The sequence below is a fragment of the Vigna unguiculata genome, chromosome 3 (genome assembly GCF_037176805.1).
Source record: "Vigna unguiculata cultivar grain cowpea cultivar isolate G323 ecotype 2 chromosome 3, ASM3717680v1, whole genome shotgun sequence".
NCBI classification, from domain to species: Eukaryota; Viridiplantae; Streptophyta; class Magnoliopsida; order Fabales; family Fabaceae; genus Vigna; species Vigna unguiculata.
In genome coordinates, this window is record NC_140794.1 from 10,495,721 (window position 1) to 10,618,860 (window position 123,140).

At 31.1% G+C, this 123,140-nt stretch overlaps 9 protein-coding genes, 1 long non-coding RNA gene, 1 other non-coding gene and 1 pseudogene across 15 annotated transcripts; 6 read left to right on the forward strand and 6 right to left on the reverse strand.

The window, feature by feature from the left end:
* Positions 1-3,001: 3,001 nt before the first annotated feature.
* Positions 3,002-7,405, reverse strand: LOC114178740 (vesicle-associated protein 4-2-like). The gene is made up of 7 exons (XM_028064801.2): positions 6,962-7,405; positions 5,332-5,402; positions 4,986-5,067; positions 4,773-4,885; positions 3,798-3,875; positions 3,452-3,571; positions 3,002-3,356 (listed from the first exon to the last, which is right to left on the reverse strand). Exons 1-7 carry the CDS (start codon positions 7,230-7,232, stop codon positions 3,294-3,296), a joined length of 798 nt encoding a protein of 265 aa, XP_027920602.1. The 5' UTR covers positions 7,233-7,405; the 3' UTR covers positions 3,002-3,293.
* Positions 7,406-12,823: 5,418 nt separating this feature from the next.
* LOC146887459 (zinc finger BED domain-containing protein RICESLEEPER 2-like) lies at positions 12,824-17,617 on the reverse strand. Its single transcript, XM_085671534.1, has 2 exons — positions 16,878-17,617; positions 12,824-13,127 (listed from the first exon to the last, which is right to left on the reverse strand). Exons 1-2 carry the CDS (start codon positions 17,615-17,617, stop codon positions 12,824-12,826), a joined length of 1,044 nt encoding a protein of 347 aa, XP_085527660.1.
* Positions 17,618-28,177: 10,560 nt separating this feature from the next.
* On the forward strand, positions 28,178-29,818 carry LOC114176404 (transcription factor MYB102-like). Its single transcript, XM_028061447.2, has 3 exons — positions 28,178-28,483; positions 28,603-28,732; positions 28,816-29,818. The coding sequence occupies exons 1-3, from the start codon at positions 28,351-28,353 to the stop codon at positions 29,633-29,635; spliced, it is 1,083 nt and encodes a 360-aa protein (XP_027917248.1). The 5' UTR covers positions 28,178-28,350; the 3' UTR covers positions 29,636-29,818.
* A 12,964-nt stretch (positions 29,819-42,782) lies between these two features.
* On the reverse strand, positions 42,783-49,268 carry B160 (protein). 4 transcript variants are annotated; one of them, XM_028064028.2, is made up of 13 exons: positions 48,427-49,268; positions 48,178-48,323; positions 47,309-47,414; positions 47,085-47,217; positions 46,930-46,993; positions 46,114-46,840; positions 45,570-45,893; positions 44,418-44,975; positions 44,270-44,342; positions 44,103-44,188; positions 43,604-43,723; positions 43,104-43,148; positions 42,783-43,014 (listed from the first exon to the last, which is right to left on the reverse strand). In XM_028064028.2, the coding sequence occupies exons 1-12, from the start codon at positions 49,108-49,110 to the stop codon at positions 43,143-43,145; spliced, it is 3,027 nt and encodes a 1,008-aa protein (XP_027919829.2). In that variant the 5' UTR covers positions 49,111-49,268; the 3' UTR covers positions 42,783-43,014; positions 43,104-43,142. The 4 variants fall into 4 exon arrangements, with proteins under 4 accessions (XP_027919829.2, XP_027919828.2, XP_027919827.2 ...); XM_028064027.2 differs by having other exon boundaries at positions 42,783-43,020; XM_028064026.2 differs by having other exon boundaries at positions 42,783-43,148.
* Positions 49,269-70,544: 21,276 nt separating this feature from the next.
* LOC114179094 (Octicosapeptide/Phox/Bem1p family protein) lies at positions 70,545-72,250 on the forward strand. Its single transcript, XM_028065310.2, has 2 exons — positions 70,545-70,893; positions 70,989-72,250. Exons 1-2 carry the CDS (start codon positions 70,653-70,655, stop codon positions 72,026-72,028), a joined length of 1,281 nt encoding a protein of 426 aa, XP_027921111.1. The 5' UTR covers positions 70,545-70,652; the 3' UTR covers positions 72,029-72,250.
* Positions 72,251-74,918: 2,668 nt separating this feature from the next.
* TRNAT-AGU (transfer RNA threonine (anticodon AGU)) lies at positions 74,919-74,992 on the forward strand. The gene has a single exon. It is a non-coding gene; the product is annotated as a tRNA-Thr (tRNA).
* A 107-nt stretch (positions 74,993-75,099) lies between these two features.
* LOC114176216 (uncharacterized) lies at positions 75,100-82,725 on the reverse strand. Its single transcript, XM_028061172.2, has 5 exons — positions 82,395-82,725; positions 76,432-76,495; positions 76,136-76,300; positions 75,880-75,945; positions 75,100-75,693 (listed from the first exon to the last, which is right to left on the reverse strand). Exons 1-5 carry the CDS (start codon positions 82,652-82,654, stop codon positions 75,505-75,507), a joined length of 744 nt encoding a protein of 247 aa, XP_027916973.1. The 5' UTR covers positions 82,655-82,725; the 3' UTR covers positions 75,100-75,504.
* A 3,034-nt stretch (positions 82,726-85,759) lies between these two features.
* Positions 85,760-87,641, forward strand: LOC114179853 (uncharacterized). Its single transcript, XR_003603537.2, has 3 exons — positions 85,760-85,996; positions 86,099-86,167; positions 87,349-87,641. It is a non-coding gene; the product is annotated as an uncharacterized LOC114179853 (long non-coding RNA).
* Positions 87,642-92,653: 5,012 nt separating this feature from the next.
* LOC114177954 (G-type lectin S-receptor-like serine/threonine-protein kinase B120) lies at positions 92,654-96,532 on the forward strand. The gene is made up of 7 exons (XM_028063573.2): positions 92,654-94,012; positions 94,372-94,494; positions 94,619-94,836; positions 94,991-95,201; positions 95,327-95,564; positions 95,651-95,798; positions 96,045-96,532. The coding sequence occupies exons 1-7, from the start codon at positions 92,725-92,727 to the stop codon at positions 96,351-96,353; spliced, it is 2,535 nt and encodes an 844-aa protein (XP_027919374.2). The 5' UTR covers positions 92,654-92,724; the 3' UTR covers positions 96,354-96,532.
* Positions 96,533-102,908: 6,376 nt separating this feature from the next.
* Positions 102,909-106,345, reverse strand: LOC114181441 (zinc finger BED domain-containing protein RICESLEEPER 1-like). Its single transcript, XM_028067900.2, has 4 exons — positions 105,692-106,345; positions 103,705-105,337; positions 103,300-103,618; positions 102,909-103,208 (listed from the first exon to the last, which is right to left on the reverse strand). The coding sequence occupies exons 2-3, from the start codon at positions 105,304-105,306 to the stop codon at positions 103,529-103,531; spliced, it is 1,692 nt and encodes a 563-aa protein (XP_027923701.2). The 5' UTR covers positions 105,307-105,337; positions 105,692-106,345; the 3' UTR covers positions 102,909-103,208; positions 103,300-103,528.
* Positions 106,346-106,934: 589 nt separating this feature from the next.
* Positions 106,935-111,716, forward strand: LOC114177951 (Pentatricopeptide repeat (PPR) superfamily protein). 2 transcript variants are annotated; one of them, XM_028063569.2, is made up of 4 exons: positions 106,935-109,598; positions 110,058-110,306; positions 110,586-110,677; positions 111,291-111,716. In XM_028063569.2, exons 1-2 carry the CDS (start codon positions 107,065-107,067, stop codon positions 110,182-110,184), a joined length of 2,661 nt encoding a protein of 886 aa, XP_027919370.2. In that variant the 5' UTR covers positions 106,935-107,064; the 3' UTR covers positions 110,185-110,306; positions 110,586-110,677; positions 111,291-111,716. The 2 variants fall into 2 exon arrangements, with proteins under 2 accessions (XP_027919370.2, XP_027919371.2); XM_028063570.2 differs by having other exon boundaries at positions 111,401-111,716.
* Positions 111,717-113,146: 1,430 nt separating this feature from the next.
* LOC114179018 (glycosyl hydrolase 5 family protein pseudogene) lies at positions 113,147-114,994 on the reverse strand (annotated as a pseudogene).
* Positions 114,995-123,140: the final 8,146 nt, after the last annotated feature.

The following is a 123,140-nucleotide window of genomic DNA, read 5'->3' on the forward strand; positions in this document are numbered from 1 at the left end:
AGAAAACCCATACTTTCTTCCTGCACCTCCGTAATTGTGGAAAAACTCCAAATCATTCATGAATTAGAATCATTCAGCATTGTATAATTCAAAAATTTATTCAAATTTGAATATATTATTAAATTTGAAAATATATTATAAATTACACAATTCAGAAACGTGTTATGGATTATATAATTTAAAATATGATTTTGAAATACATAATCTAAAAATACATTTCTAATTATACAATCTAAAATATATTTTCAAAATATGTAATACATAAATAAGTTCTAATTTATGCAATTTGAAACATGATTCTAGATTATGTAAACTGAAAATGTATTATCATCCAATCCGATATATATTTCAAAATAAAACAATCCAAAATCTGTTTTCAAACCCAAGAACGTATTTAAGATTGTAGTAACATCTGAAACATGTTCCTGATTCATAATCTTAAAATCATAATATGGACCTTTTTTTTTTCTTTTTTACTTTTCTAACACTCCCGTGAAGGTGAACGAAAGACACCTTGTGAGGGATGTTTCTTCCTGCACCCACTTTTTTCTTTCGGCATCCATAAAATGTATATTTTCCAAAGTCCCTCCATTAAAATTATAATACAAATCTCTAAATTTTCTATTTTTTAATATTTTTTGGATTAAATATTCTGGAAAATGTTTTTGGATTCAAAAATATTTTTCGAGACAGTCTTTCAAAATTTACTTTTTTTTTTTATACATTTTGGATTGAATGTTACGAAATGTATTTCCGGATAAAAAAGTATTCGGAAACCCTTGTTTCAATTTTTTTTTTATATTCCGCTGTTCCAGAAAAACATCGGGGGTGCAGGAAGAAGCATGAGAGTGAAAAAAAAAATGTTCATCCAAAGTCATCCTCTTGAACTCAGTAATACGTAACGGCCGTAATATTTTTCACAACTTTTCTTATAATTAAGAAGTAAAATCACACAGTTGACTTTCAAAGTTTTAATTATTAATATTTTTAAAATAATTTAAAATATTTACTAATAAGATTATATGTGATTTAAAATTATGTATATACTCAAATATTTTGCTATAAATTATTTGAGGAGTTTTTTAATTGCTCGTTTAGAAGGTGATGAGAATAAATTACTATACATTTGATTCAAGTTAAAAAAAATAAATAGACATTGAGATTAAATTTCATAAAAAGTTGTTTGATTAATGATAAAATAATTTTATAAAAGGTATAGTGAAAAAAGAAGAAGAAAAATAACACGTTCAGTTAAAGAGTAACTGTTTTTATTTTGATTATTTATTTATATACGGGTTTCAATTTATTTTATGCACAACTTGCTTGAAATATATATATATATATATATATATATATATATATATATATATATATATATATATATATATATATCGCTTTTAAGTTTGTTTATCTGATTCCCAATATTTGATAATTAGAGAGGAGAATGAATGAAAAAGATAAGTATGTCTTTTATGAGTATTACTAGTATTGACTTTTTTTCTACATTGAAATTACTAAAATACAGACAAAATAATTTCAAGATTTAAACTAATTTTACATTTGATTATTTTTTAAATGTATCGAATGACTATAAAATAATATAAAAAAATAAAAAACTTCTATGTTTAACTTAATATGGTAAATTATATTACAATATAGTGATTCGATGAATAATCATAAAAAAGTTACAAAAAATTACCATCTTAACGACAAAATTTTCTTGACAAAAAAAATATATCAGCACATCTTAATTACTAATGAAAATATTTACAAGTAATGTATATGTCTGATAAAATTTATCAATACAATTTATTGGAAATTCATAATTTTTATTATCAATGGATATTTCAGTTAGTAAAATGAATGTCAAAGTTTTAGTTTTAGTTGTAATCATGTCGTGGTAAAGTTTATTGATAAATTTATCGATACGAATGTTTTTTTAAAATTCAATGGTAATTGAATTTTTGAAAATTCGTCACCAACTTAATTTGAATAGGAAGAGAAGGAGGAAGAAAAAGAAGTAGAAACATAAAAATACTAAATATCGTAACAAAAATGAATATATTAGATATTGTAACAAATAAGAAGAAGACATTATATATCATAACAAATTCCCCTCACATTGATAATAGTAGGAATATTACTTCAATCTATGATGACAATCCAAATCTAAAAGGCATTAAGAAAAGGTCCAACTATCATCCTTGAAGTGCCTCCAAACATATAAATACACATGAAGATGAGCAATAGTTGTGGTATTAACATGAAAACTTCACAAGGAAAATCAACGCCCAATATGGTATTTAATGATAAAAATGTAAGATCGAACTAAGTTATCATAAAATCATAGAATCAAACTTTTTTAGACTATACTTAAGGTAGAAGGCTCAAACAATTTTCAAATTATGAAAACTAAAAGGACCAATTTTAAATTTGAGGAATAAAGTACGAACTAACTCAAGAAATTATAATTAATATTCAAACCATTACAGTCCCTTTATCCATGGGGGCTTCGTCTAATGCCGGTAAGCAACTTCTTCCTCCACTCCCATTAAATTTATTCTGACACCCCGGATTTTACTTTCCGGAACACATTAAGTCAATTCTAGAAAACCTTTTCCGGAAGACACTCATCACAGTCCGGATAAAAATTTTCGGAAGCTTTGATAGGGGTGTAGGAAGAAACTGCCTGCCGATAACGGTTCATGTACGAAGTTGACCAATGTCTCAAGATGTGTCAGCCCGAAACGTCAAGCCCAGAACAGTACAAAGGACTAATGTTTTTAATAGACGGAAGGGGCATACTCAAAAGGTAATTTTTATTTTAAAAAATTTATTTTTGAAAGAAAAACACGAAAAAACTGCCAACTACGAAGTACATAAGATAGATACGATGAAACATTATTACCTACTTTATGGTCAATACGAAAATACTAAGATCAATATCTTACTATCTTCAGTTGTCGAGAATCTCAGCCACATCTACATCCGAATGAAATCGTAGCAAAACAGACCAAGAGCAAATCATTGATCACATGAGAAATTGAACAGAACTATTTCACATCAATCCATCAAAATTATTCCCACGGAAAAAAGAGAGCCTAAAAACAAAAAGACATTTATCTACATAGAGATTGATCAGATCACACACACACGCATAGTTTTCACCAAAGTACACTTGCGATTCACCTGAAAATTTTCTAAAAAAAGCTGTAATTTTGATAATTGTTCCTCTTAATATAACATTTTCCTTGGCGGCAATATCATTTCCTATAGGTATTCAGACCAACGCCCTATACAGAATCTACAACCACTTCACCCTGCTGCTTTGCGAGGTATCTTTCTCTCCTCTCTTTCTGAAAACATTATGATAGGTTATTAACAGATGAAACATTTACCAAAAGTAACATAACTGAAGGAAAACTTCTAATCAAAAGCTAAGTAAACATACCCATTCGTCTATGACGAGCCCTTCCCCGATAATTTTTGGACCTGCATCTTCCACAGGTTTCTTACGTGCCTCAAGGGCAGCATCCGCATCAGCTAGTTGTCGGTTCAGTTTTTCCAAAGCCTTAACAAGAAAAAAATCGACCCTTGTTAGCATGCAATCAGTTATTACATTATATGCAGACATCTCATAAATACCAAACATCAATAGTTGATACTGTATGTCTCATCCACAGTAAAGCAATGGATATGCTAAGAAACAAGTGAAGAAAACGGGAAATGTGTAACTAGTATTAACATTGGCTCAAAATACAAAAATTAACAGTGAAGAAAATAAATTCAGTACTCACAGGACAAGGACGCTCTGGATCTAGAAAAACAACTCGCAGAATCTGCTCCACTGCTACTTGGTCCTTCTGCTCATCAAACTGATTCCAGGGAGCAAAAAAACAATATTATTTTAGATACAGATGAATAAGTTCAAACAGAATAGAAGATATCTTCAGATGAAGCAGAGATTTTGAGAAGCTAGAGTGACTGAAATGAAATGAGCATATACAACAGAAGAACTTAAAATTTTGTTTGTGCAGAATTGGATGACGTGTGTGTGTGAGAGAGAGACAGACAAACATGGATGAGAAGGTGAGCCTTCTTATTATTAATCATAATACAAAAAACCTCCAGAGCTCATAATACTATGCACATGAATCTATTAAAAGGCCATTTAGTTGTAATGATTAAAAGGACAAAATCTATATGCATAGAATAATTAACAAAAACCAGAGAATATACATCCTTTTTCAAGGTTGCTAAACTTGAGAATCTACATAAACTCATGGAACTCTCATACACCCAGACTTGAGAATCTACATATATAAATTCATAAAAAAGAAGTTATTAAAGTGAAAGCATTTCAAATTTCTTCAAATACTGAGTCCAAATAAAATATTGTCCCCATAGGGTCATTAAAGGGGGAAAATTACATTGATTTCAAAGTTAATTCCTTCTTGACTCGAAAGATTATGTGAGTTGATATGAGTTTAAAGAATTTACCCGAGTGAACTCACAAAAAGAGTTTGATAGTGAGTTAACTCATTTCATCTACCTAGGATCGAAATCTCGCAAGAGTTTAAGAGTAAACTTGAGAGTTTGACAACCTTGCCTTCTCCATTTATATATAACTAAGCCTAAAGAACAAACAATTTATTGCAGTAAAATAGATACTTTGCATACAACAATAGTAATGAAACTAAAATCAATAGCACCAACATTTTATCTTTATTCATGGCAATAGTAAGTTTTCAGCCAAAACAAAATTAACTAACCAGTTCAGGGACGTAATCAATTGAACCTTTCACCTTCAAGCTCATGATTTTAAATTTGAGTCCAGTTTTCTCAGGCTTTTCATTATTTTCTGGTTGCTCTACAAACTTAAACACTAGATAACCAAAACACAAATAGTAAGATAACCAGGCCTTGTATTTACGATGATCTTTTGTTTTAAGAATTGATATAGACAGAAATAAAATATTATTTACCTGTGGCTATGATACTCTCACCAGGTGCAAGGATGGCTCCAGGAGGACGCATGAAACAGCTTTTGGGAGCAGTTGTTTGAAACTGAACATGCATATTTTAAATGGAAAACAAAGAATTTTTGTTAGAATAGATAGCCTAGTTCTATTACTAATAGATTAATAGGTGAACTCAATAAGTTAATGACTTATTCTCCTGCAAAACTGTAACTTAGTAACAGCAGGAATTGATAGTTGAGTTCAAAGACATCATGGAAGTACCTCAGACAACAAAATTTCAGATATTGCAAATGAAGAAAATTAATTTATAAAACAGGAACAAATAATAGCTGGACATGTTTCCCCATACCTTGAAAGCTACATGAGATTTACTGGTGTTTTTAATCCTGATGGCACTCCTAACCTGTTTGCCTGGCTCATCTGCACAATATAGCAAGAAACTAAGAAACAAATTATGTATTATAACAATAAGTAAATCAACCAATCAAATTGAATATTGGAATAAAAAGGTTATGAAAAAATAGATTGAAAGCCACCAAACCAAAGAGAACTCTGTGTGTCCATATTTCTGCACCCACAAGCGCAGTCACATGAGAAGCCAAGAGAACCAAAGAGAATTTCAAACTTTTTTTCTCCTGTATCTCCTTAATTTGACCAATTACATTCAAACTTTATGATTCTCACACCATTGATACTTTCCACTACATGTAATTTGTGATTGGTATCAAAGATTAGCAAATTTTTAGCATGGTTATATTTGACATCTAAATGCAAAAAGAAACATTTTCAAGAGAGGAAAATGTTTGGTAGCACGGTAGCAGCACCTAATAACTTCCATTGCATGGAAATTAAGATTGTTACTACCATTAAAAATGAAATGCTTAATACAGTGAAAATGCAAGACTCAGAGCAGCAGAAAAACTAATAAGTAATTAAACTTCAGAAAGCAATTCATCTCTGGCATTCATCTCACATCTATTTTGTTTGCAAGACTTGTGAATTCAAGATGAACACTTCTCTAGTCTAGCCTATTGTTGTCAAAGCAATTTGAAGGAAAACGACTTAACAATTATAAAGGAACAAAAATTGAAATTAGGAAAAACGATCACTTTCTTTTCTATCATAAGTATCTTCAACACTGAAATCAACAAAACTAGCCCTGGAACTAATGCCAAACCTTTTCTTGGACATTCTTTCACCTTTTGACTTTCTACCTAAGCAATAAACTATAGATACATAGTTTCTATCCCTAGAATACCGCTATCCACTTAAAAAAAGATGGTAAGCATACTCAAAAACCATCAAAACCAGCAACTATCAACATTGAATAATTACCTTTGTTACTATCGTGTCATGTTTGAAAAAACTTTTCCAAAAGTCCTTACGAGAGGGGAATAAACAAGTAAAATGAATTGAACTTCCATCTATACCCCTAACCTAAAACCAATTTATGTACATAATTCTTTTTACATAAGCTATCTCATTTTACTACTTTCAAGTCCCAAAATAAAAATACACAAGTCGATTTCTCAGGAAAGAAACTCGATTCATTTACATTCTTAATTTCATGAACTCCTAACATGTCCACGTAAAAAATTATCCAAACAAGGCCTTTCCCCAAATTTCATCTCCAGCCCGCTTTCAATTTCGGAAAGAAATGGACTGTGATTACTAACACTGTTACCTAACAAGCCACAAATGAACGAGCAAGAAAGGAAAGTACATCATTAAAAACTACATGCAACACAGAATAAATAAACGCCGAGAGTATGGGGCAATGATATTCGCCCAAACCAAAGACTTCCATTTATGGCAGAGTCCAATTAAAGCGTTAAACCACCTTTACTAAATTGCAATTAAAAACAGTAAATAGAAATTAAAGCCAAATATCCAAATTAGATCACGATGAAAGCAATTATTGCATGCAAGCAGAGCCACATAAAGAAAAACGACCATATAAGGGGGAGACGAATTTATACAGGGCAAGTAAAGCTTGTTGGAGGGATCGAGCTTGAGACGGCGTCGTGTTGGGAGAAGCGATCTGGCGACGGAGGAAACGGAATTGGAGGTGTGGGAAGTGGAGCCCTCGAGGGGAAGATTGTTAGGGTTGTGGTGGTGATGGTGGTGATGGAGGTGAAGGTTAGCAGAAGAGGACGTCGTAGTGGTGGCGGAGGTGGAATGGCGAAAGGGAAGCTTGAAGAAGTTCCAGACCTTAGGTTCGGAGTGAGGCTTGGGATCAGCTACGGCCATGCTCTCGTCCTCTCCGGTTCCGGAAACGGTAATCGCTCAGAGATGAACTGGAGAAAAAAAAAAGGAAGAAGAGGATTGACTTTGAGTCGAGATATGACAGAGTTAAAGGTTGTAAACACCGTCGTTTACTCCGTCTTCTCTTTGTGGCTCTGTTTTCAAAATGTGAAAAGTGTTACAGACGCGGATGTGAGGAAAATTATGAAATGTAGTGGCGAAAAGCGTTTGACGTCCACGCGTTTTTGGTCTCCCTTTTTTTTTCTTCTTTAACCGTTTGTTTGTTTGGTTGGTTCGGACAGTGTAATGAGTGGAAGAGTGAAAAACGTGAAGCCAAGAGCGCAGAAGACATGGTGGGGTCCTTTTTTGAAGCAACGCGAGTAGTAGTTAGTGTCTATTACACGTTATGGGTTGACTTCTCTCGTCTATTCCACCCTATTAAGTTATTTTCATTCTTCTAACAAATAAGATTTCATTTTAAAATTATAAGAAATTTCAAAACCAATATTTTATTCATTAATATTAAAAGAAAAATATTTCCCACATTTCTAATTTCAACTTTCTCCCCTTCTCTGTGACAAATCCATTTTGAAAAAGATCTTTACAAAATTTAACTTGTTTACTTCTTGTATATTTTTTATTATTTTAATTCAGTCATTGTATTCAAAATTCACTAAATTGATTTTTTCATAAGTAAACGTTACGGTTTATGATGCTTATATATCTAACTAACGTATTTTTTTAATCGCACATAATTCTTTTATCCCCATATATGAAAAAAGAAATATAAAACTTAATTATTTAAAAAACTAATTATATATATATATATATATATATTATAATAGATTATAATTAGTATCAAGAATATACTTTTTTTTTTCATTTACAAAATAATAAATGTAAACACATCAAAATAAATATTCACGTTCTATATTCAAAAAATTATTTGTTTAACTTTCCCATTCTAGGACAACTTACTATAAATATTTATAATACATTAGTTTATGAATGCATAGAATCAAATTTATTTATCTTATATATTGACATTGGTAGTATGATTTTATTGAATAAGAGTTAACATTGTATTTATTTTGTTATTATTCTCCATAAACATTACATATATTACTATTTTTACTTAATCATATATATGACTTATTTTATATTTGCTTTTAGAAGTTTACTGTTTAAGAGAATGAATTATACATGATTTGCATGGATAAATTTGAAAGAGAATGAAATATTATAATCCTTGTATGAATAAAGTGATGATGAGGAAAAAACAGCATAACATATACCCATTTAAGTAAATGTCCATCATTTTTATTTAATTCCAACTTAGCAAGTATTTTTTTACTTAAATGCCTATCATTTTTTTAATCCAAATTTACCTTCATTTACTTTCTAACTGTGAAATTTTAATTGTGAATGCAGTAATGCATGTATAATGATTCGCCAACTGAAGAGATTTCCTGCATTCTTTAAATCTGCATTTTACTTTTTTTGCTTTGTAAATGTGAATGCAGTAATGCATGGATTTTCGACCAAAGAGATTTCCTGCATCTGTAGAATCTGTATTGTGAAGTCTCTGTCATTGCTGAAGGCTGGGTGAAGCTGTATTCAACACTCCATAGGAAAAAAGCTGTCGTTTAACAATTTTATCTATTAAAATATTATTTTATATCTATTATATTTATCAAATCATTCATAAACTTTTATAAATTTTACCTTCAAATTTTTTCATTTTTATCTCTCCATTCCTTAAAATAAACAACCTCATATTCCTTTCATCATCTCCTTAAATTCATCATTGGAATGCAAATACATCCTTAGAGTTATATTATATTTTTAATAATAATTAGACTTTAATTTTCTGTAGTTTTCTAAACATGAAATTTGCATCTTTATAAAAATATGGTTACATATTTAATCATTCGGTCTTCTAAAATTCAGAAAAAAAATCAGAAACTAATATGTTTTCTAATTTATATAATTCATCATTGATAATAATGTTAGTGATTTATTTATGTAAAATATTAAATAAATAATATTTATTTATAAGCTTTAATATTATCATTAGAAAAAAAATACATTAGCAACTTTTTAGCACTTTTTAATGCTGAATCCATGTTTCTAGAAAAAAAAATCCATGCTTATAATTTAATTATAATATATTATATCGAGTAAAATTACTTAATGTTGAATTAAAAATGTTAAATATACTATAAACATGCACTTTTTAATCCAGTACTACAACACGAAGGAAAACTGTTTACAGGAAAAATTAGATTAATAGTGAGGGATTTAAGTAAATTTTATTTCATTTATAAAAAATAAGCATGGATACTAGGACAATAATAGTTCATATATTGCTTAACCAACTTAATTAGATTCCTTAGAAAATAAGAAAGTGAAATAGATAATAAAAAATATATATGCAAATATTTATCATTTACGCCTACCAACATGAAACTTAATCGTGTGTTATAACAGACTTTTATCCAATTTCAGGTGAAAATCACAAAAAGGAATAAAAGTTCTCTTCTTGGGAAAGAAAAATAAAGGGTACTCAAAAAGCCAAGGAAAGAAAAAGAAAAGTCGCAATCCTTTTGTAAGCAAAAATTAAAAACTTAAGAAAATACTAAGATACAAAGAATTGAGAGTGTACATGTACAAGAATTGCTTAATTTACAAGTTATTTTTTGGAATAGTTTACAAAACAGCACGATATATTTATGACTCATATTTTTCATTTGTAAAACAACTTTGTATATATTTGTAAAACACAAATATATATATATATATATAGATATATATTTGTATTTATTTAACAAATACGAAATTAAGTTGATTTGTTAAACGTGTCTATGAAATAGTTAAAAAATTGCATAATAATAATAATAATAATAATAATAATAATAATAATAATAATAATAATAATAATAATAATAATAATAATAATAATAATAATAATGGTGATGATAATGATGATCCATGCTAAAATATTATCAATTGAAGTTGATAACTAAATATACATTTTAAAGATTCCGTTAAATATGTTAAAACGGGTTAGAATTTGTTGGTGAACTCGACTCACCACGGATTCGAGTTAGATCAAATTGAGAATGAAACTTTTTTCAATTATGGATGAAAATGGATTCACTTAATACAAAATTGTCATCTACAAATTTGACTATGATTAAAAAAATATTTGTTCTTTTATATGGGTCAGTGAATCAACCCACTAACTTGTAGTGGATTGATTCGATTATAAAATTTTTGAATCACCAAAAAATAACTGAGTTTGGTTCACTCCTTTTTAACTTGACCTGGAGTTAGTCGATATGTATGAGTCGAGTTAGTTCACTTTAAAATGTATGTAAAATATAAACATTTATAAATAAAGTAATTTTAAAATTCAAAATAGTTTTTATGAATAAAAAAAAGTTCCAAGTAAACAGACTAATCAAACCTTTACATGTACAAATTCGTTGCATTGTAGCTATCTTAAAAACTCAACCTAGGTATTAATATATAAATTGAGATATTTTCTCTCTTAGTTAATATGAGACTTGGAAAACTTAAGAAATATACATTAACGTATACAATAATCTCTACGCTGCTTAAAAAGATTTAAGAAAAATGTTTGAAAAATTGAAATAAAATTTTACTTGTTTAAACGGATTTATATTAGATTAAGGTTTATTTGATTATGATGAAATTTTATCATTTTGAGTAGGAAAAAAAAATAGAAATATAACTACGAGGAGTTTAAAGAATAACAGAGATGAGACCTCAAAAACATGGTATAAAAGATAATGAATATGAGAAGTGCAAAAATTTTGTCTTTAAAAAATTAAATAGATGGTATCAAAAGGTTATTTTTTTAGGAAAAAAATAAAAGTAAACTGTATTTAGTAACACAGGGGAGTGTAAATAGCAAAAGTCTTGTATTTTTGCTTCTGTTTGCATTGTTAGGCTAGGTCCAATCGAATTGAAATCTGACTTTTTTTTTTCAATTAATTTATTGGAGCTTGATTTATTCCCCTTATTAAAGAAAATAAAAATTCGGTCGAAAACCACTTCTAACAGGTAAATTAACATTCTCACTGAACTAAATGTTTATAAATGGTGAAACAATAATAATAATAATAATAATAATAATAATAATAATAATAATAATAATAATAATAATAATAATAATAATAATAATAATAATAATAATAATAATAATAATAATAATAATAATAATAATAATAATAATAATAATAATAATAATAATAATAATAATAATAATAATAATAATAATAACGATGATGATTAATCCATTTCATATATTATTAATATAATATCAATGTATGTTTGGAAAAAAATATTCTTACTAACTTTTTATCAGCATAAAAGTTTATTGAGTAAACTGTACAAACTTCCCTAAATTTTAGGGAGTTTATGTTCCTTTTTCGTTTTTGGCATAACAAAGAAAAGTTGTGTATTAGTAAAAGTATTTACACTCACCCAGGTAACTACGTTACGGCGCATGCATAGGATTAGGGTTGGACAAAATAAATCAAATTACACTGAACTATCAAAAATTGCACTGTATTAAAAAACAGTTCGCATAAACTGCACTGGACTGAAAAATAGTTCGGACGAATTAAACTGAATTGTTTTTTTTAAATAAATTGGACTGAACTGCATTGCACTGAACTGCACTGCACTATAATATGAACTGAATTGAACTGTTATAAACTGAACTGTTTTATAAACTGCACTATGTCAGAACTGAACTGCACTATTTTTTAATTGAACTGCATTATTTTTTAACTGAACTGCACTATTTTTTAACTGAACTGCACTATTCTTGAACTGAACTGCGCTTATTTTTAACTTAACTACACTATTTTTGAACCGTTTTTGAACCGAATTACATTGATTTTGAATAAACTTCACTATTTTTGAACCAAATTATACTATTTTTGAACCAAATTGCATTGATTTTGAACTGAATTGCACTATTTATGAACTGAATTACACTATTTTGAACCGAATTGCACTAATTACATATGATTGTAATACGCAATAATAATATAAAGTTTATAATTTGAAAGTGCTTAGGAAATAATACTTGAAATATGCATCATACTTCAATACACCAAAATCAAAATATTTATACATCTTAATACACAGGACATAGGTTTTCCAGTAGGTTCTCCCATAAACAACATCAAAATGTTAATACATCTTAATACATCTTCAATCATCTAAATTAATTGCACTTGAAGGTCCCACTTCGTCTTGAGAAGTTATATCTACAAAAAAAAATTATTTCATCATTTTTGAAAACTTAAAATAAATTTAAAAATATCAACTAAAAAGTATATAAAGTTTTCATATAAACTCACCTTGCTCAAATTCATCAAGCTCTTTAGATCCTCATTAAAAAGTATAGAGAAAGGTGTTCCTCTTAACCAATCTTGTGTGCAAACAAGTACTTCCACTATTTTAGGCGTTAGGCAACTACGATAAGGATTAACCACCCTTTCTCCTGTACTGAATGCACACTCTGATGCTACGGTAGAGATGGGAATGGCTAACACCTCTCAAGCCATGTTTGCAAGGATAGGAAATCTAGTTGAGTTAACCTTCCACCAATGTAAAACATCAAGCTCAACTGACTTTGTATAAGGTTCAGGATCCTCTCTCAAATATTTATCAAGCTCTGATATATAATCAAATCTACGTCCTGTAGCTCTTAGGTAGAAGCTCATGCCATGAGGATCATCATCTTCATCATCTAGTTGAGATTCTTGTTGGCTACTTTGAGAACCCTCCTCAACCCCTTGATATTGATCATAAAGTGTTTTTAAAGATGACAATAATTTTGATTTCAATCCACTGGCCATGCTAGATTCAAATATATAGTCAATGAAGTAATTAACAAAATCCAACTTACTCCTAGGGTCAAGCACAACAACAATCAATAATAAGATATTAATTTCATTGGGATTTTCTCAATATTTGTCATACTTACCCTTCATCCTCATTGCCATCAATCTTATGCTCACATCACTTGTAAGACCCGAGAAAATTAAATAGTTATTTAAATAATTATTTAATTATGGTGGGTAATAGAAACATTTAAAGCAATTAATGTGAGGAACTATGACATGGAAAAGTACTAGCTTAAGTGGTTGAGAGTACTTTATTGTGTGTGAGGACTTGGGTTCGAGTCCTATGTGTGCCACTTGGGTGTTATTTAAATTATGTGTTTTTGTGTGTTTATATATTGAATGCATGGGGTGATGATAAATTCCTAGAATTGTAGGAGTTATCATGAAATTTGGATTGGTTGAATGGTTTGGCCTTGGTTTGGTATGTGCATGGGTGTGAGTTCAAACCTTGTTGAGAACTAAATAATTTCTTTTTGCCAATTTTTCCTTTGGCATGAATGTGAAAAGGTTTGGAAAACCTAGTAGCCAAGAAGGCAGTCGTGAGTGCTGGAAAAATACACTGTGAGGGATATTAAGTAGACATTAACACACACTTTTATTGTAATTTTCGTTTTAAAAGGTTAAGTGAAATTAAGGGTGGAATGAATTAGAGTGAGAGAGGATAATTAAAGGATTAAGGGTCTGAGACAGGGGAGTGCATACAAAATCACAGACTTCTGGGCGATTGGCACGAATTGTAGAGGAGAATTGGAGTGGGAAACCATTGTGGAAGAGTGAGGCAAGAGCAAGGCTGAGTTTGAATTAAAAGTCACGTGCAATCCGTGTTTGGAGCGAGGATCAGAGGTTAGGGGAGCTGGAACCGAATCTTTTATTTATTGTTTTTATTTGTATGAAATGTATGAGAATTTGAATGCATGTACTCTGCTATTTCATGTATTTTCGTATTTTCTACAATTTTCCAGAAATCGCCTGGCGGGTGATGAATCACCGCCAGGCGACTCATCTTATTTCTGGGTAATTGGGGGTTCTGGAGATGGAACCAATTAGCGGAACGGGCTTAACCGCCAGGCGGTGCATGTTAGAGTACCCAGTTTTCTGGGTTTTATGAAGGGCCTAGCGGTGACGAATACCCGCTAGGCGACGCGAGCCACTTTTGGCTCGATTTTGATGTTTCACAGGTTCTGGGAGGTTTGTTATCAAGGAGAAATTGCTTTCTAATATTTATGAATGATTAAACATAGTATTTCATTGGAAATTCGTGGAATTGGGGTTTAATATAGAAGAAGATTGCATGAAGGTTATCTTAGGGTTGATGAATTGGGGATTTCGAAAACGACACTAATCTAAATGGAAAGGGTGAATGAATTCGGGTATGGGAAGTGTTAGAGAATGAATTGTAATCCTAAAAGATGGAATCGTATCCTATAAAGTCATAAATTGGTTGAACTCAGAGTTGTTCTGAAAGGGTTGAGATTCGCAGGTGCAAAGAAAAATGTTGGGGTTCCTGGAACAGCAGGAACCGCCTGGCGGCACGTTGGTTACCGTCAGGCGCCATATCAGTGAAGCGTGGTGTCTGATTCATGAAAAACGCTGTTTTTCGTACTTTTCGTGGAACAGGAACCGCCCGGCGCTAGTTCATGCCGCCAGGCGCCCCCGATTTTTCTGGTCTGCGCAGTTTTCGTAAAACTGTATTTCCCGCTTCGTTAACCGTCCGATTTGGGTGAAATTTTGTAAGGTGTTTCACAACATGTTGTTCTTCACTTTGAACGGTGGAGATTCAAATTGGATGCCTAAAGAGGGAGATATACGTCACTCATGATTGGTTGTTGAATTCCCTAATAGTATGATTACTAATGGATGATTAAGTGTGATCAAGTGCTGGTATGGCCTTGATTGGTGAATGTATATATATAAATATATTGATGCATGATTGATGAGTATGTTTTTGGTAGTGCTTGTTGAGACATGTTGAATATATGAACCTATATATGTTAGCTCGAACGTAAGATGTTATAAGTGTGGGAATAAGGCCACAATTGATGATATCACTATGACCGGGTGTTGCATGATCATGACGGGTTTTTGGAAAAGTATGGGAACATGATAATCATACTTTAAATGTAATGGAATTGTAAGCATGCAAAGGGTTGGGAAAAATGAGAAGGGGAAAATAAAATGTGTGCTGGAATTGATTTAAGAGGTAAGTATATATGAATTATAAAAGAGAGGAATGTGTGCTTATACTTGAAAGATGCATATGTGTTGTGATGTTGTAATTTGGAATATATGAATGTGTATGTTGATTTCTGGATGTTTGAGAATTAAATGGTTGAATTCTAGGAAATGAATTAGAGTACCTAAAACCAGTAGTGTCACATTACTGGTGTAGCGCCTAGCGGTGTAGACTGAATCGCCAGGCGATAGTATGAAACAAGAATGTTTTATAAGTTGTGGCGCCCGACGGTGATGTGGAACCGCCAGGCGGTCTGTACTGCCATTTCGCCTAGCGGCGCTTAGGCTACGCTAGGTGATGGTGTAGTGGTAGGGTGCATTGTGATATGTTTTGCATGGTTTGTGGTGTGGGTCCTGGTCTGGGATATGCTTGATGTTGTCATGAGCGGGTAGGTTCATGACTGGTGATGAACACGTGATGATATGAGCGGGGAGGTTCATATTTTATTACTCTCATGTGGGGATACGAGCGAGGTAAGTTCGTATGTTCCGTGCTCACACTTGAGAGATGCTGCGTGCGGGGAGGTACGTAGCTGGTGGATCACGTGTGTTGGACTACGTGCGGGGAGGTTCGTAGAGTTGGACCACGAGCGGGCAGGTTCGTGGAAGCATTGGAATCCTAAGACCAGCTTGAGTATATACCTTGTGTAGGGTGGTGTGCTTTGCTTGTTTTCTTTATCATGTTGTGTTGTGAAACTTGGATCAGGGGATGCTGTGCCATGAGCGGGTAGGTTCATGGATGGTGGTGAACACGTGATGATATGAGCGGGGAGGTTCATATCATGTTACTCTCGTGTGGGGATACGAGCGAGGTAGGTTCGTATGTTCCGTGCTCACACTTGAGAGATGCTGCGTGCGGGGAGGTACGTAGCTGGTGGATCACGTGTGTTGGACTACGGGCAGGTAGGTCCGTAGAGCAGGACTACGAGCGGGGAGGTTCGTAGAGGCAAGACCACGAGCGGGCAGGTTCGTGTGAGCATCATAAACCCTGAATCCGAGGCTAATTATTTATTTGTTGTGAAGGTTGAAAAGCCTTGGGGATTAAGGTCTGGGCCAAGAATTAACTAGAATAAAATAGATGGGTGTATCTTGACTTTTTTATTAACTTATATGTTTAATTATTTATGAGCTCACCCTATCTGCTTGTGTTTGGCGATGATCGTGTAATGCGTTACACGTGAGCAGATGATGTTACAGGTGGTGCTGATGAGGCATAGCATCGGAGAGAGGGTTAACTGGGAAAAGCTTTTACTGGAGTTTTACCGTTATTGTTTTTATGAAATTTGTAAATAGTGTCCTATTGATTTGTGAATTTGGATACTGTATTGGAGTTTCATAAATTATGGATTTTTGGATAACATTCGATTAATAAACGTTTTAAAATTTCTCGCGTTTTTGGGAAGCGAAGTATAATAAATGATGTTTTCATCATATTTCTTAATTTTTATTACTTAAATTAGTAATATCCGACCGGGATGTTACATCACTACTCTCAGAATATTGCCGAATCTTTTTACCAATTCCAAACACTTCCTTCATATACATATGACTAGTGACGTAAGAAGAACCAGAAATGCGCATGGTAGAGTCATAAAACATCTTTAAGAATGGTAGAACAGACCTCGCATATTCCCAATCCTCTTCTAGTGGCACACCACTACTTTTGGCCATTTCAGCACCAAATTTCTTATCTTGCATATCTAGCAAGACAAACGCATCTTTGTACTTCAAGCTTGCCTCTAACATTAGATAAGTTGAATTCCATCTGGTTTCAACATCAAGACAAACAAGACCTTTATAAGAAATTCTCTCTTGTTCAACACAAGCCTTGAATCTAGCAAATCGAGCTGGAGAAGATTTCACATATTTAGCTGCACTCCGAATTTTTGAAATTGAATCTTTTATCTCTTTTAACCCATCCTTCACAATCAAACTTAATATATCTGTGCAACAACGCATATGAACATATTCTCCCTTTAAGACAAGACAATTCCATGATAACATCCTTCTTTTGAGGTATTGGACCCCAACATCATTTGCTGTAGCATTATTCACAGTGACATTAAGGACTCGTTTCAACTCCCAGTTATTCAAACAAGCTTCAACATGTTTAGCAATGAGCTCCCCTGAATGACTTGTTGTTTGAGAAAAATTCAAAATTTTCTTATGCAGCTTCCAATCTTCATCAATAAAGTGAGCTGTTAAACTCATGTAGTTTAGGTTTTGGATTGAAGTCCATGTGTCTGTAGTTAAGCAAACCTTCCCACGAAGCTTTGATAGAAAAATTTTCAACTTCGCTTTTTCCTCTTCATAGAGTTCTCACATTTCACGCCTCAATGTAGTACGGGATAGGACATATGACTTTTAGTGAATTCTTTTTACGTGGCTTGCATGTTTATTTACTTTTTTAATAATAGATAAATAATTTAATATTTAAATTTAAATAAATAATTAATTAAAAGATTAAAAAAATCAAACAAAATTTAAATTAACAACCATCTAAATAATAAAAATGAAAATGTAATTATTTTAGGTTTAAATGACTGTTACAAAGGATAAAATTGGAAAAAATATATATATAAGAAAAAGAGAAATTTGTTTAATATATAGGTATAAATGTCGGATTAAGTGGATGAAGAGAGGTTTATGTTTTTTTTTTCGATTAAGTATGTTTTTAGTCTTTAAAATTTGATACGAAATTGAAATTTATTATTGATTGAAACTTTGATATATTTTGATCCTCAGACTTTAAAAATGAATGGATATATATAGTCCTTTCAACTCAGTTACATTAAAAAAAATTTAACGTGTCAGATACATTTCGTGGTAGTATTTGAGTTCTTTATATCGGTTGACACATTTTTATTTCAATATATACTAGGAAACACATTTCAGACATATTTATTTATTTTTAAAGTTTAAGAATTAAAATATATCAAAGTTTAAGACAAAAGACAAATTTCAATTTGACGTTAAAATTTAGAGACTAAAAACTTAAATTTTTTTTTCTCGAACGAAACGTGTCTTGGCATAAGTTTGTTTCACAGTGTTGAAGCCAAAATTCAACAATATTAATCTGATTGATTTATTAAAATTTTTGTCAACTTTATTATAGTATCTAGTTTCGTCATATACTGTATAATGGAATATATTTTAAGACTAAAATTATTTACCATTTATCTAAATGAGAATTTTGATTTGATAAAGAGAAATATTATACGCATATTTCTCCATATATTTAAAAGTGTTCTATGAATTTATAATATTTTTGTTGTATAAACGTACATTTGTAACAACAATTGAGATAACTTAGAGACGCAAATTCAATAGTAATATAATGAGAACCAAATTCAATAGTAATATAATGAGAGCATGCGAGAGTTTAGAAAGGATTACTAACAAGTAAAAGTTGTATTCTAATATATCGTAATCGGTTCGGAACAAGTTATTTCGACTTTCAGGGTCTCACCTGTTTTAATCTTAGTCTGAATTGTTTCGTCTCAATATGTAATCTGAGTCTTTTTATTTGGACCTTTGGCCTGATTCAATCTTTAGTCCGAGTTGAACTTTCTTTATCTTTGTATTGGAGTGATCCGTTTTGACCTTCTGAACAAATAAGATTGTCCCAACCTCTGGCCTAGGGAGACCTGTTTGGACCTTCGGCCCAGGCTGGCCTAGTGCAAGCCATTTAGACCTTTGTCTCGGACAGACATGTCCCAACCTTCGGCTTGGACCGGCACGTTCCGACCTTCAGCTTGGTTCGACCCGTTCCAACCTTCAGCCTGGTCTAGATCGTTATGAGCTTCGGCCTGGGCCAACCTACCCTAACCATTGGCCTAAGTCGATTCGTACCAATCTTCGGCTTGGGCCATATCGACCTTCAGTCTGGACCAGCCTGTCCCAACATTCATCTCGGATTGGCTTATCTCAACTTTCGGTTTGGACTGACTCCTTTCGACCGTTCCTAGAGATGTCAAAATGGGTTCAACCTGTGAGCCAACCCGGCTCACCATGAGTTTGAGCCAGGTTGGGTTGATAAAATTTCATTTCTGTAAAAAAGCTGATTGAATTAAACACAACTTACTTAATCCACGGGTCAACGGGTTAACCCACAACCTACCAACAACACTTAATTATTTTTATAATTTTTTATTATAATTATTTACTATTTTTAATTATATAGGTTCACAATTTGATATTTTTAAATACTAAAATGTTGCTTAATAACATTTAAATAATTTAATGTTTGATTTATTTGTTTGCCAAATTATATAAGTAGGGGTGACAAAAAAGGTCAGCACAACCTATTTTGGTTCGACTCGTCTGTGGTCCGTAAAAAAACGGGTAAAACCAAGTTGACCCATCAAACAAAAATGGGCTAACAATTATAGCCTGTCCCGTACAAGACGAGCTAACGTGTCGGGTTGACCCGTCAGTTTTTTTTTTTTAATTTTTTAAATTTGTTTTCAAAATTTGTTTATATATACATATAAATTAATATTAAAAACATATTTAATCAAATATAATATTTTTTTAACTTTTAATTGATTTGTTAATGTTTTTAACTATATAATATAAAAAACAATCTTTTTAATTATTTTTATTTTATTTTATTTTTTAAAATCGGGCCTACGAGCTGACGTATTTTGGCCTGTCAAATTGACGGGCTTGACGGGACGGGCCAAAACGGGCTGTTGGGTTGAAATCTTCAACCCAACCCATCCCTTTTAACAAAGACTGACGGGATAACCCATTGGGCCGACCCGTTTTGCCACTCCTATATATATAGGTTAATACTTTAATATTTAACTACTATCTTTATAATAATACTATGAGAATTAGGTGAACATTTTGATTTCACTATTATAAAAAATAAATCGAGTTAATTAAATTTTATTGTAATGCAATAAATATATAAAATAAATTGTAAAAAAAAATTGTAAGTGAGCAAACCCACCAACTCGTGGTGGGTCGGGCCAGTTCGCAAAATTTTGGCTCACAAAAGATGAGCGGGATTGAACTGGTCATTTTTTTAACTTAACTCATGGTGAGTTGACCCGTGTAAGTCGTGTTGGCTCACTTTGACACCCGTTTTAGCCCGGGTCTACCTGTCTTTATTTAAGTTTGTCTCAACTTTCAACTTGAGATGACTCGACTCAATCTTTAACCTTTGATGACATGATCTGACCTTCAATCCGAAATTGCTTGACTCGACCTTTGACACTCTCTAAAAAAAGATTTATTTAAAGGTAAATTAGGACTGATCATGAATCATGAATTAAATTAAGAACTCTAATATTTTATTGTGGTGTTTAAACAAATAAATGATGACTGGACGAAATATGGGGTGAAAATTTCCGTAGATGATTAAATTAGAGTTTGACTTTTGTATGCCTTTATGTGAATTGGGCAAGGTTTGATGAGACAAGGTTTCCAAGATAACTTCTTGTTCATGCTAACATGAAAAGAAAAATAAAGAATAAGGTAAATTTAGACGAACACACTTTTGGATTACCTATAGGCATCTTTTGGAGTTTCAATACGAAATAAAAGTATGATAGAAACAAGAACATCAACGTCTAAAAGGAAGGCCATTGACCATTACAGTAATTTTATAATTTTAAAAATATAAAGAAACAAACATTTCTTCTTTAAAGTGAGTGGTTTTTCAAATAAATTGAGGTCATAGACGCCAGCTTCACCGCAATAGGCAGAAGACAAATCACAAAAATAGACGTGACCAATTAATTATAAAACAATAATTTGGTATTTTGTAGAAATTATTAAGATTTTGATAAGCATCACGAGACTCTGAGAACACAAAACTTTTTTCTATTTGATTTTCCCTGTTCCGTAGGCATTCAGAAGTTAGATTTGGTCACGTGGCAGTTTCCAAATCATATGATAATGTATGACGTTGTCTTGTCTCACTGTTGGGAGTGGAGAAGCGAGTGCACCTTCTTCTTTGACGACACGTCTCAGATTTTCAGCTATTTCAGTGCACCACGCAAACAAAATTAGGTGTCTCCCTAAACTCAAACAATGTTAAAAATATTCATCTCTTACGTTAATCATATTTTAAAAAGGTTATGTTCTGAACTTTTATGATATACTCAGAATATATAATCCGTAACATGGAATAATATATGTATCTATGTAGTTTACATTGAACGTGGAAGAAAAAGTTTTATGGAAATAGGTTAAAAGTAGGTTAAAAGATATACATATTTTCAAAGTGTCACGATTATTTTAAGTAAATCAAAGTTGTTTAAAGTAAAAGTTTACATTGTATTGTATTGTATTTTTGGAGATGAATTGATACAAGATAAAAAAAATGAAAGGAGACCTAAAGACTAGGGTTAAAGTTAAGTATGTAGGGAAGACAAATATGAACGTATAGAGTAATTTTTTATGTTCACATTCTTTCATGTCTTTGAAAATTGTCAAAAGTTTAATCTGACGTTTAGGTATTTCCCTTTTTTTATTTATGTATTGTCAAAATGATTGAAATAGATAGTATGATTAAAATATGCTTTGAAATAAAACACGATAAGATGTAAAGCACTTAAGACATTGGACTAAGTGTTTTGAACTAGAAATTCGGTTTTTCTCTCATATTTTGGCCCCTAGAAATCAGATTTATATTGTTTACTGATAATGCATTTGGTCTGGAAGATATAAAGATAGGAAAAAATATATTATATAATAAGAAAGAAAGGAATACAGATAAATATAAAAGATATTTAAAATAAATCAAACAAGGGGACAATACGTGATTTTTTTATAAGTAAATCAGTTTGTTTTACAATCGTTATGCAAATAGACTATAGAAAAACTGCAATGATTTATGATGACTTCTGTTTTGTTATTTACAATTTTTATACTATTATAATGATAAATATACATAACAAACACTGGTGCAGAATTATATTTTTACCTTATCTTATAGTTTTGATTGGCAAGAAACCGAAGCATATAATGATGTGGTGACATTTTTGTAATTTCAGACAATTTTTATGCATCGTTTCAAGTAAAACCCGAAGTCAAAAGGTGTTATAGGCTTCGGTTTAAATAAAACTGGTGCCAAAAGGTGCTTATATGCTTCGGTCGAACAGACCCGAAGCCAAAAACATGACCAGAAATTTCAAAAATGCCATTACCCGTTACGTCTTTGGCCTCGGGTGGCAGTGAACCGGGGCCAAATAACACTATATGCCTTGGTTATCAACTGAACCGAGGCCATATAGTTTAATTAGGGCACAAAAACACGAACCCCTCTTCTTCTTCCTCGCGCGCGCTGCATATTCTTCATCTCTCTCTGCAACTGTTCTGGCAACACCACCACGCGAGCCCCCCTTGTTCTTCCATCATCGTTGTGCTGCCACCGTTGCGTCTCGCCTCCGGCCACGCTACTCCGGCCAGTCGTCACGCAAAAGGCGTAATCGATTATAATATGTTCGTAATCGATTACATTAAACCCAGAAACACTGCAACGCATGCAGTAATCGATTATATTCACTAATACAAAAAAGTCCTATAACGTCACCCATATGACGTCTGCCCAGAGAAAGTCCCACGTTAAAAATGATTGGTGGCCTTTTTGTAAATTATTTGACTTTTTTAACGTCTGCCCATTCCAACATAGACGTAATTTAACGTCTGACCCACAGTACCCCGACGTTATGTAAAAATTGATGTCTGAGCTCTCTGCCCTCGACTTAATTTAACGTCTGACCCACTCTGCCCTGACTTAATTTAACGTCTGACCCCCTCTGCATCGATGTTAAGTAACGTCTAACCACGTAGCCCCGACGTCAATTTTTGGGTTTTCTCTGCGCGAAACGCAAAAACCCTAACTATTTTGTCGCGCCACCAATTTTTTGCGAAGCTTCTCCGTCGGCGACCACCATTCCGAGCTCCTCCAGATAATTTTCGAACGTTTTTCACCACCAAACTTGTTGGGATTTGATTGTGGATTGATTTTAGGTGTTTTGAACCAAATATTTTCCATTTTCATCCCCATTTGCAGTGTTTCGCGATCCTTCCCGTCGGCAACCATTATTCTGACCTCCTCTAGGTGAGTTTCGAACATTTTTCACCACCAAACTGATTGAGATTTGATTATGGATTGATTTTAGGCATTTTCAACCGAATATTATGTGTTTTCATCCCCATTTGCATCATTTTGAGATTATTTTGCTTGTTATCTCTTTTTCATTGTACGTATATAATTGCTTGTATTTTTTTATTTGCAATTATAATTTTTATCTTGGACTATTGCTTTTTTAGTTTTTTTGGCCTATTTCTTTTTTTAATTGAATTTTTATAATAATATTTGTAAAGTTACGAAATAAAATTATATTTATTGTTATTTGTAAAATTGGACTAATTGTATTTGATTTTTTAATATTATTGTTGCATTATTTTTTATTTTATGTATGTAGATTTATTATGGATTCATTGTGGACCAAGGTCGATCTTCCATCTATGGATTCATTGAACCTCAAATCATTCAACCTTCGGGAAACTCACATGACCACATCAAACTTTATTTGCAAACATGGATGGTTGAGTCAAATAGAGAGATCTACTTTGCGTCATACATTGATGCGTAGGTATTTTTGCTAGTAATATTTTATTAAGTATTATTAATTATTTCTGCTAAGTACTTGTGATTGATGGTAGGTATCATTGGCAACTATGTGTCATCATTCCAAGAATATGCACAGTTGTATGGTTTTATTTATGCCATAGGAAGATTCCACCTGCTTTCAAAAACATGTTACAAGAGTAAGTATTACTTTTTTTTCAATCCTAACCTATGTATCTACTTAGTTATAAAAACTAACATATGTTTTATGTTTCCAAAATTTCATTAGAATTGTGGGTAAGCCTAGAGGTCAACAACTTAAAGTATTATATCCAAAGGTTAGAACTCATTCAGTTTAAAGTTATTAATTTTTGTATGTCAACTTATGACTTTGATATGTGTTTATTTTATTTGTAATGTTTAGTGTAACAAGCAAGAAGATTCATGGAAATGTGGATATTATGTCATATCTTAGATAAGAACAATCATTCGAGCTGCAATTAAAGATGAATGGATAGAGGTAATAATATATATATATATATATATATATATATATATATATATATATATATATATATATATTTCACATGTTATAAATCATATCAAACTTTAAAGAATGATATTCATACATAATGAAATTGTATTACTTTTTCAGCAGTTCAAGAATCCATCACCTCTACCAGATGACATTATCCACACACTAAAAAAGGAGTGGGCAACATATCTATTGGAAAGATGGAGTTGATACCACAGGAATTAGAACTCCTTTCAAAAACTTTATTGTATAAAAATATCATGTTGAAACTTTTAGTTTGGTGTTATTTATATTAGTTTAGAATATATGTTGAAACTTAAGTGTTATTAGATCTAACTGTAACTCCAGAATTGTGCTGAAATTATTATGAAACTGTTATGGGAATTTACTGATTTTCAAGTGTGGGAATGTTGTAAAAACAACAAAATTTAAAAAAAAAACAGAGCAGTTTGACGTCTGGTTGTGCTCTGATAGACGTTATTTAACGTTTGAGCTTACCATGGCCGACGTTATTTAACGTCTGTCAGAGTCCAACAGAAATTAAATTGCTTTGTTTTTTAGCTCCATTTAGCGCAAAAATTGACGTCTGCTGCTTTTGGCCCCGACGTTGGATAACGTCGGACCCCTATTGCCCCGACGTTAAGTGATGTCTGCTCTATTTTCTGACGTTATTTTGACGTCACCCAGTACAATGTCGGTGTTTGGGCAAACGTCAAAGGTCGAAAATATCGAACGTTAAAAGACTTTTTTGTGTTAGTGATTGGAAGATAATCGATGACAAATAAGAAACGTTCCCTCTACACGATTTCAGGTGAAAACGTATTGCCCCCTCACGATTGATTTCTTTTTTAAAGTCGTCCACTCCCACACGATTTCACCCATTGACCCGATTTGAACCAAAAACACACGGGGCCTAACGATTTCTTCATGAAAAAACGTCCAGCCCCCACACGTTTTGCCTATAATTGTAATTTTTAAAAGAAACGCCTATTTCCGTAATTATGCCAACTGAATTGTCCGGAATTGGAAAAAAAAAACCTGAAAATTTACCTGTTAACTGAATATTCCATTAGTGATTATAAGTATGTTGATGAGCTTTAAACTAGTATCAATACTAAACTTGTTATTGTAGTAAATCACAAGAAACTATTATTCCCCGTTTTTTTTATACATGGGAATACCCACAAGAGCCAATCCTAAAATAATAAAGACGAGGAATCCCATTATCATGAAGTTTAAGGAAAAAAGTAACACTTTGGAAAGACAAACAACTATATTTTGCAAGAATTGTTGTCTTATTAACTTTGTATTGTCCTCTTTTTATCATTCTATAAAATCTGAAGTTTAAACCAAGTTCCTTTGAAGCAAAACAGCATAAAAAGTAATAGACAAAAAAAACTAAAACAGTTGAAAAATTTGTTAAATACTTGATAAATTTATTTAGTACTTAATAGACAAAAAAATTAATTTATGAGTAACTCAATTAAAAATTTCCAAATTTATCAATGACTTAAAATATAATTGAACTTTTTTTAATACTAAAATTGAAATATGTGAATACTTATTATTCTAAATTGAGTGTATTTTTTTATGATAATTATTTTGTTAAGTTAGAAAAAAAAAGATAATTCCTATATAAAGGTTAAAAAGTTCAACTTCAGGCAAATACGAGATCAGAAGTCAATTTTCGGTATAAACAATAAATATGTGTTGTTTTAACGTTTAAAATAATTTCAGAATAAATATAAATAAAAACTTGTAAGGTTTAACTCGATTCGATTGAAATTCATGGCACGTAGTACCCTACCACTATAAAGGCATACCCTGAAAAGAATAAATGCGCTTTTAAAAATGTTGGCTTAAATAATGAGGTATGAAAATAACACAGCGAAGGAACATGTGCAATGAATTACGCGCGTGATTGATTTTTAAAATATGTTTGTACATTTTGTAGAGAGTTTTTGAAAAATAAGTAATAATTTTTTTCATTATAAAATATTGAGAATAGCATAAGCAAACAAAACCACGAGTTCTTAAATGATTGATTTGTTGTTGAAAAAGGTGAGGCTTGTTGGATGCTCTCTTCCGTTTCCGACCTGCACACTATTCCTTCTTCTTTCTGTTCCAGTTCAGACTGGGAACTCAGAAAATAAATTAAAACGTGTTTTTTAACTTTCACAGTCAAAACACACACAACCCCAACTTTGACTACGCCTGAAACACACCCACATCTCTATAAGGGGCGGTGATCGACACCACAAATTCTTCTCTTCAAATATTCATTCAACTATAATATTATCATCATTACAACTCAATGACAAAATGGACGAGAAAAACATGTTTTAAGGAATTTTCATTTAATGCACATCTATGTATATAATAATTTATACAACATCTCTTTTTCACCTTTTTTCTGTTACTGTAATATTAATGTGTACAAGAGATAATATTGCAACATCTGAATTTGTATGTCCACTTACAGCATTTTCATTCGACACACGCATGCACGTTGCCATGCATTTATCAACCAACAATTCTTCCGTTTTAACCAACGTCAATGGTGGCTTTTATCACTATATATTAGTGTACCTTGATGTCATATTTTAAGTTTTTCTTTTTAAAAAAAAAAACAGGAATGTTTTGAATTCGTACTTATAAAATAGGAATAGGACGTTGAAAGTTTCATATAAGGTACAAACTTTATCTTACAGATTAATTTATAGAATTAAATTATATTTAAGCTCTGCTAACTAACATAGGGTCAGATTCGTCGTAAATTTTGATGACTTCGTATTATTTTACAAAAAAATTTAACTGATGCCACATTTACGGATTCAAAACGATCTTGTTTTACAAATAAATTGATGCTTTAATCTTGTATAAATTAGAGGAAGATTAATATTTCTAACTTTTTTCAAAATAAAACTTCAATTTAAAGGTATCTTTTTAAATGAAATGTTTTTAAAACGCAACTGCCTTTTGGGTGATTTGACTTTTAGTATAAATGTTTCCATCTTTAAAAAAAAAACAAAAGAATCGTAACCTGAAATTTGGGTTATATAATTAAAACTTAACTTCCTCATTTCTAAAACATATATTTTGGATCTATTAACTCAAGTTTTCCATCCATCATATATCAAACACAAGACCTTGTTTATAATAATAGACTAGATTCACTACAGCATTAATCAACAATAATCACACATATACATGTAAATATACATTTGAGTAATTATTTTTTATATAATTAAGTATAAATGAGAAGTAAATAAGAAGATTTCCTCTACAACATGGTATCCGAAAGAAAGACATGTGTTGTTGGGGGTTACGTGGCCTGCGATGTGTTGATTTACAGCTAATATGAATCTAGAAAGCTAAGCGTCACACTTTGCTGAAAACGATGGTTTGACTCCTCGATAATGTTAGAAGTAAATCAGAAATGTACGAATACGAAGCGCACATATGAAAACAACCATCAAATTTCAACGTGTGCAGAAAAGTAAAGATGTTCTTTTTATTTTTTATTTTTTCAGTAAACGCTTGATTTACAATGCAAGATGGAGGAAATAAAAGAAAAAAACACGTAAAGAAAATTTATTAAACGATACGAAAAAGAGACACGTAGCAGAAGAGATAACAGAGGCCGGCACCAAATCCAATTGACTTCCCCTTCTTCTTACTCTTCTTCTCCTTAATTGCTATTTATACAACACCCATGTACGTTCCTCTGAGTCTCGTACAAAAACATCACAGTTAACTCTTTCTCTATTTTCCCCCTCTCTTCATCACGCAAACTTCAAAACTAAGAAACACCAGAAAATGGGTAGATCACCTTGTTGTGACAAAAATGGTCTCAAGAAAGGACCGTGGACAACAGAAGAAGACCAGAAACTTGTTGATTACATTCAGAAACATGGGTACGGCAATTGGAGAGTACTTCCAAAGAATGCTGGTATGTCATGTTTTGTAACAAAAAGGAACATAATAAAGTTTACGTTTTTGCCTTTTGTTGTACACTTTGTTTGTACTTGAGCTAAAATAAACGGCTTTTGCTTTTTTCTTGCTGAGTAGGGTTGCAGAGGTGTGGCAAGAGTTGTCGACTCCGATGGACAAACTATCTCCGACCAGACATAAAGCGTGGTCGATTCACTTTTGAAGAGGAAGAGACCATAATCCAACTACACAGCATTCTTGGTAACAAGTAAGTCTCTTCGTTAAACATTGTTCTTCATTGAAGTGATGAAATAAGGGTTTTGTAACATGGTATATTTTTGGATTGTGTAGGTGGTCAGCTATTGCTTCTCGTTTGCCTGGAAGAACAGACAATGAAATCAAGAATTACTGGAATACACACATTAGAAAAAGGCTTCTGAGGATGGGAATTGACCCTGTGACGCATAGGCCAAGGCTTGATCTTTTGGACCTCTCTTCCATCCTAAGTTCATCCCTTTATGGTCCAACACACATGAACATCCAAAGACTCCTCGGTACACAGACAATGGTGAACCCTGAACTTTTAAAGCTTGCTTCATCGCTCTTTTCTTCTCAGCATCGTGAAAACCTCAACATGTGTGCACAAAATTGCCAAGACAGCTTCCTCTCTGATCCACAAATTAACCAAATCCCACAACACCTCGTACAAACCCAGGACTTTGCTCAACAACCATGTCAAACACTAGACAATACAATGAACCCCCCTTGTTCTTCATTGTCGATGCCTTTCGCTCAAGAACAACACCTGGTTGAATACCCTTCTGTTTTCCATGACTCTTGCTTCCAACATCATTCTCAACCAAGCGATTTACAGTGCAACGGAATCGATGCTAGCTATGTTGCTCAATTACCAAGCTATAACTACCATGGCTCTGATTATGACGCAAATCTTATGGACCCTTCTGAATCCTCAACCTATAACCATTCCCAGAACTTCAGCTTTGCTTCAGTTATGTCAACGCCTTCGTCAAGCCCCACGCCGTTAAATTCGAACTCGACGTACGTGAATGGAAGTAGCAGTACTGAGGATGAGATAGAAAGCTATGTCAGCAGCAACTTGTTGAGATTAATTGAAATCCCAGACATGTTAGGTGTGAATGAGTTCATATAAATGTTAATGCATTCACAGAATGAAACAATCATGTCAAACAAAAATGGATCAACCAAATGATTCATTAATTAATTCCTACTAGCATTGATTTATCTGGGTTTGCTAGATAATTGCAACGAGGGATTGTGTTCATACATGTAACATTTTTCTATGTTTTTAATGGTATTGATAGTTGACTTTCTACTTTCTTCTTTGAGGCTTTCTATGTGTTAGGAAGTAGTAGTAAATAAAAAAGTCCTTATCCTCTCCCAATTATTTGTTGTTTAAAAAGTTTCTATGATTGCTGTGTTACTGTATATTTCTGTTTTCTTCCTAATTTTAGCATCGGATTATATAAACAATGCACTGAATATGCTAGTAAAAGGAAAAGCAACACGTAATCAATCTTTTTCGAGCCAAATAACATTATTATACAAGATTTTTTTAATATTTATATATTTACATTTTTAACACTAAATAATTGATTACGTTGAAATAGCACTGTAAAAATACTGAAATTATTCACAATCAAAATTTGTTAGTGTAAACCGAAATCTGTTAGTTTACAATAAATAAATAAGGGTTAAAAAATTGTCGATAATTTAATTATCGGTAGAATTTAATGATGACTTAAAATTCATTGACAATTATACTTATCAACAAAAATGTTTATTTGTCGGTATGTACAGACGGATGATTTTTTGGTATACAAAGATGTTGGTTGATTCATATTAGAGGATTATATAAAAAAATTTCACATAACAAACTTTAATTAAAATTTCCATTTTGCTTTCTAATTAACATTTTTTTTCTATTTATTTGTGCTTCTTTAAGATTAAAAATAATAAATTTTTTTAGTCAATTATATCATTATTTTTTACCCAATTTTCACTAATTTATACTCATGTATTTATATTGAAGTAAAGGTGAAACACTACTATAAAATTTCTAAATAATGGCATTTTAGTAACTAAAAATAATTTTACATATCAATTAATAAATTATTAATTTAAAATTACTAATAATTAAAATAATTTTTATTATGAATAAAAAATTATAATTGATTTGCAAATTGGTACTTCAAATAGTTTTTACTATGAACTAGAGTTTAAATTGATTTTTAATTAAAAATTAATTTCAAAAAATATTTTTAATCATTAAAATCGATGATTATATATTTAAAAATTGATTTGTAATAAAAAGATAAAATAGAAATCACAAATGGCTGTTTAGACAAATGAAAAACTACCAATATATAATAATAAATTTGAATAATATATTGTGAAGGGAGATTAGGCAGATTTGAGCGTGGAAAGGAAGGTTTGGTGTTCGAGAGATTGAAGATGGCGGCGAAGTGAGCGGAGAGAGAGGCCGGAGCAGGAGAGGACGACACCTGTCCATGACACGTGTATGAGGTACCTGTCCTCTCACGTAGTGACAACGAATAAAGCAGTGATAAAGTATGGTTTCGTATGGGAGTTTTGACCGAAACACCTTGCATACGTGGCCCACCACACAAGGATCAATTGCTTTTCATTGAAAATCATGGCATGCATCTTGTGCTGTTTTTTCTATTGTTTTTTTAGGAAGGTTAGAACATACGAGATACTATTAATTGCATCATCAGTGGGGACACGTGGCCTCAATTATACGGAAAGGAACCGGTTTGGTACCTTCAGCAACTGGACACTCTTATTATCCACTCTCACGTCCCTTTTCTTTTAAATTAAATATAATCCACATTTATTTAAGTAAGAATGTATATATTCAATCTTTTAATTTGCAAGAAATTTTTCGTTGAAAATGGGTGTTTAATTAAAGAATATAACAAAATGCACGTTTATCTTTTATTTAGCTGTCATGTGTTGCATGAAAATAATACACTACACAAACAGGAGAACTTAAGTAAACAAGAAGTAGTGGCGACATATGTTTGGCTGGTCAGCGTGTTCTACTTCAACAGGACCGACCCTGCAGCTCATTTTTCCAACATTTTCGTGTCTTTTGACTCTGGAACCTATAACACGTTTATGTCACACAACACTTTTCAAAATTAAATCTATTTAGAAAATCACCCTAATCGATTACAAATTATTAAAGTTTATTTTCTTTCTCTATCGATTAATATAACATTACAAAATTTTAACAAACTTTTAACACAAATTATATATATATATATATATATATATATATATATATATATATATATATATATATATATATATATATATATATATATATATATATATATATAGTCTGTATTCCGTTGTACCCTCCTCGCCTCCAGATCGGATTCCGATTTGGTTTTTCGAGTAATACACACTTCATCAAAGATTTTCATAATGGTAAGTCAGATAACTCATCCAATGGTAAGTCAGATAGCTCGTCCAATGGAAGTTGAACAACTCGGTCAAATTGTAAAAATGTGTCTGTACACAGGCAGATGGCCCAGTGATATGGTCCAACAACAGCCCAAAAGAAAACGTGGAACAGAAAGAAAATGCAACAAATACAACGTGCTTTTAAAATATCTTTAAAATATCCCTATATTTTAGGAACAATATGCATGCGGGATTACAGGAGAAGATAGTGGGCTAGTTGGTTAGCTGAAATATCAAAAGTAGAGAACGATTCCACAACTGACTGCCCTATATATACTAGAAATCTTGGGATAGGAAGAGAGGTACGAAAGGAGAAAAAAGAAACATAGTGTGATTTAGAGATAAACAGAGAAGAAAGCTTTTAAGTGATTAGCCAAAGTTATAAAGAAATTATCGTTCTGGTTTGGTTATTTGTTTGAGACCGGAACATTGGCGTCCATCGTGGGGCAGGTAAAACTAGCATCCCTGTCCACATAAAACGATATGACAGTGACTACCCCTAGAAACAATGGAGGAGATTCCCCTTTCAATTCCAAAACTCGTATAGAAAGTCCACTTTCTATACCAATTAAAGTGAAAATTAGTATAGAATATTCAAAGTGGCAGTAGATTGACTATATGCTCTAATCATCCTTTCGGGGTCAGAAATTTTGGCTTTCTCCTTAAACGCATTTTCATTCACGTTATCGCCTTTGTAACTTGTGAGTTTCACCCTGTTCGTCCCCTCGTGATGATCTGATCTCGATTTTGCAAAATGGTCCACCATTTATTCCACCTAATAGAAACACTCCAATGCAACATCACTACTAACATCATTTTGTATTTTATTTGAAGAGTCTTAAGAAATGTGTGTGTGTGAGAGAGAGAGAGAGAAGAGAGGGAAATAGAAGGAAGGCAATGTGTTTATGTTTTAGGATGCTGAGAGCAAGAACACAGAGGAGAATGATGGTTAGGGATATGAGAACCCTTAGTGTGCATTTGTGTTTACAAATAAAAAAATGAGAAACTATTTTATATACTGGTTATAACTAGAATTAGTATAGAAATTTTTCTTCTTTATTATAAAATGTCATTGCTTCAACTTTCTATTATAACTATAATTGGTATAGAAAGTTTTCTTATTTGTTAAAGTTTGTCACAATTAGGAATGTCAAAAAAATTTGTACCCGCGGATATTTGCGGATAAAATCCGCAATGGGTAGGAAACAGATATTAAAAATAGATACCCGCTACCCATGGGTACGAGTATTTTTGATACTCGCATGTTAACGGGGCGGGTACGGGTATCATAGTATCCGTACCCGTGGATACCCGTATCCGCTAAACTTTAATTCACAAAAGTACCCTTATATATATATATATATATATATATATATATATATATATATATATATATATGTATATATGTATATATGTATATATGTATATATATACATATATACATATATACATATATACATATATACATATATATGTATATATATATATATATACATGTATATATATATATATATACATATATATGTATATATATATATATATATATATATATATACATATATATGTATATATATATATATATATATATATTAGTAAAAAATATTATGGCCTAATTTTTTCTAAGTTGCACATCTTGTCTTCTGTCCTCATTCTTCAAACTTCAATAGTATTGGTACGTTGTCTTCTTCCAAGTACACTCCTGACATTCTTCTCTTTCCTTTATTTGAAATTGGACATATACATCAAATCCTATATAGACAATGACGTTTATGGTATGTTTGTTGTCAAATGATGGAATCAAAACAAGAATACTTGGCACGTGGCAATTGAGGTTTATTATTTGTTTATTTTGTTTATTTTTTAGGAATCAATTGGAGAAAGTGAACTTTTTGATCAAAACATTAATTAAATAATTTTCATTGTGTTGAACGCCATTTTATATATACTTTCATAATTATTTGGACTTGTATGAACTTGAGTTTATTTGAACTTTATTTAAAATTTATGACAATGATGTATTTTATTTTATTTTATTTGAATTTATGATTAAATATTTATTTTTTAATAATTTTGTAAATACCCGCGGGTATCCATAGATACCCGCGGATATGAAAAAAATAGGCGGATACCCGCATAACGAATACTCGACGAATATAGGTATGGGTACGAAACGGATATTTATCTAGTGGGTAGGGTACGAAGAGCTACTACCCGTACCCTACCCGCCCCGTTGACATCCCTAGTCAGAGTACCCACTTTCTATATCAGTTATAACTACGACTAACATAAATAGTGTTATCTATTTACAATTCTGTTACTACGTCACTTATTATAAAATATTATAAAAGGTAGATTATAATTGGTATAAATAACCATTATATAAAATAAATTTTGCACCAAGTGAACCGAAGAATATTCAATCTGGAAAGGAAAAAAAGAAAAGTAAATTATAGTAATAAATGATATTATAGATGTAATAAATCTGAGTAAAAATATATTTGATAACATTTTATCGAAATAAAGTTTTAAATCTAACTAAGTGAGTTTAATGAAGTTAGATTTATACATACCAATATATTAATATCTCCTCATGGAACATATTTTGGTCAAACATACGTTCAGCCACATATTTTGAAGATATATGGTTGGCATTAAATTGACACGAGTCACCTACAGGATTAGAAGCTTCTCATTCTGGCTGGGTTACCGATTCCGCAGGTCACCAAGCCTCTGCATGTAAGCTCTTCGTCATTTTTGCGTATACAAGCTTTTATTTTCCTCCTATTCATCGTTGAAACTTCAACTATGCTATTTGCCTTTCTCAACTTGTCCCAAAACCAAACCACATTACTCATTAAACACACAAAATATTAGTACATTCCAAGACTATCTCCAGATGCTATATCTTACAAGTAAATATGTAATTCAAAATCTTAAAACTTCATTCACCAGATATGTTTTCCTAGAGTCTTAAGTTCATTTATATTTAGTTTTTCAAAACTAAAATGAGTACAATATAAGATTTAAATAATAAAATGTGTCATTAAACAAGATTAAATATGAAAATATAATAGAATTTGTATAATAATTTACGTAAGACAAGGGCATACGGTTGTGCGGACCAGCCACCGACCAAATAGAAATGAAGCAAAGAAAGAAGAGGGTTTGTGAAATTCTACGTGACCTTCTATCGCTTTCTTTCTCGACCGTCCAAAGAAAAAGCTAGTTCAGAAAACAAACTCAAAAGTGGGTTTATGTCTTTGTTTAAGTTCCTCCCATGTTACCTCCTTCCCTTGTAATGATCACTCGATGTTTTCTTGTCTTTTCTTTAGCTGTTTTCAGATGAAATGTTCAGGTGACCATATATTCCAGAAAAAAAATGTGCAATTTTCCCAGAAAACCTTGCCTTCGCACCCAACTTTCTCTATTAGAGCCTTATTATTATATTCTGCTTATGTTTATACCAGTGATAAATTATGATGGGGATACGTGGTTTCCGACGCAGTTCTTCGTATCTATATATATATCGAGTATGAGATTAAATATTAATGGATTGTCGGATAACACGATTCAACAAATAACAAATATGAATAAGATAAACTCAAATTTATAACTATCGTTAAAAAGTGAATTTTGTAATATGAATTTGTATCTTTTTATATACTATAAAATTATTTAATCTCTGATCAATGTAAAATTTTTTACACTACTTAAAATTATTATGTTGCTTTAGGTTAAGTAAATAACTAAATTAAAATGAAAAAAAAAATTAAGAGAACAAAATTTTCCGTGCTAATATGTCTTTTCCTAGTTAGTTTATCCTTCCCCACTTTTCAATCTTAACATTTTGCGTATGAAGTTTGTCTACCAATATACCAATTGCCTTTTGGTTTGTCAATGGAGAAGCAAAAGCTTTTCAGACATTACGGGGTTGGAACCAGGCAAATTACCCAAAAAGTTTTAACGATTTCAAATTGTAATAACGAATAATCTTAGCATGGTCAGATTTTGATAACACTCCATTAGAAGTTCAACATTTGTGTAAAAGCGAAAACCTAATTAAGGTTTTGGAGAGTGAGTATACCTTTATAGAACTTGAATTTGTCATATTTTAATTTCTGTATTTTCATGTGTAGAAAGTCAGAAATGGGGGAATTGGTACGCGGGAAAGCTTGATTCTTTGAGTTCCAATTATTTTGAATGTCAACTGATAGTTCAAACAAAGACACTGTAGACATTAATTTGCATAGAAAAGTATTGTATATTATAATAATATCATTGACAGACTCACACTCACTAAACATCGAGGAGAAAAATTCAAACAATATGCATAAAAATATTGTAACTCAATTTGCAGAGATCCAAAGTCCAAAGTAAAAGACTTGTTGTAGTTTGTGTGAATAATTAAGCCACCCCCAGGTTGAAAACAAACTCAAAAGAGATCAAACACCAATACCAGATTTGAATGGTCAAAGTTTGCATTATAAAGAATAAAAAGGTCCACCTAATCCGCACTTAAACATGGTCTGGGTGGATAAGATGATCATTGATACAAAAGTCAGATTACAGAAAGAAAGAAAGAATGGTGGCATGATGCATAATTTAGTGGCTTTTTCCTGTTGGAATACTTCAGACAAAACGGCTAGCTAGCATCGACACATATATAGGAACACTCCTCTTGGGTTCATAATAGGAGTGAAAGTGATAGTAATCATCATCACTTTACACAAACAAATTATTCAATTCGCCATAATTTTTAGACAAGTGAGATTCCAATTCAGGAAGTGTTTCTTCAATTTAGCATTTACATAGCTTGAATAAAATATCATGATGTTACGAATCACAGAATAAAAAAATAACCTCTCATAAAGTTAACCCTTGTATTAGAACAAACCATAAATTTAACATTATTTCACATCTTAATATCTAAGTACACAAATACTCGATAAAAATATTATTATTTAACATGTAATTCTTCTAACAAAAACTAAATTTCATGTAATTTTTTTTGGCTAAAATATATTTGTAGTTCTAAATTATGATGTGAATTAAAAATTCATCTTTGCTTCAAATTTTAATATAGTACTCCTAATTCAAAATTATTAATTTTTTACATGTAGAACAACCTTTCAAGTTGACATTTAAGTTATAATGTGTCAAACTGTGCTCAAACGACATTTGTTCTTTAAGAGTTAAAACAATGTAACACATTTAAGTTAGGAGAACCATATTTATCCATTTGTAAAGTTTAGAAACACAAATTTTAATTTGATGTCAAAGTTTAAACAATAAAAAAAAAATTTAACCCAATTTTTTTTTCTGAATAAAATTGTGAATCTTTGGATAACACACACCTAACCAAATACTCTATACACCAATAAACTTATACCGATTCATTCTTGAATTATGATAACATTTTTAAAATCAACCCTTTATTTTTGTAATACATTTATAATGTTTCAATACATGCATTACTAAATATTCTCATATTACATGAAAATGTTTTTGCAAATTTGTTAAAATTTCGCAAGAGAAGACTTTTTTTTGCTATTTTTTCTAAAAGTCTTGATTGACAGGTAATTATTCCGTGAATAATTATTTTCTGCAAAACTATAAAATTTGTTGTGAAAAGTGTTTTATATAAAATATTTTAAAAAAAAATTACAACAATTTCCTGCAAAAAAAAATTCATAATAACAAAATTTAAAAATATTTTCTAAAAAATATATTAAAACAAAATTGACAAAAAATATATATTTTTTTAATAATATCGGTAAATACTCGTCTAACAAGAACCATATGCTTTATATTTTCACCACTTGATTAATTAATATACAATTTACAAAAGGTTTATTTTGAAGAGTTCAGAAATGAAAGTGGTATATAATCATAATTCAAAGTCGGAATATGAATTTTCAACCCGCAAAAAAGAAGCGACTATTCCAGAAAAATACACTTAAACTTTCGGCGGATTTATCAAAATGAAATTGATTTGAAGAACGAACCTTGTCGCAATCCACCGATTAGAAATGCGACATTACGGAGTAGAGTTCGATCAGTCCAATAATTAGTTTAATGAAGTGATTGAGTGGTAAACCTGTTTTGATTAGTTAAAAGATTGCGTGCAACAAAACATGTAGTCTTAGAAAAAGTACACCTGTTACCTACACTCTGTAGCACCAATTCTATCCTTATCATATTGTGACACTTAAACAAAAGTGAGGTTAAAACATGCACAAGTCTAAATTATTACGTCCAAAATCACTTCGATAACTGCTAATGACGCACCATTAGGTCAATGTAACAACTACAGCTACCACCCTACCACCTATTTCCATGTTCCCTGAATTGACAAACTTTTTTGTCTCAAAACAATTATATATTTATAAAATTTTACTAATTAATCGCATGATTATTGAATTGTACCAATTTTTATTTGGGAAAAAAAATGCACATTCATTCAAAAGATACTAGCATAAGGAATAGGATAAAGAGTGTCTTTGTTAATGTTTAAAAAAATATTGTTAAGGGTTTTATTTTTAAATGATTCTCATACAAACAAAAGTTAAGCTGTGTTTGTTTACAGTAAAAAAAAGGTGCTTTTCTTTAATTAAAAGTTTTTTTCTTTCTTTCTTTAACTACGCCTATTTTTTAGGAAAAACAATTTCAAGTTGGTTATAAAGAAATACGCACTTATTGTTTCTATTTCTACTTTTGAAATAAGCTTTATCAAAAAAAAAAAGTTTAACCAAACGGATCCAAAGAAGGGTAAGTTTTTATGACATGACTGACTCCAGAACTAGGGATGGCAACGGGGCGGGGCGGAGACGAGTTTCGTTATCCCATACTCATCTCCGTAAAAAAAATTCATCCACATCCCCATACCCAAAACCAACGGGTATCAAACTTTTGTCTCATCCCCATTCCCACCGAGTAACGGGTATAATCTCGTACCCATACCCGTACCCGTTTTTTTACTACTTTAATATTAATTTTGAATAATTTTTATAAAATAATAAAAAATTACGGTAAAGGAAATATAATATTATTAAATATTCAATATTAGGATGATAGTTATTTCTTCGATATCAAATACTTTGAAATAAATTATAATCGTTTATATTTTATATTAGAATACCAAATAAAATTTCATGAGAACCAAAACATTTATTAAATTTGCAAACATTAATGAAACCTAGTTGATAAAATTTAAAAATAGTTTTTAAAAGAAATATAAAAAGAAAAAAAAAATTCAAATTAAAATATATTTTATTTTAAATGTTTGTTTACTTCAATTTCTTAAATTATAATGAATCTTTTTTTATACACTAATAAAAGTTATAATTCATCACTTGATCAAAATGACGCAAAAAATAAATAATAAACATTAATAAACATAATAAAATTTTAACATAGATCTTGTATCTTTTCAACTCCAATATATGTTAGATGGTGATAAAAAAAATATTCATAGCAATTACATTAAATTTTTATATTTTAGTAAATAAAAATTATTTATACAATTATAGTGAAAAAATTCAATTATAATTGTAATGAGTTAGAAAATAAAAAATAGGTTTAATTATGCCTTTGTTTCCCATTTTTGTAACAAAATCTCAATTTGGTCCCTCTATTTTTTTTATCTCGGTTTAGTCCCTATTTTAGGAAATTTGATCTCAATTTAGTCATTTCCATTACCGGTATAGTAACAGCGTTAATTGAGGTGCCACGTGTCAGTTCTTGGATTTTTTGAATTTTTTATTATTTATTTATTTTGAATTTTAAAAAAAAATGCCACGTGTCAAACAGTCGTCGTGCCACGTGGTAGTGACAAAGTAATGTGGCAGTGATAATGTCACATGTCAATATTATGACAAATGTCATTTTCTCAGTCTCAATCTAGTCTTTGTATTCTAATTTTTGTCTCAATTTAGTTCCTATTTTTGTAAAAATAGTCCAATTTTTTCTCTCTCCACATTGAAACAAAAATTAATTTTTATATAAATGTTATACAAATATTTTTATTAAATTTCATATTTTTATTCAAATTGATATTTTTATTATATATTTTTAACATAACTAAGTTTATTTAAATTTGTGTTTCACATTCAACTTTACTTAAAATTGTTTTCAAATTTTAAATTTATATGTTTTTCATTGTTACATGAATTAATTAAAATTATTTTTAAAGTTTTTATAATTGTTATTTTTACATCAATTCAAACATTTGTGTACAAATTATTGAACTTTACACATTTTAAAAATATACAATTATTTGAAATATAAATTCAAATAAAAAAATAATATTAAAGTATGATGTAATAAAATATCAATATAATTTATGATTTTTTTTATTAACATTATTATCTATTAACAACTTTAAAACAATTTTAAGTAAAGTTCAATGTAAAATATTAATTAAATAAACTTAATTTTGTTAAAAATATTTACTTGAAATATCAATTTTGATAGAAATATTTGTGTATATTTATATAGAAATTAAATTTGATTTCAATTTAAAGAGGGACAAAGTTGTTAAATTTTTACAAAAATGGAACTAAATTGAGACAAAAATTAAAATAAAGGGACCAAATTGAGAAAGTAGAAATGACACCTGTCATATAAGTGACACGTGTCATTGTCATTGTCACATCACTTTATCACTACCACGTGGCACGACGACACGACAGCTTGACACGTGGCAAATTTTTTATTTTTTTAAAAAAATCAAAAAAATAAAAAAAAATAAAAAAAATTCAAAAAAAAAATCAAAAAATCCAGAAACTGACACGTGACACCCCTTTAACGGTGTTACTGTACCACTGACGGAAGGGACAAATAGAGGGACCAAATTGAGATTTTGCTACGAAAATGGGGACCAAAGGTATAATTAAACCTAAAAAGTAATTAGATAAAATATATCAAAATAGTATTCTACATGATGAAAGTAAACAAAAAACAAAAATATTAAAAAATTAACAAATGTGTGTCTTATAAACAATTTGGAGACTATTGAAAGGAATTGCACAAAGAAAAACAAATGTATAATTAAGGGCATGATAAGATGAAAAATATCTTAGAGATCTAAGAAAAATTTTCAAATATCAACATATATACTCAATGGTTGAGAAATAACAAAAATTGTTTTAGCGAAACAAAAAAGTTCTTCAAATGAAACAAAAACTAATAATAATAATAAGTAATTTTTTTGATATTACCTAGTAAATGAAATTTTTATGATATTAAAAACTTAAATGAAGAGTATTAAATATTCTCATGTGAAAGAAAAATATACAATAAATAAAAATATTAAAAAATAATAGAAATATTCAAATGTTAGAAATACAATTTTTTTTTTATTAACATACATCATTTTAACATAATTATATATATATATATATATGGTTATTTAATTAATTGTGAATATTTTAATAATTTAAACGAGGATAGAGATATGGCGAGGACGAGTATTATGGGGATATGTATATCCTCATCCCCATCCTCATACCCAATTAAAAAAATCGGGGATTCCCCATACCCATATCCATACCCAGTCAATGCGGGAATTTCCCGTCAAAACGGAGACGAGTTCGGGCAATACCCACAGGGACAGGTTTATTTGCCATCTCTGTCCAGAACGGCATATGGCTAAATTATTTAAGATAAAGTTTTGATTAACAAGTATATATAGTATTAAATTAATTATCCTTTGTTAATTTATATTGTTCAATATTTCTGTTGTGCAGCTTTTTATTGAAGCTAGACGATGCGATGAATATTAATTAAATTAAATTAAATTTATTTTTGAAAATTGAGAGATTTTGTGCTTGATTCAACTTCAATACAACATTCTTAGCATTAACGTGTTATGTACTTAGCAACTGATATGGAATGGAACTCCATAAACTTGTATTTTAATTTCCTAAAACGATATGATGACAGTCATCATTTAGTTGGCAAACTATATAAGTGTCTCTAATAGGAATCTAATAACTACACTACTTTAAAAATGCCACAAAACTACCTTTAATGCTAATGAAAAACTGAAATAAATTAAAGCATTGATATTCTTCTTATGACTATTAGGTAAAAGAAAAATAGCTACTCCATTGAATAAATCAAATAACTTTATAGTATATTTAATATTATGTCTGGATTTGGATCGATGTGAATTGAAGAGAGTGAATTTACGTTGATTTATGGATGACGAGGAGGTTGTCTGAATTATAAAAAAGAAAAGAAAGATAGTACGATTTGACTGAATGTGAGTGTTAAATTTGTGAAAATTTATATATGATGTGATTAATAAAGTTAATTTTTTTCTTTATAAATTAAATTTAATAATAATTATTTTTATTAAATATATATATATATATATATATATATATATATATATATATATATATATATTCCATTTCGTTACTGGAAATCTTTGTATTCATGCGAAAAGAAGTCTTAAGGTATGGAATACTGATATGATTGACATCAGTATCAGTATCATAATACAAACTAAATCCAGTTTCACAAAAAAGGTTACTTCTAATCCATTCCTTCATGCACCTCCACAATTCAACCTACATCTCTATAAATAAATTTTTACATTTTGAAATATATATTCTGAAATATAACTTTTTGTATTTTAAATTATACATTTCAAAATATAAAAATAAAAAATATATTTCAAATTATATAATCTAAAATATAAATGTATTACAGTTGTGTAATCCAGAATACAGTTATTATTTTTAAATTTGTGAATTTCAAATTATACATTCAAAAATACAAAATAAACAACAAATTCTGAATTACAAAATATTTCAGATTACACAATTTGAAATACAAAAATTTATAAGATTGCAAGTTAAAGTTATGCAGGAAGAAATATGGCCTTTGTAATAGATTCTGAAAAGCCCATATTCCCCACATGAAAGAGCTGACCTACCAAAATTTAAATGATATAAACAGAACTGCGCCAAATTGATGTCACTTCAATCGTAGCGTAACAGTCTCCAAACAAAACTGCGGCTTAAACACAGAATAGAAGAATCAAAATCTTAAGCATTTTTAAACTAATTGATGAGGCGCCATAGTTATATTAAGCAGCATACCAGGGGTATGACTTTGCATTCAGATCAACCTACCTGCATTTAAAACTACTGAAAAGTTTTAAACTTTAATTTCTTCTCACTCTAAATATATCATTCCGCTTCAAATAAACTTTAAGAATTATATACAAACCATAAAATTTATTCCAAATTCAGTTGAGAGCAGAAAATAAAGAGATGAGACGGAAGTTAATAATTTTAATAAGTACCTAACTAGATATTAATGTGTCTGGGCATTAATCTATACAAGAATGAAGATATGCAAGTGAGGTTGAGACATGAGATCCCTAGTGCAAGGGGGACATATAATATATTCTAGCTGGTGCAATCATGTTTTGCTTGTAAGTTGACGTACTTCTTTAATTGCTGTATTCATACTATGAAGCGCCATTTTCTTTACCTATTTTCATGGATGCCAAAAAGAGAAAGGCTTTGTCAATTCTATGCAATGCAACTAATAGGAGAAAGCAGGAACTCATAAATGATAGCATTACAAGATCTACCTCCAGCATGTCTGCTTTTGCTTTATGCTCCTCAGGCAATAGTCTCACCTCATCAATCAACTGGATACCCTCGGTAACGTTTTCAGGGGACACAAATTCCAATACCGCGTGAACACAACACTGCAGATCAAGAAACAAATGTGTGTCGTACATTCATATAAGAGTATGTTAAAGGGATACAAAAACTAATATTGAGATAATGTTATAATTCAACAGCAATCGTACGAAAGAAAGCCACTATAATATTATTACTGTGCAAGCAAACATCCTTTTGCTTTCCTTACAAATTTGTATAAATGTAAGTGCCTATAATATATTCATATATTCTGAGAAATAATTTGCTAAATGGTGCAGCTTAACATAGCACATTGAAAGGAATTTTCAAAACATTAAAAATATAAGTCCAAGAAAATGGAAATCGACTTCAATAACAAGCAATATTCCACAAGGCTTCTGCTTTTCAGGCTAGCAAGAGAGTGGATTTTACAGTAATGCACACCTTAGAATTCCTGATCTGGTATGGACATCCAGCAGGAATGATGATAGCTTGTCCAACGTGTTGCTGAAAAGTCCAAGGTTCAATCTCTGTGATCGTGACAGGCATGGTCAATAAAGTTATCTACAACTGTAGGGAATGATCAAACAAATAGAAGCATGTTTACTTACTAAATTCCTCCTTTAGTCTCTTTTTGTGAGTACTATCAAGAAAAATGTTCTGATCTAGAATTGGGTGAAACATCTGCAGCAAAGAGAAAATGAATAATCATCGACTCAATCAAAATTCTTCCTAGGAATTGTCTTATTTTGAACCTACCTTCTTGAGATGGTCACGGGTACAAGAAAATTCATCATAGTGTCTTTTAAGGTATTCTATGAGCTTCGGTACATCTTGTCTGCGAAAGACATCCCACTGGGCACCCAAATGCTCAGAAAACTTATTTTTATGTCTTTTTGAGCTTTCAAAGGGTTTTCTAGGAATATCTTGTTTAGAGATTTCGTTGGTTTGAACAGTCCCAAGGAGAAGTAAAGTGCGTCCGGAATCAGATTCAGAAAAGAAATCACAGTCTCCATTCTGGGAAACATTGCTGTCCATGCTCTGACTAGAAACTCTTTTAGCTTCACTTGAGATGCAAGACGTTCTATTGACTCTCCTGAAAAAGTTCATTCCTTCTTCAACCATACTCTGCAAGCCTCTTTGCTCCAATTCTTCAACATGCAATAATTTCATTCCATTCACTTTTTGTTCCTGTGGCTCCTCAGTACCAATAGTCTTCATTTGACACAGAGTTTTGTGCTTTTTCAGTAATTTTCTTATTTTTGTAAGTTGTTCTGTAGAGAGGGGGGCATCTGTGGTATGTGTCATAATATTAACCTGGAATCACAAATCAAACACAGAAAACATCATGGAGAATCAACACAACATTCCTTTCACAAACTAAGTGCAAGCAACGGCTATTTGAGAGAACGTGGAAAGGAATCAGTTACAACTTATGATTCCTAGGCACAGGTCAGTACCAGAGACAAAGGTCAAATGCATATTATATAGATAGAAGAATTCCTAATAAATTGATTATAAATGAGTTAGACTAAGTACACAAATGAAGCAGTAACTGTGGGATATGGACAACTGTATGAACAAAAGATTCACTACAACTTGTATTGAGAAAGCGTTTCATATATATATAAGATACAGAATTATCATTGTAATAAAGAACTGACAACGAAGCAAACATGCCATGAGGATGCTACAAAAGATCAGATCGACTTTAAGTTCTCATGACAGGATATATGCACAAATACACTTTTTTCACCGAGGAAATTTCAAAAGAAGCTTAATTCATATCAGAAATCACTTCAACAAAATAGAGTTTAAATTCATAAATTAACGAGTCAAAGTGCAGGACAGTATCCCATCATATATATATTTTAAGAAATGAAGTGTAACATAATAAGGAAGGACACATACCACATCATATGGGTCATAGCAGAGTGTTGTCACAGAATCAGTTTCTTTGTCAGCAGAGGCATAAGAAATATAGAGATATGGTCCAATATCATGTTTTGCACTCCCATGTGGCAAATTTGCAGCTAAATTCAGAAGGCCCGACAAGGGATGCATGTATTCTTGAACTGGTAGAGCATCAATTACTTCAGCAAAATGAGCTGGAAACTGCTCTTTGAATATTTGGGAAGAAAGCCACCCTTTTAGTTTGAGCATCTCATGCCAAGTATTTCTTTGAGGACGGCGTTTTACAGACCCAGTAAAGTACTGCCTAATGTTAATTTCAACCTGCCAATAATAACACACTTTCAACAACTGCAACTTGGTTCATTGGCATCAATAATAACTATAAACAAAATTTCAGTCCACAATATAAAAATGCATTGAAATGAAAAAATATTATTGTAAGATAGTTATGACTCTTTTTAGACAAATAACAGTATCAGTTGAAAAAATTAATTTAAAAGAATTGTGACACATATAATATACAATTAGTTGGTATACTTACATCCCACCAATCCAAACAAGATTCAAGTACATTTTTATTATTCTCATATCTCGTAATATTCTGCTCAAGATAAGTACAGAACATGATCAGTGGATCCCAGCTGAGGTTTGATGTACTTTGGAGAACATCTTGAACCAATATAGGATGACCTTTTCCCCAGTGTTTCTGAAAGTGCTCAAAGTTATCACCACTTATGTCCAACACTGTCGGACAAAATAAGTAATTATCATTGGAATCTTCTCTTAAAGCTGCTTCTTGCAACTGCTTGTATCTGTTAGTATTGTGATCGGTGTCAAAACACAATGAGCAGCTTGAACTTTTATCCGAAGTTTCAGGAAAGTCATAGCTGCAAACAATTTCTTCTGCTTTTACTTCCATCTCTTTGATCCAATTGGAGGGGAAAACAGATCTCAACTCAAGGTGGCTATTACCACAACCACCAAGCTCTGTAGGAGGGCATGACAGACTATCAATGCCATTACAGTTGGTCCACTCAGTCAATATTGAAGTATCAGTTAAATTGCCACTAGATATGGCCTTCTCGTCCAAAGTCTGGCTCTCACTAGCACTGCTACTTTTCATTTTATCATGTCGATCGAACGTAGATAAGTTAATTTCTCCAAAAGCTTTTCCCTGACTGAATTCCTGACAACAACTTGAGCATAGGCTATATGAACAGCTCGGACAGCTTCTATGGAGATCCAAAATGGGTGTCTTGCAGTGATTGCTGGGACAAGGTTTACATTAGTCAACCAGAAGCACCAAAAAATCACATCACTTTTCTCAACAGCACCCACCCTATAGAAGAAAACTTACCAATAATTTTTCTCATTGCAGCCAAATTCAACCTGCTTGATTTGAATATCAGAAATATTTTTTCCTGTCACCAACAAAACCATCTAAGATAATGTTTTATAATAAACAAAATGCTGCTTCAGAAAAAATCAACGTTAGAAGAAAAAAAATTACACCTTTAACTTTTGCTTCTGTTTCTAGCTCAATATTCTGATCTTCACTTATATGCTTTAGTACTGGAAGGAGCATGCAGATCAAATAATGAAAATGCAATATTCTATCAACTCTGCTCTTACCAGTCAAATATTCCTGAAAAGAACAGGCCATAAACCGAAGTGTCAGTATATGCTATTAATGAAACACTATTCAAGCAGAAGAGCGTTCATGTTTGATGTCAGACCTTACTTTCACTGTCTTTACATTGACTTGCTGAGCAATCCTTACAAGTGCAAGCTCCACGACAAACTGGACATGCCTTCTTAACTTCTTTTTGAGTGTCCAAATACCTAAATTTGTATAGAAAAACATTGCCAAATCTCTCATATTATGATTATGACCTGATTCCTAATTTAAAAGGAACAGAAAACAGGAATTATATTGGTAAACATGTAAGCAGTAATCACTATTGATCCTTCTGCTATTATCATTTCTTAAAATCAGCAAAAACAAATAATGACTCTATTTGCATGAAACTGTTATTTCCTTTGTAAATTGTAATGATTTATATTAAACACCGTTGAGAGGGATAAACTTCACGCACATCTATCTTAACTACATAAAAAGGGGCATCCTTTGCTCTAAGGATAAGCTGTGGAAATATCAATGGCAGAATATGGTGGAAGGCAAAAACTTAACCATATAAACATGCCATTGCGGCCTATGGCACTGCCATAGCGGGCCTTCATTCAATTTACCCAAGGTGGAAGGGTCAAAAACAGCCAAATTATAACATTACTGTGGTGCAACAATGGTTATTTAACAACATTACAAATTACTAGAAGAATCTCTAGCTAGGCAATTAATTGATCAAACCACGTGTCTCAAATTCATGCTTCAGCATGCCCTCAAAAGGTTAATCACTGGTGAGGCTCTAAAGAATCAAAATCAGAAACTTCTGAAATGGAAATAAATCATAAATATCCCATAACGCAGACAAAGAACCTTGCACATGAGATACCAACAAAGCAAAGCAAAAATTCAACACAATATCAAACATTGGAACAAGCACACACAGATAATTTCACAAAGGTTCATTCTCATTCTCATTACCGCTCTTTAATGCAATCCATGCAGAAAAACTCCCTCTCACAGCTCGAACACTGGATGAGATTGCAAGACTCGCTTCTCTGGCACCAATGACACTTCTTCCTCTTACCCTTGGTACGCTTCTTCAAATTCGATCCATACGGCGCAATCTACAGAAGAACACAGAAAAAAAATTCAAAACTCCCAAAACAAAAATCACAATTTGTCAGTTAGTTAGAACTGTGAGTGCAAATAATATTCGGCAAAACACACCTGCAACTTCCCTGCAGGGACTCTATCAACATTCTTGGACCTAAAGTAACGCGGAGTAACAGTTTTAGAATCAACACCAACTTTCACGTCACAATGCGAAGCCACATTGTCGTAATCATGAGTCGGCGAAGCCGGAGAGATTTCCATCACACCATTCGGCAATTCCCTCCTCAACTCCCCTGCACCATAACACAATTCCTCTTCCTCCTCTTTTTTCTTCTTCTTCTTGTTCTTCTTCTTATTTTTCTTCTTGCCCTTGTTGTTTTTGTTCTTCTTCTCCGCCTCTCTCTTCAGAACCATCCTTATGAGCTCCAACTGCATATCGCCCTGCTTCAGCGCCTTCTTCTTCGAGGGAGAAGGAGCCGCCGCCACCAGCGACTCGGAACCCTCCGAAAGCCTGCGCTTCTTCTTCACGATTCTCGAGGTTCTCCTTGCCCTAGATTCGACATTGTCCACAGCACTAGGCTCCTCGTCGCTCGTCTTGCGCTTCCGGTGAAGCTTCAAGGACTCCGGAACCTTCTCCTTGTACTGCCGATGTCGACCCTGGAGGTAGTGAATCTCGCAGAGCTTAAGATTGTCCTTCACTGGCCGCCGGCACCGCCATTGCCGGCCGTCGGTGCGCCCGCAACGGAGGTGGTCCGGCAAAGGCTCCTCCGCTCCCTCCGCCTTGGGTTTTTTCGTCATTGATTTCGATTTTCGGAGAGAATTGGGATATTTTTTTTAATTTTTTTCACCTTTGCGCGCAGAGAAACCGTGTTTCTCTGCAGAGAGCGCAGAGGAAGAGAAAAAAAGGGTTTTTCTGTTTTTCAGGCCCAAAGAGAGAGTGTTTGTTGTCATTTATTGGGAACAAAAAACACAACAGTGAGTATGAATGGCCTTGGCAATGGCATGTTCCAGTAATTATTTTCAATCGCAAAGTCCTGTTTGGTCTCTTAATCTTCGCTGATTGCATCAGAAAAGAACAGGACTAATCCAAATCTTGTGATCTTATCATCTCATTCAATCTGAATGCGAAGTGTTTCTGTCAAAATCTAGATTTTATTTTTTTTATCTTATTTTTTTATCTTGGTTTCATAACCGGTTTTTGCTTCCAAACTATGTAATTATTCCTTTAGCAGATTTCCACTTTTTTAGTTTCTTGTGCTGAAATCAACCGCCAGATAGTATCAATGATAGTATCATCCTGCTTCTGATCAAAGTTATGTGCCTAAATTCATGAATGGACTATGCAGTGATCAATGTGTTTAGTATCAGCCTTTGATTATTTACAACTATAACAAAGGTTTCTGCTTTTGCTCTGTAGTGTTTGGATGAGCTAATTATTGAGTTTTTGATTTGCACAGGATCAGTGTTTTTAAGTTGATTTGTATTACACTTTTGTGTGAAGAATGACTTCCTTGAAAGAGGGAAGGGAAAAAAATCAGAAGCAATTTGCCATTCATCATTGTCTTCTTTTAACATTCTAGGTTTTAATTATTAACAACTTGGACTAGTTGGTATAAAAATCGTTTTAATTTAAACAGTATAAAAGTAATGAGTATAATATCAAGATGAAAAATTTTGCCTTTGGTAATAATCCCACTCAATTCAATCAATCTTAGTTTTTTTAACATATGGCTTATAAAAGAAACTGAAAAATCATAAGATATCAGAAATTCATCAACTCTTTACATCCATTCTTTTGTGTGAAGAGATTAACTTTTTTGGCTGCAAAATCTTTTATGGTTTGATAAAGTTATAAAGCCCATTGTTCTTGCATGTAAATTTGATTAAAGTATTGGGTTCAGACTCAATGAAATGCAGATAGAGTACTATGATGCTGCAGCACACTTCAGTTCTGATGTAAAGAGAATCTTTCATCATGGAATATTGACCCATACCAATTTGAATTGTTTGGTAGTTGGACTTTTGATTCCATATAAATCAAGCAAGGTTCTATATTTGTGTTGCAGCAGTATTTTATTTTATTTAGAGTATTCCCCAATCCAAAGTTAAAGATTGATTCTTCCAAAAATTAACAACCATTTCAAAAGTTAACCTCTTTCACATCATGTTTATTCATATGGACAAACATAAAACCAAATATCTTACTACACATTTGGAAACTAATGTCATCTCTCAGTCATATCATGTTACATGCTGGAAGTACTCAAAAATGTGTAATTGCACCACATTTTTTGTTATAAGATTAAAGCTGTACTATTTATATTATATGAATTTGTGAAAGTTTTGGAAATAAGTAAGTCACTTTGTTTCAATATAAATACTTCTGCAGTTGCCTGCATTAATTTGCATAGGAAACCTAATGGATGTATCTTATGAATATATACCAAATTTGTTATAAAAGAACTGATATGAACATAATTCGTCATCTCAGAAGAAAAATAAATTATAAAACAAAGATTAATTTTATTGTTGGTCTAAAGAAATGAATCTTATGAAAATACTATTAGAAATATTTTATTTAAGACTTTAAATATTAAAATTGTGATAGTTAAAAATATTGAAGTCCATAATAAAAAAAAAAATTAGCATCACCTTCGAAACAGTAACTATACCCGAAAGCTGTCTCAAGTACATAAATGTTTTCTTTTTCATTTAATCTCATTAAACCTAAAGCATGGCAATGTTAGTTTACCTTTTCTTTTTTGTTTTATCGGAAGTAGAAGAACTATGAAGCCAATAACATCACATCAAATTAATAGTTGGGTCCATGCTATTGAGATATAAACCTATCTTTGGCACTTCTAGTAACTTTCATATTGAATAAGAGAAGCTTTGGCAAACGTGTTTTTATTACCCTAAGCTAGACTACTAAAAAACTTGTTTTTATTTCATTTACTTTTATGCTTGTATAAAAGAATTGCCTTTTTATTCACGTTACAATAATATTAGGAATGATGTAATCATAATTAAGCCTTATAAATTATGGATAACAATGTGATCAAATTATATGAAGTGAACAACTATCTTTCTATTAGAAAAAATTATGGGATGGATTGAACTTTTTAATTTGTTTGCCCGCTTATATTCATTCATACTACTTACCGTCTATGTGGACGAAAGGGAAAACGTGAAATTTTTTAGATTAATTATCCAAATTGATAGATTTAAAAAAATATATAAAAATGGGTAAGTCGTGATAAAGTGGTACAATTTTATTGTGAATAAGTTGTGACAAGATAATACGACTTTAATTCAAAGTATTTTTAAAGTTAAAATTATGTCAACACGATTTTAGTTCAAAACATTTTAATCTGAAGTTGTTCCATCCTCACATAACTTTTACCAAATTTTAACTAAAATTTTTGTATGATTTCAGTTTAAGATGCACTGAACTAAAGTCGTGCCACTTTGACACGTCTTCATATTACAAATATTTTACATTAAAGTTGTGCCATCCTGACACGACTTCTTCTCAATGAAGTTGTGTCAAAGTTGCACGACTTATCCATATCTATAATTTTTTTCAAATCTATACATTTTAGTAATTTTTCAAGAAAATTACACCAGAACGGTGCTTTTGCCAAGATGGGATGGGCTAGCTAACATAACTCGAAACAAAAAAACATCTTATAAGTTACTTTTCCCTCATTCTTTGCTTCACGCTTCAATTCACAAAGTGCAAAACGAGCATGGTAGTAATAGCAACACAGGAATAGAGTAGAGCACGACAATAACATATGTTTTATTGTTTGAAAATCCAAATGTGAGTTTAATGCCCACAATAGAAATGAGAATGTTGATCAACATATAAAAAAGAAGACCAATAAACTCTCTCTTAAGATTTTTGGGTTAAAGGTAGTGTCAATCATTTATAAGGGTTTGACTCATATATATTGATGTTGAATCTCCCCTCGAAAGACCAACTAGTGATTTTAGAACCGATGGTTCAATCTTCTTGATGGAGGTTAAGGCAAGCATTTTAGTCTTTTTGATGAAGGTTTAGGCAAGGGTGTCATGTTATGATGCTTGGTGGCACAATTAAAGGTCATTAATGATGTACTTGTGATTAAAGATGCTTCAACTCAAGGACAACACCAATATGAAGGGACTCACAATTGAGGAAGATATTCTTAGGAAATGCAAATATGAATCTAAGTTTACATTGGCTGGACATGAGGATATTGAGTAACATATAAGAAAAAAGTATCAATAAATTCATTGTTTAAAAGTTTTAGATTGAAGGTAGTGTCAATTTCTTATGTGAGTTTGACTCATGTATTATTAGTTGGTGTTGAATTTCTCCTTAAACGATCCATCACTTTCCTTTATAACTTATATCATTCTGTGAGTTTAGCTTGTATATTATTGGTGTTGAATTTCACTTCAAAGGACCTATCACTTACCTAAGTAACTTAATGATTCCGTCGTGCTCTCATGAGATATTTTGTCTTTTTATTATAGGTGTGGAGTAGAGATGGCAAATAAACCCGTCCCCATGGGTATTGTCCGAACTCGTCCCCGTTTTGACGGGGAATCCCCGCATTGACTGGGTATGGGTATGGGTATGGGGAATCTCTGACTTTTTCAATTGGGTATGGGGATGGTTATGGGTATGTACATATCCCCGCCATAATACCCGTCCCCGCCATATCTCCGTCATCATTTAAATTATTTAAATATTCACAAATAATTAAGTAACCATATATATATATATATATATATATATATATATATATATATATATATATATATATATTTCTCAATATTTTATTTCTTCTAATTATTTGGTTTGTCATGAAACTCATTCGCATCTCCAATATATTTTTTATCTTATCATAACATTTATGTAATTATGTTAAAATGATGTATGTCAATTAAATTTTTTTTATATCTCGTATTTGAATATTTCTATTATTTTTTAATATTTTTATTTATTGTATATTTTCCTTTCACATGAGTATGTTCAATACTCTCAATTTAAGTGTTTAATAGCCTAAATCTTTCATTTACTAGGTAATATAAAAAAAATACTTATTTTTATTAATTTTTGTTTCATTTGAAAAACTCTTTTGTTTCGCTAAAACAATTATTTTTCAACCATTAAGTATATATGTTGATATTTGAAAAGTGTTCTTAGATGTCTAAGGTATTTTTCATCTTATCATACCCTTAATTATACATTCATTTTCCTTTGTATTTTCTTTCAATAGTTTCTCAAATTGGTTCTAAGACATACATTCGTTAATTTTTTAATATTTTTATTTGTTGTTTATTTTCATCATGTAAAATACTATTTCAGTATATTTTATCTAATTATTTTTATTTTCTAACTCATTATATCAATCATACTATAATTTTTCACTATAATTGTATAAATAACTTTTATTTACTACAATATCAAAATTTAATGTAATTGTCATGAATATTTTTTTTATCACCATCCAACATATATTGGAGTTCAAAAGATACAATAATCATGTTAAATTTGTTTAATTATGTTTATTATTTGTTATTTACGTCATTTTGATTAAGTGATGTATTATCATTTTTATTAGTGTATAAAAAAAGAGATTAATTAGAATTTAAAAATTTGAAGTAAACAAACATTTAAAATATATTTTAATTTGAATATTTGTTTTTCTTTAAATTTTTTTAAAAATATTTTTAAATTTTATCAACTAGGTTTCATTAATGTTTGCAGTTTGCAAATTTAATAAATGTTTTAGTTTTCATGAAATTTTATTTGGTATTCCAATCTAAAATGTAAACAATTATAATTTATTTTAAAGTATTTGATATCAAAGAAACAACAATCCTCCTAATATTGAATATTTGATAATATTATGTTTTCTTTACCGTAATTTTTTATTATTTTATAAAAATTAATTAAAATTTATTGAAGTTAATAAGGAAACGAATACAGATATGGGTACGAGATTATACCCGTTACCCGGTGAAAATAGGGATGGGATAAAACTTTGATACCCGTTGGATTTGGGTATGGGTATGGGGATGAATTTTTTTACGGAAATAGGTATGGGATAGTGAAACCCGTCCCGCCCCACCCCGTTGCCATCCCTAATGTGGAGTAGGGACAAGGAAGATTATTAAAGCTCTAAGTGATTTTAATAATACAAGTAGGAGATTTTGAAGGCACTAAAAAATTATTTTTTAAATTTGGAATTATAACACCAAAATTTCACAAGTAAATTTGTGGTATAATTAGGGGACTAGAACAATAAGTTGTAATTTTATCAAGTGTGGAAAGACTCACCATAATTTACAACTTATCCCAATTGAAATGTGACCTGTTTACCTCATCCTTTACAACATTAATCTTTCTAATATTATATTATTACGTAGTACTATATCTACGTTGAGTATGAATAAATATTTTCATCCATCATTTCATTAATATCTCATTAATATCACACAAATGTAGGTTAAATTTTACGGTTATTTTTTTCATAATATATTATTTATTTATTTATTTAGAGTAAATAGTAAATAATTCTTTAAGATTTTTTTTTTTGTAACTGCTATACTTGAAAATATCATTATTTTTATAAGATATTCATATTTAAAAATAAAAATTATAACAAAAACTTTTTAATTATTTTCAATTTTTTATAATTAATATGGACAGCTTATAAGTTCACTCGCTACTATACAAAATAAACCAAATTTATTACTCCACAAGTTTTATGAGAGTTATTTCTTCGACTTTATTATAAACAAACCAAATACAAAATATGTCAAGAGAGGAGTTTGATTTGTATGATGTCACATTGCAATTACATATATTAATGCAAATGCATATAAACTATTTTTTTTTAATTATATATATTACAATTGATATGACTCTTGCCTTGTTTCCTGTTTATTAGTAATCCATATTAATCCATATTTATATTATTGATGTTATTTCTGTGATTGTAATGAATGAAGACAGAAAAATGTGATAAAAGACAATGACGGAAGCTATGAAACATTAGTTATAGCATCTATCATGTATCTTTCATGGACCCAACATTAAAATTCCATTCTTTGCAATATAAGTGGAAACCAGATTATTAATTAAAATTAATAAACTACTTTTTAATTATGGTAATAGTTCAATTTGTGTCTGCAGTTCAATTTTTATAAACAAAAAACGTTGAATTAAATGATAAAGGCATGTTTATAATATAATATCTTTATACAGTTGTGTTATGCATTTTTACTACTACGTGAATAATTTATAAATGTATTTGTAATTTGTAATCAGATCCTAATTTTGAAGCCCATGATATTTAAAAAAAAAAAAAAACTAACTATACGATTTATTTCAGTTTACACTAATTTAATGGAAATTTATCACCATGAACATTCTAAAGGGCAAGGACCATTACTTTTCAAAGCCAAAATTCTTTAGGTACTTTCTATTCAACATTGGGATAAAGAAATTTATAAATTTTCAAAACTTTTTCTACAAATTCACTCCTCATATATTCATGATATAATACTTTTTACTTTCCATACCGTATCTACTCTTGATTTAATTTTTTTTTTCAAAAAGGGATTTTCCAAAATTTCCAAAATGGTTTAGTAATTTTGGGCCTATTACAAGGTTATTACCGCAAGAAAGCTGGTTGTTCGTGCACTTCCCTGTTTTTCATCCTGCACCCCCATAAAGGTTGTACTTGCCCAAATACCTTTCATTAGGATTAAATATGTTTTTTTTTTTAGTTTGAGTGAATTTTGAAAATAGTTTATTTTGAAACTTTGATCAATTTAATCATTCGTCTTTCGAAATACGTGAATTTAGTTCTTTTAATCAAATTTTGTTAGGTTTATTTGATGTTTCGTACACACTTCAAAATTGATTGTATTTGAATTGTTTATATTGTTTGACACATTTTTATTTTAATGTTAAGTCAAATACTGTTATGAAATGCGTCTTGAGATGTCAAATAAACTTAACAAAATTTGATTAAAATGATTAAATCTACGTATTTTAAAAGATAAAGGACTAAATTGGTCAAAATTTTTGAAATGAATTAATTTCAAAATTCACTAAACTTAAGGACAAAAACATATTTAACCCTTAAAAATATAATAAAAGTTCTGGCACTTTTCTTATTTTTAGTGTGCTTCAAATTGAATATTTTGGAAGATATTTTCAAATTCGAAAAGTGTCTTCTAAAATATCCATTTAAAATATAAAAAAAATTCAGAATTTCAAAAAATACTTTGAATCTAAAATTATTTTTCAAAACACTTATTCCAAATATATATATATATATATATATATATATATATATATATTCTGAAATATTCAATCTAAAATATAAAAAAATTCAAAAATATTTATTTTAGAAATTATTTCCAAATTCAGAAATATCTTCTGGAGTACTTATTTTAATTTTTTTTGTTTTCCGGAATGATATATTTGATAAAAAAAAATATGAAAAAAATTAAGTGGTTTCAATGATGATCTAAACTAAATAAAGAAGCTTAATTTTTAAAAGAAAACAAAAAATAATGACAGTTCTGGCCGATTCAACACGGTGTTTGTACTTGAAGATAAAAAAAGTCTCATAAAAAATCCAAATAACTATTTGCAAAACGTAATGAATATAATTATTATAATATATTGACTAAGAGAAAATTATTACATGCCAATCTTATTTTCAAATTTAAAGAGTTTTAAAATCAGAGTCAAGTTTAGATATAAGAAAAATCAACTAACTGAGAAAAAAAACTACAAGGACAAAGAATAGATTTTTATTTTTGCAAAGAAGTTCTCCGAATAATGTTACAAGGAAATTAACTACACTACCAAAAATTAAAGTTTCAACATTTCAAAAAAAAAACTCCAACCCAAGATAAACGGTTGGCTAACAATAATAAAATTATAACGTCATTTTTAAGATTATAGTAAAGAGAAAAATTTGCAAAACACATTTTTATTTTAGTCCAATACTCAATTTTGTCCAAATAATTTAAAATTATTGAAAAAATATTGATAAAAAACATAATAGAACCGACTTTTTTTTAAGGAAACTTTGTTTTTAAACAAATGAGAATGAAAGAATAAAAATTTTATTACGGATTAAATAATATTTTATTTAGTTTGATAACAAAAATTTAAACTTTATTTTTGGTTTCTTTTGTTTTAAACGTGTTTAAAAGAATTTCTTAAAAAAAATATACAGTGATTGAAAAAAAAAAAAAAAGTCATAAGCACAATACAACCATGTTGGCTAAACTCTGAAAAAAATAATACCTTTTTCTCCGCCAGAATAGTGACATTGCAACCTAGTTCTAGCCTAAAAGATAAAGACATAAGTTACTTGATAAAGCATGAGTCTGTGAAAGTGGCAACATTTGACATTTTTGAGTGTTGGAGATCTGTGTTTTATACACCCTCAGTTTTCTATGGCTTTCTATTATGAGAACATTGACCAAAGCAGCATTCATCAATTTTCTTGATTTGAGAGTATAATGGTTTTTACATCTACGAAAAAGTTCTGATAACAGTTGAAAAAAAGTAAATTGTACATCTTCTCACTGATCGTGAGACACTGAGCAGAGGATGAACAACATAAAATTGCTCAAATTTTCTGAAATTAGGAAAAGAAACCGAGAAAATGAATTGGCAAAAAAGAAAAGGGTAAAAGTGATTGAGAAACACAACCTGTGTTGGTGATAAGGTTGCCTTTTAGTTAGTTCCCAGAATCCCATATTAGCAGAAAAACATGATTGAATGCAGTGTCGATGAGAATTTGATGTGCCTGAGAACACAAGTGAGAAAGAAACTTCATCAACGCTGCACTCAATGATGTTTCTCTGATATGGGGACTTTCCAAAGCTATTGGAGATCCATTTTATGTTCTTTTACCAATTTATAGCATCTTTTTATGTTTTCGTTGGTAAAACTTACATAGACAGTGTTCAATGTAGTACAAGAACCATTTTGTACTCTCTATTCACCACTAATCCTCTTTTATCTCTCATTGTACTCATATTTGCCAATTTAGCATCAGGGAAACTCTTGTACTGCTCAATTGTACTAGAATCAAATCTTGTACTACATTCAAAATAATATAATTATTTATCACATGATTTGCCAACAGTTATATATTATTTCTCAATCCCACTTAATATTCTTTTCTGTGAGTCTGTGCTGGATCAAGGATATATATATATATATATATATATATATATATATATATATATATATATATATATATATATAATTTTAGACATAATTTTTAATAAAAAAATAGAGGTATTGAGTTTATTGCAGTAATGGTCTTGTAATTTTTTTTTACAACACTCTAAAGCTATCATCATGATCGGTTATGATATTACTAATGATTTTTTTAAGGTTTTATTATAAAAAATTTATGTACGTGTAACTTCGGTCTTAATTCATATAAGAATTAACACCAATTTTAATTTAAAATATCTAGGGATTAAAGTTTATGAGCTTTTTTTTTTTATATATAGTCTTTAACTTTATTATTTTCATCAAATATAGGACTTAGACTTACACATATATTATTTCCAATTGTTTGTGCATTAATTTTTATGAATACTTTTTTCAAAAGTTATAAATATAGTAGTAAATTTGGAGCTATTTATTTTGTTTGCATTTGACAATTCTAGATTTGTTGTTGAAAATTCAACTATGACTCAAACTCACATTGTATAAGAATGAGAAAATTAAACAAAAAAACTTATAAACTCATTGTTAGTTTTTGAAATGAAGGTGATGTAGTCTCATATATAAAGTCTCATTAATGTTAAGTCTTTCTTATAAAATCTCTTAAAAATTTCATCAATGTTATCAAAACCAAAATTCATCTACATAAATACCTCAAACAAGTAAAATTCCTACAAATAAAAATACTCATAATTAAACTTAATTTTGTATGCTTGTGAAAATATCAAGGTAAACAAGGAGTTCTCCTTTTTGTAATGAAATGTAGGCATGTCAAAGTAGGTCAGGTCCGTCGGACCAGACTGCCAGCCACCAAGAAATGGGCAGGGCAGGTTAGAGTTTTCAACACACCTAGCTCGCCAAAATGACAGACTAGCTTGTCTTGATCCGCCAAATTTTTTATATTAAATAAACAAAATTTATATATATATATATATATATATATATATATATATATAATTATAATTATAAACAAAATTTTTTAAAAAGTTAAAAAAATTAAAAAAAAAAAAGTAGTAGGCAAACACACAAACTCATCATGTGACAGAATGAGTTAAGTTGTCCAACTCGTTTTTTAGTGGTGAGCCAGCTTTACTCAGCCCATTTTTAGCCGGTTAAAGGCGAGAGAGATCAAGACGAACCAGACAGACCGTTTTGCCACCCCTAATGAAATGCATTTGCATGGTCAAGAAAAAAATAATAAAGTATATTTTCCACTTAAATTTATTTATGCTATTTTGATTCTTTTCTACTATCCTTAACATCTAGAATGAATTTAGAAAAGAAACAAATTTCTTTCAATTGATATTTTAGATCATCCGTTGGTTAATTTGATATATGCGATTCTGAAAAGATCAACTTAATTATTTTTTTCAACAATTATTGATCTATTTAATCCCTGAAATTAAACTGGTCTATTTATTTTCTAACATTACTAAATCAATATAACATTTAAAAACATTTATTAGTCAGTTAAATTTCTGATACTAAAACCAAATTGAGTTGTATATTTACATTTTAAAGATGAAACTCAACAAAGTTAAAACTTAAAAAAGGCTATTAATTATGAAACTTAACTATGAGACTGATAAAATTAAATGTTCATGACAATTTTTTTTATTAGATTAATACATTATAATTTAGAAACTAAAACAGTATTATAAAAATAAAAATAGTCATTATTATATTTATTAAAATTAACTTTCTACGTTGATAGAACTAATAACGATGTAGATAATATAAAAAGTTTAAATTATTATATTAGTTAAAAAAAGTGTTATAAAAGAATAAACTTTTTATGTATTTTGCATACACATGTCATAGAAAAGGGCAATAAGATGTTATATTATATTAATTTTAGTTTATTTTATTCGTCAACTAATATTAAAATTAAATAAATAATTGATTTAGTAATAAGTGTTAATATATTTATTTTAGGATAATAAAAAAATGATAATTTTATCGCAACAACTTTAACTTTATTACTTTTGTTTAAGTTCTATTAATAGTTAATATAATTAAAAATATATTTAGTCTTTAGTAATTATTAAGTATGTTTACATTTTTTTTTTAATAACACTCCCTAATCACAAGTGGAGTTCAAACGGAATTAAATTTTTATACTAACTTTATAATTTTTTTCTTGTTGTACCATACATCAAAGAGATCATATTTCTTATACTGAACCAATTATTTATCTTTTTAAAATTATTATTTTAAAAAAAATATTACTTGAAACATGTTAAACGGGATAAATAATTAAAACGTCAATCTAAAATATGTTTTATAAATAATTTTTTTTAATGTAATTAAATAAAAAAAACTATATTCATTATTTTCAAAGTTTTATGATTAAAATGTATGTTTAGAACAAAACGAATTTAATTTTACATCAGTTTAGAAACTAAAAATGTCTTTACCTCATGTTTTCAATAAACATTAAGAGTTATATTTTATATATTAAAAATATTAAGAGAAAATAAGGTGATATAGTTTATGATTGTTTATGAAAATGGAAATTCTTGTGTATAAGTTGGATTAAATCATATATGTAGCACATTTAATTTAAATAATTATTCTACGGGAAACTTTTGACAAAATTGAAAGAAACGAAGTAAAATTATAAGCATTATTTGGAGGACTCTCCATCTTAGCACCTTATCACAGATTCAAAAATCAGTCTCTCACCTGTTAAATAAGAGAACAGTGTCATAAATTAAAAAATGAAAGAAAACAAGTATAATTTCTTTGGATATTATTGCTTAAATAAAATATGTATATTTTTTTGAGTTAACACAAACATGGCCGGCAATTGTTTCTTACACCCTATTTTTTTTTCCACACCCTATCACTTTTAAAATTTTTTTTCTGTAACACAATAAACAATTTCGATTTTTTTTTTCGAAAATCAATTACTTTCTTTTATAAAAAATATTTTTCAGAAGCTTTTTGATGGGGTGGGAGGAAAAATTTGATGTGTGCAAGAAGTAATTGCCAACATGGCCTCTAAAAGTTACAAATCCTGCGATAAAATTTTTTGGGCCTTCATGTGCATACGCCTCTGTTTTTCCAGGCCCTGAAAACGAAGAAAAAAAAATACCTGGACGTAGAAGGAGAAAAGAGGAGGAATCAGTATTTATTCTAAAAACTATTTCCTAAAATAATCTTATAATATTAAAAAATTAATTACTCTTCCAAAAATATTTCAAAGTTTCGAAATTATTTCTAAAACAAGTATTTAAAAAAATAATTGAGAAATATTCATTTCACCCTCCTCTTAGAGCATTTTTATTGCAGGAGTCATTCTATGATTTTTAATGTGTCACATTATTTTAAGATCTTTTTTCAGTTTTTACTTACTTGAATTTATCTTATAATATTCATACTCTTAATGTTGTATTTTGTTATTTGATAGAAATATATATTTTCAAGGTAAAAAAATATTTTTTTTTTCATTATTTGACATGTCTTTCTCCTTTTTATGCTATGTTAACGTAGTGTAATTAGACAATTTTATAAGACTCAAGTTTTAATCTTAAGATCTAGTATATATTTTGTCATCTAACTTTAATGATCGGTTTGATTTTAAGAAAATAGAAAGGCTGGGAAAGAATAAAATTAATGTATGGATTGGTTATTTTTATATAAAAAAAAGATTAATTATAAAGGAAGAATTGCGATCAACTAAACAGTTGAAAAGATCACATTAGAAAAAGAAAGCCAACACTAAATTTATCTTCCAAACATCCATATATACTATTGTATCATGACATGAAACTTTCCATATTATTCTTACTTTATAAAATTTTATATCTATTCAAGCTCATACCCATTACTTAAAGCACCTTCACAGCTAAGAAAGATACTATCAAAGATAGAGATTGGTAGGTATAAACCATTTTTTGACAACACATTTTTGGATTATATTTGTTCTTCGATCATTTGATGCTCTATATTAGAGTAGAATCAAATTAAGAGTAAAATAAATAAAACACTCACTTCAGATTTTTAGAAAAAAAAGTCTCAAAAATTTATTTTTGTTTACTGTTAATATATCTTTATTAAATTAATTATAAAATTATGTTGGAGAAAAAAGACCTTAAAAACTTTTTTTTACTAATATACCTTTATTAAATTAATTATAAAACTATGTTTAAGAAATAAAATCTCAAAAAACTGTTTTATTCCTAATATAATTCTACTAAATTAATTATAAATTCATATTTGAGAATAAAATTTAACTAAATTATTATTAGTGTTCGTTCATTTTTATTGATATTAAAAATGATAATTAATGAGTTAAAATATTTATTTAGTAAATTATAATTTTATTTACGAAAAAGACAATGATTAATCATCTTGTTATCTGTCTATGACTTTTCTTGTCTCTTCTTACTTCTTTCTCTTATAGAATTGTTTTTTAGTATTTTGACATATTACACTCCTTCAATTTTATATTGTCTATGTGTACCAATCTTTGTAACCTCATTCTTAGTATTTTTTTTTTATAATCTATTTTTGTTGTTTTTATTATGTTTTAGATTTGTATTAAAATTATAAATGTTTTTCTTTTGATTAGTTTTGTTTTTTGGTATTTTTTTATTTACAAGTTTCAAGAGTTTTTTTTTCATATATCTTGACAAACAATTGTACTTTTCCTACAAAACTATTAATTAGATTAGTGTTTAGTCTTTTTACTGAATAATAGATTAATTGAATCATAATTCAAATGTGAATTTTGTGTAGAAAGATAATTCAAGTTTATGGAGCAAAACTTATTATCGATGTGAGAAGAACAATAAAAGAGATATGAGACTTCAACATATTACAAATTTACTATCAAGCTCGTTTTCTTGATAAGCAGGTTTTATTGTTTTAACTTATTTGTTTTAACTACTTATCTTTAGTAGTGTTTTATAGATTATAATTTTTTATTTCATGTCAAAATATATTGACATGTCAACTAAAAAAAATTGGATCATACCATTCAGAAATCTAAAAAAAGAGAAGAAAGATTTTAATTACATCACAAAAATAAACTATAGATAAATTTATATAAATAGATACGAAAAATAAATTTAATAATACAAGTGAGTCAATAATTTTTCAACACATATTAAATAGGTTAACCTTATTATTTATTTAAAAAATAAATTTTAAATAAAATTAATTATAACAATTTAATAAATAATTATATATTGAAAAAAATATTTTAAATGAAAAATTTATTTTAGGCCTTTCAAATTTTTAAACTACAATGTATTTTTTAATCGATGGTGGTTCGCAATGTTCTAACGTGTCTCAGGTTTTCATAGTGAGAGTTTTCGAACTAAGAGTTGATAATTCATAAATAATTATAAAAAAAAAAAAAAAACGTTGTGACGAAGTTTGAATATCAACATGATTTTGTTTATTCAACTCTTATTTTGAAAAACAACATTTTGGGACCCAAAAAACTTCATCCATAACATGAATTTTCAAGTGGCATTAGACAAAGTTTAGAAAAAGTTTTAAAAGACTAACAAGTGATGTTACAATTGAATATGCGAGATTTGTTTATTGCATTTTTTAAGTTATAAAAGTGCTTTATGCGCCGTCCACCGGTCGTGTAGCCACAAACGTCCTTGTAATTGAAGCCAACTTGTGATAGAAAGAAATAAGCAACTTTCAATTCAAATTTTCTATTATTTTCACTTATTTTAAATTGTATTATATGGCATAAATTAAAATGAACTCAAGTACCTAAAACAATGGTAGTATTAAAGCTGTTATATTTTATGGATAAGAATACCTTTTTATATGTATTGAAAGAAAGTGTCCTTTTTAAAATTTAAAATAACAATTGTTGTGTTTTTTTCTGATTGTCCTCGAATCTTAAAATTGGGATATTTTTTTTTCCGAAAATTTAAAAAGAAAAAGAATCGTTCAACCGTGAAGGAATACCTTTTCTATATGAAAAAAAGTTAGAGTTTTATATATTATATGCATTTTATTCTAACGGTCAAAATGGAGGTCCGAAATTAAGCCGAACTGTTTGTCATAGAGGAAAAAGTGAATCACTCAAATGTGAGCCATAAATTTTATAGATGAAGAATTTTAAGGTCTAGTATTCTTGTAATAACGTTTTGTCTCTTTCTCGAACATTATTAATATTGTCTAACAATATTATCTAATTGTAGCTATTTGAACTTCAAGAAATCAGAAAATACATTATCAACATATTATACACATATTATAGTAGAGATGAAAAATGTTAAATTCTTTAAATATGTTTTCCTTTTCCATTTAATGGTTAATCGGACATTTGAACAACCTAAAATATCAATAAAATATTAATAGTGATGATGTGTGTGAGAATTTGACGAGAATTAAGATATGGCAAAAGAAAATTGGAAAATGACTTTTATATTTACCTAGTTAAAAATGATTTAACAAGTTTTTTACAAATTACATATATTTCTAGTACAAAACATTGAGATAAAACCATTAAAATTGGAATTGGTTCAACTAAAAAAATAATATTTGGACTTCTAAATTTATTTAAGGAATATATCTTATTGGTTATAAGTGGATATTTAAAAATAAGTATCATCCACTTGTAAGACTTCGATATTTAAAAATTAAAAATAATCTATTTCTCAACTTCGATATGTTGAGTAGTTATTCTCAATGTCATAATCAAAAACATTGGAATATACTTGTAAGACTCATGAAATACTTAAGATGTATAATAGATTATGCCATTGAATATATTAACTTTTCTATTGTACTAGAACATTACAATTATGTTAACTGAATCGCTGATTCAACTGAGAAAAAGTCCACTAATGGTTATGTGTCTACACTTGTTGGTGTGATTACATAGAGATCAACTAAGCAAACAATTATTGCAAGATCAACAATGAAATAAGAGTTTGTTGCCCTTGAGATGGTTAGAAGTGAAATTGAGTGGTTGAAAAACTTCTCGTACATTCCATTATTAGTGAAACTAACACCATATATATACATCAATGCATTGTTATTGCCAATCGACAATAGCTATAGCAAAAATAAACATATATGATTGAGACACAATTTGATAAAGCAATTGTTAAAAAGTGAAACAATTTCCATTGACTATGTTAAGTTAGAACATAATCTAGTAGGTCCTTTGACAAAAAAATCCAACGAAGAAACATGATTTTAGAAACATCGAGAGAAATGAGACTCAAGCACTTGCAAAGAAACAAGTGATGAAAATCCAACATTTGTGATTAGGGATCCCATGAATTAGGTTCATATGGATACAAACAAGTCACTTGTTAGTTTTACTAGTACTAAAATTGATTATAAATCAATTATGTCCATTTTTATATTGTGTGTGAAAGTGTGAAATACTATATTATTAAGAGGGTAAACTTTGTAGTTAAATTTTTGTGGTAAAGAATTTTTGCTTCTAAGAAAATTTTTAATGATTTTTATATCATTTATAGGTGATGTATGATTTGCAGCATACGCTTAACGAAATCACCTATCAAAATGTTGAGTGAGGTCGCTTGCGTAAGATTTTGACAAGATCTCTAGAAGACTCATGAATATTAGATACGTGCATGACCTAGTAAGCACAAAAAAAAATAACAGATGGAATTGTGAGATGTGTATTGTAATTGATAAATTGCTAACAACATTACATATTTTTTATTTAAATAACTTGTTATATCAACTACATCGTGTTAAGTTTCTCAATCTATGACTTGTTCATATAGTTTGCTACACCAGCTTTAGTGCATTACTTTTATATGAGACCTAAATTTCATTCTTTTGTTCTTTCTATCTCTTGCCTTTTGCCTATATGTGGGAGATTATTATAAAAACAAAGTATAATAGAGTATTACAAAACCATGACCTTGGAACTAAAATCCATGTTCCACGAAACACTCCACGCCAAGATTCTCTCCACATGCAAACACCCCACATTGTTGTCGAGATCCTTTCCACGAAAATACTCCACAATATTGTTGCAACTACTTTGCAAGTCAAGGAGATTTCTTTGTAGATAAAGGAGTTTCATCTTTCTCCGCGAGTCATAGGATTTTTGACCCTATACTCCACCTATAAATAGGTGCTCGTATGCATCTCCAAGTTACATTTTTACTCATTGTCACCACTTGTCTTTACTTCTCTTATATCTTGAGTTATTGCTCTTTATAGAATTATCTTACTAGTTTTTAATTTTCAATTGCTATATCCTTGAAGATTTACGCAATACATAACATATTAATCCTTAAAGATATGATTATGTTCTTATAAAATTATTAATAAAGCTCTCTTATGAATAATAGAAAAGTAGTAATGTTTATTATACTTCAGATCTTATGTTGAATATTTACCAACTTATAAATTAAGATAAAATATTTCTTTCAGCTATTAGCTATTGAGAACTATGATAATTAGGGGTGGCAATGCGGGCTGGGTTGGCCCGCTCCGCCCTGCACACTTTATGAAGGCTGAAAACACTGACTTGCCCTGCATATTCCTTAGCTTGTTGGCCTGCGAGCTGGCTCGCTTTTTTTTAATTTTTTTAATTTTTTTTAATTTTTTTAATTTTTATGATAAAACTTTCAATGTTTAAAAATTGGGAAACTTTAAGAAGTTCACAAAATTAAGTAAATACTTTGGGGAATTAGATGATAAATTGATAATTCAACATTTTTATCATATTCATACTATGACATACCCAATGTATTCTTTTGTATTCTTTAAATTTTAGCATATTAAAAATTACATAATACTAATACTTGTCTTTTCCAATTATAGAAGAATTTGAAACGTTAATACAAGAGTTCATAAAAGAAGTAATTAATATACATAAGTGCAAGTTGTTTTTATTTTTATTTTATGCGGGCTTGTGGGCCAGTTCGCACGTGCTGCGGTCCTACGAGCTCACTACCCTGACCCGCCCCACATTTTTTTCGCAGGCCTGCGAGCCGGCCCGATGGGCTAGACCCTAATTGTCACCCCTAATGATAATATATCTATTGATTTTGCTTCTCCCGAAGTGAATCCATTTCTTTCTAAGGGTGTGTTTGGTTCAGTGTTGGAGAATTGATTCCAACTGAATCAATTCTCCAACGTAGAAACAATAATTAATTGCTTCTTATTCAACGTAATATTTTTACTTTTTAATTAATTTTAAAAACCAAATACATAATGATTTTACATTAAAAAATTAATTTTATATCAATTTAACACTTAATCAAAGATCCAAATAAGTCGATAAGACGATAAAACAATGAATAATGAATAAGTTGATTCATAAAATATAAATCAACCACGTGGTCTAGTATCACTACATGAACATTACCTTCAAAATCCAATTAGACTAGTTTTAAGCAATTTCGGGAACATCTCACTCAAGAATCAAAATCATGGATAATGGGGTCCCATGTTATCGTCTTGTTCCTTCCCCTACATTACGAAATTTGCTTGTGTGTTGCATTTAATTTGAAGTGATGGTGATGAAGGGTAGAGTACAGATTAGGCAACGGAGAAAAGGAGTTGACAGCACCCTTGTCTTAATCACTCACGTGAACAGTGAACAAAAGCAAGGATCTAAAATCCAGGTTTCAAGAATCGTAATCACTGTCTCCATCACAAAAACAAAAACCTCACGCCCCATCTCTCTGATCCAAAACTGCTGGTATTAGAAATCCTAGGTGCAAACCAAACCTTCAAAAAACTAAAATCACATATTAACGTTGGTGTGTAACACTGTAATCAAGAACATGTCCCCATCAAAAATGGCGTTGAACCTGAAACACTAGGTGACGTGGCCCAACATTTAAAACCTAAAACCACTTTTCATTCATGCTCATCACATCCACTCATAGCTCATCTCTATTCAACTAACTAATTTGTTTAGACCAAATCAACCAATTTTATTAATCTTAATAAACTTTTCGAATTTCTTTATTTTGCCGGCCAGAAGTTTAATAACCGAAATGGATAACGACTTTATACCGAGGAACAATTTGTAGCCACTCATCCCCAGCAACTCAGACAAGAAACATAAATTTCAGTTTCATAGTATTTAAATTCAATTACACAACAAACCGTTCAAAGAGATGTGTCCACATAATATGTTTGCATTTTCACCATCTTCTCCATCGATATTAATTTTAAAGCTTCACTGTGACAATGACACCTCCTATTTCCAACCAATTATTTTAAATTCATCATTGCTTCTTTTCACCAATTGTTTTTATTTATTTTATTCTTTTCCTTTGCACAAATAATTGTTCGCATCATTCCAAATTTGAAGCTCCATGAAGCCGTGTCACTTTCCAAAATTCAAGCAAATATTATCATTTTCTTTGGGACACTTAAGTTTGAGGAGACGTATAAAGTAGTTAAATTATTGAGTGGAAGAAAGGAGCTAGCAAAGAAGTTCATTTTGTATGTTGAAGTGGTGTGGTTTTAATATTTTTTTTAACAAAAAGTAGTATTATTTTTAAAGATTCCATATGAGTATACTTTTGAAATTCTTTTCATTGCTAGCCAAACATTTAATTTATTTTACCAAAATGTTTTTTTTTTCATTTTTAATTCACCCTTAAAATTATCATTATGAAATATTCTTATAATCCAAGTATTAAAATAAAACAAATAAATGTATTAAAATATATTTATAACAATTTAATATATTGAAAAAACGAATAAAATCATTTTGTATATCTTTAACATTTGAGATCAAGAATTACGCAATTCAAAGTATGTTAATATAGACACTGAGAACAAATTAAATTAATAAATTGAAGATAATAATTTATACTCCTTCAATCTTCATCAAGAAAAGAGAACACATGCAATCTCCATAATGTGACACATTGCAACTTATATATGAGTAAGAACAATAACATAATTATTTTTCAAATTGTGTATTGCTTGTTTTGATTTCCTCAAAATAATTAATTACTACAAATACTATTTTTATAGTGGAAGGAGAAAAAAAACTTATGTCAAATTCTAAAAGTTAGATTCCTTTACATCTTATCTTTAACTCTTATTAATGGTTTTATAAACTGTTATTTCTCACTTCAATGTTTTTCTAATTACTTGAACGGAGTTGTTACTTCTCAAATAAAAACGGATATATTACTTAAATAAAGATTGTACATTTAAATTACCTTCTTATTATTTGACCTTCGAGTCAAGTTGAACAAGAAGTTATATTTAGACGAAGTATTTTTGTTGAAAATACTTAATCGAAAGTTACTCCTCCTTTGCATTATAGCAATATTCAAATAAGAATTTAAAACATCTACTTCAAACTATTAATGACTTGAATGTTCTAAGCGTCTTTGGAATCTCTCACGCATTGGTCTATTGAGTTGAGTCCAATGTGATTATGTCGCTTTAATTATACACCACCGAGAATACAACTTCATTATAAAGAAAAAAAAAAGGTTAAAATCATTATAGGAATGACTGCGAAAAGTTAAAACTTTAATAGAAATACGAATTTTATATGTAAAATTATTCTTTGAAACATGATTTTTCTATTCGTTAAATAGTTATTTCATGTATGATTTATTTAATTTTTCAAAATGGCACTATATTAGACTATTAGTGTTTATCCGTACAATATGCTTCAATATTTTTTAGGATCGTAAGTAGGGCAATATTTTCGCTATTTTTTATGATGAAAAAAAAACATAATAAAGTAGGTGATGCAATGAATAGAGATAAAATTATGTAAATTAATTACTCAATATAATTTAGCGAATAATTTTTTATTTAATCGTGGGAAAGAGAAAGCTTTAAAACTGATATTATAAAAAAGTAATATAATCTTGATTGAGTGTATATATTATTAAAGTGTTATATATATTCGATGACATTACAGCCTGGGCATTTTTGTAAAAATTAAAAAATATTGAAAACAGAAGGAATATGAGGCATAAAGTGGGTGAAGGAGGGGGGTCCTATATAAATTCAGAGATCAACCGCAACAATGCCAGCGGGGGGGAATCTACGTGTCTCTGACACCGAATCCACATTCTAAAGTAACGCTTCCACTTCTACTCACCGGAGAATGACGTCACACTCTCACTACCAACCTGACCTAGACGCCGACTCCGTCACCTCCTCCCCTCGCTCCGATCATTTCCACGACGCGCCGCCGCGCGTCCGCTTCATGTGCAGTTTTGGCGGCAAGATCCTCCCCCGCCCCCACGACAACCAGCTCCGTTATGTCGGCGGCGACACTCGAATCGTCGCGGTCCACCGCTCCATCTCCTTCTCCGCCCTCATTCTCAAACTCTCCAAACTCTCAGGTACAAGAAAACCAATCTCAGACCACATCCCTCGTCTTTGAATTTTTAATTAAAATTATAATTTCTGTTTCTGTGGGGGGTTCTATTGGATGCAGGCATGACCAACATAACAGCGAAGTACCAGCTCCCGAACGAGGATTTGGACGCGTTGATTTCAGTCACGACGGACGAAGACGTGGAGAACATGATGGACGAGTACGACCGCGTTGCACAGAATCAGAACCCGCGATCGGCGCGGCTTCGGCTCTTCCTCTTCCCCGAAGGAGAAGACTCTCGAACCAGTAGCATCAGCTCGCTATTGAACGGCTCAGCCAAACGCGAGAACTGGTTCCTCGACGCGCTAAACGGTGGCGTTTCGGGTCTCGAGCGTGGCCGCTCTGAAGCCTCTTCCATGGTCTCGGAAGTACCCGATTACCTCTTCGGATTAGACAACTCCGACGAAACACACCAACGCGACCCACGACCCAAGGACCGACCCGTTCTACAAGACAACGTTTCCGTTTCGGATCCGGGTTCTCCCGCTCCGATTGTTTCCTCACCGTACTGTTCCACCTCATCAGCGCCCTGCGTTCCTTCTCTTCCGAACCTTCCCCCAGTAAAGACTAAACTTTCAAACTCTGTTTCTGATTCGGACTCCAAGGAAAATCAAATCGAACCTGAATCGGAACCTCAACCCAACCTCAACCAAAACCTCTACCCGGGTAACCCTGTAGTCCACTATCCCCAAGAATCTCCTTATTCTGCTCATACAGTAAACCCGGTTCCTGTTTTCTATGTTCCCGGACCGGTTCGACCGGGAACTGTGTCGGTTCCTATGCAGCAGACACCTTACCCCTACGTTCAACAACCATACCATGCAATGGTGCCATCTCAGGTTCCCATCGGCTACCATCATTTGATTCCGGGTTCGGGTCAAGTATATGGCGCAGGCGTGAGGCCGGTGTCTCCACTGCAACCTTACAACCCTTCCGCCGCAGTGGTTCACGACGGTTTGAAACAGCACGTGTATCACGCCGTGCCGAATTCCGGTCCGCTTCCCGTTCACCCGATGATGCCCATGACCGGTGCTGATGAACTGCAGAGAGGTGGAGCGGAGTACGTGATGGGTCGGGGCCCCAATTCGCTGAATAACTGAAGCGGTTTTTGTGTTGCGGGTGCTGAATTATTATTACTACAATCATGCAAATGGGTAATTCATGTGTACACGTGTGCCTGCACCATCAAGTTTGGGTTTTTTCCCTTATTCGTTGAATTGAATGCATTACAAACCGAAAATGGTAATTACATGAATTTCTTTGAGCAAGTTATATCAGGTTGTACATTATAATAAATAATAAATAACATTATTGATAAATAATATTTCGTTTTGCTGCCAATAAATTTTGCTTTTGGGTATTGTTGTTGGATAAAAAAGAATTCGCAGATTTTTTTTTCTGCCATTTATGTAGAATAAAATTAAACAAGAGCTTTAAAACTGATTTAGTAATTAAGAGAAAAAACGATTTTTCTTTTTAAATTGCTTTTTAAAATTTTGATAAAAATCTAGACTTTACCTCTGATTTTATTCTTTTTTTTTTCTTGGATCAGTTAAGATATAGTGGAGCTTAAATCATATTTCACGAATTGTAGGTATTTGGCCATGTTGTATTTCAATAAGCAAACACCGCTGGGAATCTTTTGATCTGATCTCAACCTGTATAAAAGAAAGAAGGTTTTGTATTTTTGCTATTAAAGAAAGAACCTTTATGAGGAGAAATATTGGATAAGGAATGTCTTAGGTGCTCACATATTATCTACAATAAATGCATATTATTTTAGTTATAACGTTAAAAAGATGGTTAAAGTATAAAATATAGATGCTTTCTACATGTTTCTTCTTCTTGCTTACCTTAGCTTAACGAATCTCTCTCTTTTTCAACCCAATAACCCTAATTTTCAACTTCAGTATATGAGTTTTAAGAGTCTATTTAAATAAATATCTTCGTAATTCTTTATTTTATAAGGGAAACAAATAAAAAGAAGAAAAAGAAAATTAACATTTCCATAACTAAAATTAGAGTTATTTAAAATCAGAGCAATTCAATCAAATAACTACAAATTCATCTAAAAAAATAAAAGTATAAAAACAATTTTTTTAATTTTTCAATTTATACTTTTCTCAATTGCGTGATTTAGTTCAAATTCAAAAAAAAAAAAAGGAATAATTAACCCAAATTAAACTAACGGATGTATTCAAATAAGTACAAAGTTATATATTTAAAATTAATTAACAACCACAAATAACCATATAATTGTAATGTATTTAAACTTAAATATTGTACAGTTGATTTATTAATTGCATTTACAATACATATAATAATAAAAATATGATAAAAAAATTGTATTGTAATTTTTAGCTATAAACTTGCATAGTTAATTTATGAATTCGAGATAAAGTTAAAATTATGAACATAATAATGATTAAAAAAAAGTGATGCATGTATAATGTAACATTCTAATTTTAAAATTTACACTATTAACTCAATTATTATATAATGTAACATCATGTCACAAACCACACTACATGTAGTTCCTACTAAAGTTGAAAGTAAATTTAGTCAAACATTAAAGGTGTATTTCCTTTAGTGATAGTGTTGTGGATTATTTATGGAAGCATAAACAATTATTCTTCGTTTCATAACTTAAGAGAAGTTAGGTTAGCAGTATTGTCATTGAAGTTTATTGTTCTAAATGGACTTTAAATTCAATATCTAAACTCAAATAATATCAACTTATGATTTCACCGTGAGTCTAGGGTTGAGTCTTGGGATTTAGTGACGAGCTTACAAAATCATCTATAGACATTTTATGCCCAATCATTCCAAAAAATGTTTGCATACTTTGTTTTATTGCGGTTGCTGACACAAAATTAGTTGATGCTTATTCTTCGGATACCATCATTACTTCTTTTTTGGGAAAAAGAAGTTCATGACTCATAGGCCTTCTACCTTCACGCAACATTGTTTCATTAGGCTTTCGCCCATTGCAAAAAATGTACTTGTCTAAAGACCGAGATTCACTATTTCAGACAAACATATGCGTGTGTCAAATGAAGTTTATATACATTTTAGCTTTAACTTGAATTCTAAGAGATATTTGAATTGAGCTTGAAATTGATACAAATCTCTTAACAACATATGGTGAAGACATTCTTTGCATCACAAATTTAAACTCTAGTTATATTCTTATAAGTTCATGCTAGATTACCGACGTAGTAAATATCTGCATAGTACTTTATCATGAGTCAGACTATGCACTCATTATTTGTTCAATGCCTATCTAACACAACCTTTTCATGATTTAAGCTTTAAACTTTGTTATATTTAAATACTCAATTAAAAAAATATGATGTTAGACTTTTTTTTCTCTAATAATTTTATATTAAGACTCTCCTACATGTCTTACTTCTAAAAAAATGTTTACAAATTCTCTTTTTTTTATTCATATAATACCAATAAGAAGAACATTGTTATTTCTTTTCAATTTCTCCTCTACCTTTTTGTCGTTGTTCTCTTCCTTGTACCTTGTACATAGAGTTCCTCACAAATGATCCTTCATTAAACTCATTATTCTTAATGCATAACCTATACATTAGAAGCATAATGCACAAGTGACACATCATAACAAAACACGTATTTATATCCATTTTTTCCCTTCTCTTGAGAGAACTTTCTTAAAAAAATTAATTATTGATAAAAACAATACATACCTTGTATCGATAGTATAGCTGTAAAAAAAGTTGTTCAATGTCTCTAATTTAATTTTTTAAGTGTTAAATTTATCTTTGTATTTTAGAACATTTTAAGCATTTAAGACAAGACTTATAATATCAAATAATTTAACCATAAAATTGATTAATATTACATAATCATGAATTATGAAATAATATAAGAAAAAATTTAGAAACTTGTTCTTAAAATAGGGATGACCGTGAAAGTGAGACTCAAAAATCCAATTTATTACTTGTATTTGCAAATATTAACAAAGCTTTCATAGCTCAGTTGGTTAGAGCACCCGTTTAGTAAGCGGGAGGTCTTGAGTTCGACTCTCAATGAAAGCATTATTTTTATATTTTTTTCTCTTTTTTCTTCATTGCTATGAATCAACAATCGAATCAATGCTTAATGTTACGAAAGATTACGTAGTTCGGGCGGTTAGAGCAACTCGTTCAAGTAAATAGGAGGTTTCACGTTCGACCCCATCCAATGTGCATTTTTCTTTTTCTCAATTAATTATGAACACTTAATCTCATGAAACATTACATTATTCATCATAAGATGGCAGCATTTTTGTACCATCATCAGACTCTGTTACAAGTCTCAAACATCACCTTCCCAGAGGGAATCTGAAACAAACCATCGTTCTTCTCACAAATGGAAAGCCATCCAATTAACAATACTTTTGTTTCACTCCCCTCATCCATAACAACATAGTCCTTAACATGAACTTTCCTTGTATGGAGGAATGCTCAGCAAGAAATTTTCAATGTCATTCTTAAATGTCTGGCCAAGGTGCATGTTAAATGCCTTAAGATGAAGCATCACTGTTTCAAATCTTCGTCACCACCTTCAATTAAGATAGATTGCTGACATTTGTGTCTGATTTTGTTTCCAATGAACTTTCATCAATATTCATAATCGAAGGAGGATGTAACTGAAACAATCCTTTGCTCTTTTCGCCAAAGCCTCCTATGCATATTTTGTCACCCCGACCATGCCAAGTGCCATCTTCAACATTGTTCATCTCCAGCGTTCTAGACTCCTGCATCATGTTACGTGTTAAATCTCATCATTCACTCCATTTGCTACATACCAAATATATCCCATTTTGCTTAGCTTAAGAAACTACCCTTATTCAGTATTGTCATTGGAAGAAACTGATATGAATGTTCTTAAAAATGATTCAAGATAACTTAATTGAGAAGGGAAGGAAAGTTTCGAAAGTGACCTGACATAGTGTACAACAAGGACAGGCGAAATGGTAAACGCAATCGTCCAAGGAACTGTCACTACCCTGAAAAAGTTAATAATAAAGAGTGCATTAGAATTAGTTTATCAAAACATATCAAATTATATAAGCAAATAAATCAACAACACTATAGTCTTGCATTTATAGGAAATTATATGGGTCAATTTTAACCATAATTGTTGAATCATTCATCCGTAATCATCCAAACATTGTACAATTACAGAAAAATACTCACCTTGATGTTGAACTTCTTTCTTAGTCGTGTGCGGAAGAACCCTAAATATGCTACAAAGGAAACAACGAAGGCAACTGCCAGGTATAGATTGCAGTGACGTCTCGTGACAGCAAAGGCAATGCAGTTAAGAAAGGCACCCATGGCAAGAACAAAATATAACGCTGCCTGCAAAATAAGACAAGGAATCAAGCTAAAATAACTGCCAATTATAAACACAATCGTTTTAGAAATTTCATAGCAACTGTTTCATCATTTTTACCAAAACAAAAGCTGTTCAACTTTCTGATCAATGTTACCTGAATGTAGCAAGAACCAAAACCAGCTCTCTTCATGTTCTTCCCAAATCGGTAGCAGGGACAGCTGTAACAACAAAATGAACTACTATTTTCAGACATGGCGGATCATGATCACATAAAACATCTTAACTTTTCAAAATCAAATTTTGAGCTCCTTGATAGCTTCAAAGAAAACTAAAGGACTAAATTCATAACTCCTGCTCATTTCAACACTTTATTCCAGAAAACAAAAAAGTCTTTTTAGAAACTGTTATATATGACATAACTGAAAAGACAAGACAGACCTAAAAATGAACAAAGGTGAATACCCAGAAGGGAAACACAAGCAGAATGAACAATGACGAATACCCAGAAGGAAAAAAAAACAGAATGAACAATGATGAATACCCAGAAGGAAAAAAATCACAGAATGAACAATGATGATTACCCAGAAGGAAAAAAAAAACAGAATAAACAATGATGATTACCCAGAAGGTGTTGGGTATTGGGCTCCCTTCCTATGTGGAGAAAAGGCCCAAAATTTGAGAAGCCCATGTCTCACTTAAACCTAGTGGAGAGGAGGCTATAAAATAAAGAGAGAGGCAGAACAATAGAGTCAGAATACACTGAAAGCCCTAACACATAGAGGGAGAGGTAGAGGGAAAATTCTGTTCACGTTTTTCATAGAGCTGTCGCAGTAAATTCGGCGCTGCGGATTCGTTCACCGTTGGATCGGGCTGAAATTTTTACAGCAGGTTCGGAACTCATTGCTCTTCATTCTGACCGGTCGGATCTTTGATACGAGGTCTGAGTTGGGAGATATTAATTTCGCACTGCAGCAGTGATTTGTAGAGGTTTTCCTCTCTTGTTCTTCTCTATTTGAAAGCTTTGTTGCTTTGTTATTTGGTTGGGTGTTGGCACTAATTTGTGCTATTGATTAAGACTCTTTTGTACTCTTGTTGATCATAGTGAAGCTATTTCTTTGGTCTGGACGACTCGTGGTTTTTACCCTTGATTTGAGGGGTTTTCCACGTTAAAAATCTTGGTGCCTTTATTTGTGCTTTTGGTGGTTTATTATTGCTGCTCTTTGATTATTGCTCCTCATAGATTCTTGCAAGTTAGGGGAAATTATATCCGCTGCATTCTCTGGTATATTGTTTGTTATTGTTTTCCCCATCAGAGTGGTATCAGAGCTCTTGGTTGGGCTATATTTACTTGCTTGAATGATGGAGGCAAATGCAAAGATGGTTGCTTTGAATGGTACAAATTATCATTTGTGGAAGGGCAAGATGAAAGATTTATTATTTGTCAAGAAATTGCATCTTCCGGTCTTTGCTACACAGAAGCCAGATTCTATGTCTGAAGAAGAATGGGACTTTGAGCACCAACAGGTATGTGGTTTTATTCGGCAATATGTTGAAGATAATGTTTATAATCATATTGCTAATGAGACACATGCCAGAGCTTTGTGGGAGAAGATTGAGTCTTTGTATGCTTCTAAGTCGGGCAATAATAAATTGTATTTGTTAAATTGCTTGATGAATTTGAGGTACAGGGAGAATTCTTCTATTTCTGATCACTTAAATGAGTTTCAAGGGCTCCTAGATCAATTGTCAGGAATGGGCATAAAGTTTGATGACGAAGTTATGGGATTATGGTTGCTTAATACTCTACCAGAGTCTTGGGAGGTATTTCGGGTTTCAATTACGAACTCTGCCTCGAATGGTGTTGTTTCTTTTCAGATGGCAAAGAGCGGTGCTCTTAATGAAGAGATGAGAAGGAAGGCACATGGTTCTTCATCTCAGTCTGAGATGCTTGTTACAGAAGCTAGGGGGAGAAGTCAGAAAAAGGAACATAAAGGTGGTAGAGAGAAGAGTAGGAGCAAGTCCAAGTCAAGATACAAGAATTTAGAGTGCCATTTTTGTCATAAAACTGGACACATTCAGAAATACTGTTTTAAGTGGAAAAAGGAGAACAAAGACAAGAAGGGCAAACAGAGAGAGAATGATCATGATGATGATGATCGTGTCACTACTGCTACAGATGGTGATCTTGTTCTTCTTCGTGACTTTGAGTCCGTTAATCTTGTATCTGATGAGAGCATGTGGATTATTGATAGTGGTGCTACACTGCATGTTACACCTAGGAAGGAGTTCTTCACATCTTACACTTCTGGTGATTTTGGAGTGTTGAAGATGGGTAATGATGGTGAGTCTAAAGTGATTGGTGTTGGTGATGTTTGCCTGCAAACCAACATGGGAGTGCAGTTGTTGCTTAAAGGAGTCAAACATGCTCCGGATGTCCGTTTTAATTTAATCTCTGTGCAGTTGCTTGATGATTGTGGTTATGACAATCACTTTGGTTCTAGTAAATGGAAGCTCACTAAAGGTAACTTGGTTATGGCCAGAGGGGAGAAACAATCTAAATTGTATTGGACTAAAGCTTTGGTTGCTAAAGACAGTGTGAATGCTATGTATATGGAGGCATCTTTGTGGCACCGGAGGCTTGGTCATATAAGTGAGAAAGGGCTTAACTGCTTAGCTAAAAAGGATGTGCTTATGGGATTGAGAAATGCAGAATTGGAGAAATGTTCTCATTGCATGGCTGGTAAACAAACCAGAGTATCTTTTAAGAAGCATCCACCCTCAAGGAAGTCAGAATTACTTGAATTGGTGCATTCTGACGTTTGTGGCCCATTAAAGGTAAAGTCATTTAGTGGTGCAGTTTACTTTGTTACTTTTATTGATGATTGTTCCAGGAAGCTATGGGTCTATGCTCTTCAGCGGAAAGGTCAAGTACTTGAAAAGTTCAAGGAATTTCATGCTATGGTTGAGAGGCAATCAGGCAAGAAGCTGAAATGCATCCGTAGTGATAATGGTGGTGAGTACCGTGGACCTTTTGATGTTTATTGCAGGCAGCATGGTATTAGACACGAGAAGACTCCTCCTAAAACTCCTCAGTTGAATGGTCTAGCGGAGAGGATGAACAGGACCTTGGTTGAAAGGGTTACATGTATGCTTTCAGAAGCAAAGTTGCCTAAGCACTTTTGGGGAGAGGCATTGCTTGCAGCTGTGCATGTTATTAATCTCAGTCCCGCAGTTGCTTTGAATATTGAGGTGCCAGACAAAATTTGGTTTGGTAAGAATGTTAGATATGATCATTTGCGTGTCTTTGGTTGCAGGGCATTTGTTCATGTTCCTAAGGATGAAAGATCCAAGTTAGATAAAAAGACAAGGCAATGTATCTTTATTGGCTATGGTGAGGATGAATTTGGCTACAGGTTTTATGATCCTGTTGAGAAGAAGCTTGTTAGAAGCCGTGATGTACAATTCATGGAAGATCAGACCATTGAAGACATTGATAAGGTGAAGAAGACCACACCCGAGAAAGACAGTAATCTCACTGATGGTAATCCGATGAGGTTGCCCACTCACAATTTGGAGAATGTTGAAACGGAAGCTCAAGACAATGAGCAACATGGTGATGTTGATGATCAACAGTTTGGAAGTGGAGTAGAGGTTCCAATTGATGATGCTCAAGAGGAACATGATGATGATGACGATCTTGGTGATATACCTGAATCACCTCAAGTCCAACTCAGGAGGTCTAATAGACAAAAACAACCTTCTACAAGGTATTCCTGTGATGAGTACATAACCTTGACTGACGGTGGAGAACCTGAGTGTTTTGAAGAGGCTTTGGATAGTGAAGAGAAGAAACAGTGGCTGGATGCAATGCAAGATGAGATGAAATCTTTGCATGATAATCACACTTACGACTTGGTGAAATTGCCTAAGGGCAAAAGGGCATTGGAAACTAGGTGGATTTTCAGGGTGAAACAAGATTCAAATTCTACACTTCCAAGGTACAAGGCCAGATTAGTGGTGAAAGGTTTCAGACAGAAAAAGGGTGTTGATTTCAATGAGATTTTCTCACCTGTGGTGAAAATGTCATCCATCAGAACTGTGCTAAGTTTAGCTGCTACTCTTGATTTGGAGGTTGAGCAGATGGATGTGAAGACAGCTTTCCTTCATGGTAATTTGGAGGAAGAGATATACATGAAGCAACCTGATGGTTTTCTTGTTAAAGGCAAGGAAGAATATGTGTGTAGACTAAGGAAGAGTCTATACGGTTTGAAGCAGGCTCCAAGGCAGTGGTATAAGAAGTTTGAGTCTTTTATGTGTGAGCAGGGTTACATGAAGACTACTTCTGATCATTGTGTCTTTGTTAAAAGTTTTTCTAATGATGACTTTATTATCCTGTTATTATATGTTGATGACATGCTTATTGTTGGAAAAGATATTTCCAAAATTGACAGGTTAAAGAAGACACTTGGCGAGTCTTTTGCCATGAAAGACTTGGGAGCTGCTAAAAGGATTCTTGGCATACATATCTCACGTGATAGGAGAGAAAAGAAGATTTATCTATCACAAGAGCAATACATTAGGAAGGTGTTGCAGAGATTCCAGATGGAAAATGCTAAAGCTGTGAGTACTCCTCTTGCTACTCATTTTAAACTGAGTGTTAAACAGAGTCCTTCAAATGAAGTTGAGAAGACCAATATGAGTAGAGTTCCTTATGCATCTGCGGTGGGCAGTTTGATGTATGCGATGGTGTGTACAAGACCAGATATTGCACATGCTGTTGGTACAGTTAGTCGATTTTTGTCAAACCCAGGTAGAGAGCATTGGAATGCTGTGAAATGGATTTTGAGGTATCTTCATGGTACAGTTGATATGAAGCTTTGTTTTGGAGGTGATAAACCTACTTTGATGGGTTACTCAGACTCAGATTTGGCTGGGGATATTGATTCCAGAAAGTCCACTTCGGGCTATTTGATAAAGTTTGCAGGGGGAGCTGTGGCTTGGCAATCAAGACTACAAAGGTGTGTAGCGTTGTCTACTACAGAAGCAGAGTTCATTGCTATTACTGAAGCATGCAAGGAGGTGTTATGGTTGAAGAAATTCTTGCAGGAGCTTGGTTTTAGGCAAGATAACTATTCATTGTTTGTTGATAGCCAAAGTGCTATCCATCTTGGTAAGAATCCAACTTTTCATTCTAGATCCAAACATATTGATGTGAGGTATCATTGGATACGTGATGCTTTGGATGCTAAGTTGTTGGAGTTGAAAAAGGTTCATACAGATGATAATGGTGCTGATATGATGACTAAAGCATTGCCAAGAGGAAAGTTTGAAGTTTGTTGTGAGATCGCCGGTTTGGCGGTTATCTCCACATAGTTGTGAGGGGGAGATTTGTTGGGTATTGGGCTCCCTTCCTATGTGGAGAAAAGGCCCAAAATTTGAGAAGCCCATGTCTCACTTAAACCTAGTGGAGAGGAGGCTATAAAATAAAGAGAGAGGCAGAACAATAGAGTCAGAATACACTGAAAGCCCTAACACATAGAGGGAGAGGTAGAGGGAAAATTCTGTTCACGTTTTTCATAGAGCTGTCGCAGTAAATTCGGCGCTGCGGATTCGTTCACCGTTGGATCGGGCTGAAATTTTTACAGCAGGTTCGGAACTCATTGCTCTTCATTCTGACCGGTCGGATCTTTGATACGAGGTCTGAGTTGGGAGATATTAATTTCGCACTGCAGCAGTGATTTGTAGAGGTTTTCCTCTCTTGTTCTTCTCTATTTGAAAGCTTTGTTGCTTTGTTATTTGGTTGGGTGTTGGCACTAATTTGTGCTATTGATTAAGACTCTTTTGTACTCTTGTTGATCATAGTGAAGCTATTTCTTTGGTCTGGACGACTCGTGGTTTTTACCCTTGATTTGAGGGGTTTTCCACGTTAAAAATCTTGGTGCCTTTATTTGTGCTTTTGGTGGTTTATTATTGCTGCTCTTTGATTATTGCTCCTCATAGATTCTTGCAAGTTAGGGGAAATTATATCCGCTGCATTCTCTGGTATATTGTTTGTTATTGTTTTCCCCATCAGAAGGAAAAAAGAAAAAAGAAAAAGGAAAATGAACAATTGATTACCATGTGGATTCAAGGGCGATGCGATGATCATCAAAACACTCAAGAATCTCACCCTCCCACATCCTTAGAACAGCACCAAACTCAGCACTCTCTTCTTCTTGATCATCATCTTCAACACCAAGCCTCCCCCATTTTCCATGCTGAGCTTGCAAAGCCACAGTGGAACAGAGGACGTCAAAGTCTAAAACGGCCACACCCTGGAGCAAACTCTCTCTCTCTTCCTCTTCCATGACCCTCTCCTGCCTCTCGAAATCCCCCATAGCCTGAAATGAAAAGCTTTGGTGGATCTGTTATGCGGGCTTAGAACAGAGTACGATAGAGAAAAGATGAATGGATGAAAAGAAGAAAATAATTTATATTATTAAAAGAAGAGGATAAGATAAGGACGGTTGTTTTGTTGGTGAATGTGCGTTGACACATTCATGAATCTCTTAGGTTGGCGGGAAATAATTGTATCAATTATAAGGGTGCAGCTGTTGCCACGTGGAAAGTGAAATAGAGTAGCTGTGTTTTCTCCACTACATAACAAACTAACGGTGTGTGCTGCTACCAATTTCATACTGGATCTTATTCCTATCTTTTTCCCACTAATTCACAATTACTATTAAATAATTAAAATGATTAAGCACTTCGTTTTTCGTTTCTACCTCTACGGTTTGTTTTAACAGCAACACACCGTTTCTAACAGGAAACTAAATCAATTATAAGAAACCAATTTCAACCCTAACTACCTAGTTGAAGAAACTTCACGCCACTCCCAACTCTGTTTATCGTAAATTGACATGCCAGTAGTCAGATTTTGACTTCAATATTATGTAATTATTAATTCATCAATTTATTTTAATATTTATTATTTATTATAGAAAACTATTCATTAACTCCAAGGAAGATAGGTATGGAGAAAAAGGGAAAAAGATTAAAAATGATAAGTAATGGATAAAATTATACACATAGGATGAGGAATCAAAACGGAATGAAAGATATGAATATTTTATAAATATTTTTTTAACCAAGCATATATTTTACCAACAATAAAATAAATATTTATCTTATATTTTAAGTCTGAATTCTTATTAAATTGATTTTTTTATTCTTGTTGATATATTTAATTTTTTAACTACTTATATCTTTTCTGTCTCTCACCTTTTATATTTAAAAGTGTATATTTTTTAAATTGTCAATAATTAAAATTAGAAGTTTGTTACAATGTTTTCGACGCAAAATAATTTGTTTTTAGGTAGATCAACTGGTAATGTATGAATAAATATAGAATTGATCTTTGTTGACCAAAAAGATCGTGATTTTAATGTTAATAATTGTTTGAGATTTAATTCCAAGATTGTACAAAGTTCCATAATAGTTAATGAAACATTATTAGTGAACTAATCTTGAAATTTTTGAAACATCATTTTACGCGTTGGGATTTTTAAAAATATAAAAGATATAAAAAATTACGTTATGAGGAAGAAGTTATTTGTTATGATGGATAAAAACGGAGATAGAGAATAAAAAAAAAACTGCAGAATGTGTAAAACAGAAAGAGTACGTAATATATATATATATATATTTTTTTTTTGTTAAACGAAACAAAACGGCAACTGGAAGAAGAAACACCGGTAACTGCAAAAGGTATGTTAATAATTGAGTATACATTTTAACAACAATAAAATAAACATTTATCTTATATTTTAAATCAGGATTCTTATTAAATTATTTATTTGTTCTTGATCATATATTTATTTTTTTAACAACTTATATATTTTCTATTTATCACTTTTTATATTTACATGTGTATACTTTTAAAATTTTAAATAATTAAAAATATAAGTTTTTACGATGTTTTCAACTCAAAATAATTTGTTTGAAAAATTTGTTTATAGGTACATCACATCATCAATTGGTAATGTATGAATAGATGATATATGATTGATTCTTTGTTGACCGACCAAAAGATCGTGATTTTAATGCTAGTAATTGTTTGGGATTTAATTCCAAAATTGTACGAAGTTCCATAATAGTTAATGTATGACTAATATTGATGCGTTTGAAACATTGGGGAACTAATCTTTGAATTTGTTTTGATACATCATTTACGAATTAGACTTTCTTGACAAAATTATATCAATATTAAATTTGATTCATATGGTTCACATATATTTGTTTCCTTTTAGATTTTTCTTAAGAAAGTATTGAACTTCTGGTCTTAAATGGGAAAAGCTTTATATTTTGGTTTCACATAGGGTTGAGGAAAACATTCGCACCCATTCGAAACTATCAAAATCGGGAAGTAAAATCAGTGAACGGTTGATTTTAATCAAATTGGAGTTATCACGGATAAAAAATTCGGATAAGAGTTGTTAACAAGTGCTTTAAGATATGGGTTAAAAGTAATTAATATGCATTAAATTTTATATAATTTTATAATTAATTGTGATATTAAATGAAATATGATTTAATAATAATTAATATATTTTATTTTATTTAAAAGATAATGATGTTTATAAATATTATATAGTTGTGTTAATATTTTATTTAATATTTAAATTAAAAAATAATAAAATAGTAAAATAATTATATTTTAATATATTTAAAAATTAAAATATAATTAAACATAAAAAAAATTTAAATTAAAAAAAAAATAGTGTTAAAAATTTATGGATATCCGAATGAATCCATATCCCACATGTTAACTTTTCAAATCCCACATCTAAAATTCTACTCTCTATAACTCTTGAAAGCCAGATAATGTAATGGTTGGGTGTGAATTTTAAAATTCTAAATTTGAATTTAATTGGATTGATTAATCTGAATTTGAATCTTATCGTAACTGATCGATGCTCACCTCTAGTCTCACGTGTGGATATTCAGGGATGACAATAAAATCGATCACAAATAATGTCTTCTTACCGACCAGGAGAAAGATTCATTCGTTACTCGTCAAATATATATTTAAAAAATATTTGTAGATTTTTTTTAAAATTTATAGATACTTTACACATAAATACTTTTAAAAAGTATTTTATAAATTTTTAAAATAAAACTAATTAAAGTTTATTAAAAAGTATAAAATTAAATATAAATTAAATTTAATGTAATATAATATATATTAAATTTTAATTTTAATTTTTTATAAGTAATAAATATTTGTCTTTATAAATATTATGATATTCAATTTGTTTATAAATTCATATTAAAATATTCATTATCTACCTGCAATAATTAATACTTGCAAGAATCTGCTCTAAATTTTATATATACATATATGCTACGAATTTTATATATGCATATATTTGCGGGATATGTATTTTTTCATTTCTGTATACCATTTTTTATTTAGGTATTTACATGAAAAACTCTAATACTGTAAGTCCATTAATTTTATTCTCCGTTTTTGCCTAAATCCTTAAGGGTTGTCCCAAAGATGGTTGGGTCTAGGGCTGACCCAAGAAGGGGAAACCATACCCTAAGTCTGTCCAAACCTAATCTTTTCCATTTATTCGCAGAAATCGCAGCCGTCAAGCCCTAACCTCTTCCCAGAAGCTCTGCTAGGGTTTACTCGATCTCAATCAAGTGAGCTCCGTTCATCCTCTTGATTCGCGTAGGTACTTTGCGACTCATACACCCCTTGTTCAGTTCGTTGTTCTTTTTCCTAATAGGGTTTCGTGTGAGTTTATGTTAAGTCTTGTTCCGCTGTTCTATTTCAGCTAGCCACCTCTCCCTTGTACCGTTGGGTCCCATTGTCGGAGTTGAAACCCCGGTCTAGCTAGTTCCAAGTAAGGGAAGCTAGGACCCTCGTTTTCTTGTGTTTTTCGCTACTTTGTTGTTAGTTCGTGTTTGTGTGACTTGGTTGTCATTGCATCTGATCTGGATTATGTTAAAACATGTTTTGTTTCGTGTTTGTGGCTTCTGAATGAGAAAACAGTGACGAGTGCTGGTTTTCTCGCCCAAGCGAGCTAGACTCGCCTAAGCAAGATTATCAGATGCTCGCCCAGAATCTGCCACTCGAATTGTCGCCTAGGCGACTTGTGTTCTTTTTTAGTGAGGAGTGCTCTCGCCTAGGCGAGAAGGGACTCGCCTGAGCGAGACCTCGCAGAGTCCCCTGTCCCCTTGTCGCGCCCTCGCCTAGGCGAGATGGGGTTCGCCTGAGCGAGAGGGTTCCCTCACCTGAGCGAGCCCTGTTAGCTTGAGCGAGGGAGAGGGTAGTTTTTGATGTTGTTATTGAGTGGTTCACCGATGTGTGGCTTGTTTATCTAACTCAAATACTTTACTAGAAGGATTGCGTGATGATAGCATGATTAATATGTTACATTTGAAATGGAAATGGCATGTTATTTGATTGGGTATGAATTGGAAAGCATGAGTTGTATGAACTGTTGATTATACATGATGTTTATGTTACAGAAAATTCTTGATTAGTGGGTGGAACATGTTTAAAATATGGGTAGGGCATAATTCCATGACTCTTGTAGTGAGAGATTTTGGTGGCGCCTCATCGATTGGACGTAATTCCATGGACCCTCTTGAGGGGAGTCCCTGGTGGTGCCTCGACAAAAGGACGTAATTCCACGGGGGGTCGTGGTGGTGCCTCAAGGCCAGGACGTAATTCCACGTAGGCCACGTGGTGGTGCCTCTGGTAAGGGTGTAATTCCGCGAAGGCCTCGTGGTGATGCCTCACTGTTAGAACTTAATTCCACTGTCTTGTGGTGGTGCCTCATTATGCGTATCCGGATAGTCAGGTCTTATAGTCTCGAGGGGTCTGGTATATCATATATATATATATATATATATATATATATATATATATATATATATATATATGCTTATTTTTATGATTGAATGATGATTACTATGATGTATGAATGTTGTGCACCAGCTTACCCTTTCGCTTGTTTGTATGGTTGTGTGTGTGGTTTTTCTCTCTTGTAATGATCATCAACTCTATCGATGTGAGTAGATGTGGGAACCCGTGGCAGTGGTAATGACAATGGGGATGCTACAGCTTGATGGTTAAGGACGGGTATGGGACTCACTATGAAGTCCTCAGCGAAAGAAGTTTCATTGTCTAGTTTTATCTTTCTGTACAAGAATTTATGTTGTTATTGATACATTTTGTTTAGGTTAGACAATGTGGTGCCTTCTTTCTTTTATTATGAACATGGTTGAGATATTTTGTACCTTCTTATCCAATATCCGCATTTTTTATATTTATATATGTATGACACTTTATTAAATTGAATTCACCTTTTAAGCGTTACAAATACCATTATGTTTTAACAAAACACTGACCAAATTATATGTATTTTTTTCTTTCTACCAATACCAAAACATGTCATATATAACATATAATTCTTTGATTTAACGTAAATAAACGTGGCCGATAAAAAAAACGTGACTTAATCCAGGTGCTGCTTTGATTTTTATCATGATGGTCTCTTGAAAGTTCTATTTACTTTTAAAATAAGCATCAATGTCTAATTGAATAATGAATTTTCAATTTGATATATTTATATGTAAAACTATACCATATACTTGTCTAATTATCTTATTCAATTTTTTTAATATTATTTATATCTTATCATAAGCATTGACAAAACTTTAAAGTAATATTGAATAAAGATGATTTTTTTTATATATTCCTTCTCGTAACAAACTTATCGAGCTAAGATAAATATGTTATCTTTTATACAATTGAATATAATTATTTATATCTTTATCATTAATATCGGCAAAACTTTAAAGTAATATTGAATATATATATATATATATATATATATATATATATATATATATATATATATATATGATTTTTTTCCACAGATTTCTCTTAGTAACAAACTTTTCCAGCTTATGAAGTAATTGGAAACAGATTATTATCACATCCATTATTATTATGTCAAAATGTCACAGAAAAATAATGACAATCATGATTATGTTATTAATAATAATAGTTATTATTATTATGATTATAAAGTTGACCATAATGGTGACTATAATTAAATGGCCATGACGATTTCAGTGTAATTTGAAGATTAAGAATCCTTTATGAATTTTATTTTATGTAATAATTTTTTTTAAATGTTAATGATTATATGATATTTTAATTTTTAACTTTTAAATATTTTAATTTTAATGATTTGTTATTTTTAATTTCAAATTAACATTTTTATTAATTGACTTTGTAAAAAATATGTTATGATACTAAAAATTAATAAAATTATTATTAATATTATTATATCTTGTTATAATTATAAAATTAAATAGAAATAGTTTTTATAATTTTATTATAAATAGTTTTTATTATTTTGTTGGTAATTTTATAGTTAAAAAAAATTCAGTTTAAAAGATTGGTTAAAGTTAAAAAAAAACGGTAACTTTATAATAAATTGATGAAACAATTATTTTAATTTTAAAAAAATATATTTAAAAAATAAAATTAAAAAATAAATATGAAAACAAGATCTCCTTCGTATATATTTATGTAGAAGTATAGATATAAGATATTAAGGTTACATCGAGTTTAATTTAAGATTTAATATAACTCGACTAATTCTCTTGAGTTAGATTAAGGATAGTAATGGTCGGATCAGGCCGGATAATGTTTACTTAAAACTCGACCCGATTCCTAACAAAAAGATCGATATGTTATTATTCCATTACTTATTGAATATCCTTTTAAAAATATCTGTGAGTTTAATCTGCAAGTATCCATGGACATCCAACGATATTTAAATATTTTCTTGTAATTTTTTAAAATGAAATTTAAATGAAATTACAAAAAAATATAAAATTAAATATAATTAATTTTAAATTTAATTATATTTAATCTAATAAAATATAAATTAAATTTTAATTTTAATTTAATTTAATTTAATAAAATAATTTTATTTTTAATTTTAATTTTCTACAAATAATAAGTACGAATAATATGATACTCGCACAGCATTTATAAAAAACATATTAAAATACTTACTATCATAAATAAAACATATTAAACTACTTACTACCCATAAATAATAAATACTCGCGATCGCATATTTTGTTCGCGACACTTATATTGTTTTTTCATCCCATCCCAAAGTGAGATATAAAATTATTATTTAACAACCCGACCTTTATATAATGCATTTGGGTTATTAAATTAAGTAATTAAAAATACAACGAATTAAGATTTGAAAACTTTCTTAAAATATTGAATATGTTTTCAAATATTTTATTATTATTTTCATCCCTTTTAATCTAAATATATTCTTTTATATCTCTGAAACTTAAATATATTTTATAAGTTTTTATTAGTAAAAGGATAGAAAAAAAACTTACAAAAAGACGAGTTAAAATAATTTAATTATGGCTCAATTTTATTCAAATAATAAAATCATAATTTTAAATTAAAATAATAAAATTATAATTATTCAAGAGTTTATTGTATTTTTTTTTCTTCTATAAGAAACAACTAAACATTTATTTGGTTAAATAAAAGTGTTATTTGAGAAAGTTTGTATGAATTTTATGGATATAAAAGATGATGTATTGATTTTATTGAAAAATTTATTAATTACATAATATTGTTATGCATTAAGACTTTTATTTTGACTATAAATTTTAATTTCAGGTTCATGTGCTACTACGATAACCACTACATTAGAGACTACCTAAATGTATAATTTTAAAATCGTTACTTTTTATTGGAAATATTATTTAAAAACTTAAACATGATGATTATATTTTCTCACATGTAAGATAAAATAAAATTTTTCCTTCAAACTAACATTTTCTTCAAGTATTTATTATCACTTATAAGCATTTGTCTTAATAAAATTCAATTTCAAACAATACAAAAATTAAAACCAACTTCTAAAACATTGTTCTCATTATGCAATCCAATCGACTATCTCTCCCAAGATAGAAGTTTATAAAAATTTCATTAAAAACAAAATTAATTATGATTTTATAAAATATAAAATTATGATATCTTTTAAATTTTTATTCAAATAATAAAATCATAATTTTATAATTATACTATTTTGAATTAAAATAATTAAATTATAAATTTATAAAATCATAAATTATAAAATTATAAATCAGAAAATTTTAAAATAATAAAATAATATACGGTGACATATCAAAAAGTGATATGACAAGATAATAATCATGTCACTCTCTTAAGCCACATCATCTCTTAACAGAAAAAAGTTAAAAGTGAATAATCAATTAAAAAAAACTAAATTTATTAAGTATTCAATAAACCACAAAAATTTGTAAAAAATCCAAATGAAAATTCGATAGACTTAAAATATAATTAGACGTATAAAAAATATCAATGTTAATTTGCATTGAAAGAACCATAGTGTTATGAATCAACATTTGAATAATCATGTGAATAGTGAAAATGAAAAAATACAACAAAATTTTAAGACATGTGAAATAAAACAAACAGCAAATTAGAAAAATGACTTCCTAAACATTTACATACATCCACACAACAACAATGTAGTCGTGTTGCTATCCAAAAGAAACAAACAAAAAGAAAATTGGAAAGAAATCTAAAAGAAAAGGAAGTTGGAAGTTTTAATTTATACATGTCAAGCTCTAAAAGTAAGAATGTAATTTGTTTTTAATTATTTACAAAAATATCCTCACTTTCTTTTGTTGTTTATTTCTAAATTTGATATAAAAATGTAAAGTTAAATATTAATTTTCTTGTAATGAGAAAAAATATTATACTAATAACATTTTTAGATTCAGAAGTAGGGTTTAGTTTGATTTATTGAAGTTGAAAGTAAGAATGTGTTACCAAACCCAATCTGATGCAGAAACCATTGAATAACCGAACTATGATGTGGAGATTTTTCCCAATTCCGTGTAGCATTTTTCTTGTGATTACAGTTGAAAATTCCATGATGATGCTTGGTTCCTGGAGTCTTCCCTTTTTCAGCGCGCAGGCTCTTAAAGTCAATATATTTTTTCATAATAAAATTCATATAATTCTGTACAATTTGTTCATATATGAGGGAAAAACAATATTTAATCGAGAAGGTACACCTGTTACCACCAATATTTCCATCTTCAAACCTTTTCAACTTCTTATTCATTAACTAACACCACCACACGTGTTTCTTTCACTGTTTTTTATCTTTTTTCCCCCAAATTCAACGCAACTAATAGTTACACATCTCATAATTCAACTCACTCATCTGCATCTTCTTCACTCTCTCCACTCATTTTTCACACATTCATTTCATTTCAACGTTCTTCATTTAATCTTAGATCCTTCTTTATCTAAACAAACATCTTAAATTTAACAAAACAAAATTTTATTTCAACACTCATTTTTGGCTATCACTCCACATTAGAAATGTCCTCTTTTTTTCTTTCATTTCTTATCATTTTTAAATACTTTCACTTTTATTTACCTGTTTATTTAAAATTTAAAACAATGGTAATTATGTTTTTACCTTTTCATAGTTTTTAGTTAATATATATACATTTATCGTAATATAGAAAACAGGATAAAATAAAAATGTCATAGCTATTTATATTTCTTCTGAATATAATATTTTATTATTAGAAACTAATTCTCATGTGATTGCTTTTTCTTTTCAAAATAGTATTATTAAATGACCAAAAAGTTAAAATTTAAGAGATAATAATTTATTAATTTAGTCTTTGTACAAGTATTTTTTTTACAAGTAATTTATCAATTTAATTCTTAAACTCAAAAAAAAACTTATTAAAATGAATCCTATAAGTATTATAGATTTGGTTTCTATCACCAATATTTATTTTACATGTTTTTAATTTAAACCTTATAAGTAAGATATTTTAAATTCGATCCATATATTATAGAAATATTTTTAATTTGGTCTCTTACCTGGAATGACCAATTTAAGAACACACTTCAATCAAATTAAAAATATATTATCTTTTCTGATAAAATTAAAAATTTGTTGGATAGACGTAAACTTAACAATGCATCATACAATTGAAAAATATCATATAGAAACTGTTTTAAATATATAACTAAACTATATGAGATTAAATAATTTACACGTTTCACTAATTTTTTTTATATTTGAAAATATAACAAAAATGATTGATTATTAATTATGATTGAGTTCAAAGGAACAAAAAAAAAAAAAAAATAACGTTGGCAGTATTCATCATGTGGCCTAAGTGGTCAAATGTATGTCAACGTGACACCTACTTGGTCAGAGAAGAACAGCATGAGGAGCCATTGAACCTTCTTCTTCATATTTATTATTTACTCATTTTTCATCATTCTTATTCCCATCAACACACAAAACCACGTAATCCTCTGTGTAATCTCAGGGACATGGGCATGTCCACTGCACCCAAATATACAAACTTTCTGCTTCTTCTCCTCTTTCTCTTCTCTTTTCATGCCTTCTTCTCTCATGCTGCCAATTCCCTAACAGTAGGCAGAGAAATCAGAGACAGCAATGGTACCGACAACTTGGTGTCAGAAGACCGCAGCTTTGAAATGGGTTTCTTCGGTTTTGATAACTCTTTGAGGTACGTTGGGATTTGGTACCACAACTTTCCGAGTTCAGCCACAGCATTCATATGGGTAGCAAATAGAGAGAAACCCATCATGGGAAGAGGAGGTTCCATCAAAATCAAAGGTGACGGAAACTTGATTGTTGTCGATGGAGAGAACAACGAGGTTTGGTCAACTAACAAGTCGATGTCAACGAACAACACAAAAGCTGTTCTTGGTGATGATGGGAACCTTGTTCTTTCAGAAGAATCAGAGCATGGGAAAGTTGTGTGGCAAAGCTTTGAGAACCCAACGGATACCTTCGTGCCGGGTATGTCCCTACCAATTAATGGTGGAATGGGTATGTTCAGGTCGTGGAAATCAGCAACGGATCCTTCACCGGGAAACTACTCAATGGGGGTTGACTCTGGGGGATCGACGATACAGATTTTGATTTTGGATGGGGAGAAAAGGAGGTGGAGAACTGGGTATTGGGATGGTAGAGTATTCACTGGTGTCTCCAATATGACAGGAAGCTCTCTTTTTGGTTTTAAAAATAACGGGAATGAGTTTACATATACGTGGAATGAAACTGAAAAGGTGAGGTTTCAGATAACTTGGGATGGGTTTGAAAAGAAGTTTGTATCGAATGAAGAAGAGACACTGTGGAATAATACACAACACGAGCCTTATAATAAGTGTGAGCATTATAATTTCTGTGGCAATTTTGCAATGTGTGATATCTCTAAGGCATCTGTTTGTAGTTGCTTGCACGGGTTTCAACAAGGGGAATTGAGTGAGTGGAATGGGGGAAATTCAGGGGGTTGTAAGAGGAGGACTCCACTGAAGGCTGAGAGAAATAGTTCTGGAACTGAGGTTAGTGTTGCCGATGATGGTTTCTTCGTTCAAAGGTGTACAAAGTTGCCAGATTTTGCACGTGTGGAGAGTCCGGGTGATGATGGGGATTGTAAGCGGTTTTGTCTGCAGAATAGTTCTTGTACTGCGTATTCATATACAATTGGAATTGGGTGCATGATTTGGTATGTGGACTTGGTTGATGTTCAACACACTGAAAATGATATTGGAAGTGTACTCAACATCCGTCTTGCTGATTCTGAGTTAGGTAAGATCTTGAGTAATTTGTCTTTCTTTTCATTGATCTTTTTTTGAATCTTGATTTATAAATCCATTTTACATTCTGCCTTACATGCTTTCTTCATGAACTACTTGAATTTGTCATACTTCATGTCCAAACCAATCAAGTTTAGAAAATCTTGTCCTTGTTCCATTCAATGCACAGGAAAATTTTTTGCTTAATGCGTTAGGTTAGAGATTTTCCCATATAGCAGGAGGAACATATCTGTTAATTTGATGCCTGTGAATATAATGGATGGCAAATATCACTTCAAATCCCACCCAAGTTCTCGCAAGTTTCATGGATTTTCTGGTAGTATTTACAGCATATGATTTTTATGTTTTCAGAAGCAAGCGACGGAGAGAAAAAGTCCAAAACTTGGATAATAATAATAATAGCTGTTGTGGTGGGGCTGATCTGCCTTGGGATCTTTGTATTGCTGGTATGGAGGTTTAAGAGAAAACGTAAAGGTATTACTTTTATTTCCATTAGATTTTTTTTTCATCCTTCTGATGAATGAATGACAAGGTATTACAAACAGTTTCTTGATTCTCACTTTTGTATATTATCTCTTCTTTTCCATTTTGTCAACAGTTTCCTCAGCTTCTGCTAACAACATTGCTGAGTTTCCAATCATTGATCCAACGAGGAGCACAGATTTATCGACAGAATTTTCAGTATCAACTGACTTAGGTTTGGAAGGGAATAAGGCAGAACTTCCATTGTTCACATTTAGCTTCATTGCAGCAGCAACAGACAATTTCTCCGAAAAAAATAAGCTGGGACAAGGGGGATTTGGTCCTGTATACAAGGTAAAAATTTAACTGTTAACCTTACCTTAAGAATAGCGTTAATTGTACAACAAATTATGCTACAAATTTTACAAAAGTGAGTGAGAAAAAGTATGCTATGTGATGGAAAGACAAGAGAAGAAAAGGTTAATAGCTTTATTTATTCCATTTACAGGGGAAGCTTCCAGGAGGAGAGGAAATAGCTGTTAAGAGGCTTTCAAGAAAGTCTAGTCAAGGATTAGAGGAGTTCAAGAATGAAATGATGCTAATAGCCAAACTACAACATAGAAATCTGGTTAGATTACTTGGATGTTCAATTCAGGGAGAAGAAAAAATGCTGGTATATGAGTACTTGCCAAACAAAAGCTTGGACTGTTTTTTATTTGGTATGTTTCTTACCACTAACTAAGCATATTCTTTTTCTGCATCTTAATTTGGATAAGTTTGAAACAGAACCAACCAGTGCATGCATGTTCTTAATAATTGGCTTGTTCTTGTAACATCATGGCAGATCCTGTGAAGCAAACACAACTAGACTGGACAAAGCGCTTTGAAATAATCGAAGGCATTGCAAGAGGGCTACTTTACCTGCACCAGGATTCAAGACTACGAATAATTCATCGGGATCTTAAAGCAAGCAATATTTTATTAGATGAAAGCATGCATCCAAAAATTTCAGACTTTGGCTTAGCCAGAATATTTGGAGGAAACCAAAATGAAGCAAGCACAAACAGAGTGGTTGGTACATAGTAAGTGTGCTTTGATTTCACTTGTTTCACTTTATTCTCTTCAATCTTATGTGAAGCAGACTACTAACTCTATATCTTTGACACAGTGGCTATATGTCGCCAGAATATGCAATGGAAGGTCTCTTTTCGGTTAAATCTGATGTCTATAGTTTTGGTGTACTGTTACTAGAGATTATGAGTGGCCGCAGGAACACTAGCTTTCGCAACACAGAAGATTCAAGTCTCATAGGACATGTGAGTAACTCCTCCTTGCATCACTTTATGACTAAAAAAACTCTCAAAAAACTTAAAATTTAGTGAAAAAGTTTCCATAAAGTAGAAAGGCACAAGTTATTTCTTTTCTTATTTAGTAGCAACTTTGGTGTTCACGTTAGTAAGTTGCAAGTTTCTATAACATGTTTGTGAAAGTAGAAGTATTTAAAATTCATGGTTTATTGGAGTGGTGAAGGCTGATTCTTTATGATGAAAAAATGGGTGCAGGCCTGGCGCATGTGGAGTGAGCAGAGAGTAATGGAGCTTCTTGATTCTTCCATTGGTGATTCAACTCCAAAGAGTAAAGCATTGAGATTCATACACATAGCAATGTTATGCGTGCAAGACTCAGCATCTCGCAGACCAAACATGGCTTCTGTATTGTTAATGCTGGCAAGTGAAGCCACAACTCTTCCTCTGCCTAAACAACCTTTGGTCACTGCTTCCATGAGGAAATTTGATGATGGAGATCAATCTTATAGCGAAGGCCTTGACGTGTCAAATGATTTGACAGTTACAATGGTGACAGGGAGATAAAAGTGTTCATGCCTTTGTGTTCAGTTTTGTTTAGACTTTTACTCTGTATATAATTTTGGGTTAAGAATGTACGTAGTGTCTGAACTTTAAAACAAAATTAGAATTTGTCTCGTCTGAAATTTTGATTCATTTTAGTCTTTAAATTTTAGAAATGAATGGATATAGTTTTTTTAATCTAATTATTTTAAATTATTTTTATGTATCGAACGAGTTTTGTACTAATTTTTGAGTTACTTACATAATTTGACATGTTTCTGCTTTAATGTATTTCAAAGAATGTATCTGACAAAAAAAGAAGAAGAAGATTTAACCTAATTGGATTAAAAAGACTATATCTATTCATTTCTAAAGTTTGAGAACCAAAATGTATCAAAGTTTCAAACATTGACGAATTTCAGTTTCCTATCAAAGTTCAGGATCCTAAAACTTACTTAACCTTATAGTTTATAAACCAACATATCTTTTTAGACTCAGAAAAAGTGCCTTGATTCTGGTCAATAAAAGAAGTCTTCTAGGTTGGTGGCTCTCATATGGAGAGATCATAGCAAAACCATCATGCATGCAAGTTGTATATTTGATTTTAGCATTTGCCTTGATTTGTTGTTTAGACATAGTTTTCATGTACGATCGTGCATATAGCAATTGATTATTGTATTCTTGGAGGGGCATCTTTCTTTTTTAAATATCTGAGTTGGACAACGCATAACTTGTAAAATAGAAAATCTCGCACCATGTTATATTATAAAACTACCAAAATATTCTGTTTGTGCACTATATCAATAGTTTATTTTATATAGATTTTGGGTGTTTTCTAGTGGAGATGATAATCTTATGAGGCTCGGATAAGATGAGACTATTAAGGACAATCAACTTTTTTTATACAAGTTTATGTTAAAGACTAATAAAACTCTAACATATGCATTGATCCACTATATAACATTGACATTTGAATGTGTTTGTGCCGTGGTGCAATTTTCTATACTACTACTATTTCACACGCATTTGAAATTTTCTTTTAGTATAAACCACGAGTATGGAAATAATTCAGGACTTCAACGTCACAAAATGATGAAATAATTTTGGCAAGTTCCTCTTCAGGAAACAACATTTATGTTTGAATATTTGTTTCCCCTTTCACTTTGCGAAAATGACTCTCTAGGAGATATTTAGTTCGAAAAGTCGTAAAACGAAGTTGTACGTTGTTTACAATATAGTTTCTTCAGCATTAACACTTCTACGTTAGAAAAAATAAATTGATTTTTCGTAAATAATTTGTTTATAAATTTCAAAAAGTCATATGAAAAAGCTTTTACGAATTTAAGTTATGAAAAGTAATTATAATTGTTTTGATACTTTTCTTTTTGGGAATGTTTATGAAAAAAATTGTCCAAGACCCTAATAGCATTTCTAGAAGTCCTTCTATCATATTTTAATTTAAATTTTATAGATTTTGCTGTGTTTTTCAAGATTTTTTTTTTTTTGCAATTTTCATTTCAATTGAAAGATGTTATAAGACTCACACTCTCGTTCTTATTTTATTAAAATAAGCTTTTGGGTAAATGGTTGGTTCATAACAACAAATAGAAACATATTTTTGTTTTTAATAAAATAAGAAAAAAAATACACTTTACTATAAAAACTTTAACTTTTTTAATTAATACTTTTTTAAACTCAATTAATATCTTTACCTATGTATAAAGAGAATTATCTTTTTTATTCAAAATTATTTTCCAATTTTACTATTTGAATAAAAAATTTAAATTTAAATAATTATTTTATTAATTTTATTCTTTAAGTAATTGTTTTTTCTTAAATTTAATCATTTATTAAATTTAACTACTTTTTCAAATTATAAAAATTATTTAGATTTACTATAAAAATTAAATTTTATTATAAAAAAAACACACATGTGTATCACATATGTTCTCACTGGTATAAGATAATTAAGTATATATATATATATATATATATATATATATATATGTTTAATATTTACTAACGAAGAAATTAACATTAATGTATAATTATCTTTAAAAAAACATTAAAAATTTTAAATTTACAAAATGTAAAAGATAGAAAATATGTTTCATGAAATTAATATTTCCTTTAATAAATCGACAATAATCACTAAAACCAAACAACTAAAAATATAATTTCTTTTGTTATATTTAAATAAAATATTCATATTATTTTAATTAATCGACTATTTATCCAATACTTATTATTCTTATAAATCATGTCTCATTTTTTATTATAACACTTCACTTAACAACTCTTATAATAGACTTCAGACATACACGTTTTCAAAGGACGATGCAATTAGAAGAAAACAAATTTCTCGAATATTTTATTCTATTCAAACGCACGGATTGGGAAAGTTAAAATTAATTTGTGTATAAACTTTTAAAAAAAATCATATAAAAAAGGTTTTGCAAATTTAAGTTATAAATAAATAATTTTAATAATATTTTTATTTTTCTTTTTGGGATGCTTATGAAAGAAATTGTCCAACACCCTAATAGCATATATAGGAGTCCTTCTGCCATATCTTAATTTAATTTTTATGGTTTTTTCTGTGTGACATTATTTTTAAAATTTTTTAGAATTGTTTCCAGTACAATGATTTTATAAGACTCACATTCTCATTCATGCTTTATTAAAATAAATTTTGATAAATTGTTGACTCATAAAAATAGATATATACATATTTTATTTTCAATATAATAAAACAAATACAATTCTATTGTAAAAATTTATATATATTTTAATTTTATTTGCACTTTATAAATAAGATAATAAATACATGTTTTATCTTTAATAATCTTCACGTAGGTTTGTTAAAAATAACGTTAATATATAATTGTTATTAAAAGATCTTTTATTATTTATTTTTGGTTTTGTAAATTTAAAATTTGTTTTAAAAATAATTGTGTATTAAGGAGATAATTTTTCTTTTATTAAATACTTTACTAATACCATATGTGTTAAATTATCTTAATCAAAATTCAAACAAAAATAATAAATTTTTATTTTATTTTAAAAATATAATTTTATTCTTATTATATATTACAAATAAAATAATTCCAAAAAGAAGCAGAAGTGATGTTTTATTCCAAACATATAACTTTTTTCTCATTATATCACAAATAAAATATATCAAACTATTATTATTTTGAACCAATTATTTATTCAATAATTTAATATTTTTATTACGTAATGTCTTATTTTTCATAATTCTTCGTTGACTCTTATAATATTCCTGTCTTAATCTTAAGTATCTTCTCAGAATTTGAAAAATAAACTTCCGAATATAATAAGCTTATGGCCCAAAGGGAGACATGTAATTAGTAGAACACAAATTTCTGGAAAATGTGTTTTTTATTCTATTCAAACACACGGTTGAAAAAGTTGAAATAATTGTCTTCTTCTAAATATATTGAAGAATATTAGTGTTATTGTTACACGTACTTGAAGCCTATCAGTTTTGAAAGTCTTCCGTAGAATCTTTCTTTCTTGTCACCTTTTATCTCACCTTTCCCTTTTTTTTTTTCTTTTTTTTTTAACTTTTTTTTTCTTTTTCTCTCAAATGGTTAAATTAATTGAGAAATACAACCGAGTTATTTTAATATCTTTATATTTATAATTTAAAGTAATGATGAAGTATTAAGAATTGATTCCTATGTAAAAGTCGTCTTTATAGCATGACTTTCAACTCATCGTACTCCAGTGATGTTCTTAAATAACAATCAATTACTATATACTAAAATCTTTCTTGAAATTCCTGTTATAGAGTGGGTCTAACTTATAACTGTCAAATGAAATTTTATTACATTATGTTTATTAGTTTTCTTTGTAGTTAATAGAACTAAGGATTATATTTCATATTCGTGTCAGATACATATATGTATATGATATTTTATGATATTTTATCAATATTTATTAATAAATATTTAATTTATAAAGTTATAATCGACTACAAAATTCTTTTTAAATAATAATTAGTTTTAGTGATAAAAAATAATTAGTCAGATAATGACTAAACATTATAATTAAATATTATTGACAATAAAAATAGTTAAAAAATTATAATTGGTTTCTAAATTTGTAATTAAAATGGTTTATATTATAAATTGTTTTATAAATTTCTCATTAACATTAACTACTAAAGTTTTAATTTGGATCCACATAATAATAATAATATATTTATTATGTTTTTAAAATTTATCGTACATTTTTCGATATTCATACATCACATATTTATTACATATCGTATCTTATTATTTATTATTTTTAAAATAAATATATTGACGCATCAAATATATATCATATATGATACACGCGTCTTATATGTGTATGATAGTGTGTAACACATTACCGCAACATCTTTTTTAGTCTTTTTCTTTAGGATTCTCTTTTAGAAATTAAATGTGAAATTAAGGATGCAAGCACCTACAGCTCGACTCATGAATCCACCGAATCAACTGTACAACATTTGGAACACAACATTGTTTTAGTTTACATTTTAATTATATATGCAAGAGCCTTTTGCATATAATAATAATAATAATAATAATAATAATAATAATAATAATAATAATAATAATAATAATAAATTTTTTACTGTGTTTATATGTATTGTATTAGGTTTTTGGTGAGATCATCAAATCCTAAGGATACCTAAAAATTCTTATCATAGATACTTCTTTGGATAAGATTCCAAATTATCTATAACTTTTTTTTGTTACAACCACTACTTTATTTAACATTTGTTTTATGTTCTAACGTTTCGAAATGTTGATTTGTATGTCAAAATATCTTCCACATTTATTTTAATTTTTCTTATTTAGAATATTTTAATCTGATTACTAAATAAGCAGTCTAATAGAATTTAAATATAGGTATTGTTACTAGTAACTAACCATTGTCAAATACTCCTTATAAAAGTAAAAAAGTCAGGAAATAATTTTAGTTAGTTAGTCTTTTAATAAGAGTTGAAAAGCATACAAATAGAATTAAATGTATATCAATATATTATAAATTACTCATTCAATATCTTACTATATTTCCTTTTCATATTATTTATCAAAATCTCTTAATAACTTGAATTTAATCTTGGTTAAAATACTTTGATGGTCTTCGTTTTATTCAAAAATCTTAAATTGGTCCTCGAATTTTAATTGATCTCAATTTCGTCATCATTTTTGTAAATGTGTTTTAAATCAACCCTCTCCGTTATCAGTTGACAAACGACGTTTATTCTTGATGATGTGGCTGTTTTGTGTATTCTGACGTGTCATTCAGTTGTTTTGGCACATGTGTTCTTGGTTTCTCTTTTAAAAAAGAGTTTATGTTCATAACATTTGAAGCTTAGGGTTTGAAAAGGGTGAGGTGAAGTTGTCTCGTGCATTCTGATTTGATAAGATTGGTAATGTCTCCCTCTCATTCTTGCTCGTCCTGCACTTGCAATGGTTGGGAGATGAAAAATTCCAGTGTTTCTTCTCATGGAGGTGCGGTGAGGAGGTTCGATTTAACACCTGTTTGCTATTGCGGTGAAAAGGATGAAGTCATACTCACCTTCACGGTGTGGCACTCAAGAACGACTACGATCAACGACACTAAAGCTCGAAAATCGACCTCTGAAATGTTCAACCTCACCTTCGACGACGCTGAATCACCTTCAACGACGCTGAATCTCACTTTTGTCGACGTTCACGGCATTGACGCAGTGGGAGTCGCCCTCGCAGTCGCGATCCTTCAGCACCCGATTTCAATCCCTAATTCAGTAATTTAGGGTTTCAAGGACGGTGCTTATTTTAATTATCAGGGTCCACGTACCAATTTTTCAGTCCTCAATATAATGAATAAAGCCACGTCAGATAATTAAAATGAAGTTAACGTTAATAATTTTGACACCGTTAACGATTGGGTTGATTTAAAACACATTTACAAAAATGAGGACGAAATTAAGATCAATTAAAATTCGAGGACCAATTTGAGATTTTTGAACCAAAACGAGGACCATCGGAGTATTTTAACCTTTAATCTTTTACGGATTTTCTTCTCTTTGGACTTCAACAAGTCAAAGTCTATTTAGAGTGTGCCCATACCATATATTACATACTCATGTCAACCAAATTACCTAATTAGTGTGCAAATAGAGTTAAGAAAGAGTACTTAACTTTCAAAACATGCCTCGTAAGAATAAACTACATTGAAGGCATTCAGGTGCAAAATTAGGGGTGGCAATGCGGGCCGACCCACCCCGCATAGGCCTGCCCCGCATAAGGCCCGCATACCGCGGGCCGGCCCGCCCCGCCCCGCACATTTTATGCGGGCCGCATAATCTGGCCTGCCCCGCATAAACGTTGGCCCACGGGCCCGCGGGCTGGCCCGCACAGTTTGGACAAATTTTTTTTTTTAACTTTACCCCTAATTCTAACCATTTTGAAGCAGACCTGGACATAGAAACAATACATTTAAATCATAAATCAGTGCAGTAACATGATTGTTGGAGTCTTATAACAGTGCAATCAACCAAAACCTGGACAAGTGCAATAAACAACATAAAAAACAGTCCACCAAACGAAGTCTTGGAGCATTAAACAAGTGTAACAAACAAGTCCTGGACATCATATGAATGAAGTGCAATAACAACATAAAAGAGTACATAAAAGTGGTCTAGAACACAAAAACACCAAACCAACAAAGTTCAAATAAAAAACAGTCCAAAACATAGAAACATCTTCATGGTTGTAGTCTATTGTTCTTCATCTTCCATGCTTATGACATTGGAAGCAACACCGGAGGACCCTTCATTTACCACCAGATTTTTGTAAGTAATATTTTCTCCATCTTCTGCATATATTCAAACCAAAAAAATAAATAGTAAGTAGGAACAAATTTACTTGACAATAAAAATAATAGAAAGTAAGAATCAAATAATTACCCTCAACAAAACCATGCTTCCAACTAGAAAGGCAAATATTGGATTCGACATTCTCGAGTAAGAGTCGACTCCTATATTTGTTAAGGATCCGAGACCCAATGCTAAAAGAAGATTCTGATGCCACAGTTGTTATTGGGATGCTTAAGAGATCTCTGGCCATTATTGATAGTTCATAAAATCTTAGACTATTATTTTTCCACCATTCCAAGACATCCATGTGCTCCATAAATCAAAAACCTAGATTTGGTTCCTCCAAATATGTCTCAAGTTGATTCTTTCCAATTCTATTACCCAATTCACTATCACACTCTTTTAATTCCTATTAACAAAATAATGAATAAATAAGTTAGTAACATCAATATGAAAAGTTCCATACAAAATACATTCAAGTTAAATTAAACTTACATCAAATAGGCTTAGATGTGGAAGAGAAACGGATGAGGAAGAAGAAGATTGTCCTTGTTTGCGCTTTAGAACATTTGTTGATGTTGTTGTTGGCAAACTTTTACTATATTCAGCAAAAAGGTTGTACAACTTGTCCTTAATTTTTGCCAACTTCAATTCAGAAGTAAGAGGATCAATTTTATCAAAGCAGTAGGCCAATGTTTGTAGTTTCATTCTTGGGTCTAAAATTGCCCCAAAAGCAAGCACAACACTATATTCATCCCAATACTTTTGAAACTTAACCATCATCAATTCAGCCATCTTCTTTATCAAATCATCTCCATCCTTAACATTCTCCATCAACAAACTTTGAATCTTCCAAACTTGTAAGAAATACAAATTTGATGTGGGATAGCTTGTGGCAGACATTAAGGTTGTCATATCATAGAAAGGCATTAAGAACCTACAAATTTTTTCAGCCCTGTCCCACTCTTCCTCTGAAGGACAATATTTGTAACTTTCATCAACCATTGGCAAGCTTCCAAAAACACGTCGATATTTTAAGGCACCTTTGAGCATCAAGTATGTTGAGTTCCATCGTGTAGGGACATCAAGACAGAATCCACATGAATAATCAATGTCATCAAATTTGTCAAGACATTGTTTAAATTTTAAAGTTCTAGTCTCTGACCCCCTAATATACTTGATGTTATTTCTAATTTGATCTAGAGTATTGCCTAGCACCTTTAATCCTTCTTGCACTATCAAATTCAGTATGTGGGCACAACAACGAATGTGAAAGAATTCCCCACTACATATCAAGCCATTATGTAGATTAAGTTGAGTTCTCAAAGAATTTTGAAGCACATCATTTGCCGAAGCATTGTCCAAAGTGATAGAGAAAACCTTTTTCTCTAATCCCCACTCTTGCAAAAGTTCATAAACTTTCTTAGACAACTCAAAACCTGTGTGTGGGGGGGGCATGTGACAAAAGTTAAGAACTTTGCTATTTAGTTTCCAACTCAAGTCCACAAAATGGGCAGTCAAAGCTATGAATCCCTCAGTATTAATAGATGTCCACAAATCAGATGTCAAGCATAGAAGCAGAGTTTTAAGAATTAACTTTTCTTTCTCATAGAGTCTCCCAATATCTGCCTTAATAGTGTTTCTACTAACCATAACTGCATCAGGACACAAGTACCTAATCCAACTCCTAAGTTCAGGATACTCAACAAATTTATAAGGCAAATTGTGCCTAACAATCAGTTCACACAACAACTGACGGTGCACTGATTGATCTATTTTCTTTGCCTTCAATTTTCCTTGCATATCTAACATCATTTGACCAATATCTTCAGTTTTGATTTTACCACACTTCATAATATGCCTATTCAAATGTGAAGTTCCATATTTTCTTCCACCACACGCAAAAACTTTGTTGCAACCATTACACTTTGCCTTATTCTTTTCCTCCCCAACCTTACTAAAATACCTCCAACAATCAGCTGTGCTAGCCTTATTTCTCCTTTTATCAACCTCTACCGTTTCAGACTGTTTTTCAGTATCATCTTCTTCAAATTCATTTTCAGAAACAGTTATGTTAACATCATCCTTATCAGCCATTCTTGTTTCTAAATTAATCTAATTCAATTTCCTGATACAATACACACATTATCAAACCAAATCAGCAACAACACCAGCGAAATGAACACACATTTGAAGCAGTACTTATAAGTGACTGTAAACATATAACTTCCTAGTACTCAAGCCTACTACATGATTTATTTACGCAAACAAGTGCAGCCAAACAGAAACATACATCAACAGATTCTTCATTTTAATTTTCAGAGTAAATAAATCCAACCTCCAAGGTTAGACACTGGAACCAGAAACAAGATCTGGTAATACATAACAATCGAACAAAAGCAGGGATTGAATATGGTTGCGGGAAATGGAAGCGAACAAAAGGGAAAGCAACATTTGGACCTAATGATATGGTAATACATACCTGGGAGAGAATGCAAAGCAGGGATTGAATATGGTTGCGGGAAATGGAATCACCAATGAGTGCCCACAGTGTCTAAGAGCCCACCTCCAATACAGAAACTCTCCATCGGGTGAAAGGGATGGAGGGAGAAGCTCCTCCGTTGCGCTGCGGTGGGCGTGGTGCAGAGTGGTCGTCGTCGGTGGAAGGAGACTTGCGCTCCTGTGGTTCGCGGTGCGCTCCCGTGGTTAGCCGCCGTGCAGACTGGTCGTCGTCGGTGGAAGGAGACTTGTGCTCCTGTGGTTCGCGGTGTGCTCCCGTGGTTCGCCGCCGTGCAGAGTGCTCGTCGTCGGTGGAAGGAGACCTGCGCTCCCGTGGTTCGCCGCCGTGCAGAGTGCTCGTCGTCGGTGAAAGGAGACCTGCACTCCTGTGGTTCACGATGCGCTCCTGTGATTCGCGGTGCACAGAGCTCGTCGTCGGTGGAAGGAGATCGTTTGACGGCGTTGGCCGTGATGGGGTTCGTCAGCGGCGTGGATTGGAAGGAAAGGGGCACACTGAAATTTTGGGGCAGACGAAAATGAGGAAAGGGGTTTTTAGGGTTTTTACGAAAATGAGGAAAGGGCAGCGCGTTTCTTTCCTTCTCACTCTCACTCTCACTCACAGCAGCAGCATATCACTCTAACTCAACTTTTATGCTGGCCGCGGGTCAGCCCGTGCGGGCCGCGGGCCTATGCGGGCTCGACCAGATCGGGCCTACGGATTCAATTTTCAGGCCCGCCCCGCATAATTTGTGCGGGCTTGCGGGCCGACCCGCCGGGCCTGGCCCAAATTGCCACCCCTATGTAAAATATAACAAAATAATATCACAATAATGTTATTAATATAACAAAACATCCCTTCTTATGAATTTTGTAAAATTTATTAAATTATTTGGTAAGATAACATACTAAACAATAATGTTACCTTATCAAATAAGCAACCTTATTGTTATTTATTGTCTTTGAATTTGTAATTAACTTAATTCAATAAGAACTACACATTAAAAATTATTGAGTACAAACTTATGAAATAAAAGTTAATGGATAAAATTAAGAATGAAAGTGAAATTCATTTTAGTTGAAATAAAATTATTAAAATAAAAAATTTAAGATTGAGTTTCACTCCAATATGTTCTATTGACGAAGTTTACATAGGAACACTCAAGTGTTGTTTGGATAATTTTGATTTTCTCAAACTTTGAAAATATGAGTAGTATAAAATGACAGAATATTACTTTTCACCACATACATGTATGGTTTTGCAGTTAGAAATGCAGAAAAGAAGAGTGAGAAGCTGTGTTCTTATTACCCTGGGAGTTTGCGGCGATACTGTTTCTGAAAAACGAAACAAATAATCGAATGGAGCTAAGGAGGAAGGTGATGGAAGGTGTTCTTAAGAACAGCAAGAATCCAAAATTGGCGTGGCAATTGGTGAAGCGCGTTCTGTCTTCCCCTTCCTCTGCCTCTTCCGTCATCGATCACACTCAGCACCTTGTCACCGTCACAACACGCATCCTTGCAGGCGCCAACATGCACCTTCAACTCCACCACCTCCACAAACTCCTCCTAGCCTCTCAGCCGCACCACATTGCGCACCCTTCCATCGTTTCCATGGTCCGAGTCCTCGCCCAATGGGGTCACATCGACGAGGCCCTCACACACTTCAAATCCCTCAGAGCCCAATTCCCCTCATCCCCTCCCTCCCTCTCCTTCTACAACCTCCTCCTCCGCTCCGCCATCCAACACAACCGCCCCAACCTCGTCACGTGGCTCTACACTGACATGATTGCCGCACGTGTCACCCCTCAGACCTACACCTTCAACCTTCTCATCAAGTCTCTCTGCGATTCTCGCGCCTTCGACCACGCCCTCCAACTGTTTGATAAAATGTCCCAAAAAGGATGCCACCCCAACGAGTTCACTCTGGGGATTCTGGTCCGTGGCTTGTGCCGCGCGGGTCGTGTCAAACAAGCTTTGGAGCTTGTTAACAATAGTTACAGCAATAGCAATGGCAATGATAATAACAGTTCGTGTCGTATTGCCAACAGGGTTGTGTACAATACTCTTGTTTCTGCATTTTGTAGAGAGGAGCTAAATGATGAAGCTGAGAAACTTGTTGAGAGGATGAGCGAGGTAGGGTTGTTGCCTGATGTTGTTACTTTTAATTCGAGGATTTCTGCGCTTTGTAGAGCTGGAAAGGTTCTTGAGGCATCGAGGATTTTCAGAGATATGCAGATGGATGTGGAATTGGGGCTTCCTAGACCCAATGTTGTAACTTATAATTTGATGCTTAAGGGGTTCTGTAAGCGTGGGATGATAGAGGATGCAAGGGGTTTGGTTGAAACCATGAAGAAAGCTGGGAATTTTGTCTCTTTGGAAAGTTATAACATATGGTTGTTGGGTTTGCTCAGGAATGGGGAGCTATTGGAGGCTCGGTTAGTACTTGATGAAATGGCGGCAAAAGGCATTGAACCGAATGCTTACACGTATAACATTATGGTGGATGGGTTATGTAGAAACCATATGCTGTCAGATGCAAGAGGGCTGATGGATGTGATGATGAGCAATGGGGTTTACCCAGATACGGTTACTTATAGTACACTCCTGCATGGATACTGCAGTAAAGGGAAGGTTTTTGAAGCTAAACGTGTTCTTCATGAAATGATAAGGAATGGCTGTCAGCCGAATACTTATACCTGCAACACGTTGCTGCATAGCCTGTGGACAAAGGGGAGAACGCAAGAGGCAGAGGAAATGCTGCAAAAGATGAATGAAAAATGCTATCAACCGGATACTGTAACCTGCAATATTGTGGTCAATGGTCTCTCTAGAAATGGAGAATTGGACAAGGCAATGCAAATTGTAAATGAGATGTGGACTAATGGACCAATATCCCTTGATAAAGGAAACACATTTGCCACTCTAATTAATTCAATCACCAATGTATCAAACTGCTTGCCTGATGGAATCACATACACAACTTTAATTAATGGACTTTGCAAAGCTGGGAGGCTAGAGGAAGCCAAAAAAACTTTTATTGAAATGTTGGCCAAAAACTTGCACCCTGATTCTGTAACTTATGATACATTCATATGGAGTTTCTGTAAACAAGGGAAGATATCATCGGCTTTTCGTGTCTTGAAGGATATGGAGAGAAATGGTTGTAGCAAGACTCTTCAAACTTATAATGCCTTGATCCTGGGTTTAGGAAGTAAAAAGCAAATATTTGAAATATATGGATTGATGGATGAGATGAGAGAAAAAGGGATAAGTCCAAATATTTTCACTTACAATAATATAATCAGTTGCCTCTGCGAAGGAGGAAAAGCAAATGATGCCATTTCTCTTTTACATGAAATGTTGGATAAGGGCATATCTCCTAATATATCTTCCTTCAAAATATTGATTAAAGCCCTCTGCAAATCTAGTGATTTTAAAGTAGCTTGTGAACTGTTTGAGGTAGCTTTGAGTATATGCGGCCACAAAGAAGCCTTGTACAGTTTCTTGTTCAATGAATTACTTGCTGGAGGACAACTCTCTGATGCAAAGGAGCTATTTGAAGCTTCCTTAGAAAGATATCTCACAGTGAAGAATTTCATGTATAAAGATTTCATTGAAAGACTTTGCCAGGATGAAAGGTTAGCCGATGCTAGTAGCCTTCTTCATAAATTGATTGATAAGGGATATGGCTTCGATCATGCATCATTCATGCCAGTGATTGATGGCTTAAGTAAAAGAGGAAACAAACAGAAAGCGGATGAACTAGCAAAGAGGATGATGGAATTGGCATTAGAAGATAGACCTGTCGATACGACTTATCAAAACAGAAACAGAGTCATTCCTGGAAAACTACATAACGATGAAGGAAGTGACTGGAAGGACATAGTTAACAGGTATGACCATATGGGTGATGAAGATAATCAATTATTTCATTTTTTTGGATTCTGTTCATATTTGGAAAACAAGGTTCTTAATTTGATAGTAGGAGTGAACATTGTTTTTGTATGTGTTGGACAACATAACATGATGGATTTTGTGGGTCTCATTTCTAAACCTTATTAGTTAGACGGTTTCCTAGAAGAACTGATAAACATGAAGACGTTTTTGTATTTTTTTCATCTTTGAAAGAGTTGCTTTATCATGTGACATTTAAAACTATCACCTCTTAGTCGTCTCAAATATCGTAGTTCTATCAAATTAAATGCAAACCAGGATCCTATTATTTTATCATTGAAAAACTTTGATTGTCACAGGTTCTATAATGTCTATGGCTTTTCTTGAGTGCTATCCTTAATTTTCTTATGCTGCATATTCTTCCATCTTCACTAATGATCTATTCTATTATATGACAGGGATGGCGTCAGTGGAATTGCTCTGAAAACTCTTAAGCGTGTGCAGAAAGGCTGGGGTCAAGGAAGTATATCTAGTTTGCAGTCTCAGCCAAATGATTTTCTTGATTACTATGATGGCAGTGGTTAATTATTTGTTTCTGTTGGGGATTTTTTACCCCTTTCCTAAGTTTCAATCTCGAAGGTGGGACAAGAGGAGAAGCAGATCATAGAGTGTAAAGGTTTGGGGTTGGAAATATTGAAGACCTCTTTGTAAGTAAAAGTTTTCAATAAAATATGTATTCCTTTCAATGCCAAGTATACACACCATAGAAAGTAATTCAAAACAGACTTTACGAGTTGTACAAACATTGGTATATACTTTTTCCCTTTTGTATATATCTGGAATGTATATTGATTTAATGGAAAGTGAAAGGCCGTCAGATAATTGATCTGAAGGAGTAGTTGAACATCTCTTTAGCAAGTCTCTAAGGCTTTCTTATTTCCGCATCTTGATGCTTGGGAATCTCCTGACCTTTAAAATGACTGCAGGTTGGATTACATTTGAGGATTGGGACAATTCCTTGTTCCTGGATGCCAAGGGAAGGCAGATGTTTACCTATGATGCAGAATGTTCAGAATCTGTAAGAATTTTCTAGACAATTGGTCAGGGTTTGATGTGGCTGAAATGCTTTTTTGCTGGTGAATCAATATCTTAGTAAAAAAATATTAGAAGTGTAATACTACAACATTATCTCCTTGAGTGGTTTATGCAACTTAGGCCTGAATTTACAGGAAAAGGTTACGTGGCGTCATAATTAATATTAAAAATGTAATTGAAAACCATAATATGTGAATATTATTATTCAATGATGGATATTCTGAGATGTATGAGGTTCACCATATACCATTCATTAGTTTTTTTTTTTTTTATCTTATTTCGTCCATTTCAATTCATACTCCTTGAATTTGTTTGTTTTTGTTTCTAATTTACCAATTAGATAATCTTTTATCTGGATGGTGATTTTCCATTTAAGTTATCTGGATGGTTGAAATATTGTCATGCAGTGGTATAGGTTGAAATATTATCATGCCTATCTTAGTTTGATTCCCATACAAAAGATTTTAAATTAGAGTTCTTAAATCGCAACACATCAAATCAAGTTATTTTGAATTGCAATTTTCTTTGATCATGTGGTTATCTACTTAAACTTTTTATTATTATTTTCTCATATTTTGATCATCTGTCAACTGTAGTTAAGGATATCCTCAAGTATCTTATCTTCAAACTGATTGTGCATGTGCCTCAATTACGCATTTGAACACCTCAATGGCTATCAAGGAGGTAATTGTGTTCCTTAATGTAGGAAATGGAGATACACTATAGGGACAAATAGTGATGGATCAACAGCAGTGTATATATCCTTTGGGACTCAAAAAGTGGCTTCATTCCCCATCATAAACAGAAGTCTTCTAGGTTGATGGTTCTCATACGGAGAGATCATAGCAAAACCATCATGTATACAAATTGTATATTGTTTTCTTGTGTCGAGCCTGTTGCATTTGTGTTTTATTTTGTTTTTCATACAGTTTTATATTTTTGACAGCTTATGACATTCTTTGAGGAGCATCTTCTTCATGATAAGTTAACATGAGCGGATTGTAAAAATAATTTTTTCCTCATTTTAAGTCCGTGTCGAAGTTGCTAGTGATTTGTTTGGTACACTTCTTCTCCAAGTGGTTTTTGAAGAAATTAAAAGAATCACTTTTGAAAACTCTCACACGGTGTAATAAAACTAGTGAAATATTCTACATCACGTTAGCTTTGAATCGTTTTAATGAAAATAATATTTGAATAGTACTTTTATAAACAACAAGGTTATGAGTTTAATACAATGCGAATTCCAACACCAACATTATTAATCTAAAGCAATCTTGCATCAATTATTTTGCATGTTGCATAGCCACGCCCGGGTCTGATGCTTTCTGATTAACTCTTGCTTAGCCTCACCTTCCCACTTCAAGCTAAAAATCAGAAATATGCTTTTAATGATTTGGCTAATTCGCTTGAAGCCTGATTTTGTGGCTAAGCGCATATGTCTTCGAGACACTTCCTTTAACTTTAAAATTTGCTCCCAATTAACTTTCTCTAACACGACCAATTTTTATATTTTTGTTTCTACAAAATTTAAACAAAACTAAACTAAAACTTAAATGTTCACAAATCTACACTAATCGAGTTGAATATCTTACTCTAAAAATATGGCTGAAAGTAAGATAATTTTCTCAAAGTTTCATGTAACAAATAAGTATTTAATTAGACAATTATAACGAATCATTTTAAACATGAAGATATGTGCTGCTGCAGAAAACACAGATGGCTAGAAGTCGCATAATGTTAATTCTATTTCCTTAGATTGTGTTGCAATCTTAATTTGTGGCAATTCATAGCAACTTTATTTTTGTTGCAGCTGTTTGAAAATATCGGGAATGAAATAAAAATAATAATTAAACTTTACGGAAATCTTTGAGGATCAACCACTATTTTGAACAATAAAATTGGTTAATCCATAACGTTAGCAAACAGAAGAGAAGGGATAACATCATGGTATATGATGTTTTGTATCGGTAAATACATTTCTAATTTAAAATATGTTTTTTATATAGATAACCACCCATCATCCTAGTTTTAGGATAACTAATGAACCAACATTGGATGTTGTAATCGATATATGTAATAACGTTAAATGCATTTGAATGGAACATCGTACTATTTTGAAGGTTACTATTTTATTTTGTGTTTGTAGTGCCAAACGTTGTATTTCATGTTGCTATAAATAGTCCCTTGAGGAGGAAAATGGAGGTCAGAAAATATATAGTATTTTGTTCATGGTAGCGTGACAACATTGGCAGACAGAAGAAATGGAAGGATAACATTCAATGGTCTATTAATGTTTGCAGCTACAGTTTATGAATAATTTCATTTTAGTTAATTCCAATTAAGGTTTTTAATTAACTGATATTTCTATATAACGAGTATTCACAATTTATTTGTACTAGATTTCTAGTGCTAAAACATCTAGTTGTAGTGCCACAGACAACATTATTCCCTCCTATGATTGCTAAAAATGAAAAGAAAACAACCACTAAGCAAACTTCCTAAATTCTACCCTAGAAAAAAAAAATGAAGAAAACCCCTAATTAATTTCCATCTAAACATTAGTAGGAACAAGTCGGAACCATTGGTTTAGGGGATCATCCAAACATGAAGGATCATCATCTCCTATGCAGATGCATTTTGTGGTGACTATCTTGGTAGAATTGGAATCCTTTTCCAGGCACAAAACCTCTCCATCCTTGCCAAAACTGGCCAAGTGAAGACCACTCATTGAAACAGCTTTCCAAGAACTTTGTGCAGACAAACAATCTTCCGAGAGAGATGGAGGAAGCCCTTCACCATTTGCCTTCAAACACATACCAGAGTTCATCAACCTAATCGGAGACCCATTTCCTTCGAAACTCCACAAGCTGTTACTCTTACAATCACCCATCACAACCTCCTTATCATCACTCACATGTGCACAGTAACCAGTTGATGGATGGAACAGTATATGAGACTCTGAGGCCTTTGAATTTGGATCTGCATAACAAAGTAAAACGTAGTCAGAATCAAACATTGTTTTTTGTGCAAACATAAGATCTGTTGTTGGATATACCTTGAATCATCCTTTGCAGAAGCTGAATCTTTTGAGTGAAATTTGGGTCTCTATAATCCTTCCAATCTGAGTCCATCACCCCATATGTTTCTCCAGGTCCAACATTTCCCTGTCTGAAGTAATAGCTTCCTTGGAAAGCCCACAAGCTCCATTCCAAGTCCACGGAGGTAAAATACGCCACAATGCACGGCCAATATCTCTCGTCCGCGAAATTCCCACCTTCCATGTTGTACCCAAATTCACTCACAAACAAAGGTGCTGGATTCTTCCCACTCAGAAGAAAACCTGATTGCTGGATGAACCATTGGATGGTGGCGTTGCACACCCAATTGGTCGGTTGCACGTGCCACCTCCCTGTGTCGCCGGAGAAGGAATACACATGCGACTCGTACACAATTTTGTTATCGATGTTCAAATCAAGAGGCCTTGTCTTCAAGTAGCTAAGGTCGTTGTCAAAGCTTAACCCCGAAACAACGATTAGTAAATCCGGGTTAATCTCGTGAATCGTCTTCACTCCTTCGCTCACGTACTTGTACCAAACATTCCAGTTTTGACGTGAACCCCTTAGCTCGTTTCGCAGGTCCATGGCGAACACCTACATAGCACCATCATCAATGTGTAAAAATCACAACTTTATGATAAAAATGTTGGAGTGAACAAGTTACTTACATTGGGTTTTCCCTTGAAGTGGCGTGCAACAAAGGCCAACCCTTGAATCCATTCGGAAGTGTTGAAGTGCCTGTCTCCGAAGAATCCATTCTGATCGTTGTTGCCACAGCACCAGTCTGGTAAACTGAGATGGTTATCGATGAGCACCATGAGTCCATGTTCCCCTAGAGCATCAACGACTGCTTCATAGGCCTGAAGATGGGTCATGTTGAGCACGGAAGGGTTGTGTTTCTCAATCGCTGTCACCATTTCTGGGATGTCATGAGAGTGGAAAATGTCACGGACGGTGTTATTGGCATGGCGAGTGAACATGTATGTGGCATAAGACAAACGAACACAGTTGAATCCTGCTTTGGCCACATTAGCTGCAATCACATTCATGGGTAATTTGTCGAGACCCTCGGCAAGCATGGGTTGAGTATGAGCCACCCAGTGTGAACAGTGCAGCTTCACTCGCTCTCCCGTTGCATCATCTATGATCCATCTCTTCTGAACTGAGAGAGGCATAGATTTGCAGCATGACGTGAATATGGCCAAGAAGCACACTAAGAGAACACACCATTTCATCTTCCTCATTTCTTCAACTCATAATGCATGCTTATATCTAAACTTTGCATCTCTTTATATAATGGTCCTAATATTCATTATTATATTTATTTTTAATTTTGTAATAGTTGTCCATGCATAACTGAATGATCTAACTAACTAGTTAAATTGGAACTCAATAGATAGAGTTTATAATTCTGTATATTTCTTTTTATATTTTATATATAAACTAAACTTTAACAAACTTTCGATTTTATAATTGTGGTTTCATCCTGTTGGGTTTATATTATTGAGGATAGTATATATTGTTGAATTTTTTTTTTTACAAATTTAAATTAAATATAGGAGAGCGTTAAAAGTTGGCAAGAAACTATTAAAAAATATGATTCATTTTTTTTGGAACTTCGTTCAAAAATTATTGGAAATTTATTATTTTAATAAAAAAAATCATACAGTTTTCTCAATTTTCCTATCCTGTGTGTCATAGAAATTTCATCCCACTACATTATTTTAAATCTTTATATTATTAAGAATATTGTAATACACTACTAAAGAAATATATATATATATATATATATATATATATATATATATATATATATATATATATATATATATATTTCTTAATCTTAAATTTTTTTATTTAAATATTTTTAATAAAATTATCATAAACTATAAATATTGTTAATCATATTATTAATACATTTACAAAAATATAAAAACCTAATTTTTATGAGATGATTTTACATCATATTTAAATAAAGAAAATACGAAATAAATATACATTATATTTACTCAATTAATAATTATTTAAATCTTATAATTATTTTTGTTTCCGTCTTTGCACCTTAATACTTCAATTGAATTTTGCAATTGTTAATGAGTAAATAAAAAGGGTGTAAAAAGTGTTTTGTATATAATACTTTCACTCTTGAATATTAGATGTCAATAAACTTAAAACGAGAGACATAAAGTTAGTTAGATTTTTTTATTGGGAAGTTAACTTTACTAAGAAATAGTGTTTTTCCTAGATCATACTATTGTTTCTCTATTTGGAAATATAGACTTATAGCTTTGCATCTCTTTATATAGTATTCCTAATTTTTTTATCATATTTACTGTAATGTATGGTCGGTCGATGAGTCTAGTCGGTCGTAAACTGCCGCAAAAACGATATTATTTCAAAGAAGACGCGCTTAGCAGCCACCTAGATATCGAGCAAAACCCCAACGTTCCAGCAGTTCTTAATGTTCTAATTCTCACACTCCTTTTTGTTTGAACCTTTATAGTTCATTTAAGTCAACCTCTTTCAAAGAAGTGAATCAAATTGACTGTTGAAAAAAAAAAGGCTATGTTGGCTGAATTATAAGCTCTATAGAGGATCCACACTTGGTCAATGGTTAGTCTTCCTCCACGAAAGAAAGTTGTGCGGTGTGTAAATGGGTGTGCCGAACCAAATTCCAATCAAATGACTCTATAGGAAAGATAGAAAGCAAGATTGGTTGCCAGAGTGTTTCATACAAATAGAGGGGTAGTAGGGATGACAAATGGACTTGTTCTTGTAGATATTGTTCGAACACATTTCTGTTTTGACGAAGAATCCTCGTATTAACTTGGTATGAGTATAGGTATGAAGAATAAAGTCTTGGAAACATATGATAAAATAGGGTATCTCTCACCCAATTATCTTCTCAAAATTTGACTTTATTCCCTACCCCTACTCTCCAACCTACACGGTTGTCCAATCAGTTATCTTACACCCTTCCCTGCATATGCTATATATGTCTCTCCATCATCAGGCTCCGATCTTGTCCACACTACTGACTTGTAAGTTCCTCCATGAGTCATGCTTAGATTCCAACACTTCCTTCCATAATCCCTCTTTTTCCACTCTTAGTCTTCATTTGAATTTTGCCAACAAAGCTTTATTAAAGTTTGTAATGTCTCTTATACCCAACCATCCTTCATCCTTTGGTTTACACAAATATTCCCACTTAATCTAGACTATCTTCCTCTCCTCAAAAGTCCAATCCCAAAAGAACTTTCTTTATATTTCAGTTATCTTTTTACATGTGCTCTTTGGCGCTTTAAAGAAAAAGAGGTAGAATAAAGATAAGGAGGATATGACCGACTTAATTAAACAAATGCGACCCACAAAAGATAGTAATTTTCCTTTCCACTTTGATAGCTTATTCACAATTTTTCCTACTACATCTTGCAAAAAAAGCTTTTTTCTTAGATTTTCTCCTATTGGCATACCATTTAAATGAGATTTTCTTATAACTACAATTCAATAGTCGAGAGAATTGTTCCATTTCTTCCCTCTCTTTCCCCATCTCGCCAATTCTAGTTTTGCAAGTTTACCCTAGTTTTGACACCCTCCTCAAAACATCTCAAAACAATTTTAATGACCATGATGTTTTCCAAGCTAGCTTCACATGGGAATAATGTGTTGTCAACAAATTATAGTAAATTTATCATGATTCTTTTGCTCCCAACCCTGACACTTTTGTATACGTTTTTAGTATAACTTGTTTTACCATTCTTGCCGGCCCCTCCACTATAATTAGAAATAGGAAAGAAGGTATTGGATCCCTATGTTTTGAAGATTTTTTTGGTTAAAATTATTTAGTAGGACAGTCATTCACCAATACCAATATTGTAGTTGATTCCATACAAGTGTTTATCCATCCAATCCATTTGCTAGATAAGCCTAATCTACCCATCATATCAGTAGCAACTCACATATAGATTTAAAATGACGAAAAAATTATTTTGACAATCCACTCTCGTTAACTTATCATGAACATGCTCCTCAAAAAATGTAATTAGGTGCAAAAAATATAAAACATAATTAAAAATAAAATAAAATGCAAATTAACTTGCTATGATCTCCGTATGAGAACCACTTGTTTTTATGTCCCAAAGGGTATATTGGGAGATAAAATACATATATCCAAATGACCTAAGGAGGCAAAATCAAAAGAAAAACTATATATGTTGTGTACTTTTTTTAGATTGAAAAGAGTCTGAACATTCTACATCATATTAACATCCAAGAAGATGGAATTGCATAGCTTTCATCATCATTGTTTCTTCGCTGAGAATGCAGACATAGCTTTGCATCTCTTTATATAATAGTCCTAATCTTGAATTATATTTTTAGTATTATAACATTATTGCTAATACATGCACGAGGAATGATCTAGTTAACTCTTTGAATTAGTGAATAAACAAAGTTGATACATTTTCTTTTTAAACTTCTTGTTTGTCCTGAATTTAATATAATATTTCACTTTATATTTTATATTTTAATTGAGCATCTTTATTTTCCCGCTTCTTATTAGAAAAACGATGTTAAATGAGTATAGTTGATACTTCTGCTCCTTAAATAATATCAAACTATCAAGAAACATAAGTATGGTCAAAGTTATAATCATTTTACTTTAATCACCATTTCCAATGCAAAATAAAACCCTTGGTAATTCTAGACTCCATTCCAATGCAAAATAAATCTCTTGTTAATTCTAGACTTCACTTTTGGATAAAAGTGTTAGTTAATATGGAGCTATTAATAATCTAAACTAAAAAGTTATAACTACAATATAATTATCTGTTATAATAACGAGTCTATTATTACTTTTAACTTTTACTTTTCTTTCTAATAAAATTATTATCTTAACCTATTATTAGTATATCATTAATTTAAAATATATTATAAAATATTCATTTATTTTTAAGTTATATAAAGTAAATTTTTAATTAAGTCTATTTCTTATTTTGGATGGTGTGATTAATAATTTTATCATTTTGTTTCTTCAACTGACAAAGCAGACTTACATATAAGCTTTACATCTCTTTATATAATAATCCTCATCTTGAATTATATCTTTAATATTATAACATTACTATTAATACACGCATAGCGAATGATCTAAACTGTTTCAATTGAATAAATAAAGTCGATACATTTTGTCTTCAAATTTGGTATGTATCCTGAAATTAATATAATATTTTTCTTTATATTTTATATTTTAACGGAGCAGCGTATTCAACATTAGTTTCTATTTCAGTTAAATAAAAAGAAAACCATTAAAACATTACTTACAATAGGATAACAATGTAGGCTTGAATTGGCAACGTCACTGCAAATTCGTAAGCGAACTAAGGTATTAAGTTTGTTGGTCCACAAGAATTCGGTTTTATGTGGGTCAGAGGTAGGATGGGACTAGGAATGGCAACGGGGCGGGGCGGGGACGGGTTTCGCTATCCCATACCCATCCCCGCATAAAAAATTCATCCCCATCCCCATACCCAAACCCAACGGGTATCAAACTTTTTTTCCATCCCCAACCCCATCGGGTAACGGGTATAATCTCGTACCCATACCCGTACCCGTGTTCTAACTACTTTAATATTAATTTTTATAAAAGAAAAAAAATTACGGTAAAGAAAACATAATATTATGAAATATTAATATTATGAGGATTTTCTTCGATGCCAAATACCTTAAAATAAATTATAATTGTTTACATTTTATATTAGAATACCAAATAAAATTTCATGTGAACCAAAACATTTATTAAATTTGCAAACTACAACATTGATGAACTTAGTTGATAAAATTAAAAAATATTTCAAAAAAATATAAAAGGAAAACAAATATTCAAATTAAAATATATTTTAAATGTTTGTTTACTTCAATTTTTTAAATTCTAATGAATCTCTTTTTTATACACTAATAAAAGTTATAATATATCACTTGATCAAAATGACACAAAGAACAAATAATAAACATAATAATAAAAGGAAAACAAATATTCAAATTAAAATATATTTTAAATGTTTGTTTACTTCAATTTTTTAAATTATAATGAATCTCTTTTTTATACACTAATAAAATTTATAATACATCACTTGATCAAAATGACACAAAGAACAAATAATAAACATAATAATAAAATTTTGACATAAATTTTGTATCTTTTGAACTTCAATATATGTTGGATAGTGACAAAAAAATATTCATAGCAATTACATTAAATTTTTATATTGTAGTAAATAAAAGTTATTTATACAATTAAAGTGAAAAAAATTACAGTATGATTAATAGTGAGTTATAAAATAACAAATAATTAGATAGAATATATCGAAATATTATTCTACATGATGAAAATAAACAATAAATAAAAATATTAAAAAACTAACAAATGTGTGTTTTAGAAATAATTTGAGAGATTATCGAAAGAAATCGTACAAAGGAAATCAAATGTATAATTAAGGTATGATAAGATGAAAAATACCTTAGAGAACTAATTATTAAATTATGTTTGAAGTGGTTAAAATTAAATAGAAATATCATTAGTGACCAAAAAATTTGTCATTAAATTACAAATAAATTAGTAATTAAATTGGTCACTAAATTAAGTACCGATTCGATCATTGAATCGGTCACTAATTTAGTCATTGATTCAGACAATAAATCAACTACTACCACCAATGACGAAAAATCAGTCACCATTTCATGTTTTTCTTGTAGTGAATTATCATATATTATTCCTAAATATCATTATATATATATATATATATATATATATATATATATATATATATATAATTTTAACCACTTCAAACAGAATTTAAAGTGAAAAAATTACATTATGATTAATAATGAGTTATAAAACAAAAAATAATTAGATAGAATATATCGAAATATTATTCTACATGATGAAAATAAAAACAATAAATAAAAATATTAAAAAACTAACAAATGTGTGTTTTAGAAATAATTTGAGAGACTATCGAAAAAAAACAAATCAAATGCATAACTAAGGTATGATAAGACGAAAAATATCTTAGAGAATTAAGAAAACTTTTCAAATATCAACATATATACTTAATGGTTGAAAAATAACGAAAATTATTTTAATGAAAAAAAAGAGTTCTTCAAATTAAACAAAAATTAATAATAATAATAAGTAAATAATTTTTTTTATATTACCCTAAATTGAGAGTATAAACATTCTCATGTGAAAGAAAAATTTATAATAAATAAAAATATTAAAAAATAATATAAATATTCAAATGTGAGGCATAATTTTTTTTAATTAACATACATCATTTTAACATAATTACATAAAGGTTATGATAAGATAAAAAAATATATTGGAGATGAGAATGAGTTTCATGACAAATGAAATAATTAAAAGAAATAAAAAATAGAAAATATATATATATATATATATATATATATATATATATATATATATAGGGGTTACTTGATTAATTGTGAATATTTTAATAATTTAAACGAGAATGAAGATATGGCGGGGACGGGTATTATGGCGGGTATATGTACATCCCCATACCCATCCCCATACCCAACTGAAAAAGTCGGGGATTCCCCATACCCGTACCCATACCCAGTCAATGCGAGGATTCTTCGTCAAAACGGGGACGGGTTCGGGCAATACCCACGGGGACGGGTTTATTTGCCATCTCTAGATGGGACAAACCGACTTGTAGACTCGCATAATCTAACACTCTTAAACTTTAGTTCTTGAATTTACATGTGAACTAGTTTTTGAATTCTTTTGAACTGTTTGGACTATTTTTTATTGGAATGTATTTGGACTACTTTTTAATGAACTATTATATTTTTTTTTATCATTGAGAAGTGATTGTTTTTCATCTTTAATATTCATGTCCAAAACTTGTTTTGTTGTAGAATATAATTTTGTTGAGCTTTTAAAATATTTTCTTTAGATGGTCTTTATGAAATATTTTACTTCAGATTAATTTGATCAGTGCATGGATATCCTTAAAATTATTTAAATGCAACAAATCACTTTTTAAAATTGCGATGCTCCAAAAATGCAAACTAACTTGCTAACCCACAGGCCAAAAGAAATGCAGGACAAGCCACATATTCCAGTTTACGTTTTCTTTGCAGGACGGGTCAGCCCGACCTACAATGTGCAAGCTTAATGCAGATCATGACTAAATAATCCGAATTGCCACTCTTATCTTACACTATTCATCTTTATTTTCACTCTTAGATTAAAGAAAATGATATCCAAATATAATTGATATGAAAGTGATTCTTTAATAATAACAAACACTTAATAAGCATAAGAACCGTCAAAGTCACAATTTACTTTAATTACCATTTCCAATGTAAAATAAAACTCTTGGTAATTCTAAACTCCACTTTTAGATAAAAGTGTTAGTTATTATGGAACTATTAGAAATTCAAACTGAAAAATTATAATTCCAATATAATTAATATGTTGTAATATTGAGTTTATTATTATTTCTAATTTTACTTCTTTTTCAAATAAAATTATTATTTTAAGATATTATTATCGTATCATTAATTTAAAATAAATATATAGTAAAATATTTAAGGTATATAAAGTAAATGTTTAATTAAGTATTCTTTGATTCTTTTTGTCGGATGGCGTGATCAATAATTCTATCTTCTTGTTTTTGTTAATTTCCATTTTAATTTTCTTCATTTTGTTAGCCATCTTGTTTCCTCTTCCTATAAGAACGTTTGAGAAGATCGAAGAAAGAAATATAAAGATCCAATTAAAAATACTAATTAAACATAAAATAAATATTTATCTTTTTAACTAAAACTTTATATGAACATTCATACAGTTTGTTCACATGAGTCAGAATGGGTAAGAATCCATAAGTCAGGTTATCCGACAATAGAAGGTGACAATTAGTAGAACACATCCATTCAATTGCAATTTCCATTAGATTAAGTTTTATCTCAAGTTGAATAATTATGGATGGACAAATTAAAATGTTCGAAGAGAGTATATATCATTAGAATTTGCTTATATTAATTGTGTTTAGGAAAAATATTAATGAGGATGGATTAAAATGTTTGAAAGTGAAGATATATTATTAGATTGGTTTATACTATATGTATAGGAAAAATATACAAGTGGAAGGATGTTAGGAATGTTCATAGGATTTATATAATCTTTTAATTATAGTTAATATGGCGATAATGAATTATATAGAATTAATTAAAATATACATACATTGATGTGAAAAGTCAGATTTAAAGAAATTTTTGAATAGAAGAATTCCCCAATTAATTACCTATAAAGTAAGGAATATTGACTTCAGAAAAAAGAAAAAAAGTGGTGCAGTTAACAAT

Coding starts and splice junctions, on each gene's coding strand:
- LOC114178740 (XM_028064801.2), bottom strand. CDS start 7,232: ATGGCCGTAGCTGATCCCAAGCCTCACTCCGAACCTAAGGTCTGGAAC. Junction 5,068..5,331: donor AATCTCATGTAGCTTTCAAG/GTATGGGGAAAC, acceptor ATGCATGTTCAG/TTTCAAACAACTGCTCCCAA. Junction 3,357..3,451: donor GGCTCGTCATAGACGAATGG/GTATGTTTACTT, acceptor TAATGTTTTCAG/AAAGAGAGGAGAGAAAGATA.
- LOC146887459 (XM_085671534.1), bottom strand. CDS start 17,617: ATGAGTTTAACAGCTCACTTTATTGATGAAGATTGGAAGCTGCATAAG. Junction 13,128..16,877: donor AGTAGTGATGTAACATCCCG/GTCGGATATTAC, acceptor ATTTGAATCTAG/CATGGCCAGTGGATTGAAAT.
- LOC114176404 (XM_028061447.2), top strand. CDS start 28,351: ATGGGTAGATCACCTTGTTGTGACAAAAATGGTCTCAAGAAAGGACCG. Junction 28,484..28,602: donor AGTACTTCCAAAGAATGCTG/GTATGTCATGTT, acceptor CTTGCTGAGTAG/GGTTGCAGAGGTGTGGCAAG. Junction 28,733..28,815: donor CACAGCATTCTTGGTAACAA/GTAAGTCTCTTC, acceptor TGGATTGTGTAG/GTGGTCAGCTATTGCTTCTC.
- B160 (XM_028064024.2), bottom strand. CDS start 49,110: ATGACGAAAAAACCCAAGGCGGAGGGAGCGGAGGAGCCTTTGCCGGAC. Junction 46,841..46,929: donor TGCAATGAGAAAAATTATTG/GTAAGTTTTCTT, acceptor ACCTTGTCCCAG/CAATCACTGCAAGACACCCA. Junction 43,724..44,102: donor ACCAGATCAGGAATTCTAAG/GTGTGCATTACT, acceptor CTTGATCTGCAG/TGTTGTGTTCACGCGGTATT.
- LOC114179094 (XM_028065310.2), top strand. CDS start 70,653: ATGACGTCACACTCTCACTACCAACCTGACCTAGACGCCGACTCCGTC. Junction 70,894..70,988: donor CAAACTCTCCAAACTCTCAG/GTACAAGAAAAC, acceptor TATTGGATGCAG/GCATGACCAACATAACAGCG.
- LOC114176216 (XM_028061172.2), bottom strand. CDS start 82,654: ATGGGGGATTTCGAGAGGCAGGAGAGGGTCATGGAAGAGGAAGAGAGA. Junction 76,301..76,431: donor TTGGTTCTTGCTACATTCAG/GTAACATTGATC, acceptor CTTATTTTGCAG/GCAGCGTTATATTTTGTTCT. Junction 75,694..75,879: donor CTTGTTGTACACTATGTCAG/GTCACTTTCGAA, acceptor AACATGATGCAG/GAGTCTAGAACGCTGGAGAT.
- LOC114177954 (XM_028063573.2), top strand. CDS start 92,725: ATGGGCATGTCCACTGCACCCAAATATACAAACTTTCTGCTTCTTCTC. Junction 94,495..94,618: donor GTTTAAGAGAAAACGTAAAG/GTATTACTTTTA, acceptor TTTTGTCAACAG/TTTCCTCAGCTTCTGCTAAC. Junction 95,565..95,650: donor AACAGAGTGGTTGGTACATA/GTAAGTGTGCTT, acceptor TCTTTGACACAG/TGGCTATATGTCGCCAGAAT.
- LOC114181441 (XM_028067900.2), bottom strand. CDS start 105,306: ATGGCTGATAAGGATGATGTTAACATAACTGTTTCTGAAAATGAATTT. Junction 103,619..103,704: donor CACATCTAAGCCTATTTGAT/GTAAGTTTAATT, acceptor TTTTGTTAATAG/GAATTAAAAGAGTGTGATAG.
- LOC114177951 (XM_028063569.2), top strand. CDS start 107,065: ATGGAGCTAAGGAGGAAGGTGATGGAAGGTGTTCTTAAGAACAGCAAG. Junction 109,599..110,057: donor TGGAAGGACATAGTTAACAG/GTATGACCATAT, acceptor ATTATATGACAG/GGATGGCGTCAGTGGAATTG.